The 144,179-nt window shown below is 40.0% G+C and overlaps 2 long non-coding RNA genes across 4 annotated transcripts; one reads left to right on the top strand and one right to left on the bottom strand.

Annotated features, from left to right (window-relative positions):
• Positions 1 to 47,827: 47,827 nt before the first annotated feature.
• Positions 47,828 to 143,758, top strand: LOC135417885 (uncharacterized). 2 transcript variants are annotated; one of them, XR_010432257.1, is made up of 5 exons: positions 47,828 to 47,945; positions 55,967 to 56,058; positions 67,565 to 67,786; positions 141,066 to 141,207; positions 143,093 to 143,758. It is a non-coding gene; the product is annotated as an uncharacterized LOC135417885 (long non-coding RNA). The 2 variants fall into 2 exon arrangements; XR_010432256.1 differs by having other exon boundaries at positions 141,066 to 143,758.
• LOC135418448 (uncharacterized) lies at positions 86,033 to 88,992 on the bottom strand. 2 transcript variants are annotated; one of them, XR_010432445.1, is made up of 3 exons: positions 88,742 to 88,992; positions 87,467 to 87,574; positions 86,033 to 86,389 (listed from the first exon to the last, which is right to left on the bottom strand). It is a non-coding gene; the product is annotated as an uncharacterized LOC135418448 (long non-coding RNA). The 2 variants fall into 2 exon arrangements; XR_010432446.1 differs by lacking the exon at positions 86,033 to 86,389 and adding an exon at positions 87,231 to 87,355.
• Positions 143,759 to 144,179: the final 421 nt, after the last annotated feature.

Raw genomic sequence — 144,179 nt, 5'->3', positions numbered from 1 at the left:
CAGAAGTTTGCTCTATATGAATATAGCTGTACATTAATCATACCAATCAAAAATTAATAGATTAACCAAAATGGGATATAAATGCATAATGGTATTCGATAGATACACTAAACAGGGAAGCTGTCCTTTCTTCCTTTCTTTGGAAATCAACTGTGTCTGGTACCTATAATGCATATTTCCTACAAAATGTTATAGAGTATTAGGGATAAAGTTAAAAGCATCACTGACTTAGCTCTAAGTTCTGGTGTGGTGTCAGTGGTGATCCATGAACAGCATTTCATTCAAAATGTGCATTGTCTGAAAATAAAATGCAGTCTGTAATCCAAAATAATATTTAAGGTGGAAAGCCTGAAATCGGTGCCACCACAGTTCATAATATTTTTAGATACAGTGTTGATCATGTTTGCTGCAGAGAGGTAATGTTGTTACCATCCTTTTTTAACAGTCTTGGCCTATGTCAGATTAAAAAAAAAAAAAGAAAACCAAACCCAAAATAAACACCCCCGAATAAATCTTTCTTAAAAAAGAGCTTCACCAAAATGGGAGCTACTATAAAAAATTAAATATACCAAAGTGTCTCATATGTTGTAGTTTGAATTATTATGGACTTATTGGAAGGAAACATGATTAAAAGAGAAACTTCCTGAACACACCTCATTTGTTCTATTAGCAATGATTATTCATCTTTACCCAAACCATCTTTTCTTCATTTATCAATAATCAATGTTACTGACCTCTTTTCAACTGTTGTAAAGAAAGAAAGGGTAAAAAGAGGAATAACGAACCAGCAGTACTGCTAGGTAAATGAGGTTAAATTGAGCAATGCTCTCTTTTAACTCAGTTTGTCACAAACTCTTATTAATGTTTAAACAGATGAGATATTAAGCATTGTTTTCTCACTTCTCCAGAGAGATACATGGAAATGTATCTTGGACAAGGACTAGAGCAATGGACTCCAAAGTGGGGTGCACATATGACTATCCACTGGGGTGTGGAAGAAACTATTTTATGTATCATTAGTAAAATATTTTTCAAAATAGTGCTTATTTCATCTTTATCCCATTCGCTTTTGATTTTCATTTTTATAATAATAATATGTTAATAAAGTAATAATGTGTATAATATTCATAAATATATATATATGGGTTGCATACTCAAAAATGTTTGCTGATAGCGGTCAGATCAAAAAACAGTTTGGAGACCACTGTGCTGGAGAGCAATTACCTACATGACAGTCCCACACGAGACATAATTTGTGATCATACGATTGTCTGATGGTATTGATCGTGCAGGGTTGCATGAGGAATGGGTGCAGATGGAATTAAATCAGACATAATGCCTGAAGAGTTTGCAGAAAGGCTCCTGTTGATTTTTAGAAGATGTGGTTAAAGATGTTAGAGAGGTGATAGAAAGGTTAGAATGCAAGAAAGTGATTTTCAACTCAGAAAAATGAAACAAATAGTTTTAAGAAAAATAATCCAAACAATCAACAGTGACACTGGAGAAATGTGTAAACCAGTTGTGTGGATGGAGAGTTATTAGATAAGGGAGGGGGAATTGAAAGCTGAAATAAAGCAGCAAAAACGGCCAGAAAGATTATGAGTAGAACTGTGGATGCATGTATTATGGAATAGGAATTAATAATTTATGTTCACTTGGCTCCAGTATGGCTGTGTCTGGAAAACTGCATCTTTTCCAGGGTATTGCTTTATCAGAAAGCTGTGAACACCAAAACTGAGGGATTTTAGGAACAGTAAGCTATTGGAAAAGATCACGGTTATGAGGTTACATATAAAAATTAAAAGATTTATTAAAATGCACCTGTCTTGCAAAAAAAAAAGGAGGAGGAGCAGACAACGGAGAGTAGGGTGAGTAGGTGAGATTCTGAGTGTCTCAGTGAGGAACAGGAGAAATGAGAGAAGGGTTAAGCAAAGAAAAATAATTATGGCTTCTATATAAAATTCTTAATGACAACACGATGATCAAGTACTTAAATTTTTGTAATGTTTATGATACTGCATGTTTTCCAAGCACATGAAAAGATGTTTCAGAGTTTAATGTTTCAAAGATGTACAATAGCTGAAATAGCACAAATTTCTGAGATCAATAGAGAGTCTGAATAGACCACAGAGGTTTAAATTAGTTACATGATATCTGTTCTTCTCCCAAACCATTTCAAAGTGGTTAAGTTCTTGCATTTCTAATACACATGTGCTCTCCTATCATTTTATGGAAAAGTGCATATTACTGAAGGGATACTCGTCTGGATTATTTTATATTCTTGATTATGATGTTCTAGGAGGAAATACATGAGACATACACACTGAAGTTATTTAAATTATGACTCTATGTCACGCAAAGACAACAAAAGCAATCAGTAGATTCTTTTGAGTGTGCAAACACACTGTGATATTAGGTTATCACAGCCTATAGGTACTGAGACAGCCTGTAAACACTTCTGCACAGTGAGGTCAGGAAAGAGGTTGTCATCCATGGACTTGCGTGGGTGCACACAAGGTGAAGCACTTGCGTAATTTTTTGGTAGGATCAGCACAATTATTTTTTCAGTAGGGAATTGTTTTCCAGATCAGGTTCAAGGTCTCTTCTTATAAAGTTAATGGTTTTTCTTTCCTTCCTGTACAAAATTCACCGCTGTTTTCAAAAAAGCAGTTGATTTTTGATGTATTTTTCGGCATGAAATACAATTAAGATCTAAAGCGAAGAACCCTAAGTGAAGCATCTTTATAAAGTGATGGAACAGTTTTCTAGTGCATTTGTCACGCTGTTTCTGACTATTCCATGACCCTTCACAGAGCTGCCTGTGAACAGTTGTATATGGTTTGAAGGTCTTGTGGCTTTTGTTATGTGTTAGACAAATGTAGACAATAATCAAACCTATTGTGCTTCTGCCAGCAATTTCTCTTTATCCTGCTAAATAAAAACTGCCTCCCTACACACCACAAAACAAATGAGCTTATCTTCTCTGGTTCTTGTGTCAACCCACTAAAATCGTTCACCAAAATATATCTCAGAAAACTGTTACTCTAATGCTAGTGATCCCAAGATGTCAGTTGTCTTCTATCATTGTGTTGCACAAGTTGCCTGTGTCTTAATTAGTTTAAAAGACTTTTTAAAATGTAAAATGACAAGATTCATACTGACATGATTCTGATCTCAGGGTGCAGAAAGTCAACTACAGGAAATTCTGTTTAAACATAAAAAGAACTTTCTGGTGCAGGCACGATCGGACACTGGAACAGGTTGCCCAGAGAGGTTGTAGAGTCTCCATCCTCAGAGTTACTCAAAACCTGAGTAGATGCAGTTCTGAGTGACCTGCAGTAAGAGACCTTGCTTTTAGTGGGGGAGATTGGCCTGAAGGATTTCCAAAGTTCCCTGCCAACAGGAGCCACTCTGTGATTCCGTGAAGAAGCCAAGCATTTCCAGCAAGCAAATATTCTGTTCTAGTAGTTGCGGTATTTGTAGTTTCTTTATGATCTCTGGTGTAGGGTCTTATACTCCTCATACTCAAATAATTTCCTCAGTGCTATCTGAAAACTTGGCTTTGTGTTGAAAATGGTGAATTTCTGTATTCACTTCAGATTACTAATAGCAGCTAAGCTATGGTCTGATGATCACCTTATATACAGACACTCTTCTTATTATTGACTCAGTAGCAGATAAACAGTAGCAAAGAACATCCTTAAGGGATACTTTGGATGAAAGAGCAGTACAGAGACAAAGTGATATAATAAACTGCTGACCTTTATTTCAGTGTGTTACAGGCTTTTTTGTGCCTTTCAGGGAATGTCATAAAGAGTAAGAACAGGAGAGCTGACAGTTGTATTTAAAGGAATTAAGTAATAATGCATGTATTTTATGTAATGCAATTAAAACCAGTTTCGGAATTAATTTTTTCTTGCAGTGGACTGAAAAAGATGTAGAATGCCAATATTAGGAAAACTATTCCTTGCTTAAGAGAGCATGCTTAAACTGAATTCCCTCTGCAGTCTTCCTGCAGGATCCAAATGGTTTCTTTCCCAGTGCTGTTCAGGTGATTTCCCACTCCCACAAGCATTCACAAAGAAATCCTTTTGGTATGACCCACATGCCATCTGTAAAGGAGATTTCCAGAGTCAATCTGAGATGCCATGTTGTCACAATTAAACTGGCTGAAGTTATATATTCTTAGAAGAGAAGAACAGGCCTTGTGCATTTTATAATTTGTGCAGTTGTGTAAGTTCATGAGACGCTGAGATTCCTTGCAGATTTTACAGATGGCCTCACTTATGACTACAAAAGAACCAAAATCACAAAATGTACAAGTGAATGGGGACACATCAGACCAGGTCCATGAGGAAAATACTCTACCTGACTGAGAACATTTTCCTGCAATGTGACCTCAGGCCACAATGATCAGTACACATCTGATGCTTGAGACAGATAATGCTCTCCCATTTGAAAGCATGCACCCCATAAGCATTGCATCCTTCTCTTTCATTTTTCATTTGTATCCCTGTACTCTTACCTGTTTGTAACTAACCTGCCCACCCTGCAGATCCAGAAGGTGTCAGATTAATTCTTCTGCTGCTGATTTAAGGGACAGTACTTTGAGGTAATATTAGCTTCAAAGGATAATAATGTCAGAGTGGGAATCTCATACTGTGATTAACCAAAAACTTTCTTATATTTAAATTATTAAATCTTAAACTTATTAAAACCATGTGTAGATGTAGTGCTTATGGACATGGTTGAGTGTTGGACCTGGCAGTGTTGGGCTAGTGGTTGGACTCAATTTAAATGATTAAGTTGGAAATATAGTTCTATAATTAAAAATTAATTCTCTAAAGTTTGCTGCCAAGTTGAATATGCATCTTGGAATCTTAGTACAAGTTTCATTTAAGACTTGATATTTCAAACCCCTGTGACTGAAAAATGAGGAACTGAGCTTTTTATTTTTGCTAGAATGGATTAGACCATGAGGACATCAGAAACTGTTCTGTTTGCAATTACAGTGAAATTTAATAAATCAGAAGAAATGTTAATCTCTAGTTTGACTCCAGTAGAGTGATGCTTGTGTTGTAAAGGGCTCAAGTTGCATAAGATTGATGTATGGTTTTTAAATACACAACATCTTCATGTTGCTGTGCCTTTTCTGTGTCTTAAATGTTTCTTTACCTTGCATGAGGTAAACTACTGCAACATTATTGAATAAAATTTCTGCCCTAGGATTTCAAATATATATTACTTCCTTAGCTTAATGGTAAAATCAGTGCAGATTATAATTATTTCATTGACAAGAATTTGATCAGTTTGTTGAGAAAATACCTGAGAAATACCCTTGCCATTACATAGGATGAAAAATCCTCATAATTAAAAGGTGTGCCTCTTGTGTTGATGTAATTACACCCTCCTAAAGCAATTCCCATTTGTCTTTGAGCTGATTTTTTTTTAAGTGAACTGTACATGGTCACTTACCAGGACCTTTTGAACTCCTGAGATGTTTGAAAGAGGGTGGAAGCTGTAGATAAAGCTACATTCTTACTTTTTCTGTGAAAAATAAAGGCTGGATAGAGTAGAAAGGTATAAGTCTTTGTTGATCAAGAACAATTGGCAGAACTGAGCTGTTGTGGGTGCTGCATGGAAGCTGGTGTGCCAGTCAGGAAGAAGGCATTGACTGGCCAACTGTTACTTGAACTAGGTATTACACATCCTGTTTTTGTCTAGCACAGATGTCATGGAGATGCACAAAAAAAAGATGGATGCCTTGTAGAAGGTGAGGGAAAGGGGAAAATGTATGCACACAGAGGCTTTATTTGTCCTACTGCTCGTGCAATGAATTGCCTAATGTACTTACCTTGATTTCTTCCTGAGACATAAGGAACAACACTCTCATTTTACAGGCTTTTAGGTAAGGCTAGATGAAGTCACCTCATCAGACTACAAAGCAGGGGAGTGAACCCCAGTCTCCAGAATCACTGATTATTCTTGGAACCACTTAAGAGAGCTATAAATATTATTGATGCAAACAACCCCTCAGCCACAGTCTAGCGTCTCAGTTGTGTGGTAATTTTGTCCAGTTCTACTCAAGGCTCATGGTTTTCTTTTTTTCCACATAAGCATGATGCTTTTGCAGTGGTATTGTTCAGATCTGGGCTGATAGAGACCTCAAGAACATTGCTGAAAATTGTCTTTCTGGAAAACGGTTGTATTTATAAATGGGGACTATTAATTCTTTCTAAAGGATGAGTATGTCCACTTAACCTAGTGCTAGTGCACTATGGATACTCCATTGTCTGCTGTAGACATGTGAGTTAGTTAATGGGAAAGGTCAGTCAGTACTTATTAACATTAAAATCTCATTTAGATTTGCTGATCTCCTCGACAGTGCTTTGGTTCTCATGGCACACTGAGTTTTATACTCTTTTTCTGCATTTGGAACCAGGGGTGTTTCAGTGCTCTTTTTGAAAACTCAAAGGATGAGTTATGTGTCATGGTGAATGTAGATCACTGCTGCTACATCTGAACTGCTGTTGAACCTCACAACATGCTCCTGATGCTCTTTAAACTCTTACCAAGTCTCTGAAAATGTAGAAGAGCTGTGAAATGGAAAGCTTTTGGTGTGGCTGCCACACAACTTTCTCGGCTTCTTGCCCATCTTCCAAATGGACAGAGCTCCATCACAAACAACCTTCTGGTATCCTGCTCAGCATTCCTGGTGGGAAACCAACAAGACAGTCAGCAAAGGCTCAGATATTGAAAGAAAATCTGGTCTGCACTGTGCTCTCAGCAGACAGTAGGGGCATAGGCTTTAGAAAGGCATAGTCACAGTATTTCCTGTTTGTCTGGGAGTTTGTTTGGTTTCCTGGTTTTTTTCCCCCTCTTTTTTTTTTTTTTTTTTTTTTTTTGAAAGCTATTTACTAGGACAGACAGAGAGTAATAATGATGGGACATATTTGCAAACTCTTCTGAGTTAATCAAGCATACAAGTTAGACTGAGGGCAATACTGGCTCTGTTCCCAATTCATATGTATTCAGGTGATCTATATAACTTGAAGAACTGTTTGAAGAGTTGTTTTTAATCATAAAATATGGTTCTGTGCTGACCATACTCATCCAGTTTCTGTGAACCTAAAAAATTATGCTTTCTATCTGGTAACCAGAAATTTCTATGTGTATTCCTAATGGACATAATTACTATTAGATATCTGTTTGCTGCTGAGCTGACCTTACTTGGTATTACAAATCAATAAATCACAGGCAGACATTTCTGTGTCACCTTTCTCAGGATATGAATTCTCCTATTACATGAGCATTTCTATTTTAGAATAGTGTAACCTACATAGGCATGTAAATACTGCAGTCAACACCACAGTGCCTCTTCCTGAAGAACACCTCGTACAGTCATTAATATGTGCTATTTCTGCTTTGTTCACTTGCCTTTTCTGCATGCAGGTACATGAGCTCAGCTTTCTTTTAGCATATCCCAGGGCTTCCTCTTTGTTTAAGTATATATTCTATCAGAAAAGTAGGGTTAAAATCCTCTTTTCCTGAGCATTAAAAGTGATGAAGTTTGTAATGATAAAGTTTGCGATGAAGTTTTGGGTTTCTTTCACCTTTCATCCCTGTGTCCCGAAGTGTTCACAGGAAACCTCTGAATCCCGTGTAGATAAATATCTGATTATTACCTGTAATACCTATGCCTTGATTAGTGACTACGTGCTCTGTCTTGGAAATGCAGAAGAGTTTTTTAAGATTGCTGAGCTGATGCCATTGAAGGGGCTAAAGCAGGTGCTTGGGCAGGTGCTGAGACAACACTGCTTCCCAAGGGAAGGCAGTCTCACAGAAATTCCTTTCCAAGGAGATGTGCCACCCCATTCTGTAACAGTTGGTGTTTTCTGAGGGACCAGCCTCTACACATTGACCATTGCATATACATTGCATTGGCAGGGGTTTTGTACCTCCATTGCTGAACAGCAATTACATATTAATACACACTGAAGTGTTGAGTGAAAAATATTTAAGCTTGTGTCTGATGCCACATATTAATAACAACATATTTGTATAATTAGCTGGATGACTTCTTGGAATATAGGACTGTGACTTTTTATATTACTTTACGAGTGTCATATATGATTATTAATGAAAAATTATAAAAATCTTCATTCAGTTTCCAGTAGAGAGTAAACTCCATGTTTTTGCTATTTTCATTTGCCACGTGAAAGATAAATAAAAAGATCTAGAATTTAAACTTAAATTAGTCTATTAGAGGAAAACCCAGTATCATGACTACTTTATCTGATAAGTGTGCTTTCTTGTATTTTTTTAGTCCATTTTTGTCTTTTTTTGAAGATACTCCCTCCCTTATGTACAATGTGAATTGCAACTTACTGTGCCTTCTCAGCCTCCACTACTACTGGCACTACACAAAATATCAGGAGCAGAATAAAATTCCTCTTGTCTCTACCCTGGACCATACATTCCCTTTACACTTTTTCCTTCTCTGTGAGACTATGGGGCATTTTTTGGATACTGGATGAATCTGCCTGACTTGCTAGTGTATGAAAATCTCTATCTGCACAGCTATAAATGACCATATGTTTGGATTTTATTGTGGACTTCTGAAAGATCTTTTTTTTTTTTCTTTTTATGATGCCACCAGACAATGTTTATCATCATAACAAGACACTCCAGACTGTACTTTGTTGCCTCAGAATCACGGTCTTTTTACAGTTGAGGACTCTTACCTGTCCACTAGTCTCTTATTCCAGCCCAGAAGTGTGATTGTGACCAAACAGCAAGCCTCTTGGTGTCCAAATCCTCCACACCCTATTATAGTTGTCCTCAAGATTCTTTGGAAAGACCTGCCAACTTTGACAATGTACAAAATCAAATTGAAGCTATCATATCATTCTCATTATCCTGTGCCCCCAAACAATTCAGGGTATTAATAGAAATGTAGACAGCTGAAACTGTTGAAGGTTTAATCTGGGTGATTTTTGAATTACTTTCCTAGCAAACAAGACTGAAATAAGCCCAGTCATTTTTTCCATCTGAAAGAATATGATACTCCCTGCAGGATGGTTTTGATTTTTGAGCAGTTCTATTCCTAATTTATATGTCATTCTCCAGAAACAAAGGTTAGGCCAAAATTGACAATTGCTTTAGTTTTAAATTGTCATGTTTGTAGCAAGCAGCCAGTCTTGCTCAGCTGACATAATCATCAGTCTGGCCAGAATTTCAAGACTTAAGGATCAGAAGAGTCACTTAAGATTCCTGGTCTAGTGGAAGTGTCCCTGCCCACGGATTGATTTTATTTTTAATTCCTGTGAGGTGAATTCACACTTTTCAGAAATATCTGACCTTAAGTTAGGTTGATGTGGGACTGAGATGCACCGATATCTGCCATAGAATTACGGTTTTCAAACACAAGGACAAGATCTGCTTTCAGAATCAATTGATCACTGAGGTCTGTCCTCCATTGGGGTTTCTCTGGAAGGATATATTGGTATCACAAAAAAATGGAATGCCTTTGTTGCAAATGACACCTGTTTCAGGACTGCTAAAATACACAGGCAGAAAGTTCCATTCAGTATTCCACACAACCAGAAGCTGTCTTTCCTCTCAGTGAATTAAACAGAAGAATTGTTAGTTTGAATAGATCCTGGGAAAAAGGAATCCTCATACTATTTGTCGTATTCTAAAAGGTATTTGTGCTGACTCTGAACCTCCTGTAACTGCTCTAAATTAAACGTGCCCTTCATGGTGGCCAAGGGGTTCAGTTTGAAAATCTCAGCTTTTATCAGTCCAACTGTGGAAGACTGAATTAACAACAGAGCTCTAACAGAGCTCCTTGAACTGAAAGAACTGAGCCAAATACCAGTTTTATCAATTTGCTTTGGAAATGAAAACACTAATTATTTATGGAGTTGTGCAGTATTTCATGACATGCAATTTCATTTCCGACAGATCACATAAGTGTATTACAGTGGATGGGATTTGCAAATGCAGGGTACTGATCCAAGACCCTTCACACTAAAAAGCTTGGGTGATTGATAAGGATAAATTTTGGGGTTTTTTATTTCTTTCTAATCTGTTTTCTTGCAAGTTTTAATGAATTATGAATGTGTTCATGCATGTGCCCAAGTGTAAAAGAGTGCATACTTTCTTCAGCCATTTTCATGATGGCTTTCATTGAAATGACCTTTACAATATAGATTCTTGAAGGGAGTAAAGTAGATATGTTTCAGTAGATATATTGGAACAATGAGGCCTTCACAGCTTAGGGTGTGTCTCTTTTGTCCAGGTAAAAAACTTCAAACAACAAGGAAAAAAAAGAACCTGTTCTGAAAGCTTTTGTTTTTAATTTGTATACAATTTTTTTTCTGTCTCAGATACTCTGACCTCACTTGCAGGTTCTGCCTTCCTTCTGACGTTGGTTTTATTTATTTGAAAATTGATATTGGTTACACAGGAAATTAGTGTGTGAAAATGTTATCTAGCAATCAGAATCATAGAATAGTTTAGGTTGGAAAAGACCTCTAAGATCATCAAGTTCAACCATTAACCTGGAACTATCAAAACCACCACTAAACCATGTCCCTAAGTGCCACATCTACATATCTTTTAAATACCTCACAACTACTTCCCTGGACAGCCAACTCCAATACTTGATAACCCTTTTGATGAAGAGGTTCTTCCTAATATCCATCCAAACCTTACCCTGGTGCAACTTGAGGCCATTTTCTCTCATCCTGTCACTTGTAGCAGGTCGTTGACCTTTTCCTCTTGGATTTATGGGGGCTTCATTCTACACCCCATCCCTGTTTTCCAGCTTAAAGAGCTGGGTACCTGAACAACTGATCTTACTATTAAAGACTGAGGCAAAGAATGCATTGAGTACCTCCTGCATCCAGAATAGGATGAAGATTCTCCTTAGCACTCATTTTGTTGCTAATATATTTATAGAAACATTTTTTTATTGTCTCTTATAGCAGTAGCTAGACTAAGCTGTTGTTGGACTAGAGACCACCAGTGCTCTGCTGAACCTTGTAGAAAACAATTTCCTATAGCTAGATTTTTTTTACATAAAATTTTAGCTGGTATGATTTAATGACTCTCTCCTTTTTTCCATTTGTATTAAGTGTGACCTACCTTAACTTTTGCAGCATCTTGTCCCAGGGTAAAACCAAACAAAATAAAAAGAGCAAGAATGTTATCTTTCTAAAGGTCATGTCTCTTATGATTAATGTGTTGTTTTGAACACAAATATCACTTAGCAATTATAATGTGAATGCAACTACCAAATTTTTAAGAGAAAAAGGGCTTGCTTATGTATTTGTTTAGAGTTATGCTACCCAAAGCCATTTGGAGAATGAATGTTTCCCATAGGTATCCACACTTCATTTGCAAATGAGACCAAAAAATTGTAAAGGCCATGAGTTCTTTCATATTTTCACACTGCAACCTGTGATTTCAACCTGACATTTCCTTTCTGCCATAGATGAGTGGCTTCTGTGCTAGCTTTTATTCTGTTGTTAAATACATGGTTAATAATGTGGAAGGTGAAGGGGGGAATGCTCATAGAATATGGATGAAAGCAGAAGGACCTTTGTGTCTTTGGCAATCATAATTACTTTCTTTTTTCTCTTTTTTTTTTCACTTGTGCAGAGTGAAAGTGCTGCATGGACTGTCCTGAAATGCCAACTCTCTGTCAATGTCATCCATCAAGGGTCGAACAAGGACTCACTCTGACAGATATCTGTGCCTTAAAGGTAATTACCTTAAACTCAGTAACACTGAATTAAGCACTGGTTATAAAGCAAGACACTTAAGACCAATATGGAACGTAAGGTGTTGCTTTGTGTTTATTTTACAGCTACTTTGTTTACACTGTTACATTTACTGATGACATAAATTAATCTTCTTGCTCTCTTTAGATCACATGAACTGCTTGTAGTGATACTAGAGTGGGTGTTAGCTGGCACAACAGCAGACTGCACTGATGTTAATGTTGCTGATAGTAGTAGTCAAAGGAGCACAGGCTTGAAACTCAGGCATCATGGCTCTGTCCCTGTCTCTGGGTGACCTTAGGGGAATTCTTTGTTTCCTCTCTACTTCAGAGTCCTCTCCCCTTGCTGAAGAAGGGATCCAGTGTACCCCCAGCTGTAACTGCAACAGAGATCCAACACATCATTTGGAGGCTTGTGGTTTAAAAGCTGGATTTTCTTAGTCTTTACTAGTTTTACTGACTATCATCAGTCAGTAAGATCAGTATTTTTTTCAGTCATACATTTAAAAAATAGAGTAAGCAGGCTCGGGCTGGGAGGATTAATATGTTTCCTTTGATACTAGAATTCTATTATTTAGAGCTGTGCACTGCATTTTTATTCTCAAAGACTGCATATGAAATACTATTTGCTGACTTCTCATCTATGTAATTAAAGCAAGCCCAATTATCAGAAGGGTTCCTCTGAGGCTTGGCTGCTCTGCTACGTATTCACTGTTTTCCATCCATTAAAAATCATCTTCTTTACCTCGTAAATTTTTTGAAAAGTTAGAGAAGTTATTGTCAACTTACAGAGAGAAAAATAGGGTGTATTTGATTTTTTTTTTCTAATTCCATACTTAACTAAATAGCTATGGATTTTCTAACTTGTTTTATCTGAAAATGCAACAAAACATTTCTGGTCTCTAACAGATGTCGTGAAGCTGTGCTTTTTTCTCTAGACTGTTTTGAACACATCATGATAACAGTCTCCTTCCTTAGGACCCTTAGCAAAGGAGCATAAGAGCCTTCCCACATACATCCAACTGCAGATTTAATTTTGAGATTGCTTTCTTAACTTAGGGAGCAATTGCATTCCCCATTTGTAATCAGCCTTACATATTCTACAGCTCTCTGTGAGCAAGAATGCAGCCCATATTCTTTATGATGCCCTGTATTGCTAAATGCATGACTTCGATGTCAGAGCTGTGGCTCAGCTTCTGTTTGCAGTTCACTTTCTGAAACACAGATCCTGTAGAAAGTACTGAATTTGTCAGTAAGAATTCTAATATGTACATGCTGTTTTCTCAATCTGGAATGCCCATGATAAATTTTGAAGCAATCAGGAATGCAAGGCTTGCTTTAATAGCACCAGGTGTGCTGGTACAGCAAATGGCAGAGAAAGTGTTAACACTCCCCTATGCACTGACAAAGAAAAGACCTCAGCTGGACCCACTGATTGCTGAGATTGTCAGCCCAGCAACCCTGGTGACTTGGGAAATATTTGCCATGTTGTAAAAAGAAACTCTCCAAATAGAAAGGTTTGCTACTATGTAAATGTGAATCTTTGGGTTGATTAGAAGATGTGAGGAAAAACTTTTCCTTATTTTCTTTCATAGTTTGTTTCAGAGGTACTTGCAGTTGCCAGTAACCTTTCTGAACTCTGTCTTTTCCACATTGATGGTTTGTTTGTTCGATAAGACTCCTGAAAGTGCCGAAGTAGAAGATGCTTTCACCTATGAGTATAATTCAATTTCTGTATGGAAAGTGTCTTGACTCTTCTTAAACTCTGCTTTAACTTCTTCAAACTGAAATTCCAGGTAGTGGTAGAGAAGGCAAACTCATACTTTCTGTCTTGTCCTCTTATCCACTTTGTCTGATACTCTACTAGCCTGCGAGGAAAAATGGAAGGAACTGGATTTTAGCCCAAAGACAAGACAGCTGAGGCATGCAGCAGGCTTTTAAAATATTTTAAAATTTTCTGCAGGGAGGAAAAGGAACAAACTGTTCTGTTCAAATTGTGAGACAAAAACTAATATGCTTAAAGTGGAACAAAAGGAGATTTAGGAGGAGCTTTGTAGAAAGAATGGTCCATGGACAAAGTTAATTAAGGACTAGAATAGATTGTATGTAGAGGCTGGGGAAGCTTACTCACTGGAGGTTTTTAGAGTGGTTACAGAACCATCTGTCAGAAAGGCTTCAGTTGATTTGGGGTGGGTGGATGCACCAGGTGATCCATTTGAGTCTTTCTTACCCCCTTCTAGGATTTAGAAATAATAAACTAAAGAAAGGGGAAGGACTACCAGGCATCCACAGCAGGGTGACTTTCATACTCCAGTTTGAGACAGACTGGTTCACTTATGCAACTCCAGCTCCCCCATCATGGCAGTAACAGGGGGCTCAAAAAGTACTTAGTGTAAGTGATGTATGTGAGTGTGTTCTGTCAGCCACATGCAGTCCTGTGCTAAAGGTAAAGAAAACTTGTACAGCACTAACCAGGTCTGGACTCCAGGGAATCTGAACCCAAGATATCAAATTATACACAGAAATACTTCCTACATAACACACCTTGAGAAAGTGGTTGGTGCAAGGTATTAAGGAAAGGAGGTCTGTGTATGACCAGCCTCTTCATTGCCATGAGGCTGCCTAATCCCAAAGAGCAAGATGGGATTGCTGTGTTTGAGCACCATGAGAAGGAGTATTTGAAGGGGGTGCCAAGTGCTGAAAATACAGCTGTGATCAAAAACTTTTTCACACACTGCACGGGTCTAGTCAAGCAGGTCAAGTATTCTCTGCTACCTTCCCATCAGGCACTTGCAGTGGAGGTGTGCTGATTGCTAGATTATTTGCTTTAAAGTAATAAGGGTGGTTTTAGAGTATTTCTTGTAGAGATGTGCATGACTCTGATTTACCATGAAGTGTTGTCAGTTTTAAAGGAAATGGAATTATGCACACTTGTATTAAGTTGAGGAATGGGATAGGAGTTCTCATCTCAGATGATACAGTTTCTTTTGTGTTGTATTTGATGACTTTTGAGTAATAAAATTACCTGATGGGATAGAGGGTTAATCTAGTTGTTCTTCCTGTAAGCAGCAAACTATTTTTAACTGGAGGTAAAGGGGTTAGTTAGTCTGTAATATCTGCATAAGTTGCACAGTGTTAATTTAAAAAGTTAATTTAGTTCATTTCTCTAGGAAATATTCTGCCTCCAGGAATTATCCTTTCTGCAGAAACTGTTCTGACTGTTTTCTATTGTCTATTAACATGATGCTTTGAGGATATTTTCTATGGGAATGCTCAGACTTAGAGATGTGCCCACCTGCAATGATATAACTAAGCAAAGCAAATTGCATTATCCTCTCAGTAAGCATTTTAATTCTTTATTTTTTTAACCTGAGTTCTTGTAAATCAGCTAGAGCAATCAGTTTTAATGACTCCTCTAAGAGAAAAACAAACAACAAAGGAAAAGCTTTGTTTTTTAAGATTAATCCAGAAAAAAAGAGAAGAGGCACCACATTTTCCCCTCATCAACCCCCCCCCCCCCCCCCATACATAACCAATTCTCATTGCTTGTCCTGTGCTGGAGTTTATGAGCTTCCTGAGCATACAAAAGGTAAAGCTGAGAAGTTGTTTTTCAGTGTTTGCTGTGAACAGCAGTCATTCAGCAATCTGCTCAAAGGATTGCACCAACAGTAGGGAACAAGATGGCCATGGTCCAAAATACTCTGATTCTGGTCATTACATATTTAGTGATCCCCAAGTAAGTCTCCATCAACAAAGGGCTGAATTTTTTTGCACTGAAAGCCAGTGCATGGTTTCTCAGTTTAATTTAAGTGAGCCATCCTTTCTTCCAACCACCCTTACACAATGTATTTCTCTGACACAGTTCAGTTTTGAAGGGAGAGAAAAATTGGAAGATCTTAAGGACTGAGCACAAAACCAAGATGATTAATTGACTTCTTTCTGATGGCCAGGCTTCTGCTCCTTCCAGCTGTGGGAAATTCCCTCAACAGTAGTGTTGAGAGCCCTAAACAGAAATGGCAAAAACAATGAATTCTTTAGATTTGCTAGCATTCTCTCATTTCTCAGCAGACAGAATGTCTTGATTTGTGAATTTTTAAGATTGTAAGTTACAACCATAGAATCATAAAAAAGATGAAGTTGGAAGGGATCTCTGGAGGTAATCATCCAAATCTTATAGATGTTCTAAAAGTCATGGGTTACAGTCATATAATTCTAAATCTGGTAGTTTATTTATAAAATCATAGAATATTCTGAGTTGGAAGGAACCCATCAGGATCATCAAGTTAGACTCCTGGCACTGTGCAGGACACCCCAAAATCATGCCATGTGCCTGAGAGCATTGTCCACATGCTTCTTGAACTCAGACATGATTGGTGTATTTAGTTGTTAGATGACTGTAAGACCATATTTTGGAGACTTTGGGCCAGGAGCCCTGTTTTAAGGCAGAGGAGGGAAAAGTACATTAAAATGACAGCCTAAAAACTGGAAAAAAAAGAGAAGAAGAAAAGAATGAGAAAGGACATGATTTAAGGACATTATTCCACCTGAGAAATTATAATGTACAGTGGAAATGGACTTATTATTTCCAACTATACCAGTTGCTCTAGTAATGTACCTCCTCCCATGAGCAGTGGCTTCTCTGTGTCCCAAGAACAGTTGTGTTACAACCCTTCTGCCCCAAAGACAGGGTTTTAAGCCTTGCACTGTAGCAATCATTTTCATGTTTAACAGCCTTATTCAGTAATAGCAGTGTATACTATTATTACACAGCAGCAGAAACAAGCTTGAAACCCATTTCCATTCAGACTTTGCTCTCCCTCCTTCCTAAGCCATGTCTCCCACTGTAATACTCCCAACTCTCCATCATTAAGGAGACAGCATTTCTGCAGATGGTTCTAATGTATGCATTTAGCAGATGATAGCTTAGAAATTGAGTCTAATGACCAAAGCATGCCTGCCTTGAATGGTGGTGAACCAAAACAAATTTCAGCATTATGATCCATGGTCAGACTGGTTATGGAAAATATTAAATCTTTTTTTCTTCCTAAATGGTTGTTTAATGAAGATGTAAAAATGCCAAATCAGGTCCCTGTGGCAAATATAAGAAAATTTTGAATACTAATAATTAGCTATTTGGTTAAATTTCCCTCCTGTCATCCATCTCTGCATGAGCCTGCCATTAGCAAGGAGCAAAGAACCAATCCACAAAAATGGTGGTCTCTTCTGCACCTAATTTCTAGAATGAGTTTTATTGACTTCATCAAAATTGCCACAAAACAATTAAATTATTTAGAAATTTAAAGAATTTCTGAGATAAAAGGAAATGTGGGAAAAGATACGGAAAAATGTATTTATATTGAAGAGTTTTTTCCACATCATGGTGCTCAATATGTATTTTATTTATTTATATGTTCTTCAAAAAGCAAATGACTGTGAGACAAGAGGCTCCTTGGAGAGGAAGGGACACTCTTCTGCCCTTAGAGCCATTGGAGAGCAGCTTCCAGTGCACAGGGGCAGACAGGCAGGGGAGCCCAGCAGCAGGAGTGTATGTGACACAGTGGAGACTGCTGAGAAGAAACGGGGACAGACAACCTGCCAAAACTGCAAGATCTCTTTTGAAAGCCTTCTGCATATTTCTAGTGGGTTCAGGATGATTTAGTGATGAGACTTTATGACTTTCACTGGGTCTTGCTGTGCATCTTCTCAGTACTTTGTCAGTTCTTCCAATAGCTCTTTTACAGTCTATAGAACAACAGTCTTTCAACTAGTAGACTTGGCATCTGCTGTGTGCATAGCAGCAGCTTCTGCTGAAGCAGTAAGTGCAGTTCCAGTGAAATTATGCAGAGTGTGCTGGTGAATTAAGATATTAATTTTCTGTTTTCTCCACCGGTTGATAGTCAGTTTTTGCCCTCCTTACATGACGCTTGGAATTATCATCTTTTCTTAATGATACCACCATAATTCAGTGTCACAGTAACAGAATCAGACCTTTTCTTCCTTAATCTATTTGTTTTTTGATTTTTTTTCTTTACAACTGTCATCATCGCATCTGTGGTGGAATCGTGGACAAGCTTGTTTTCCCACCATTTAAGGTAGAACCAGTATACTATTTTATACTGGGTTAAAAGCATGGGTTTCAGATAAACAGTTCCATGAATTGCCCAGCTTTTGATGTGTTTATATACTTAGATGGGCACCTGGGAAGCTGTAATGCTCTGTATATGGGTGTATTAATTTACTATGCCTTAGAGATGGCCAATACAGCCTCAGAAAGTTCATGTAAAAGAAGCAGTTATCTCAGATGAGCAATAAATTCTAACCTACCTCTATAAGAGCTACTGGCTGAATACCATAATTACAGCAAAGATGAGTAACTGATTGTTAGTCATCTCCAATTTCTATTCTGTTTCATCTTTAGAAGATAGGAACCTGCTCTGTTCAACTGGCTGATTTTAAGAGTGCTTGATCAGCAAAACTGCGTAGTAGAAGGCAAGACCAAACTATTGAAGGGATTGAAAAGAAAACTTGATTTGAAGAAATGCTTTTTGGGTTACTGTGCTGGAGCCTATTTGGATTCAATTTACACTCTGCTTCCTTCATATTTTATGGAGCTTTTACTTTCATGACTATGAACAGCAACTGTCAAAATCCACATCATAGAATTAGGCCTGTGGAGGCACTTTATGAGTCGTTCCCCTGGATAGCTGTAAAAAGAGGAGAGTCTCCACAGTATAACTTGAGATCAACTAGACAGCTTGCCATGATTAAAGCTGTCATGCAAGTATCCATAAAGGGATCCAGTGTTTCCCTCAAAGCTCTGTCTTTCTGAAGTGAAGACTTCCCTCACTGTTCCATTGGAGGTCCCCTATTTAAATGGCCTCAGGATAAAAGATGCTGTCAGATGGCACTATGAACTTTTATTCTACTTGTAAAGACATTAAAAAATTTCCAGCTCTAGCCTATTTGAGTTATAATGTCTTTTCATAGGCAAAATACTTATAATGAGAAGATACTTGGTCTTTTGCACATTATGTAATTTCACTGGATATCTCACATGGCATATAAAATATATAATGTAACATAAAATATGAGATGTAGCAGAATAGAAGAATGTTTTCATGGAAACATCAAGAGTGGCAAGTAGAATTGATTATTCAGTGTAGTGTGTCTTCTTTGAACTGGATGTTGCTCTTGAACATTTAATTGGACTGATAGTTTAGACTTTGTTGTTTTACAAACGCATGGCTTCAAACTAACAGGTAAGCACGCCCAGAGTGCCCTCAGTGGTGTGAATACACCCAAGAACTTGCTTACTGTCTCTACTCTCTCATATGGTAGCTACTACTTAAAATTTGAAGGGTTGATTCTTGTGAGAACTGTCTGACGTAGCCCGCAGGAGAAGTAGCAGAGACAAGAACACTGCTCAGCATGAGCTTGAAGTTGATTATGGCAGATATTGGCATTCTGTCTAAAAACATGTTTGAAGTGAAACATTTTAACCACAGTAGACTGAAATCTGTCATTGTTACCTTATGCGTAATAGTCTCTAGACAGCCTTTAGAGCAAAATAGTCTAGTTGCAGAAGGCTTGGTTCCCTGAAAGCCAGGGTTTTTTACTGTAAAAGACTAGGAAATCCAAGCAGTGGTGGAAAATACAGTCCAGCCTCTCTTGAACTGCTAACTAGCAGTTTACATTTAAGCAACAGTTCTTGAATGGGAAACTATTTACAGCTCTTAGTTGTCTTCTTTTTCACTCAGTCTGTCTTGAATTAGCTCTTCATCAGTCGTGGTTCTCAAGTAGGGGTGTGTTGTACTCGCAACTGGCATGACCATCAAATCTGGCCTTGAACACTCCCAGGTATAGGGCAACCACAACTTCTCCTGGCAGCCTGTTCCAGTGCCTCACCACCCTCAAAGTGAAGAATTTCTTGCTATTACCTAATTTAAACCTGCCCTCTTTCAGTTTGAAGCCATTCCCCCTTCTTTTCATTTAAAGAAATAAGGAAAATGTCCATTAGTTAGGTAAGGTCTAGAACATTTTCTTGTCATCATGATTGTTACATGAAGACTGCTGTCTTTTATGGTTGTTAGAAAGTTATTTTCTTACTTGCTGGAGAGTCTTAAGGAAAGATAAACTGCAGAACTGCTTCCACCCAGCAGCACAATGATGTTCCATGTAGCTGTAGGCATAACCTATCTTTGAATCTGAGTGAATTGAAAGGGAAAACTGAAAGCTGTAGAAGAGGGAGGAAAGAGGAGTCTGTTGGGTTGTGTTGGGGACTGGGTGTATATATCCCCATGAACAAAGAGTGTAACAAGAACTCATTGCAGTCTGATGATTTTAACAATCATCCACTCTTCTTCCTGAGGTATTTCCATTCAAGTGTGGCTCTGCCATCTGAAAGCAAAGTGCCTCTAAATCTAGGGTACATTTTAATTTTCCAAGATTATTCTCCTCTACCTTTTCCCCCTCTCATTTAGAATTTCAGTACAGCTGTGACTTAACAACTCAGCAGCACATTCCTGTCCTGTGCAATCACCGTGTGTCTGCCCAGTCCTTTTGATGCTATCAAGAAACCCTTTCAAGAGCTCAGCCCTGTCCTTGTGTGTGTGACCATATTCCAAACTAGGACCCAATCTGCTGCTCTCACTGCCCTCTGGTATCTATTCCACTTCAGTAAAAGACCAGATTCATTCACTCCAACTTGGGTCTCTGGTGTCACATTTCTTGCTCTCAGAGAATTTGAGCGTTCACTTCCAGCTCAGAAAAGAATAGTGAGGAGAAGGGAACACTTACTGTGGGATCCTGGGTCTGGTCCTGCTGGTCTTCAACACATCATGGGCAGCAGCGTGCCAGCCAGGGCCCTGCTATGTCCAGAGGTTCATGTCAGTTCTTCTGGATCTATCCATCAGACATCTCTCATGCTCTTATCCTTCCTATTTCTTTTCTGTGAGAAAAAAGGAAATGCAGAGGCAAAAAGGAGGTCACAAATCAGGGATGCAACTAAATGAAGATGTGATTAAAGTAGAGCAGGGAAAAAAGAAGTGCTTAATGTTTCATTCATGCTAGGGAAGGCATGGATCAGTCCTTGTGTTATCCAAACTAATTTGCCTTCCTTTAAAATACAGCCTTTTTATAGAGATAAGCTTGCTTAATCAGAATGTTCTTTGATGAAAATATGTCTGGCTAAAGTGCTAATTCAGTGAGCATTTTCTTAACGGTGCCATTGTTCGAAAAAATCTGTTTTGGTCTGTAGTACAGAAAAGGTGGAGTGCCCTGTGGAGCTTTTCTGTATTAGTATGCTAGGCAGTTGCTTATTTCTCCATTCACTAATCCCTCAGCAGAACCCATAGATTTACCAAGACAAATAGAAATATTCACAATACTGTAAATAAGCTTTTGGTTGTGAATAGGATTTGTTTGCTAGCTGTTGATCACTCTCTTTCTTTACTGTTCTCTATGCTATTGTTTTCAAAATCAGTGTCGTGAAAAGTTGGGAAAGTAAGTATTTTGAATGGATTCTTCACAATATGACACCACTTAAAAGCTAGATGTTGTCACAGGCAGATACTTAATCAAAGCTTAATCAACAAACTGGAAGAATCAAAATTAGCTGATGATCAAAACAAAATATAAATGTATTCTCTAATTGATTAGAGTGGCTTGGGAGGTTCTGTAAATTAAAAGATTTTGCCCAGCTGGAATAAAAATCAACCTTTCTTCCCATTTTCCAGCCAGAAATAATGTTTAATAGCAGTTCAAAAATCTCTGCTCCTGAGGAAAAGTAAGAAAAAGATGAATGAAATAAAAATGGCTTATTCAAAATACCTGATAATATAGAGTGCTACTTCATATGTGTCAATTTAATCAGGACTGGGGCGGAGACAGGACAATAGGAAAAGTTTTGCAATGAAACATTTTTTGCCGTGTATTTTCTTTCCTCTCGCAGAAAAAATAATCTGTTATCGTTTTATATATATATATATATATATATATATATATATATATATATATATATTTAAGGAGAAACTGTAGCGGGAGGTGGGGGAACAGCTCTCCATGTCAAGAAGTGCTCTCCTTCAACCTATATGTAGCTTTCATCATGTCCCATGGGAAGGAGTTGTCACAGTAGATCACTTCATCCCATGAGAAAGGATGGCCCCTGTGCTTTGCGAGCGTGTGATGCAAGAAGGGAGCCTGGCCATCCTGGTGGGTAGCATGTCTCCGGCAGGTGTGCAGGGTCTCAGGTGCAACTTTTCCAAACCAAAATATTTTGGTTTTGGGCCAAAACAATATTTCAACCTAAAATTTTTCATATCTCTAAGTTTGTCCAGAAAAAGCAGTTTTTTAATAGGCTAATTTTAGGCCTACGAAGGCTACAGACAAAAAGTGCAAAGCAGATATGAAGCAGATCTGAGCATCAGACTGGTGATGCAGAGAGAATGTAACATATTGGATCAACAGACCAGCACATCTGAAGTCTTTCTGTATTTCTGTTCCAGTTATGTTCATCTGTTTGTCAGTTCATATGGGAGGAGAAGTGTTGACATCTAAAATCTGCACTGAGTGAACTAGCAATGACCTTAATATAAGTTAAACAATACTTTAATTAATTTTAAACTATTTCAAGCAACTTGTATTTCCCAGTTACTGCTGCCACCATAGGAATCATGAGAAATACTCCCAGACACTGGTGCCTCAAAATCATCTCTACTCAGGGAATTGGAAGGCCATTTCTAAATTATGAGATTAAAATGATGCTGGCTGGTGCTATTCACAAAGACCTGCACGTATCTGCATTGAAGTGCAGTGCAGATCTAACCATCTGACTTTGTAGTCAGATGAAAATCACAGGGAAAGGGCTCATGGAATACTTTGTCATCAGTCATTAGAGAATTAAAGAATAATATTTTCCCTGGTAAAAGTAATTGTAGGCATATTTATAAATAACTTATTTGCATACTTAGTGAGGTGGAGGGCATTGTTGGAGACCTTCTCCCTTTCAATTACATTTGACATGCAATAATTATTTTTCTCTTAAGAACACATCCAGTAAAATGAAACGAATATGAAAAAACTGTCAAGCATGCAATTGTAATGGTATAGTGTGAAAAGCTGGGAAGTTAAAAAGATGGCATATTGAGAGAGACATCTAATTTCTGAGTCCTGAAGTTTAATTTTGGCTGCACATGGCATTCTTAACAATAATAGAGGAAAGGGGGGGAGGAAAATAAACCAGATAGAATTTGTCAAACAAAAGTTTTTACATCTCAGAAATGAGAAGCAAAGACTTGGAGCATACATCCAGGGAAACTGGCTTTTCTTCCCTAGGTGTATGGCAGCTTCTCAGTCAAGGTCTTAGGCTAATTCTCTGCTTTCCGTGTCTCCGTAGTGTATGATGAGAGGTACACCTGCAATTCAGAAGCCCAGTAAAAGGAGGCCACAAGTTTTCAGAACTGTGTAATTTTCCAAGGTGCAGGCAAGTGAATGAAGTACAGCATCAGCTGCTGGGTGTACTGCAGAGCATGGCACGTTGCAAAGTAAATCAGCCAGCCTGCTACTTAAAAAAAAATTGCCAGGACCATTGTTAGATAGAAAAATGAAAAGCAGGATAAATTGTTTGCAAAAGTATGACAAGGAAAAATAATAAGAATGATCTATGAAATGAGGAAAAAAAAGTCTACTGATTTCACATCAGAATGCCCAGCAACTTTGGAATACTATTATTCTTGTCAGTTCAGCTGCCTCCAATTAAGTGTGTACCATATGTGATATTATAAAGATCCTCAAAAATTCACTAGACATAATTATTTTTTGGGAGAAAGACATAGTGTTAAGTATATTTTAGATTTTTCTCCTTTCTCTTTGCATCCCACCCTCTTTGCTCCAAATGGTTTTCTTTTTAGATGCCTAAATCTGGATTTCCTGGCAACATGGATGTTTTATAAATTAACTGCCTCTGCCTAGCAACTGTAGAAATATTTCAGGGACAGTTAATGATTTACAACAACTCAAAACATAATGCAGAGAAAATCTTACATGCCAGAGTGGCTCTTACACTGTCCTTGAGAGAACTCATTTGCAGAGAAAGAGGTGCCACTGAGGATCTTAGAATTTCTAAAACTCAGATCACCCTTTCTGTTGACAGCTCAATGTTCTAGCATGGAAAAAATGCAACACTTGGCACCCCATCAGCCCTTTATTGGAGTTTGAGCTTTAAGGTCTACTGCTACAATATTTGCAGATCAGTCACACAAAGAAAGCCTTTTTTTTAAAAAAAAAAAGTAAGTTTGTACACAAAGTTGCATAGTCTCCTTGACTCAGGCAAGTATATTTAATTTTATTAATTTTGAAATGCCATAGCAACCATCATGGGCTTATGGTTTTTCAAGTATGTGGAAGTGAATCAGATCTATTCTTCTAAAGTTTGTCTTTCTCAGCTGCAGAAGAGCAATGCATGAGGAGATACAAATATATAAGCAAATGAGGCAAGGCAAGGCAATGACAGAAACATAGGCTCTATTGCATTTTGAGGTTGCATGTTTGGTATTTCTTTCCCCTTTTTATTCTACCACTGCTAGTGGTATGCTTTCTGTCACTTACTTATTTTCTTCTAGGGCTGTCTCTGAGTCCCAACCCTCAGAGTGCCATGTAAAGAAAGAGTTTGCTGGGAGGGAATCTAAATGAAACAGATAAGAAGGGTGAGAGTGTAGCTGAATTAAGATAATTTGAATTAAGAAGCTCTTATACAAATAGATCTAATCAACGTGTCTCTCTTGAACTATAGGTGTCAGAAACATTTACATTTTAATGACATTAATTAAGACATGGGGCAAGACCTTTGAATTTCCCTGCTACAGTCCTTGTCTTCAGAATGGGAGTGGCTGAAGGACATGAGAGGTTTTTCATATCTACTGATTACAGTGACTGTACCATAGAGCATCCATCAGGGACTAGAACACACCTGGAACAGAAGCTGAGCAAATGCAGAAAGCAAGAACAAGAAACTCAAAGCCCAAAATAAATACCCTTGAGGTGATTTCAAACAGCAAATCCTCAAAGTTAACACAGAGCTGTTGTATACCAGCAGCTAGAGGATAATCAACAGGAAGACAATACTCTTTAGTATGATTGTCTCCAGAGCTTTGGCAAGGTAAGCCATTGAATTCTGACTGGGCAGCAGAAATCAAGAATTGTAATGAGTAAATCGGATAAGGCTGAGTGCAACAGGACTTTACACAGACTTATCCCACACACTTTGGCTATGGCTCTTTTCATTACCATTGCCTTTTTAGTAACACTAAATTCAGCTACAGATGTTTTAAAACTGTGATTAGAGATTCTGTGCTAGGCAGAGAAAAAGGAAAAAAGGAGCTGTGTCAGCCCTCTCTTCCCCTTTTAGGTTTCATGCAGCATTCATAGAGGAGCCTCTTGAAAAGGAATCAGAGTTCAGTGAAAATGCATTCTAAAAAGGCCTTTGATGAATCCTGAAGCTACCCTGTTGCTTTACACTAGCTAAAAATACATGCTACTAAAAAGAAAGTAATCCTGATTGTATTCTGGTAGCATCTTCTTTCAAAAAGGTGTCATATATCTATGTCCTATCTAAGGAAATAGGTGCCCTCCCAAGCCTGCCAATAGCTAAATAATTTGGTCTGAGCAAGTCTCTGAGATGATGAAATTTTCTTGTAGCACTGTGCTTCAGAAACACTTTGAGAATGAAGGGTAATGGTTTCATGAGATTCCATTTGGTGGTGCTTGAAAAATAGTCACAGTGCTTGTGTGTTTAGGAGTCATTAAGTGAAGCCAGTTGCAGACTCACTGAGATTGCAGGCTGGTATTTCTGCCACAGTATGTCTCATGGTATGAGTTAAAGTAAATCCAGTGATATTACTAGAGATGGAACTGCCAAACTGCAAGCCTACACACAAAGTTGCAAAATGGTATAGAAAATAAACTATCCAGCTGTTTAAACTTGCAAACAATGTGTAGTTTTAAGTTCTATGGCTATGATTGAATTTGGTCCAAGCACAACATCTACTGCTGTAGAGATTTTCAGTAGTAATTTCTGGGGTCAAAGAGCTGGTGCTCTACCAGATCCCCCGTCTTCGAACACTTCAAGTGAGAAGGAATGAGCTAAAATGGAGCAGAGTGCAGGACAGGTCTTCCTGTCTGTGAGCAGTAATCTCTTAATGCTCCGAAATTCTTGTCTCAAATCCTCTAACCTACAAAATGAGGTTGCTTGCTGCTATATTTCTTAGCTCGTCATCCTGAATGTCACTACCAGCTACATTGTTAAGTCTTTCAAGGGAAAAAACACACAACCCTCAGATTTTTAAACAGTTCCATCTGTATTTGGCAGTAGCCAAATTTACTTCTTTACAGCTACCTTGGAGCTAGACAATATGTTCAAATAAATAAATAAATAGAGTCTGTGTTTCCAAGAGGCTTTAGAGGATAAACAGAGGCAAATATTAAAGGGCAATAATAAAGGAGTAGGAGTAGACAAATTTGGGGAGTGTAAGAGATGAATAAAGGCAGAGACTTTTTTGTATCTGGAATTTCCTTTAGCATTGTGAATTTTGTTGTGTCACCATGGCATGCTGCAGATGCTAGAGAAATGACAAACCTCAAGGCTTCTGGCTTACATTACCTCTTCTGATATCTCAAAATTTCTGAAAACCATAATTCAAGTAGTTACTGCATAACAATTTTTCCTTATCTCAGGAAAAATTTCTTCCTGTGCAAAAAGGCATTTGCATCCCTTCTAGATGCCAGATTTTCAGTTCTGTGGAGAGCAATGGCATTGAAGAACAGACTAGAAAGAGGTAGAAGAGTACTCTGCATGAGACATGATGGGTTTTGTGTAGTGGCACATTCCTGTTCTGTCAAGGGGTGGATTTTGTGGAAAGGAACAGGTCTTGCAAATTAGCAAGATGGGCTTGAGATGTGTCTGAATATCAAAGGAGGGGAAGCTGATCAGTAGGAGAAAGAGCACTATTGATGTTAACCATCACCATTACAGGTTTCCTTCTGAGCATTTAAGACTGCGTGTAATGCTCAGACTTCCCAATTCAGGGAGTCCTTTGTCAGTCTAATGCCCCTATTGATGAGGCAGGGCCAGACATAGTTCCTTTTCCTCTTACCTTATAGGAAAAACAGGGCTGAGAGAAGAACAGTGTAGAGGATGACTTTACCTTCATACTTACACTATGATATCTGAAAGGGAAAGGGCAGTTAGGGGCTGACTGAATGAAGCTGGTGAGTGGCTGCCATCCTTAGGACAATTTCAGTCTCTCTAGGAATTCCCTGCAGCGTGTAACCATAAAACCTTGAGCAACTATACTGTTTAACATGGTGTTAACATTCACATTCTTCATAATATGACATTCACATTCTTCATAAATTTTGTTGCAAGTTGCAAAATAATTAGTGTTCACCTAAAGACCTATCTCCTGCAGTCCAGTTACTAGTTTGGAATTTCAGCTTGATTTTTTTCTTTCTGGTGTTTTTGCAAGCTTCTAATGATAGGATGGCAATGAAAGTGTTAAAAAAATATTTACAAAGGCTCCAACTAGAATAAAATAGGACAAAAAGAGTCAGATATCCAGATCATTAGCTTTTGTGAAAATGAGAAAACTCATTACTATTTATTTTTTTGCTGTGGACTTTTAATAAATTATTTCAATAGATGTTTGAGAACTATATATGAATGCTACTATATTTCTCCTTTCCTACATCATGTCTTTAAGACTAGGTGGGCATCTGAAGTGCAGTGAAACTTTTCACTTTTGTGAGAATTGCACTGTGTGTCATGATGGTAAGAAGCACTAAAGAGTGGTGCATTTGACCACTATCCTTTAAGAATTTGAAACCTCAGTTCCAATCTTGGCATGAATTTCAACTGAAATAAGTAAATACTTCATCTTTAACTCTTAAATTTTCACTGATGCCCTTTGATGAAAGTATCCATTTAAATAGTTGATGTAATTGTGTAGCTCTTCCTCTGTTGAGGACCAGAGAACCCATAGCAGGGTTATTGATTTTTAAGGTATGTCTCATACTCAGTGCATAAAAACTTCCACAACAGCAGATTTTTTTTCAGATTGGGAACAGGGAGCATTTTCAGATCAGTGAGAAAAAAAATGAGACAATTGAGTCCCTGAAATGAGCTGCTGGAATCATTGTCACAGCTCCAGGTTCAGTTTGGCACTCACCATGGCTGCACCTGCTGATGGCATTATGTTGACAGGTACAAATCACCAGTCATGAAGGAGAAAACCATGAAACAGGCAACAACTGACTCTGACTGCATAAAGTAATTACCAATCCAAGAGCCCTTGGCAGCAGTAACTAAAAGGAAGCAGGTGGACCACCAGGGACTCTGTGTTTTCTCCCCACTCCTCAAGTACAATAGCCACCAAACATGCAGAGACGTTTTGCAAAGTGCTGGCTAAAGAGAGTCTCCCAAGGATGTGACAAACTCTTGCTCTCTCTTCTTTTACCTGCATCTTTCAAATATCTACTTTCTTTCACAGAGATTTTCTGCTTGTATTTTGAAATCGAGTGCATTTTGCAACTTAAATAAATGAATGTGCTGACTGTCAGCAGAGAAAGACGGAGTTTTTGTGTGGTGTTGAGTGGTGTGAGCTTTAGTTTGGCCATGTGTCTAATTAGGTGGCTTTTTTAGTGTGTGCTCTGTATAGGCTAATTAGAGGAGTCTGGCCTACATCCAGGTTATTTCTTCCTTAAAGATTTGGTTGCTCTACAGCATTGTTGGAACAGATTTGTCTTTCTGGTTCAGACTGCGAATGAAAAAATACCACAGGTGGCAGAATATGAGCACAGAGCGTTACCTGCCTTGTTGATAAAGACAGACTGTAAGTCCTAAATGGATGATATTGGCACTTGTGAAAAGTCAGTTCTGTTCCTCCCTGATTATCAGAGACATTTCAGCAAAATGCCTAGCAAAGCTGCAATCACAGTAATTGCATAACAATTGCAATCACAGGCTTGTTTGGCCTTTCTGGAAGCAGAACATCTATTTGTTATACAGCTGTGGATAGGTTTGCAAATGACCTGGCAGTATCGGGTTTGTTACTGAACTGTGTGCGTTGCTGAAAAACTGTCTGGGGATCCGGAGTAATGTATGGACAGAAATTTATGGGATCTATTTTAGCTGAGCTTGGCACAACACAGAGGGGTATCCAAACAAATCCTAGCATCTCAGAGGCAGCGAGGGAGCAAGGAAGCTTTCAAAATTGAAGTCTTTGGAGCTGTTTTCCCTCCCATTGCTTTTCCTGGTTTCTGCTTTTACTTCCCATACATATATCATATTTATTACTTCCTTTCTACTCACTTCACTGTAATACTTAATAAGAAATTCTATGTGTAACTCTATTGGCAGGCATATTCTGCCCTTCTTTCATACCCTTGATCACAGTTTGGCACTCTTTCTCACTATTTCTTGCAACTGGTGGTGAATTTATTTCTGCTCCACATAGTCCCAGATGCTGACCATATGAACTCTAATCCTTACACTAGAGCAGGGAATTGGTTTGCTGGAATATGTGCAAATATAAAGGCCAAATCTTGAGCTCAATTTGTGCAGCAGAATGGAGCTCATCAATTGCAGAGAGCTGTAAGACTTGACCCTGCATCAAATGAACTAGATTGTGGCATAGAGGTAGTGAGGCTACACAGACATTGGGCAAGGAAGGATATGTGTGATATTACAGGCAAAAAAGAGCTCTGCACTAACTTGAAAATTGGAAGAGAGCTGTGCAGGAAGAAAGTTGTGCAGGTGGGTTCCTCAGGCAGCCCCTTGGGCAGTATTTCAGCTACCCTCTTCCACTTATGGGAACAGGAAGTGCTGCTGTTACCACTTAGCAGATGCCATCCCTCCCTTGCCTGTTTGCACTCTGTTCAGGTGGCTATTATGTCCTTCCTACCTATTTCTGTCTGTCCTGTTTCAACTCTGCTTCTCATGTTTTGCGCTTGTTCTCATTTGCACTCTCAGCTGTTTTTTGGCCCTCTTTTTTTTTTCCCCATTAACCATGCTTCTCTTTGGAGATGTTCAATGTAAATTGACAGAGTCAGATTTGGGTTTGGCACAAAGCAGCCACCTGAGCTGCAAGCCCTGCTCTGAGACTGCGGGGTTGCATGTGTTTTTGGTGAGGGATGCTGTTAGAAGATGAGTGGGCAGAAGGCATCAGCTGCTGCTTTTAATTACAATCATAGGTGCACAACAAGGAAGTTCAGAGTGAAGCTGATTTCTTTGCTGTTTTTTCTCTGGATTTTTACCTCACTGAGTGGTACTAGAGTAATTTCTCACAAACCTATCAGTTGCCTTGAGAAAACCTGCCCCAAAGCTTGGAGGTCCTTCTCAATCTCAAACAAATCATATATTGCAATCAGGAGGCCTAAGAAAGAGTTGGAGTCATTTTCCTCTTTTCATCTGTGACTCGGAAAGGAACACGTGTGATTGTGGCAGCAGGGAGTGGCTGTTTGAGCTTCACTTAGCTCATGACTTTTCATGGACTTGTGGTGTCCTCAGTCTTGCCCAGAAAGTTACATGTTTCCCCACAGGTGGAAGTAAGTAAGTCTTCCAGGTTTACCACAGAGCACATTGAGGGGACAGGAAAGATGCAGAAGATAACAAGTGAAAGTTCATATGGGAGTCAGAATACTAGTCCCAAACAAAGTCAAAGAGTCATTGTAAGCCACTAAATGGGGTAATTCTTGCTTGAGAGCCAAAGGGCAGCATGGTTCAACATCATCTGCCTAATTTCCAGAAAAGGGAATATGAAAATACAGTGGAGGGTAAGAAAGCTGGTGTCAAAGTGCAAGAGGCTTCAATTAGAGCAAGAGAGGAGGTGGAAACCGAGCGAGCAGAGACAGGAACAGACTGTGCCAGCAGTAGGAGCTGAAATGGAATCTTGAGTGAGTCTGCAGCATGTGGGAACATCAGTGACTTCGGCAGGAGCTGGTGCCCTCCTCCTCAAGGGGAAGATAAATAAAATGCATGCAGACTGTCCTTGTGTTATCATGGGGGAATCTTGACACAGAGGTGTCTTCTTTATGTTATTTGTTAATCCAGGTCAAGGGTCTGACACTCTTTGATATAACAGTTAATTGACAGTGGTTTCTCAAGTCACTGTCTGATTCCACAAGGACTGAGCGGGTGATCTGTTGTATGTCGGGAAAAATGCATGGTTCCTCAACCTGCTTTGGGTAGACATCACTGTTCACCATTTTGGGAGGGAAAAATGCCTTATGTTCCTATTCCCAGGGAACTTCCAGACACAGCTTCTCTACAGCTCATTGTATTTTTACATTATCACAAATTAGGGTATTTTTCAATGACTGTTGCTTGACCCTTTGATCAGCTAACCTTATGAAGGAAGCAGAATGAACTTAAATCTCTGAATAGGTAAAACAAGCTATATTTTATTTCTTGCTGTTGAAGTAATCACGTCTGCAGTGAGTTTGGGAGTTCAAACCTTCATTTTTGACCCTAAGGAATGAAAAGCCCTTAAACTTCTAGAAGAGGGTAAAAGCAAGACTGTGTGGAATTAAAAAAAAACAAGCCTCAGGGGATAAAACTGCACAGTGAATTATGATTCATTCTGCAACACAGATTGGAGCTTGTCTCGCACAAGGAATTATTAGGAAGCAACAAGCAGTTAAGGATGAACCCAGAGCATGCCTGCAGTTTTAATGGCAGGAGCCAATCCTTGCTAGGCATGTTTGTTGTTACAGTGAGCCTGACGGGTTCATTTTGGATGCTGCCACCTGAAGAGCATCGTTCTCTTCCTCTCTGACTCGAGCATAAGCCCGTAAGACAGTGATCTTGCACGAGGCTTGATGTTTCAGGCAGTGTGTATCCTGCTTGCAGTAACATTAGCAGAGCATTTTGGCACGTGCAAGCGCACTAACAGATTGTAAAACCACACTGAAATCCAAGGAAAAGAAGCTGTTCCCTCAGATGGCTCTCCATCCGTTGATGCAAGCCAGCCAGCTCTCCCCCCTTGCATTTCATCCCAAGAGTTGTCTGGGTTTTTTTTTGTCTACCTCCTACTTACAGGCAAGGTGATAGGGTGCTGCTGGTGGTGGGTATCGTTCCAGTTGTTCTTTAATTTTAAAGACTTCATTATCAATTCACAGCTGTACAGCTTAACTGGAGAAAAAGAAGGCAGGCATAGCTTCTTTTCTCCCCCTATTTTTATCTAGTTGCCTTGTTCATATTACTCTTGTACCCCTGTTTTCTGAGATTAAGAGCAAAAAATGGTCCAAAATATGACAACCTTAATGTGTCTCTGTTTCTGTGATCAATCCTGCAAAGTCCTGTCATCCTTGCTGTGACCATGCTGGTTACAGGTTCTAATAACCTGATATGCTGGAGGAGGTGTGAGTGCCCTAGAACTGTGTTCTTGTACTGATCAGATTTTCCTGAGAAAGGATCATGTCTTTCCTCACTGTCTCTGATGTAAATTCTTAGCATATTGACTGGCATTAATGATCTAGGAGAAAAGGTTCTCCACGTCCCTTTTCATTAATGGAGAAGTTCCTGCACTTTGTAAAAAAATAATGTATTTCATTGGTTTTGGAAGTTCTGCAGTTTAATGAGGTGAATGTTCCTCTTGAGAATGACAGTTTTGCTACTTGTGCTGTTTATTTTTATGATGCTTTATGTCCTTGAGGTTTCACAGGTTGGAATATACTACGAAAAGCAGAAAGCCAAAAAGCAAATAATGTTTAATATCTGTTAGGCATTCGGCTGACACAGTGAAAAGGGAATATGGAGTTACTGGTACTTTTTTTAAAAACTGGAGGTTTACAAATTGAAATAGCCCAAGTGAAAATCTCAAAATTACATGAGAATTGGCTTCAGTGGTTCAGATTATTACGTTTTGTGGGGTTTTTTTGTGATTCCTTCCTTCCTGCTGCAAACACTCCAGGGACACTTAAACTACCTAGTAATGATAGGCAGCTAAAACTTTCTGTGCCTTTAGGATTGCTGCAAAATACAGAGCCCAAATCTACCATCCTGTGGTGAGCTAAGGCCAGGGAAGCCCCCATGCCATGGTGGGAGAGGGACAGAAGGAGGTGTGTGTCTAGGGCATTGCCCCTGCCATGGCATGTGGGTGAGATGCCCCCCTTGGGACAGGGGAAAGCCCAGTGCTCAGTGATTTATGTATTTTTTCCTTTGGTCCCTCTCACTAAAAGCACTGAGTTGTACCAGGACAGTGTGTACCACAGTAGAGCAAGCAAGAGGGTGAAGCCTTTTCATCCTTTCTAAAAGGGTCTGACTGGGGTGACAGGCAAAACTTCCATAACTCTCTGTGAAGACATTAGCATTAAGGATGACCTGACTTAGTAATCTTTGCCTTCCTCTTACAAGAAACTTTTTGTCACATTGTCCAGAATAACAAAATAGCAAAGGCCAGGACCTGTGCTAGTGAAGGGTGACAGAGACTGCAGCCCAAGTGATTGCCAAGGGTGACAGAGACAGATAGCCACCCCTGTGGCCTGTGCAAAGCATAGAAAGGGTTAAACAGCAACTAGTGGCATAAAATAAAAACAATCAGCTATCTGAGCTAGCCTGAGAGAGGAATATCCTCAGCACCACTTCCACTGGGACTCACGAGATCCCAGGCAGCTCCTGCCTCTGAGCTCCTTCCTGGAGGTGTCCATCTTCCTTCCACCCTTGTTGTCCCTTCAAAATGTGTGGGTTGGGGAGCAGCCGGAGCAGGTTGAGGTGAGTGCCTGTGTTCACCCAGCTGGGTAGCACCACCTGTTTCACACTGGAGATGTGTCTGTGTCTCCCATCGTGCCTGTGGCCAAGGCCTCCAAGACCCTGAGCACCTTCTTTACTACATGGTTTTCACCAAGGAACTGTAATACCAAACAAGGACTTCAACGACGAGTAGAAAACCATTTCCTGCCTCATTTTTAACAGCCTGTGAGTGGGGTCAGGGCTCGTTGTGTGTATTCTCAGTAGTGTACAGCAGTCACGCAGCTCCTGTAGAGAACCAGATCAATCCTGCCAGATTTACAATCTCTCAGTACCATGAGAGATTGTTCTGTGGTTCACGGGCTTATACCCGTTTGTTGGCCATGAGGAGCCCCCATGCATGTATAAATATGCTTTGGGACCAGCTCTGCATGCCTTGTTGACCAAGGTTGTTAGCTATTATTGTGACAGACATGATAGCCGAAAAAAATATGAATGAACAGCACTGGAGAAGTAGCATTATTTCAGAAAAAGATTCATATTGAGCAATTTGACAGTGGGGAGTGCTTTCTCCAGGCAGAAGTTTCCAGTAACGGGGAGAACTTGGTTTTACTCAGTGATTTTTTTTTTCTCTCTGTCTTTGTATCAGAGCTCATTTGTTTCATACTGATTAAAAGAAAAAGCTTTAGAACCAGCAGAAATGATTTACAGTTTAGTTCTTTAGAATAGGAAAATCAATCAAAATATTTTAAAAATAGAAGATAATAACTAGAGCTGCTCATCAAGATTTAGGACTAACTGCAGGCTTGATTGAGGACTCTAAAATTAGCTTTTATTTTATTTTTCGTGTAAGTGTGTGCAAAGCACAACACAATAATTAACAAAATGAATTGTCCCTGAAAAATGGCTTAACTGGATCTTTGTAGTAGATTAAAACAGAATATCTTTTCCTGCTGTAAATCTCTTCAGCAAATGTTCTCTGCAGGCAGTATGGTTTGCACCCTGTTCCTACCCCAGAAAATCAAGGTTTGGTTAATGATAAAAAGGACAAAGAAGCTGTGATTATAAGAAGCTAAACCCAAAATGCAGTTTTACTTTTGAATGTAAAACATTTTGCATTTCTCCAAAATTGTAATAAAAGTTGAAGTCTTTGTGCATCCTGATAAATAAGAACAGGTGATTTCTAAGGTAAGTAAGTTTTGTGCAGAACACCTTATAGGCACAAAAAAGGGCTCTCTAGAGACTGAATCCCTATTCCACTTACTCATAATGCTGGGCTGTAATGAAGTCACTTAACTGTTCTATTGCAAAACTGAAAATACTTTAATAGATCATCTAAATGCGGCATCTGGGCATCTGTTCCAAATGTAGTTGGTCTCTTTCCTTCCTTCCCACAAAATAATGGTACTTCTTTATTCAAATTACCTTACTTTGTACAGGGCAATGGTGTTGTTATGAGAAGAAAGCAAAAGTTAATTGCTTAAAATAAAAGTAGAAAGATGTTTCCAGCATGGGAATTGATAGGGATTTGTGTAAGACCCAAATTTGCTCTCTCTTGCTGCCTTTAAATTAATAATAAATAATATATATATGTATAAACATTTCAGAATGAGTTAATTTTCTTCAAATGAAATAATTGTCAAATTTAAGCTAAAATTTCTGTTACCTACAAAGACACAAATGCTTTAAGATAGAAAAAGAATTAAACTTTTCATCTTAGAGGCATCAAATGAAATGTCTTCATTTCAAAATGGTGGGGGGTTTTTTTCCCAGTGGAATTTATTCCAGAAGAAATAAGGTCAAACATTAGCAAAGCTGTTCAGTCAATCCAAATACTTGGACATGTATTTTTATTCATAGGGAAAAAAAAATCTGAAAATGTTTTCCCAGCTCACATAGTTGAAGCAGGCAGAACTTTTTTATCCTCCTATGACCTCCAAGTCCTGGATAGCTCTTTCACTTAGGTCTGAACTTCTTCTAAATAAAAACTACCAAATCCAGGGCTGTTTCATGAACCATAAAGTACATTAGCTATCAAAGGGAATGGAAACTTTCCTCCATTTACTGAAGAATTAATAAGCAAAGTGCAATGATGGTTACAATTTAAGAGGCAGGAGCGCAGCCCTGGTTGCCTGGAAACAGGAGGATGCCTTTGGAAAGTCACACCAGGCTTGCTTAGGAGAGCAGTTCCAACACAAGCTGATGCCCATCTTGTCCTTTTTGAAAACATGACTTTTCTCACTGCTTTTTATCAACACTATAATGAGTTCCAAAATTCGTTTAGTCTTTACCATATATTTCAGTGTGAGGATATATCAAGTGGTATCCAGGAATTAGAGATGGACCTGAATAACAGTCCCACATCCAAACTTAGAAGAAATGATCCAGCATTCAGATTTCATAACTGCTCTTTTTCTTGTGCTGGTGATCAAACTGCTCGGAAGTGTTTAAACCTGGGTCAACCTCTATAAATAGAGCAAGCAGGTTTTGCCAGAAGGCACATATGAAGTTGGGCTCACTTTAAAGCCTGCCTTTCATCTTAACCAAGCTGATTTAAAGCATTGTGCATAAAATAAGTTATATGTCTGCAGGAAAACTAATTTCAAATCCTGACCTGTTGTGGGAAAACCAAAAGTAATCATTGTATTAACACTACCAATGCATTCAATTTTCATACATGCTTTCCATGCAACTTCAGCAGCCAAACCATATAAATAATATCCCCTGCAGTAAAAATACCCTAGGAATTCAGTATATATTATGTCTTATGAGTATGACATTAAAATTAAACCAAATCTGGAAGGCACTAGGTTAGTAGAAAGTTCAAAAGTTTTTGTAAACATTCCAATAAGCCTGGGACTGTGTTCCTGGGTTGGTCCAACACCAGCTCAACCCAGACCAATTACCAGCTCCAGAGGTGCCAAACTGACCTACACTGTTCTGCCAGCTTTCACCTGTGCCATTTTGTAGGCATATTGAAATCTGCTGACACAAACCTTCACCCCCGCAGTCAAAGGAGTAATCATGTAATTCCTCTGAAATGACCCCCCGGGCTAGTCTGAGGGACACAGCTGGGGTCCTGCTTCACCACAGAGCCCCCCACCTTTGGGCTGTGATGACCATGTGAGAAGGAAATGCAGGTATCACAGGTTTCATCGTCACAGGCCTTTGAATGTGATCACTAACTTGATGAAAGCATCCAGAATTTGACCTAATTTTGGGGTTAAAAAAAAAAATCAAAATCCAACAGTTTGTCTAAAATACGTCTGCCTTCAACCATTATTTGTACCCACTGCAAGTAAGAGTGGGAAATGCCTTGCCTTTTGAGTTGTGTTTCGCAGAATATTTAATGTTCCCAGCTTCTGAGTAGCAGAAGTAAGCAGACACACTAAGAACAGACCTTGTCAGAATCTCCAGGCATGGAAGGAGTTACTTCATTCAAAAATGAGTAAATGAAAAAAAACCCCAAACCTGCTTTAGAGGGCAGAAGTGGATAGATTCAGGATACCAGCCTTATGCCTTACACACTCTCTATTTGATTGCTGGAACCTTTCATTACCATAGTTTCCCTCTGTGTTAAGGTGGAGATAATGCATTTTTCCTAGGACTATTGTGACAGCTAGTGCTTTGCCAATTGCTTTGATGTCTTTGAAGGAGAAAATACTCTATCTGTTTAAATTTAGACTGACAGAACATTGTGAATCAGGTGCAGGTGGATTTGACCAGATTCCCATAGAGCACTTTATTGCATGAGGTATGGTGGTTTTATCAAATACAGCACTCCTTTTTTCATAGCTTCCCAAACCATCATGATATCCCCCATGACCTGACACTTTTGCTAAGAATTGTTTGTTTTTGCATGACTCCTGTGTGTGCTGAGAAATAGGAGGAATATTTCATGAGAGTCTTTGTGCCTGGTAATTTTATCAGTTCTTATCAGGTTGCAGAGAAAGAAGTGGCAGTAAATTGGATGTCTTACCTTGAAAAGCTTTTGAAAAGAAAACGTGACATGGTGAATAGATGCCTGGAAGGTAAGGGGTTTTTTATTCTTGGGTTACAGGAACACAGACAGGTCAATATGACAGACAGTTATGTTAGTATTCATGAGGTAACTTTCCCTTTGCCTTGAGAGTTTGCTGTAATGGCTTGAGAAACATGCTCCACTGTGGTGGCTAAATGGCAGATCGTATCCACCATCAGAGGCTGGGGGGGTGGTGACAGGTCCTGAATGCCAGTAAAGCAGGAGCTGATGATTGCTGCAATTTGCCAGTGGCTGTGAAGTGCCTGAGACAGACAGCGAAACCTTCCCTTTTACTTCTTTTGTGTGTGTTTATCACAGTGCATAGAGAATACTGAATGGCAGCCTAGACAAGTAAATTTTCTTGTGTCAGTGGGCCACATAGCACCAGGCATCATGTCAAACATAGGAACCCCTCTAAGTATGCATCCTGGAATCTTAAAATGGTTCTTCTCAAATAAATAAATTAATCTTTGTATTATAAACCCAAAGGAGGAAGGGGAAGTGAGCGAGGGGGAATCCCTTGAGTATAGCCAGTCCTCAGAAATGGTCTACTTGTGTAAAATCTGAATGTTAAAATTGGGTGAATATCCAGCTGCGATTGGATTAAATCCTTCATTTTTTAAAAAAATTACTAGGTTTAATGTCTTCATTTCATTATTTTTCCTAGCTCTTTTCAGTACTCCAGGCAAATACTTCAGCTGGCATAAATCAACATTATTAGGCATAAGAGTATAACAGCAGCTGAGGCTCAAGAGCTTGTATTGGATATGTTGATTTACATTTAGCCTTACATTTGCGGTTCCTTTCCTCTGTGTTGTTTTTGTTGTTGTTTCTAGTTTGTTTTCCTATCTGTAAGTGAGACCTCTTGCTCAACACCAAAGAAATAAGCATGTTACATCTATTATGAACAGACTTGCTGTAGATCCCTGTATTTGAGGCACTCACAGCAAATCTTCCACTGCTGGGGCTTGGCACATTATGGCTCACATGCCATTGCTTAGTCTTGCTGAGGCAGCATCCCCTGTCAGTGCTGGCAGTGAGCAGCTACAAAGGCAGCATCAATCTTAGCCTGCTTCATCCACTGTCTGTGCCCAAATCCTACCTTACAGCCTGCAGGAAGGCAGGTCTTGCTGTTCTTAATTGACGCATCAGGAGACAGAAGCCAAGAAGAACCATCTAGCCTGCCTGACCCTGTTTGCAGCCTAACCATGGATATACACCCAACCTCATGAGCTCTATTTTCTGCTGCTTCTCTGATGAAATACACATAGTGACTAGCACAGCCAAAAGGAGGCAGATACTCCAAACAAGAAGCAGGCACCAACTCATGAGGGTACAAATTATGGGCTAAGCAATTAAAGTTTTGTCTGATTTAGCTGGAATACATTTGGAGATGTTGAGAGAATTCAGTGGATTCAGGCTTTTGTAATCCATTTGCTGTTGGGAGAGGCACAGAGAGTCTTCACAGATCAGGTCCTTGGAGCAGAGCAGACGGGTCCTCTCCAAGCAGTTCTCCTTACCAAACAGGAGAATAGGAGTTACATTCTAGCTGACATGTGGGATGCCCTACTGGACACAAGCATCCCCCCAGCACTATCATTCCAGCTAAATGTGTTATCATGGCATATATTTTGCAGGCAGATGATTTCAGCTTTTTTGTTAATTATTATTATTAGGCTGTGTAGAGAAAGCAGTGTGAAGAGGTCTCGTTGCTGCAAGCCTGGAGGTAGTTACTGAAACTAGACTTTATAAAGCAAAAAACACTCTGTCTGCCCCCAGCCTCCCTGCAGTGCCTTCACCCATGTTACAGCTGGGGTGACACACAGGAAAACGCTACAAAGCACCCAGGGACTGCGTGTGTCCCTGAGAAAGCAGACGCCAGGTCCTGTGTCACAGGGACACCTGCTGGAGCAAAGCCTCAGCAACAGCTGGGGGCAGAGCCAGGGTGCTGGACCACGGGTGTGTTTTGAAATACAAGTAAATTCTCATTTAAATGCAACTAAGCTCTCATTATTTTCTTTCCTCAGCTAATTGTACTGCTCTGGGTCTTTGTTAAATTTCCCAGGCATCAGCACATATGAGCAGATGATTAAAAATTCTCTTTGATTTACAGGATAGCACAGATGACTGACCTTGTGCCATATTATAGCACTTGTCAAAATGCTGCTTCTGTAACAGCGTCTCTTGCTCCTGCTGTTTCTGTGAAGAGTCCTGGCTTAGTACCTAGGGAGATGTGGGGCTCCACTGTCCCCCCTGACCAGAATGTCATCTGGAGCTGCTGCTGCTGCTGCAAAACCTTGAGAAAAGGGGCTGTGTATTTTGTTCTTTCACATAAGCAGAGCAGCATATTACTCCTTGCATAATGCTATGTCTAAGGACAGGCATGTTAAACTGTTACAGACAACATCCCATACATCCTTTTCCCTGGTCCTCAGGGGCAACAAGTACCCTCAGAAGCAAATTGAAGGAACAGACCTTATTCCTCAGGATGAACTGCCTGTCATGCAGAGAAGGGAACACTCCTTTGTGTGGTGGGTATTTCTATCCTTGTGCTGTGGAGCAGTAGGGATAATAGCTGTTAGTACTGGCTTTAAAAGATTTACTGCTTAAGCATTTAGGAATAGTAAGTCAATCACTTTAAATCACATCTCTAACAAGGAAATTTCATTCTGAATTCTAAAGTATTAGTAGTGCCCTTAGGAGCAGTATCATTTGGGATTGGTAAGGCCATAAAGTACAGTTCTTTTTTTATCTTGTCCACTAAGCAAGCACCTTTGAATCATTCTCCTGCAGCTGTGGTAGTGTATTGCTAATTGTACAACTGATGATGCCTGGTCATCATCTCTCTGTGCCTCTAGTGAGCTGTTTTCAGTTCCTTCCATGCAGGTCGGTTTGCCTTTCATCAGACAATTCACATCCCCACATACCTGAGTCATTTATGATGATCAAAGAGTAGTGATCTGTAAGGTATTTGAAACTGAGGTCCCTTTCTGAAGGGCTGCTCTCCAGCCACTCTTTTCCCAATTTATCCTTGTGCCTGACATAAGTTACTGTCCTAGGTGCATAATCTGGCATTTTGACTTGTTCAGATTTATCCTGTTAATCACTGCCCAATCTCCCAATCTATTTAGATCCCTCTGCAAGGCATCTTGAAATTGTTAATGCAACATTTTCAAAAACAAGTATGAGATTCTGCAAACTGATGATGTCTCATACTCTGATGCAAACATTAAAAATGTGGGGCTCGTGGTGATGTGAGTTCCTCAAGGAGAACGGCATTGTCTAGGGCAGGTTTCAGTCTCGGTCAATAAAGTCATTGTACCCAGGAAAAAACAAAGTCATTTGCTGTTAGCTGAAGATGAATTTGGTAAAACTCAACTTCTGCTCTTCCATTCCTGTATACATGCAAGGCTGATAGCTGAGAATCATGGCCATCATTCTGTGACAAATGTGTGTAGGTACACGCCTGTTAAAGCACATGTATAAAACTGGGGTAAAATTCAGCATGTTAAATATTGTGAGGTCTCTGTTCTCCTCCTATAGTATATAATCTTCACCCACACTGTAGATCTAGGCAAAGAGGCCCTTTATACCACTGAGTTCTGCAAACACAGCTTCTCCATGCTCAGATGATGGCTATCAATCATTATAACTTAGATTAGCTCTCAAATCCATGCAAAGACAAATCTCTCCAGTCTTCTTCCTTGTCACCACTATTGATGAGCATCAGTCAGAAATTTCACTTCCTTTGATAATGTCATTTTAGGTGTTTGTTTCAAACTTTCATGATGCATAACCTCTCATGGAAAGTGACAAGTGATACAGTTTCATAGTACAAGTGCCGTACAATGCTGAACTGGAATTTTGGAAACAAATGTTTTGTACAATATTTTCTTAGTACTCTCAGAATCAAAATGGGTAAAACTGGAGCTTGTGATGTACTAATAGTTGATGCTAAATATATCTATATGTAGATATATAGTAATATATCTACTTATTATTTATATATTCAGTGCAGGAAACTGTCTGCCTTTAGTATTGTTACTAAATACAGCAGTGTGTTCAGCAACTGCAGAACCCAAAGTCATATTTATATGCAGGCAACCAAGCAGATGAGCTCAATGCCATGGATAGCTGACTAGGAATCACCTCAGATCTGTAGCTGGCAAAATTCCAATGTTTTTGCAAATAAGCAGCTTTGAGCAGCATAGAGACTGCAGAGCTCAAGACTGGCATCAGTTCAATGCTTGTGGCTCTCCCAGTACACCAGTAACATGAACAGTATATGCAGCTGTGTGTACAGTGAATCCAGGGCCATTTCTATCAACACTCATAACAGGGACCTCTGGCACAAGTAATTTCACATCCCTGTTGCTCATCTGGAGCACTCGGACATGCGCTTACAAAACGTCCAGTTTCATGCAGTGTTTGTACTCATTTCTTGTGCAGAACATCCATTTCCAAGATACTGTGTATATAGTGTGTATGGACTGTATATGCTATGTGTATGTATAAACAACCACACAGTGTTAGCAAAGTTTTCTCTATGTATTTGGAGCCTGCTGAGCATGTGCCTGCAGCATTGTAATTTTCCATAGGCTGCATTTTAAACCCCCATCTGGAACAGCTGCACAGCTTGAACAGTGCTTGCTGCACCCTGACTTACCCTTTTCACTCCTGCCGTTGCTGACTCAGTTGATAAGCAATGCCTCCAGCCTCTGTAGTGTCAAGCCTGATTCAAGCAGTAAGGCCTCTCTAAAGTGAGGGGTAATTGTTTTTCTCTGTAAGGTAGTCTCAAATAATTTTGTCTGCCATGTTTCCAGACCCACATGTGACAATCAGCTCTCATGATACTACAGTGTCATGTTCTTCATGTTTTCAATAGTCCCTTTCCAAACTGGCAAAATTTATAGTGTTCATCTGCAGCACTTGCTTCAAGTACATACAAACATCATTATTACAAGAGTACAATACCATATTTATCAGCAGCTTGTGAAAGTGTGTATAGTTTGCACTTGCCTTTGGCTCCACAGAAGTTTGCGCTTTCCTCAGGAACAACCCTTGAACTGGTTGTGAACACTCAGCATCCAGACATGGATATTATACTGGTCAAGCAATAGGAAGGTTACTAGTACAGGTGGGAAATAGAGACACTGAGAAATTTACTTCAATAAGTAAAGCAACAGAAGGAAGCTTGGCATACCTGTAGTTGGTGGTAATATATACAGATGCACATGGAGAAATTAGTCCATAAGGAAGGCAGGGTCACTGATGTTTGGGGCTTTTATCTCAGGGGAGCTGAGCAGAGGAAATCCTACACTTCACCTATCTGTTGTTAGGAAATTTTACTTAATTAGTGCAGAGAAGCTGTTACTAAGAAAGAGGACAACTGCAGACCATTCCTTTGAACTTTGCATGGGTTGGCTCACAGTGGCTTTGGGCAGAGAAGGAGCGTGACTGAGAGCAGTAGCAGTAGCAGTGTCTCTCGCTGAGCGAGGTCAGCCCTGCCAAGATCGAGCCCCTGAGCCCTCCATCTGTAGAGAAGTGCTTTTAGTGACGATACTAAAAAGATGTCCAGATGCTCTTCCCGTTTTGCATTTTCAGGCTGCTGCCAAACCAACTGGGAAGCCATATTGTACAGCTGAGGCAAGTCATCTCATGTATAAATTTGTGTGTAATTCGTAGTCCATGCCTTTATTTTCCAACAAACTTTCTTTTAAAGGTCAAACCAGAAATTCAGGAAGGTATTTTGTCTCTCTCAGGGACAAAATGCAGCTTTATCTCAGTTATGGTACCCAGTTGCTTACATGGAGTGTTAAGTTGGCTCCTGCTGGAGAAGAAATGTTCAGCAGGAGAGAGTTTAAAAGTAATTAGCAACAGGGGAAGTCAAAAAGGTAGCAGTACAAGTAGAAACTAGTGCATAATAATGATTAACTGGAGAGATAATATGTAAGTGGAGAAAAGAACAGTTAATTTATCAAGATAAACAATAAGATAGTTAAAATTAAGGGGAATAGAGGAAGAGATAATTAAAATCCAGTATTGTTAAATACAAAACCACACTTTGCAGTAGCTAGATATTTATTTTTTAATAGAGCCTAACTGAGCAATTGAGGGAACGCAAGGTATTGGTAAAGAGCTCCTAAAAGAACTGTGAAGCATCAGTGTAAAGGTACCCTTTAGGAGACACTTAATCTGTGTGTAAACAAAATTGTTTTGCTTCTATTTTGCCATCAGCACAGAAAATTGCAGTACGTCTCTATCTGTCTGCATCTTTGTAACCTCTAACAGGATGCAAATGGAGGATAAGAATGTGATGTTGGTATAAGTCAGAAGTAAGGAATTTTTAGTGCATTCATTCTTACTGGGGTGAAACTCATACCAGTGTACAGTACAAGTGATATATAAAAGGTATATAAAATAAGGTGTAGAAAGCAACTAATGCTACTGTGCTACAAGAAGGCAAGCAAAGGAGATGAGAATAAAGAGGATGTGAAAAATGGAACCACTCCTCTGCCCTGGATCAGAGTTTTGCTTTTTTGGTTTTTGTTCATTTCGAGGTCTTTGTTTGTTTTTTAGCATTTTACTATTAAATAGAACTAGGTTGCTAATAACATAGTGTGGACCAAAATCTTGGTGATGAGAAAGCAAGCAAATTTGAGCTTCTCTATAGACATACCCTTTCTACCCTGATTCTTAGCAAAAGTCCATTTCTGAGTATAAATATTGTTGGAACATGAGTTTGGAGCCATATACAGCCAGAGCTACAATATATATTCATACAGTTACCTAGGGATCAGTACAATTCTTGTGATTTATAGGTGTCTGATTATATTTTAAATTATTGTGTAATTACAATTTTGGCATGGCTATGTGCTACTTGTAAGTCTTAAGAACTACTTTATTTCCAAACTGTAACGAATCACAAATAATAAGGGCAATTAGGAAAAGAAATTAAGACTTGTTGTAGTTTTAGCTACAGAAAACCTATGCTATATCACTGCTTATAACTTGCATCATGTGGGAAGAGATATTTGGAGGTGAGGAAGAATCTGTGCTAACTCACTTTCCCTGACAAAGGGCCACATTTTCGGCAGATGTACACTTGTATATCTCCCTTAGCTTGAAGGCTGTTAAGCTATTATCTCCCTTGAAGAAAATACACTGTGATCAATGCAGTAGTGAGGATAAGAGAAGTGCAAAGAGGTCCATAGAGGTGCATCTGCAGCAGAGAAGTGGCTTGACTGGAAAAGCTTTGAGCCCAGGCTGTGCTCTGAACACGGGGTGCTTTGGAGACAGAAGTGCTCATAGGGCTGGAATTCCCTGAGCATGAACCAGCAGCTGAGTGTGCACTCACAGGAAAGAGGAGGCATTGCCTCTGCTACCTGTCAAGGAGAAATGTGGGGCCAGAGAACTGCAATAAAGGCAGCAAAGTTGTTCATGCTCATACAGAGCCTTCTAGTTGGCAGCAGTAAGAACGGCAGTTGTTGCAGGGCATTGCTTGTCTGGGTGAGGCTATGGACTTGGAATTTGCAAATGGGACCTTACCCTCGTTTGAGGGGACCAGAGGGAACAAAGGCATTCAGCTCTCTGGTACAATGGCAGAAACAGAGCCAGCAGTGCCATAAGCAGATGAGGCCCTCTTCTGGTCTCCTTCCATTGTTCCTCTTAGATGGCTCCCTTTGAAGTCTTGCCTCCTGTAAGAAACCAGCCTGTGCAATGCGTGCTGCTCCTCTGGGCCAACTAGGTGTCTGGGAGGAGGAAGGAGGTACTGGTTTGCCATCTGGAACACAGAATTCTTCTGTGTTCTGAATTTTTAACTTCTGTTTCTGTTAAAAGATGAGAGGACAAGAAAGTATTGAACAAATTAAGTCATTACCTAAAGGAACAGAGAAAGGGTTCATGTGAACTATTTGAGTCTCTGTTATTTGTGTTGATGAGCACACTGGTCTTACAAGGTCTTGAGTGTCTTTGCTTGCACAGTTTTCATAATTTTAGAGGTTTGGTTGCACACTGATGTTTTCAGCAGTTCTCAGATCAAAAAGGGGAGTGAGGTACTTCACCTAAGGAAGGATCAGAATAGTGTGCATTGGGTGTGATTAACATAATTGCAATCACTGTGCCCTTCACTTCAGTGTACAATGAAGTAATGCCATAATGAACATGGCAGACAGTTACGTGGTGGGGTTGCTGTTTCTTTTTGTTTAATAAATGTTTATTAAATTTATTATATATATTATATATATTAAATATATATAATATTATATATATTATATATAATATATATTATATATATTATATATATTAAATATATTATATATATTTATTAAATGTTTAGTTTAATAAATGATTATTACTGATATTGAATACAAGAATGGGGTTTCTGATCCTGTCGTTTTTAATCCAAATATGCCAGTTTTACAGAGGTCAAACAATGTCTGTCATACAGCAACATGTGTCCCTGTTTAGGTTTTTTTCTATCTCGGTCACTTTGTGAGAGATCTTGGCTAGAAGGAGAGCTCCAGCAACAAAAATACCTTGCTATTTCCAGGCATGCCTACTCCCTGGACACTTGTGATGTTGGCATTTTTCATTAGAGACAGAAACACTGTGAGTTTCAACTTGCTTATTCTCTATATTCCAACAATATTTTTATGCCAAAGATATTTCACAGCTTATATTTAGTTGACTTAAGGTTTTCAGTTTTCCATGTAGGAACTAGTTTGCATGTACACTGAGAACGTCTTTGATTTTTATACTCTTAAAATGGGGGAAAGTATGGGAATTATCACATCCATTCATGGCCTAAAAAAGATGAGTTGAGTGAAATTAGATGGTTTATCCAGGATTACTCTGCCAGGCACTGGCATAATGAAGAATGGCAGTTTTATTTTCTGTCCTACCCCTGCTGTTGTGCCATGGTGACAGGTAATGGGATTTTAAATATTCATTGTAATTTTAGGGATGCCATCTTTCTGTCTTCCCTTAGAATGTGTGGTTGGGTTTCAGATTTGACAAAAAAACCTGGATATTGCCAATTGCGAGAGTGAGCTGGGTGAGGAAGTTATGTGAAGAGGACTCAAAAGCTTCACAGGAAACTTGCAGCAAAGCAACCAACATCCATGCAAATACCTGATTTTCTATAGGGTGTTTTTTAAATTATCAAGAAATTCAAAATGGGGAAAAATGATCCACAAATGGGACCACAGGTCAGGGGAGTCTCAGAGGTGTATCTACTATGATAATGTTCATGGCTAGCTAGAGAAGGAGAGAAAAGATGATCTAGAATGAAAAGAAAACTCCCCAGTGTTTTCTTTTGCTTCTTTGTTTAAGTACTAGCAGACACACATTTGACTGCAACCACTTTGTGAAGGCAAAAGACCTTAAAAAAATGTGTCCTTCCTGAGAGTGTCCTTCCTTCCGTCTCTTCAATCTGGCAGCCTGCCCTAGTAATGTTACCAAGGCTGAACTTCAATGGGAAGCTGAAAATTATCCAGAATTTGGGGTTTGAACATTTCTAAAATTTAGCGTTCAATAAAATATATTGGAGGGCATATGCTACTATAATTTTTTTTTAATGCTGTGATCCCATTGAAAAGAAAATAATTTTTCCCTGGGTGACAAAGTCTTTCCAAACCCTGTTTCACTACAGCAGGAATTGCCATAATGGGACTGAAGCTGATTAAGATCTACAGTAGGTGACAAGTTTGAGAAGGAATTGTGTTTTCATGATTTAAAAAATAATAATGGAGAGCTTTTCTGCTTTAGATGCTAATACATGTCAGCAGCAAGGTAAAAGATGTCTTGGAAAGTGCTTTTTCCATAGATGAAATGTATTGTAAGAAAACACATTTCTCCATATTGCAAGAGTAAGTGAAAGACAGGCATTGTAATACCATTTACATTTATATATCACCTTAATTCTGAAAAAGGAACAATTGATTAGAGATTACTCTGGAGAGAGAAATCCCTTCACCCACCCCAGAAATGCAGTCACCCCCCAGAGAGGGGTGTAGCAGGTGTTTAACAGCGTATGGCACAATTGTGTGAACAAAAACATTGCTGCCAGGTGAAACATACTGGGAAATTATATGCAGGCAAGGATGCTGTGTGCAGGCTAAAACTAGCCTGGGGTTTGAATTAAAGCAAAATTGGATCCAGACTGTGCTCACCTTTCTCAGCCTGTCACTAAACATGGTAATGCTTAAATGCAGAACTTGGATCATTGATTTTTTTTTATATTTTTTTCACTCACATCCACTTCTTTCTGTACATTGTGTAAAGTTTCCCCTCACAAAAGAGAAGATGCCAAGCTCTAGCAATGAGAGCGCAACTGAACCAGTTCCTAAAAGTGGAGCAGTGAAGTTCAAGAAATGACCAGGGACCACACCACTGGAAAGGTGATCCACTTGCTACCCTAATATGTGTTTCCTTTCATTTCTATTTTCCCTTCTTTCACCTTCCATAATATCTCCTTCTTAAATGGGTTCTTACCCCATTTCATGCAGAGATGGCAGAGATTCTTTTCTCAGTGTTGAGTTACCTAAATTGGATGTCTGGGTATCCTCCACAGGTAGGATAGTCCCAGCCAGGTGAGACATCATGAAAAAGCTCTGTCCCTTGGCCAACAGAAATATCACAACAGATGTTCGAAGCATTCATTGTGCTGGGTTTCTTAGGTCAGAATTTTGCAGACCATGTTTTCTGTTGCTTAGGCCATCAATGTGTAGTTTTTGCTGCTTCTTCAGTAGAGATAAGGTACAAGATATTTGGAGCAGGATGTAGATTTCAGCTGGAAATAAGAGATGTTTCTTACAACAAAAAGCATCTGAGATGTTTTAGAATTACTTGTGTACATGATACTGCTTGGTATAATTCTAAAGTGTCTGGCTAATTGTATAGACAATTTTACACTCAGGTGGCCTCTGGCTGCTTGGGACTAGTGAGGGCTGACCTGTCAGGTCAGAGCTGCACGTGGGCAGAAGGTTTTAGCTACACCCCTCTTTGTTCCTAGCACTGAGGACTGCAGAAATATGACACAATGACTTGCTGTTCCTGTTTTATATTCTTAGAGCAGATATTATTGTTCTTCTGCACACTGGAACGCTAAGAAACAAATGAACAAGCTATATCTCTGAGAAAGTCTATTCTGAAGAGGATTGCACTCTAATGGCAATGATGCACTAATCTTAACTTTTTTTTAATATAATCAATGTCCATATCTCCTAAGTTAGTTGCCATTTCCAGTAGTGGAAAAATAATTTGCACTGATGTCCAAACTTTGGGGATCTTCATGTGTGCACACACTTAAATTCTTGGCAAACTGTTGGAAATGGCTTTTTAAAAGTCATACAGGAATTCAACGGTACAATCAGGAACAGACCAAAAAACTGACTCATTTGTTGCTTTCCTGGTGTGCTCTTAGCTGATGGATACCTGCAACTTCAATTAACTCATTCCCTGTCCTGACTGTTGTTTGTGTGCCTTCTTCAGGGAGCTGCATATTTAGTCTTTCTTAGCTCTGCTTTAGTACACATCAAATGTAATCAAATTCAAGCTACTATCTATCAGGAAAGAGTGAAATGAAAATTACAGCTAGGCACTCAATTTACAGTAATTTGTGATGTTAAACACTATCCTTCCTATCTTCCAATGTGTGGCCCTTGCTCCAAGAAATTGAAAGCTTTGTTTCTTAGCATTTTGGATGTAGTAGGAATAAATATGTCACCTGGAGGTAAGGAGTTTTCAAGTAGTTCAAGAATATTTATACTTTTTAAATTCAGCTTTGTAAAGGTAGAATGCATGCAGCAAATAGGTCAAAGAAGCATTAAAGCTTCTTCCCAAAGTTCTTACCTTTCTTTAACTGCAGATGGATGTTGCCTTGCTTTGGCATAACTGTGAAAAATGATCCATAAACTCTCTGTTCATTCACCTTATTCACATCACTACCTGCTCTGAAAATTATCTCTGGGGAGGGAGGTAGGAGGGAAAGGAGTCCCAGCTCTCTTCAGCAGTAAGCACAGCATTGGTCGTGGTGTGGGTGTCACCATCACAAGTGACTGATTTGCAGCTAATAAAAGGGCAAAATTCCTTCCCCCTCTTTCCCAGGAATTCTAGGCCCAATCATAATGATAAAATATCCACTCTACAAAAGAAAGATTTTGGTTTTTTCATGACAAACTCTGCCAAAATGTGGTTGGAAGCTTAATGCCTTTCCCAGTGGTAATGTCTGGGAGATATTTCTGTGCTTTTAGTGATGAACTCATGCATTGAAACTCATGCCATGCAGTAGCTCTAACCTGTATTGGGAGTGGTAAGTAAACTGCTCTCATTTTCTGAATGTTAACTGGTATTTGCTATTCAGTTTATGGTCATGAATTTCCATGACTATAGAAATGTCCTTGCTTTTAATGCCTCCCATATAATACTACAGAAATTCTACAATTTCTACAGAAGTGCTGCATTTCTCATCTGCTCATATGAGTGGGTTGGGGTTTGTTTTGTTTTCTGCACAGCAATGCTGCTGCATCTCACAGACTAAAGCGATTTTTTTACCCCACCAACACCAAGGAGGCAATTTAATTCAAAATCTGAAAAGTATGTGGGAACAGAATGAGGATAGTAGTTTGAATGCTTGTCTTAGTCTTTCCAGTTTAAAAAACCTTAAAAAAAACCACTTGACAAGGAGGTAAGTTACTGAGTCTATGCTAGTCTAAAACCAACGTGTGTTATTACAAGCTATTATTACTTATATGATATTAATGCTTAAAAAATATACTCTCAGATTTATTCTGCTCTTCCTCATTAACTCAATGACAAATGCTTTTCCAATATTACCAAATCAAAGTTCCATTTGGCCAAAATTTCCATTGATGAATAGAGGATTGAGATCAAGCAAGTGACAATGAAAAGCATGGGATGGATCTTAATATTGTTTTATTATTTTATTTCATTTTTATTATTATTATCCTGTTTATTAGGTCATTATAAACCTGCATGTGTCCTTGCTATATTAAGAGAGATTCACGATTTATATGCAGCGAGTTTGGCAAATATAAAAGCAGATGAATCTACTTCTGATTACTTGTTTTATTAAAAGAAATGCTCGAGCTAATGTGAGGAGAGGTTTTTTTTTACTGGTAAGAAGCATCAAGCAATAACAGTTGGTTTATCATGCCCATTGTGAGAGTGATAAACCAAATGTTTATCCAACTACCATTTCACTGTAAATTTTCCTTTTCTTTCTATGCTATGCTTTTAAAGTTGTAGATAGGCATTTAAGGATTATTCAAGTGGACTCTTTGATAGAAGCTTTCCTTGCAGGTTGCAAAGCCATATGGTCAAAATGTCCAGAAGGCTTCTTGGATAGTCTCATTAAAGGTTGAATGTACCTACCTGGCACGTGAGTGAGTCCTCACCAAGTATGGTTTAGGGTTGTCTTACAAGACTCTTAGGAGTCCGAAAAGTAGACTATTGAAAAAACTTTTTTTTTTTTTTTTTTTAACTGAGGAATATCATTATGTTTTCGAAAGTTCTCCACTGGTAAGGTGGCAGCTCTTCTTTTCTAGACTTCTAAGGAAACACTAATGGTTTTCTGGAAGTATTTGCTGTGTGTTAATATTTAACACATTTCAGTAGTTGCCTCAGTGCCTGTGCACAGGAGATGCCAATGGGGGCCAGAGACACAGAATTCTTGCAAGATAAGAGTTATCAACAGTGAGTGGTAATAATTGCTTAGCAAATGTTGTAGGTACCCTGAAGAGCACGCAAATAATTCTCCACAGTAAGCAAAGAGTGCTTGAGGTGAACCTGAAACCCCAGTAATTCCCTGATGATCACTTCCAGAACGTATTGCCACTGCCCAGGGTCCTTCTTTAATTGAGTTGAATTTTACTGCTAGCTGAAACATTTGACTTGTCCCACTGGGCCAGGGGTGATAGACAGGCCTCCTCATTTTTGCTTTGTGGAGAAATCTTTTTTTTGTGTTTCTGCTGTCACGAGATATGATTCTGATTGTTCTGCTCTGATCAATATAGAGCCTTTTCAGACCCAGAGCAAAAAATTTTCATGTTAAGTCCCCCCTCTCTTCTCTTCTTCCTCATTGGTACTGCTTATGCATCATCTTTCTGGATTGTGGAACAGAGCCAGAGAAGTCTGTGGGCTGAGGTTTTCTGTGTCTGTGACTGGGAGCTGAATTTTACCTCTCCTCTATGAGTGAGGTTATTTACAATCCCCTCTTCCTGCTTCAGTTCCCTTTAACCTCTTGGGAATGTTTCTGTAGTGTTTTACCCAGGCTCTTTTGGCTCTAGAGGCAAAATCTCTCATGTTGCACAGTATGTTTTCTCTTGATCATTTATGTATAAAATCTCTTGATTTTTCTTAATCCTCCCTTCCTTCCACAGAGCTGTTCCCATCTTGTACTTAGGTACAGTGTGAAAGCTTTTCAGATTAATTTAATGCTACTGAAAGATACTGGGCTGGCAATATACAGAGCAGTAACATCTATTCACAAAATGAGAGCATGAACCTCCTCAGGCACAGCTGAATTGCTGTGGTGTATCTTGAGGTGATTGGGGTGACTAATCACCAGGAACTGGTCATGAGACGTGTTCAAACTTCTGGTCACTCCTGACTGATAGCGCACAATTGCTGCTTTTGCTTTTGTTTTTGTTTTGTGTTGGTTTAATCAAAAAATGTTAATAGAAAAATGTGGTGGCTACTTTAATAGTATGCTAATGCACTCATTGCCAAACAGACCCCAGCTCCGTGACAAGAAACAGGGAAAGGTTATTGTCTTCTCAATGCTGAACAAGGAATCTTGCTGCAATGTGTATTTCTCTCTAGTCCACCTGTCAATGGTGGCAGACTTGAATAAAAATGTTCCATCTTCTCCATTTGGATTGGTTAGTTTTTCTTTGCTGGCATTTTTCATTGCATCTGGTATATTCTGGAAGCCAACACAGAAGATCCTGAAGTGCTCTGTAACTCCACAAAGCAGGGAGAATTACCACTGACTTGCAGAATATGTGCTTGCTTCTTTTCTGTACCACATAAAAATCATTTTTATGCTTGCATAGCACTTACCAGATGTCAACCTCAAACTGGAGAAGCTTTAGAAAGCTCAAACCCAGAAAGGAGGGATTAAAAATGAAAGGAAAAGCATGCAGATGGCCTGAGGGCAATCAGCTATTACACTCAGTAGAACTGTCTTTTTGTCTTGGTTTTCCTGCAGGTGGAAATTGTTGTCAACAAACCTGAAAAATGTACTAAACTTGAGTGTAACAAACTGCGGGATTTTTAATTTGTGAGGACGAGACTGAGAGAAGGATCGTGGTCCTCTCTTTTCAACTGCATGGATAGTACTGCAGTGCTAAAGCTGTGGATCAGCTCTAGAGAAATAGGAGAAAACTTCCCGTGGGCAGGATCCATCAGTAAACCGTGGCCTAACATCACTGCACATTTGTAACCTGTAATCAAATACTCAGCAGGGTATTAGGTGTGTTTTCTTTCATGATGCACTACCTTTCTTAGACAATATACCGTTTCTCAGTCGTGTGACTTTGTCTCCAAGGCAGCTAAAACTGCAGATTTACACAGCAATTCTGTAGAGGAGAGTAAATCAAAGAGGGAGAAGAAGAACTCAGGATTTCTCTGGCAGCTTGATGAAATGCATGTTAAGACTAAAACTAAACTTAAAAATATCTCATGGCTCCCACTTGTTTCACAGACACTGGCAAAATGTAACCCCTGGCTTAGGTTTTCCTGACAGTTCCCTCATTTCTGATTGATCAAAATGTTGGTCCTGCTTGTTTTGTATCACAGAAACACTGCTTTCATGTAGGCAGTAAAACAAATAGCAACATTTGCATCTCACAGCATGAATTTTTTCCTTTTAACAATATCTTTACAGTTAAGTTTCACTTTGTTAACTCTGCAAATACATTAGGGCTCCAAAATGAGATGTCCATCTCATGAATATCTTACAGAAAGTCCTGAGGGATCCTGGCAGAGTTCAAAATGAAATTGGCCTCATTCTTTTACCTAAGCAATTATTAATTCATTTGGTGGTACTTACTGTGTGTTCCTTCTGCCCTCAAGATAGAAGTCAACATTTCTTTAAGCCTTCAGGCTGGCTTTCAAAATACATGCTACAATGATAATGGAGCCCTGTTACTTAGATCCTGGCTCCAAGGGCACACAGGATTTTTTTTCTTGCTGAATGGGATATGAGATGAGCAGTGCCCCCACAAGTCAATTCTGGAGCACACTGTGAGCTGGCTGCCCGTCGGGTGAGGTGTGGGCACATGCAGAGCATTTGCAGCACAGTACAAAACTGCTGAACCACAGCCTCCCCCTGAATGCAAAGTTAGCTGATTTTGGCACAGAGTATTTCTAATCTGCTGCTTTGGATTTTCATATTTTGTAGCATAGCTTTGATCTGTTTTCTGAGGGAAAAAATAAAGGCAATATGTAAGGTTGGTTGGGGTCCAGTCTATCTTTCCAACCTATACAAGAGATGACTTTTTTGTTGTTTACTTTTTTCAAAGAAAAATATTTCAAAATAGTGGCCCTGATTTACAGAGTGGGGAGCTTAAGATTTAATATGTAAGAAGCATCATACCCAGTACCCAAGTTTCCACCCGTTAAGAGGAGTGGGTCGGTTCATCCTGCAGAGAGGTGCAGAAGCCCTTGGGAAGCACAGAGATCCCGCAGCAAGTTCCTCACTGACATCACCAGGGGCCAAGCCTGGGACACCAGAGTGTGGTGGCTGGATGAGCCCTGAGGGACTTCAGGCAGCCAGCACTGACGTGGATTTTATGGCGTATGTTTTGTGACATTCGACTTGTCACAGACAAGCCCAAGGCCTGCTGAAGTGCCAAGCTCTGGGATCCTGTAGGATTGGTACATTCGTGATGCTGTTGGGCATGGCAGCAATGCTCAGAGATACACACTTCTGATTTTGATGATACCTCCCTTCTAAAAATATGGGTCTCAAACTATTTGCCAAAGCATCCAGCTTGGTGAAAGTCTGCCAGGCAGGAAGGAGGGGAAGAAGCACTGCAATCCCAAAGCCGTCAGCAAACAGTTAAGGTCCAAGGAGAACACTGTAAAACCCAAGGTAAAAAAACACTGAAGTGCTGTGTTACATGACTAGTAAAGCAGACAAATATGATCAAACACCCACAGTACATTTATAGGCTTTAAGTTTTGTAAAGTGGATTAGAGGCATTTTTATTCATTAAGGAGATAAAAACCTGTTTGCTGGAACTCAAGGGTTTTATTAAAAAAGTTTGAGTTTTATAGGTGGTGAAAGAATCATAAACAGAGCAATGAAATGGTCAGAGAAAAAAAAAGTAAGTTGTGTGAACTGCTTTAAAAAGAGCAAGAGCATTTCTTTTTCTTAAATCCCTATTTAATGGATTAATGCATTATTAAAAAAAGATAGATGATATACACGGATGGGAATAAAACCTGGGCCTATGAGTTCTCTCTTGTCTTTCTCTCCTATTTATTACAGTTAGTCTCCCAGCAGCATTTAGATGCACTGAGACTGAGGCCACTGTGATGGCTGTAAAGAGGTAGTCCTAACCTGGAGAAGCATAAGTTGGAGTGGAAAAGTCAAAATGAGGGTGGGAAAAAGGGAAATAGTGAGTGCCTTGTGTTTAAAAATGGGCTTGATGGTTACAGGCAAGACTCAGATGAACTTGCAGAGCTTGAAGCAACCCCTTTTATTTTGATGGCTAGTATGGGGAGGGCTACTGGGAATAACCTTGTTGTCTTATTATTTGCTCTGTTCCCATGTCATGTTTTCTCTCTTTTCCAGTTTCCTCCACTATATCCCTCTTGCTCTGTAGTTTTTCTTTTCCTGGCCCTCCTTCCCTCTCTCCTCAGTTTCCTGTCCGTAGCACTCAACTCCCTGCAATTTCCCTTCAGAAGCTGTCAGCCTTTTTCTATTCTATCTCCTCACCATCCACCCTCTCCCTGGCATCTCTTTAGAATTATTTGGCAGTTTTGAAAAAGGGCTTATGAAATAAATGAGATTTATGACCTGAGCACGTGAGAAATTTGCTAACGGTCTGAATTACCTGACAAAAATAAGCTCATCAGGAAGATTCACTAGGGATTAATTTTGTTGGGAAACCTGGGAAATTTTTTCCATTTTCTGCACCTGGTTGGGCCTTCCAAATGAGATAGTAGGTGCCTTTTCAGCAGGCAGAGGAAATTGTAATTTAAAAGAGATTTGTGTTAGAAACAAGATACTTTCCTCTCTCTCTCTCTCTTTTTTTTTTTTTTTAATGAGGGCAAAGAGTTATGTGACTACAGCCAAGTTACTGCTTTGAGAAGTATTGGTTTTAAAAGTTGCAGAACTTCCTGTAATACTCATTGCAGCAGGGTTTGACCATGTACTGTTTTTTAACAGCACACCCATGGGTTATGCCATACCAAGATATCCCTCTCCATGAATCAGATCTCTACCGTGCCTAGAAGCTGCTTTTGGGGAGCAGAGTTCAGGTAAGATGTGGATCTGAAATTACATTATATGGCTTTCCTTGACCCATGAGCTCTACAAGTGTGGATCTGGCAAGCTTAGCAAAAGGAACCTACAAGATAGCTCTGTAATTGCTTCCCATCAACCCTTCTTGGTGCAGGATTTCATCCTCATTTCAGGGCTGAAACTGTTTCCTTTCACATGTGTATTAAAAATAGATGGAAGCCAGGATATTGGGCAGGTTCCCTTGAAGAGCAATTTTTAAATTTTAAACAAGATAGTATTACTAATCATGGGGAAAGAGAAGATGAGCATGAGATTTCTGGAGTGTTTTCCTGCTCTATAGCACAGGCTCTTTCTGAACAAATCACTGAATCTCTTTAGTCCCTGAATTAACCATCCTTCAAAATGAAAATGAAGTATTTCTTTTTCCATTTTGTGTGCCTTGTGTACTGAAGTTGAAAAACAGCCTGGCTATTGTCACTCTCTAATTGTGTACCTCACTTTTGTAGTGAAAAGGGAAACTGTATTAGAATGAGGAAAATTAAACCATGTGAATATTATTCTTTTTTTGCTTCACTTTTAATCTTCATGTTAAAATGGTCTCGAGTCTTCCTCCTGAAGTCTGTGAATTTAAAATAAAAACACAGGTTCTCAAAGATCTCTCCAGCAAGGAGGAAAGACTCTTGTCCCAGTGTTCCCTGGAATTAAGCCACAGATATGCCTGTTGTTCAACCTTCTGCTTTTGCAAAGTAGGTTTATTTTTGCCATTTTTTTGCAGCTATTCCCAGAGATCTTCTATTGAGGGTCCCAAACATATGCCAGCTCAATGGTCCTTCAGTTTATTTTTGTCTTCCTGCAAGGTAACCATTCATCCATGGAGTAATTTCTTTAAATGAGGCATTTTAATCCAAATTGCCAGTTAATACCTGCAGGGTCAGCTTCCCTCCTGATCAGCTCTGGAAATGAAGGAAAGCTTCAAAAGCTGCTGTAAAGTTTTGCTTGCAGAAATTCTGAAGGGTTTTTGAAACAAAGCAAAATTGGTAGGGCAAGCTCTGAACCTTTAGACAAAATGCAAAACTGTATGGGAAAAAAAGTCAGGTGTCAAATTAACCCAGTCTCACAGGTCATGTGGGTCTGGGTTCGGTTCTGAAGGACCCTGTGAGTAAAAATGAGGCTGGAGTCTCACTGCACTGTACTAGTTCATTAGTGTAGAATGAGCAGGGTTATGTTCTTCTGTGTTTCTTCCTCTTGAACTGATTGTCTGATTGTTAACTGTGGTAGAGTAAAACTGAATGATTATTCCACTTCTTCTAATTTGTGTGTTTATGCAAAGGCAGCTACTGTAGTTTCCAGTTAAACTTGAAGGGAATAGGGCAAGGATCTGTCAAATTATATCTGTGCAAGTGTATTTCCTTTGAAAACATAAACCAGACATTCAGACCACCACCCAAGCAGCCTTCCATATCAGAGTACATATGGAATTTGAGGGAAAAGAAAACTTCCCTCTGTGTATTTACGTGGCTTTGACTTATTTGTAAATAATAATGGATCCCAAGTGCATGGAAAAGGTCTCTTAACTAGAAAAATCATGTAGATCTTCTATTACATCTCCACTGGAGCTGCAACTGAATCGATAGGTTCCTCTCCAAAAATTAGAATGAAAGGCATCCATTAGAGCCCAGCGTGATAATTCTTCTAAATGGTGGTGGCTGTCCCTGTGCAATACTGAAGAAGGAAAGCACATGGATGCAAGCCAAGTTCAAATAAACTAGCTAAATCCATGTCCTGTTGCTCTGTTGGATCTATTAGTTTCTGTAATCTGCAAGGAGAGAAAGCTTCTGAACTTTATGGGAAGTATTTTTACGGTTTTAAGCTTGCAGTCCTACCAAAAAAAAAATAAATTTGTGTTTCCATTCCCCCTGCTATTTCCCAACTCTTCTGCCTGCCAGCAGCCAGCTAGATTAAAGAATTTATACTGAGAAGAATTACACAACAAAAACAACACCCGTAATTAAAAAGGCTGTAAGTTATCAACCAGTGCAGTATAATTAAAAATGTCAGTAATTGTAATTGTTCTCTAGTCATTCATTCATGGTTTGTTCCTTTTAACTTTATTATCAAAGGAAAAATATGGCTACCTGTTGATAATAACTGCATAGGCTAAGGACTTTGTACACCATTAGTTGGAGGGGATATAAAGTTGTTTATATTTTCTTGTAAATAGTACAAACCATGTCACAATGCCATTCCATTTATTGGACTCAACCTTTAAGCAATCTGTCCATAATTGCACTAGAAAATGTTCAGAGCAATTCTCCAGGCCCCTATGTGGACATTAAATATCCTGAATAACATATGATTGTTGTACTCTGAGCACCAATAATAAGCAGAGCACTGAGTGTTCTTGCTTTTAAAGCAAAAAGTAATTGTTTCTGGAATACATGCATTTGGAAAAAAACCTCTGTGTGTTTTAACTGATTATAAATTATTATTATGTTTTGACTTTGGAATAATGTATGTAATACAAGGATAAGGAAGGGATGGGTTAAAGGGAACTGTAATTACATACGAAATTGAAAAAAAACCTCATCATGTTTCTGTCATCCCAATTAATTTAGCTGAAGTTGTACAAATCCTGCCTTCTAAGATGGCATTCAGGCTCAGGATGGCTAAGAGCTGATTGCAGTTTTGCTTAGAGTTTTGCACAATACAGAAGTGCTGCTAAACCCATCCAAATATTCACAAATATTTCAGCAGGTTCTGACTTTGATTCCCTCTTTTTCCCCTCTACAAATATAAATTCAGTTACCGTACCTGTGCGGATGGCTGAGACTGACCACTCTGATATATATAATTCATTCAGTTTAAATTAAAATCTACCTTCCCTTGCAGGTCTCTTATCCATCAGCTCTAGCTGATGATGGCTAACAGAGAGTTCTTAATCGCCTCCTTTTAAGCCTTCCTTACTACTCTGTTTTACTGTGAAAAATACCAATATCCTGCCTTTTCTTTAAATTTTAATGAGACATAATTTTATATTGGATATGTCTCAAACCTGCAGGTATTTATTTTCTAAGATCTTTAAGATATGGCCTACTGTATGCACCTTAACCGGCATGCTTTCTTCTAAGTTCTGCCATTCTCTTTGTATTTTTGATTGCTACAACTCTATTTTCTTTTTTTTCTCAACCAATGTGTTGTTCCCCAAGCTTCTGCTGCAAAGGTTTTTTGTCCAATCCGTCTGCTGACTATGTTCTATTCCTCTTTGCATCCTGGTTCTACCATCCCTACTCTGTAATTCATGTGTGGCTTTCAGAGATCCCCTCTGCACCCACCCAGTGCTTAAAAGTCCAGTTTCTGCTTCAGAATAATCATGAGTAACTTGGTCCATATGTTAGATTTCCAAACAAGTATATTCATACCTTCTGCCATCAACAGGCCTTGGGATGAATCCCTCATAAGCTTCTGCTGCTTTACCTCATTATTTGCCTCCAGGTGCCTCTTTCAACACGGTGACTCTCTGTATGTTGGAAATGGCAAGATCCATTTTTACCTGGGGGCAAGCTACACATTTACCTCTGGAGGAGGTATGTGCACAGGCAGTTCCCATGGTTCAGCTAATGTGCTGGAAATCTGCCCTCCAGCTTTTCTCTCAATAACTTCTTCATAAGCCACACCATCAAGCTTCACCTGTCAGCCTCACATTTGCTTTGAGCTAGGCTGATTTCCCTGGTTCTCCCTCAGTTCACACACTGCAGTGGAATATTTAAACTGAAAGAAACTTTCTGTGTTATTAATTATTTTGCCATAGTGTTTCTTTAAATTTTTTTTATCATGAAACTTTTTTCTCCAAATAAAACCTTAAAGGGAAAGGGTACAAAGTAGGCCCAAATGCTTTCAATTGCTGAAGCAAGAAGTCTGCAGTGAAGCTTCTGCTTAACAAAGTGGAAAATAAGAAAGCATATTTTATTCCATCGTTTATTAAAATTAAGGGAATGAGGGCCTCATTTGCTTAAAAATTGTCCATTAGTATTCACCTGGTGGCAAGGAGCCTTAATCTCAGACCATTAATGAAAACAGAAGCTCATTAAATAGTAATTCTTTTTAATAGCGACAGGAGCTTGGGTTTGAGCAGAACTGTTCCAAGTTCCCATGTAAATTGTTCATGATGATCACCAATAAGAGAATTTTCTGTACCTCTCCCCACTCCCAAGAGCTTTCCTTCCATATGTAATCACTTATGAATGCCAGACATGGGAAGAGACTTGCATCAAGGGAAAGAGGTTTCACTGTCAGATTTCTGGTGCTAGAAAACAGGAAAGAAGCCCTTGGATACAGAGCAGGTGAAGTAATTCTTGAATAGGGGAGTGTCCCAAGAGACACAAGAGCTTTGGGGGTCTGTGAGTACTCTTAGCTTTTGGCCAGTACTCCTGTGGTTTTAAAACAACAGGAGGCATGTTGAATTCTTCTGCTTTGGCAGCTGCTGCTTGCCCTCTATTAAGAAACATACCAAGCCAACATCCTGTTGATTATCTCTCTCTGACCATTGCTATGCTTTCCCTTCCTCCAAATTATTTAGTCATTAATGCCACCTTGTTGCTGTGTAGGCTGGTTGTCTTGCACTATCCAACTATTCATGTATTAAAGACTTAAAGTAATGGACAGGGTGGTCTTGTGCTCATTTCAAATCCATAGCTAAAGTTCCCATTCCCCTTCAAATATTGTAAAATATTCTTTGCTCTCATTACAGTCCTCACCTGTACCACACTGCTTTGCATGACATAAATCACTACCTTCATTTCAGGCAGCTGAGTTGCTTGTGACTCTTCTGATGAACAACTTCAGACCTCGTGGCCCTATTCCTTCTTTAATATTAGTTTGTTCTCTCCCCCATGCTACGGATGTTGCTGAACCAGGCATTGTTTGTTTTGGGTATGTGTGTGGGAAGATTGCTTAGTGTTGCTCCTTAGATGTGGTTAATTCAATTACTGCCAGATTTTCCAGGCCTCTTGACATTGTCGTGTATAGCTCTTTAGTTATAATATCATCAATTATTTAAATTTTAATTAGTGCTTGCGTTAATTACATGATCCTTTACTGCAAGGGGAAAGAGATCTCAGTTTCCACAGCTATATGACCATGGTTTGTCCTCAGAGGCATCATTGCTAATACTCATCAAATAGCCATCATCCTGTGGGTATGCTTCTGTGGGTCCTTGCTGTCTGAGGACTTAGCATCTCTAAGAAGTTATTAAAGCTTTATGTCACTGGACTGGCCTCCAGTGGATGGGAGCTGACACATTCCTAAACTCTGTCAGGATAGTTTTGTCCTCCCTACTGCCAGTCCAAACACAGGTGCTGCTGGGACCCCTGGCAGCAAACCTGGCATATGTTTATGCTGTAATAAGCAGAGTTGCTGTCTGACTCCTCACACACACCCCATCATCTTGCCCAGACTGCTGGGAGGCCTGAGCAGGGGAGGGCTGTGGGAAGGTCCTGGGGGATCATGGGCTTACTTGCTTCAGGCAGATCCTCAGAAAGATCTTTTCATACAGGTCACCAAGATCTGATGTTACTACATCAAAAGCAGGAGGTGAATTCTGGTTTAGGCTGCCAGATGAGACATCTGTCTAATGGAAAATCTGGCTGAGAAAGGTTTGTGATAAGATTGGAAGACTGGCATGACATCCCAGTAATAGTCCTCCTCTTCACTCTCTGTTGCAGATTGCAAATAGATTTTTACAGTTAAGATTTGCATCAGCATCCATAATTCCGCTGTGTTATTAGCTACTACAGTTGTTTTGGGTGACAAAATCTTCTTCTGTGTTTAGCACTCACTACTACAAGAGGTAGATGTCATGTGCAGCAGCAAATACTGTGGCCAAGTGCAATGTATCCATTAAGTGTGCTATTACTGTTCCTGCAGTGTATAAACTCTGGGTTTATACATGTGTTCTGTGGGCTTTTTTTTTTTTTCTGTGACTGTATCTAGACAATGTTTTTTTATTTGGTGAGGTTTTTTCCTAGTGGTAGGGGTTTTTTGGATGAAGATTTTGATTCCTTTCTTTCTGCCACCATGTTCTTTACCAACTCCAAGGGTTTAGGTGCTCGCTGTTTTTAATTTTGTTTGCTGCTTTGCAGTTGGAAAATGGAGTCTGCCCATAGATAAAGCAGCAGGGAAAATTACTGTTGCAACATATTTTCTCTGCATAGAGCATAACAAGTAAAATGTTACCCATAGAGGGTTAAAACCTGCTGAAAGAAGGGATTTTGTCCCTTCACACCAGAAAAGCTGTGCAATTCAGCCTGCCCTGGCGGCCCTCTTGCCTACAATGTGCTATTCCACTCTACCAAGCACCTGTCAGTACTTAAGAATGAGAACAGCTTTTTGGTGTAACTGAACTAAGGTGACAAAAAAGAATTACAACTTCATCTCCTCTGTTGTTTTGGGGAATAATATGAAGGGTGGATTTACAGGGACCAACAGTAAAGGAGCTGTTGCTTTTCCCTTCTATTCCTTGTCATCACTTACCCCCCCGACTTCATCCCTGCACAGCCACATGGTACAAGCAGCATTTGTTGGTGGCCTCTTGTCAGCATTACCAACATAGCCCCAGTGAGATCCGTGGTGATTCACACAAACTCTGTATCCCATCTCTGTGATGCCCTGTAATGGCCTCATCCACGGAGCTGTGCGCTTCCATCACCCAGGTACTTAAACTATTTATAAGAAAATAAAAACAAATTGTCTCATGATGATAGTCATAATGTGTCTTTTCTGGAAGCCAAAACCAAATTCTTCTTGTTACAAAAACACGGGTAATTTTTTTATGGCTAATTAAAAACAAGAAAACACAAAACCAAGCACAAACACAGATACAGAGAAGGACATATCAGTAGTCGGATTATCTTCTGATGCTGTGCCACATAGAAAGGAATCAAACATATCCAGGATGTATATGAGGGTTGGGGTTTTTTTTGTTGGTTTTTTTTTTTGTTTGTTTCAATAGTTTAAAAAAAAAAAAAAAGGAAGTTGGGATTTTTCAAAGGATCTTTTTGCGCATACTAACAGATTTTTGTACTTTAATTGGATAAATCTGCTACCTTGGTTGGGTTTGACACAAAATTTTGTAAAGTCTGGCTGAAAAAAAAAATTGGATTGGACAAAATAGCTTTCACTGGAAGTCTAAACTTTTCATAGAAGCACATGCTTTTCAGTACAATAAAATAAAAAATGTAATTAAAGTCTTGCCTTTCCTCCAAAAGTGGTTCCAATAGATGATGTTGAACAAATCCTTTTTCAGCTGCCTGGAGCTAGTGATGATCATAATCACAAAGGGAATAAGAACATGAAAGAATAATCACAGCATCATAAAATTGCTTTTGCAGAGATTTTTGCTTTCTCCTAAAAATCTGCATTTTCTGATTCTGCTTCTACTTGAGGTCAGTGGCTGAATTCCTACTAATTTGAATGGAACCACAGCCTACTTGCTTCAAGATAAAAATGTAACCATGATACAACTGCAGTTGTTACTCCCTTTTTTGTGAGCTAGCAATGGACATTGTTGTGACCCATTACAAGTCCTTTCTTGGTATGTAAGATTTAAACAACAACCTACCAGTTTGGGTGTGGTGACTCCACAGCACTAACACAGATTTAAACAACACTAAATGCAAACTGGTGTTGCAGCACTCTCTGTCTTAGCTTGTCTGCTGTAAGGCATGCTGTTTTATAACTAATTATATAGGCTTCATGTTAACATGCAATAAAAACATACATTTTACAAGCATGACATTAGATCTTTCGTGTGGTCATAGTTGACATTATTTCCGCAGAAATACGTGATATGCTGTGATCCACAAAGCACTGTACACACCCATTAAATATTGAATGAACACCAACACCATGGGGAACATAAAATATTGACTCTGAACAAATGGATAACTCGGGGTAGGGGAATGCAGAGATTTTCACCTGTAGGTCACTAGCTAGAAAAATGGCTCAGATTAGTGCCAACACCACACCAGATGTAACTTGGCAGGTGTTCATGGCTGAAATGATTTATGTCCTCCAGCTTCTGTTGGACAAAGGGGTGTATTACACAAGCCATGATTGTTTGTAGCACCCATAGGACGGATCGTTGTTTCCACAGAACAGCTAAGGTTTAGAAAGACTTGGTTACTGTGAACTATTCAGGCATGTCTAGGACAGAGTTTTAAGACTTGAAAATCACACAGAAGTTTTTATTCTTGCTGCAGAAAGAAGCAGTTTTCCTCCTCCAGGAAGGCTGGGTGGCACATCCTACAGAGTATGAGACAGTGACGTGACTGCACAGCCCATTCCCAAACACTTTTCTCTGTTGGACACCTGATCTTTTCCAAGGACAGCACATACTACCTGGGGCTGTCCGCTCAGGGCCTCCTACTGTGGAAGCATTTCTGAACCAGTCTCACTCCTGCTGCTTCTTTGCTTTCCCTTCCACTCCCTTGCTGTACGTTTGTAGCTGCTCCTGCCCGCAAGGGAGCGGTCATCGATGTGTTTTTTAAGTTCAGGAGACATAAAGCAGATGTTCTTAGGTCCTTGACTGGGCACCCACGAAGAGAGCATTTCCATAATGACTACTCTTTGCATCTCCCAACTGGACTCATTGTTATTTGTTCCTCTTTTGCCTAATCTATGAATTCCTTACTCATCTCTTCAGCAAAAAAAAGCACAAGTTCTTCTCCAACAGGTACCATCTTTACCGACTATTTGATCTTTTTGATCTACTTTATTCTTTGATATGATTATATTCCTATCTATCCCTGCATCTGTCTTAAAGGACATGCCCGGTCTATTGCAATTCTTCTGTGGATGCCATTTTGTAACAAACAAAGCTCTCCTTTCTCTGAATCTCAACTACAGTAACAAGTATAGCTGTCATATATCACTACTGTGGCTTCATAAATCCTGTCCTTTAGGCAGTAATGGAAAGGTTGAAGTACTGGTATCTAACACAGTAAACTGCTGTGATCTATAAAACTTCTGTATTTTGCAGAGTAACAAAAGTCTGTGCTAATAGATCTCTTACTTGAAAACAGAGAAGCTGAAGGCACAGTCAACACTAGCAAGTACAGTTGCTTCTCTGAAGGTCCTAGTGTAGCAGAAGTGCATAGGATTTGTCTCTAAGACATTAATAGGACTGATTGCTAAAAAACCCCAGTGAAATCAGAGTGAGCGCTGTTGATCCATGGGCAATGGAGACTGGAAGGAAAATGGTATGAATCTATGGGTAGGAGAAAACTTCTGCCTTCCAGCTCCTCCTGTCTCTTGATGACTGACATGGAAAAAGCAATGTACAATGTCTTATCTCCCTCAGAGACAGCTGTTGAAACTTCTAGTTGTCGCTGAGGTCTGGGCTAGGTGGGAGCTGCGACCCTGCATCTCAGAATGGCAAGTCACTGCCTCTGCTCCATGCTTTCAGAGATAGCAGATTGCTTTGCACAGTGCCCAAGGCTCATAGTGGGGCAGAAGAAGAGATCCCGCCCCTGTGAAAACATCAAACCCACATCCCTCCCCAGCTGTGTTTGCTCCATGCTGGTGTGTGCACGGGTGCCTGCATTAATGCTACATTCCACAAAGGGATGAGGTGAGCTGGAGGGCATTTATTCTGCTGCCCTAAAAAGAGAGCCCTGTTTTCCAAGAGCTTGTGGGCACCTGTTTCCTCTGCCTGCTCTGTGTGGTGTAAACAGCCTGTTTGGTTCAGAGAGCTGCAGGGAGTGCTCACTGCAGTGGCTGCTCACCCAGTGTCAAAGGGAGAGTGCATAGCAACTTAGGGGTAAACCTCTGCCTTTTCCTGGCCACCCCTTAGTATGGGAGTAGCAGACAACTCCTCCTTTGTTCTTCAGACTGTAGGGAGGGGCTGGCATTGTCACAGGTGTTGATGAAAACACAGGGGAAGGTGAGAGAGCTTCAAGTGCCCTTACATAGCGGAATAAGAGCATTGCACTAATCATTGGTAATCAGGTACTGGAATGGGCTGCCCAGGGAAGTGGTGGATTCTCCGTCTCTGGAGGTTTTCAAGAGACTGAATGTGGCACTAGGTGCCATGGTCTAGTAACAATGGTGGTAGTGGATCAACAGTTGGACTTGATGATCTCAGAGGTCTTTTCCAACCCAGCTGATTCTGATTCTATAATTCTATGATTTGTGCGCTTTTTGTGTAAATCCACATCTTGTGAACCTAGTGGAAGTAATTGCACACGAAAAAGCCATGAAGGAAAGGAAAAACACATTGGAGATAGGTAACAAGCAGATTTTGCCAGCCCAGCAGACTGGGTTTTGTAGGGAACTAAAACTCATCATCGAAAAGCTGGCTTATTTACTCTGCTGTGCTCATAAGCGAGAGAGGCTATTCCAAGGGATGGCTGCAAACTGCTTTTTTAGAAACTGCAAAACTGCTACACCTGTGTTTTGTGTCTCTTTTGAGGCATTTCTTTAATGACTGGGGTGAGAGCTGGGGGAGATAATGGCAAAACCACATTTGATTTCTCTCTTTCAACTGAGCCTGGGCAGGCAGAAATGGACACCTCTGCTGTTGATTGCAGCACAGATACGCAGTGGCACAGAGCACTTTGGCATCCAGTACATCCGCTGCTTGCCTAAATTTACAAGCAAATGAAATCTGTAAGAGCACTACAAGGAATTCTGAGTGGATCCCATTCCTCTGCTGTAAGGTCATTATGCAGCACAAAATTAGGCAACCTCAGCTAACAGCTGATGTCCCCGGCACACATGAGCCCTAAATATAGCAGAGGCTGGAGGAAATTCCCCCATCATTTTCCAGATTGTCCGTGGGAGTAAAATAACAACAACAAAAAGGTAAAAAAAATGTACAACTCGGAGAGCATAGTCTGACTTGCAAATACAGCTTGTAAGTGCAGTATAGAAGCCCCTACTGAGTAGAGAGATGAGTCTCTGTATTTCTGCTGCGTGCTGCTCTGGAAACCAGGCATTCCTGGGCAGGCTGCATAGGGCTGAACTGAGAGGCTGCAGCCATAGAGCAGAAGAGGAGATGCTCACAAACACCTCCCTGCATAATGTTAATAAGAGCATCAGGCTTTAAGTGGGGTGGGAAGAAAGCGTGGATGTTTGTTTAGATGTCTTAAGATATGTTGTTGAAGAGAGCTGGCAAAAAAAAGAGAGTCTCTAGAGATATGAATGAAAGGAAAGATGTCACCGGCGTTTAGAGAATAGAGAATGGCAGGAATTAGTTTGCCCCTCCTGCAACATGCTCTCCTTTAAGGTGTGAATTCCAATGGCATGGATTTCTCTGCAAGATCAGGAGGAGAAATTACAAGCTTTAGGCAGCAATTCAAGTTGATTATCACATTCTTGCCTCTTCACACCAGCATCTTGGTTTTGACATTAGCATTGCAGAACTGCTGAGAGGCAGCAGATGCCCAGGTCCTTGCATCAGATCTCAGTGGAGGAGGAATTAGGCCATATCCTAAATGGGTGTTTTAGTTGTCCTTGTTTTAATTACAGATACTCACCTGTGCTAAAATGAGTTGATCAGAGGGCACCCTGGGAAGCCTGGCATTCTTCAAGAGGTTTCACCTGCAGTGAAACCTGACTCCCGTCTGCAGGACTGAAACCACCAGCCAGGGGCTTCTCCTTTGCCTCGTAACACGTTCATCCTGAGAAGCCTCTGTGGAAAAGCTCTTTTCAGCTTAGAGCCAAAACCACCAGCATCTCTCTTCCCAAAAGGTAGGAAATCACTCCAGTGCTGAGGAAAGTGTGAAAAGTAGTATGTGTGTAGCTGTGCCGATTTTTTGTCTTTTCTTGAAACAGATCACTTTTAAAATGGAAAACATGCAAACTCTGCTTTTCAAAGAAATAAATGATTTTAAGTATATAAAGGAAAGATCTTTTCCCCTTCTTCCACTAGTGGAAACAACTCAATTATATCTGAAAGCAGAGATAATCCCTGTTTGCTTCCTACATCCTAAAAACATAGGAAAATGTTTTAGAGTAAACTTTCCTGTTTGTTTTGGTGGGAAAAGAGTTGTCCAGCTCCTCTTTTCAATCATGTTTTCTTTATTTATTATTTTGTACCCTGATCGTGTTCAAGTTCACCTGAGGCTACCAAAATCTGAGAAAATTCATTGTGTGTCTTTCTGAATAAGAGATGCTTTTTCAGAGAACATCAAGGAATGTTTTCAAACTTTTCCTACATGAAAAATGCTTTAATATTTCTCCTTGGAAAAAAACTCCAAACATCATTAATCCTGAAACATAATATTTCTTTATATGGTGTACTTTATTGCTGTTCATTTTATTTCAAGTAAAATTGATAAAAATTTTGAAGAAATTAGAATCGGAAAGGCAGTAGGTTTCATTTTGAAAACATCTTTTTGTGTTGACTATATTTGCTAATGGTGTTGAATATATTTTTTCACCAATGAAACGTTCAGAGGAACTATTTTATTAGGGTTTGTGTCTTAGAGATTTTAAAGTTTGTAGGTAATGTTTCTTAGTAGATGGAACCATAGATGACTAACTCCTTTGGACAGAGATTAATTTCATTTTTGCATTTGAATTGAGTTGGTTGTTCCAAATAAACGGGGAAACAAACTGGAAAAATGCTTTTATAAGCTCTCTTTATATGGTCACAATCACCTGGAAGGCACAGACTCATCAAAAACATGCTCTTTGGCGATACTTTAACCTCTTCTTAAAAAAAATTCTTCAGCAATCAACAGTCATGAAATCAAGAGTTCCACTTCTGCACAAAAACAAGTTTTTAAAAATCATTTTTTCATTTTTTTTTCATGACTACAAATCTCCAGAAAAAAAATCAAGAATTAAAAAATTATAGGATTAAATAAACACCCAGGTTTGAATTCTTCCATCACTCATTCATGGAAATGCTGATGTTTTGCACAAAGCCTTTTAAAAAAATCTTATTTTGAACATCAGAAAGTATTGAGGTGAACATTATCTTCTCCTCAAAAATGTCTAGCTTTACATAAGACAAAAATAATTTGGAGGGAATAGCTGTTGTAATGCTTTTATTTCAGAAGCATTACTTTTATGATGTAGTTGGTCTGTAAAAGTGTGTCTACATGTTAGAGATGCAAAAGATTTAATGATACATAAAAGCTGAGGTAGAATGATAAGGATGGAAAAATTTATAGCCACAGTTGTTGCTTCTTTGAATTGTTGGGTTTACTAGACTTTTTGTTTCAAACAATGGATGGCAGGCAAATAATAAAAGAGAGTGACACAATATCCAAACAGTTTCCCTGGACTGGCCAGATAAGCTAGAAATGCTGGTAATGCAATCTATGGGATTTTTAATTGACTTTTCATGAACAAAAAAGCAATTAGAAAAGGGAGAAGAGAAATTTTTAAGAATAATGACTGTCAGGACTTCAAAGAGCTACCACACTTTTCAACTTTGAAGGAGAGTAACATCTTATAACAAACAAAAAAAAGGCAGAAAATTAGGGAATTTAATGCTTGTTCTGGTTTAATGATATTTTGTGGTTCCTAGACTCTTTTAATAGTTATATCATGCTTACCATTTTGTATTAGGCTGAGCTATGAATGTTAATAATGGTTTATACCTCCTGGAATGTCAATTACTGGCACATTTCATGTGATCTCCGGACTCACACTCAGTGTGCTTAAATGGAAAAACATCTCTTCTTTGGAAGCAAAACCTGTGAGGATCTATGTGAATAAAGCACGTGGCTTGTGCTTTAAAACACTTCAGTGAACACATCTTGTTCAACATGATCTGTTTTTCTAACCTAGTTGGGCAATTAAGTACATGAAGGAAATTAGGACGAGTGCATATGTTCATAAATTTCAGCATGTAGAGGGTTTTCTCAAGGCAGAAAAAAAATGGGGAATTCCTGATACTTAGGACAGATGGTCCCTGAGAAGCCAGAGAGTGCTGGTGTGTGAGCTTGCCAGTGGCTAGAAGGGGCTTTGCACTCTCACAGGAGCAACCTCCTTTGCAAGGGAATTGAAAAGGAGGTGTTTGTGCTTGTGATTTTCCCTTTCGAGGGGCAGAGGTGGTGGGGTGAGCTCAGCTCTGTATTGGGCTTTCAGAAGCACTTGTGAAAATCTGGTGTAATTTTATTGTTGCATCGGTGGGAACTACACACTCTGCTGGTCTGACAACATAGCACTGAAAAAAGAAGCTGTTATAGGCTGTCTTTTTTCAGTATATCCCAATATAATTATCCTCTGACATCAGAGCAAGTTTAGTTTCTGTAGGTTTTGTCTACCACTTGTATAAAGACGTGAGCTACAGATCAGTCATGGGAGGTACCAGCTAGGAAAAAAATACACCTGACAGCTGACTGGTGGAGAAGAGGAGCAGCAGCTTTAAGAACAAAAGATGTTTGGGGAAGGAGAAGCTGAATATGGGGTGTTCTTGAGGGTGGGAGGAAGAAGGTCCTACTGTGCTCTCTGTTGCAGTGGAGGGTCTCTTCCTTCACAGGTGCCAGACACATGCCAAAAGGGTGACTTCTTCTAAAGATACAGGTGCCTCCATCAGCAATCAGGATAATGACAGGCTTTGCTTGACTGCAGCTGATTGAAAGACCCAGGGGCTCTTAAAGCTGTGGTTTTGTTTGCAGCCAGAAGGGTTTGATGGGAAGAGCACCAAAAAATGTACAAGAAGTTCATTCCAGCAAAGGTGGCATTTGTGGTTCTGTTCACTGAGTCCTCTTTTGTGCAATGTCATTGGCTTGCATCCATAGTCTGCCTGATGACAATAAATAATATCTTCTTTTCCTTGGATATTTACAGCTATGTACATTTTATCTATACATCATTTCTTTTCTGACTAATTGTGAAAGTAAACTGGGAGTGCCCCAAGAACGTCATGGATTGTTCTTTCTCATATTCAAAATGTAACAGGAAGACATTTTTAATCTCTTTTGGGGTGGGTAATTTTGAAGTAACATAGGTAGTCTTTAACACACATACTAGAGAGCTTTTTTTTTCCTGTCTCTCTTTTTTTTTTTTTTTTAATTTCCAAAACTTGTCAGAAGTCACCTCCTTTCTTTTTAACTTTCCACTTCTAATTTTATTTTGTGTCCATGAAATCTGTCAGATAAATAGTGTCACACATCTGAGCACAACCTGGGCAGCATGTAAACTTTCTGCATCTTGCTTGAGGGTTTGGGAGTTTTTTGCCACTGTATTTCTGGCAAAACAAGGGGAATTATTCGCAATGAATCATTAATCTGGCAAATTTTGCCTTTTTCCTGTTGGTTCAGAAATTGCCCAAGTAATTTGAAGCTCCTGGGAGCTAATGCAAGTTCTTTCTTAGGCTATCCACTGAATGAGATACGTGAACAGCACTTTGTCTGAAGATTGTACTTGATAGTCAAGATCTGAGACTTAGAGTGTAATGTAAGTCTAATAGTTTAGACTTGAAATTATCTAAAAATGGTACACTGACTTGGATATATTAATATTCATGGCTTGGGTGCTAAAAATGCATAACTGTCTCAAGTGCAGCTTGAGATATTAAGACACAAAATGATGCTTCTTCAACATCTCACTCTGCATTACATCAAAACCAAAATCTGTTTTATTCCTGAATGTGAACTATAATGTTTTAAGGGATTGAGTTCTCATTGGGGCTTTTGCATATTTTGGTTTGTTCAGAAAAGGATTATTATGCCCCTTTTCTGTGAGTGCCACCGCTGACCATCACAAATCCTAGAGCTGCCCAAGATGCTGCATGTTGAAAGAAACAACAGGATTTTTTTACTGTCAAGGAGGATTCAGGAAGATTTTCTTGAGGCTTCTCCTGTTCAGCATAGTTTATGGTCTCAGACACACAACATAGGGTGACAATTCCCTCTGGACCTGTTGCACCCTCCCCAGTCAAGTCAGATAATCTTAAATTGAATGATTGCCATGTGCATATGCATTAGCATGACTGTAAGTCAGCCTTTATTTTGTTGGGACAGGTGGGGACAGCACGTATGCCCGTAACATGTATTTTAGGCAGAAGTATTTGTCAAGTGCTGAACTGAATGTAACTGGCATCACCTTTATTTTACACTTTATAATTACAAACCCCCTTAAGTTCTTATATCTCTGTCTCAAAGTGCTGTGTGAATAACTAATTAAATTAATTAATCCACCTGATATAAAAAGCAGATTTTCCTTTACCGTGATAGGGCATTTCCTAGTCCCTCTTTTTTTATAGGAGAGAAGTAGAAGAATAAATGTAGACTTGTAATTAGAAGGACCTTCACTTGCTTGGCTGAAGGCAAGCCCTGGTGTTAAAGATGCTTCAGGGCCTATAAAGACATTTCCTCAGCATTGCCTTGTAAAATGGAGTCATCTGTCATGTTCCTGCAAAGCAGCCAAGTCTGAAAGGCTTGGTGGGGGGCATGGCTGCTGGACCCCTTCCAGTAGTCAGAGCTGAGAATTAGAAACCACAAATTAAACAACTTCCTTAGCCTGGCATTGATTTCTCAGGTTCTTTAAGTGCTACAGGGTTCCAGGTTTCTGCAGAAGCTTGGGGAAACTCTGTTGACCAGCATGTTGCAGTCTGGACAAGCTGTATGCTTGTTTGCCTCCAATAAATGAGTGCAAAAGTGAGGATATCTGCAGATGGAAAAATACAAATGTGCAGTTTCAGGTGTCAGTAGGCAGAGCTGCACATAGCTTTTATAAAATGTACAAATTTGCTTTTCTTTAAATTTCATTTATTTGCCATCAGGGGCCTGGTGGTTACAAGTCATGGCTGAAGCAGCACTGGTAGGGTTAGCGGGTCCAGTGTAAATTTTTTCCACTCTTCATCTCTGAATTTGTATCTCAATTCTATGCCTACTTTTGGCAGTGTTTCTTTACTTTTATTTGTGTATATCGTGCACTTGCAAGTGCACACACATTAACTTGCTTTTTTCTTTTTTTTCTCTCTCTACGGTGTCACTATATTAGAGGGAGTGGTCTTGGACTAACAGAAGTGCATAAGTAATCTAAGGAGGGGGAAAAAATGAAAATAGTGAAATAACCACCTCCTCAGCAATTGATGACAGTGTCTAGCTAAATCCTTAAGCATTCTAGAGATGCAGTACCCAAATGTGTAAAAATCCTTTTTGTAGTTATATGCTTCAATTAAAGTAGAGGGGAAGGTGGAGAGGAAAGGGTTTTAATCCTGAAAATGACTTTATAAGTGATTTTACACATTTAACAAGTAAAGAGCTGTCAAAACAGCATCAAATTATACCAAGGCAGGACAAAGAACTTGGTGATAGCAATAGTGGGACTGAGATCAGCAAGGGCTATTTCTGCTCTTCCCTCCCTCACTCCTGATGTGAGAGGCACTTGGGTTGAAGCCTGAGAGGCTCTGCAGGTTGGGGGACAGTGTCCCATCCAGCTCTGGCCAGTGTGGCCATTGGGGAGAGGCAGTAGCAGAGCCCAGGGATTGCTAAAGTTTTAACAGCCAGCAAAAGAACAACATGTTTTTGACAGCCATTTCTTCTGAATCAACCAAGCTAACACCAATCTGAATTAACTATTTTATTTTATTTTAAAGTCCATAAACATGAATCCAAGTATGTCTGGAGCAAGGCAGAGAAAAATGATGAGATTAGTGCAATGTAATGTGTATAATCTGAGACAACAAAACACAATGTTTAAGGAAGGCAATGAATAGGTAAATAAACATTTTCATTTTGCTTGATGCCTTGGATATTAGATTCCTGAAGATCTTTGCACTGCTCAAATTGATGTAATGCTCTCTGAATGACTGATGGCTCCTGTTAAAAAAAATCTTGGTTAAATGACTAACGTTGGAGGATATGAGTTTCCCCTTATTGTACACAGAAAGGGATTGCTGCCTGATCCAGCTAAGCAGTAAAGCATGGGGACAGATGACATGCTTGAAGTGAAGTGGTGGTCCAGATGACTGACTGAGTCAGCTTGCTTGAGATATGTCTGCAGGGACACACTCCTATAGTCTCCTTTGAATGCAAAACCCCTAGAAAGTTTTACTTGTCTTGCTCTGATTTCCTTTTCCCTGGCATTTCACTGTTCTTGCTTTTCACTTTTGCTATTATTCTGACCTGCCATCTGCAGATTTTCTGAACCTTGAGCAGTAGCTGTGACTTTGCTGTGAGAACTCAGAAACTCATTAAGAGAAGCACTTGGCTTTAAGCAAATGTCACATCACATTACTGTAATTCTCAGGCACTAGCTAGCTCTTAGCTTGGCCCATTCATTCAGGCAGAGCCCAGAATACCTCCTTGCTGCATCATAGAGATATTCTGATGATGCTGATTTCTTTTGTCTGCATCTGTTTTGATTGATAACTCAGGCAATTATTAGCATTCCACACACAGCAGGAGCTTTTCTCAGCTCTCGTCTGCATAAGAGGACAGTGGTGAGGAGGAAGGGAATTTGTAAGCAGTATCCCAGGGAAAATAACATACAGGGTCAGAAAGTATTAATGAGAAAAGTGCTACTATAATTAGATGCTGTGCATGTGTACAGTACATACATATTGCATTATGCTCTTCTTGGGATGCAGCACTGAGATCTTGAAGTAAACAAGATGAAGATATCCAAGGTATACTAGCAGCCTTCACAGGGCATCTGCCTTTACAGGTGAAAGCAAAGGTAAAACTGAGTTTAGGATTCAGCAGCTATATACAAGAATGCCACTTAATTGCTCTTCCTAGGCTACCTGTTTAATTCATCATCCATTATACAGACTGCAGAAATAGCACAGATTAGTGTGCAGGGCTCTGTAACATTGCACTCAGAGATCATCAGAAGGGTATATCTTAGAAGAGCAGAAGGGGGATGAGGGAGATTTTTGACCTTCCCAGTGTACTAGCAGGTACATTGGTCCAACGTTGCTTGCCATGCTTTGTAGCCTGCATCTGCCTACACAGCCTCTTCCTCCTCCTCCCAATTTACATGGGAGGCTTTATCCATCCCTGATGCCAATACTCTGGCAAATCTCTGTTCCATCAGAGTATCAAAGGAATATTAAAGTAATTGTGGCAGAAAAATGAAAAGAAACCTTATTGTGCTTGATGTATAACTCTAAGAGTCTGGATTTCAAAACATGTTAACATCTTTCCATAATCTAGATGCTTATTTTGGGCCAGGAGCATGACTGAAAATGTCCCCAAGTTCCTAGTGCACACTGAGAAAAATTAAAAAGCTGCTTGAGTACATAGATACATAGATGGAAAACATAGCTCTTGATCCTGAACTGCAAGCGATAGATTAAGTTGTGAGTGTGTTGTGTTGGCTGTGGCAGGAATGCAGAGTAAGCAGATAGGAAATAAAAACAGTAGGGTGAGCTTTTCCAGGGACTTGAGTAATTAGAGAATATTGGGGTTATTCCTAAAAGAAAGCTTAGTTTTGTGTTAAAGTTTTCTGCCCTACCTGAACTGAGGTCTGCTGCTTTTTATGAAAATTATAGTCCTGTTTGTGTCATTGAAGGCACATGGCCATCTGAGAATTGAATCCAGCCTGTTCTAACTGCTTACTGACTCTCATGGTCACAGAAACATCTGTGTCCTTGGTCAAGGAGTAGAAACTCTTGAGTATGGCAAACCATGAAGAAGGGGGAAGTCCAGCCACCAGTGAGAAGGAGATGTGCCTCGTGGAGGCTGCCTGAGATGTGGCTGCAGAGCTTCCTCCCAGCACAGCTCAGCAACTCCAGAATGAGCCAAACAGCTCAGTGTGTGTAACTCACACAGCTCCTGAGGCTCACACTCTGCCTGCTCCTATGTTTCTTGGTTTTTCTTGTCAAGGCAAAGCTGGGCTGGAGGCATGCACAAGGGCTCAGTCTGGAGCGCAGAATCTGCCTCTCATTTGCCATGAGATGTAAATCCCTGAGGCTGGAGTTTATGTTAGTTGCTAACTCAAACCCTGGCAGCTCTGGGAAACACAGATCTCATTTGAACCTGTGAAACTCACTGACAAGGATACTGCTAAAATCAGTATCTGGTTTCATGGAGTGCAACAAGATTTAAATCTGCAAACAGTCTGGTCTGCACTGGCGCTGATTTGTTCAATTATGTTTGTAAATCTCTTGGCCAAATGTAGTAAATTATAAAACCTTTTGTTTGCATTTCTTTTCCCATATAATTTACATATGGCTCATGTTAGTTGTAGTGATGAAAAGACATAACAATGTAATTTCCCTCTGTAAAATCAAGGACTTGTGTTTAGGGGCATGAGAAGGGCATGCCCAAAGGAGGGTGATGCATGAGGTATTGATGGACCTCTACTGTTACTAACTGGATTATGTCTGGTGGGCTGTCAGCCTGAAGTTAATGACAGGGCAATAAGGATCTCATCATAAACAAGCATACTTGGGGAGAGGGAGTGAGAGTGTTTGCCACTGGTCTGAATTTTAGGGGTCTCAGGTGACAATTTGAATGAGTCATTGATGTGCTGTTCTGCCAGGAAAATTCATTCAGTCCATTATCAATTTCCCCTGACATTCACAAGCCTCAGAGGGTTTCTGGTGTTGGTTATTTGTTACCAGGCAAAAAGAATTTGATTTTCATACTCCTTAAGTGAAACAAAGTTGGAAAAACAAGTAAGACAAACAAGGTCATCTCCTGTGCATGGTTTTATAAGTTAGATTCCATTTCACTCACACAAAAAAAGTAATAGCTGGTTTTCTTATTTCTTTGCAGCTTTACTTTGGCTCAAAGTAATGTGTGGGCTTTTTTATTATTTTTTAAGATAATATAAAAGACAGATAATAGAGAGGAAGAGAGAAAAATGCACAGTTCCTTTCAGAAGGAGCATTAATCTCATTATACAGGATTGGTGACTTCCTTTGGGTTTCCAGCTGCACAGTTCAGTACTGATACATATTTTTGGGGTCATTGCTACCGTTGCTAAATAGCTGTTACTGGGGCTTTTCCAAATTGAAATTCTTATTTGCCAGAGTAGGATTCTTTATGTTTTCACTATGTGATGTTTAATGAAAACATGCATGAAAAGTAGTCTTCAGAATGGCTGCCCAGCTCTGCTTAAATGTACCCATCTCAAGAGAAAATCATCATGTGGCAGCTCTCTTAAAGAACCTGGTACTTTTTAGTGGAGTGCAAAGCACTCAAGTATTAATTTCAAATTAATCTGAGTTACACTTTCCTTAAACAAGAACCCAGAAGAAAGTACGTTCCTAGCTACCTGACATTTGGGTTTTTTCTAATCTTTTCCATTCTTAGAAGATATAAGTCAGGTAAACCATAGTATTCCACTGCCACAGAAATGTGTGGGGTAATTAGTTAAAGAGGAAATTTATAGTAGGATGCACTGGCTGTTTAGAGACTAACAATGTCACTAGACACCTAAGCATGGTAAACACTGTGCACATGAAGGACTTGTATTTCTTTAAAACTAGTACTGAGAAAAAGTAATAGGAAAGAATTTCTGTTATCTACTGCATAGCTGTCCTCAAAAAATCTGCTTTAAACTGAACTTTTTAAGTCCATCCATATAGGACAGGAAGAATAGCACAAAATGGAAGTGAATGGAGCAATATCTAAAGATTCTCACCTGTGATCAGAGCTGTAGATACATACAGAAAGGAAGGGAGAAAGATCCTCTTCTTTCTCATATGTACTACTGTCATGTGAGAAAGTGAGAAACTCAGAGTGAAGCAGAGTGAAGTGCCACAACTTTGTGGTAGTCAGTGAGGAAATGACTAGTGTATAAAAAAAAAATATTTCCCATCCCAGTTTGGGGTTCTCTTGGCTGGGTGTTGCTGTGCTGGAAGGTGGGGGGGGGGGGGCGGGATTACTCCAAACCTTGTGCAATATTGTGTCAGACTTTAGAGGTGACTTTTGCATGAAAAAAATAAGTTTACTCAAAAGGTACTGAAGAAAAAAAAAATATGACCCAAAGAAACCTAACACAAAATTGTCAGGTTTATTTGTGTCAAATATTGAGGGGAACCACTTCTTCAGGTGAATCAAAGGATGTTAAAACCATGTATCCACTCATGACATGCATTCTGTGAGCAAAGTATCTATACTTAGAAGATGCTTTTAAACCCGCACAAAGTGCTCCTGAAATATCCTTGAAGTGCAGCATGATGAAGATTTAGAAGGAAACAGCTGCCCTCTGTGATGTTTTTAGATAAGAACTAAAACGGGATAATGATTTCTCCTGAAACATCAGGAAAAATATTTTTAAGCAAAACCCTCCCTTCAGGTGGGATACTGCTCTTGAAGCTTTTTTATGATTACCTCAGGTTTGTGGTCCACTATGTAGGATCAGTGTAGATGATGTACAGATGAGACTTCTATGAGAGCTTATGTATTCATTTTGAACATCTAATTTTTCTTCTATCAAGTTCTCTTTGTCAAACAGGGTTTAAATAAGAATTCAGAACATCAAATAACAGATGGCAAACACTAGGATATTAAAAGAAGAAAGCCAAACTGCATTTCAGTACACATTTCCTTGGGGAATCTTTAATTTTCCTCTCCAGTAAGACATTGCCTGACCTATCCCTTGTAAAGATCCATGAAATGTAATCAAAGCAAGGCTTCTCTTGGCATCTCCAGTTGTTCTCTGAGTAGGTTGGGATACTTGTTCCTATCTGATCGATCTCAGTCAAAACATCTTTGCTAGGCTCACCCTGGAAGAAGACCAATAGTATTCAGGAGCAATGGATCACAAAGTAAGAGAAGGATTTTTTCCATGTGTCCTGTTATGTCTTTTCTGTAACTCGCGCAACACGAATGGTATGTGTCATGGTTTGAGAGCCCCAAAAATTTAATTCTCTATCTTCAAACCCCCTCCCACATCTCAACTCAATGTGAGAAGGCTTTTTCCAGACAACCACACAAGACTTTAATGGGGAAAGGGAATATATTACAATGACTGTACATATAAATATTATAATACATTACACACACGATCTCAACTATCTCTACCATGACAAATCAGTATTTACAATGGACCAGATCTCTTCTCCCCTCCAAATAAAAGTCCAGGAGGGAAGAAGGAAAGATCCTTTCCAATCTCAGAGCAGCAGTTTCTCTCTAGGGCAGCAGCTTATCTTCTTCCCATGCAGCAGCAGCCGTGGCTGGATCTCTGCCAGCACACACGAGGGGGAATCCAAGCCCCCTCGGCCCCTCGTTTCAAGCGAGGGTCTTCTTCCGTAGGCTGTGTTCACCAGGACAAGGGTCACCTCACTACGTCATATCACGAAGCTCCAGGGTCTCCGTGACAGTCCTTATCTTTAGGGGATTCAAGCCCCTTTGCAGAGCTCCTGTGCTCTGCCTCAAGCTGCCAGCTTGGCAGCAATGGTGAGGGGGGAGCCAAGGTCACCCCCTCTGCATTCTTCTCTGTCCCGGTCTAGCTTTCCAGGATGCTTTGAGCTTCTCCGCTCTTCTCTCTCTGGTGCTGCAGCACTCTAAGACTCCTCTCCTTAATAGGAGTCTATCTCCCTCCTTTCTCGGAGGTCTCAAAGGAGTTTGGGGGTTTTATTCAGTTCTTACCCCAACTTTCTCTCTCTCTTCTGCCAGCTTTCTGTCTTGGCTAGAGCAACTCTGAGTCTTCCTTGGCTGCATGCTGTTTACTGTTCCTTCAGTTATCTCTTGGCTCTTAGCCACAGTCTCTGGATGCTGCCACTGCTTCTGCTGCTCTGTCTCTGCTCACTGATGGTGGAAAACATCCCCCAGCTCATAGCTACAGACATATAGTCCAGCTTAACACTGTTCCAAGTCTCTGTAGCCCCCAACTGGCTGGGGGGGGGGGGGGGCCCAGAGGCCCCAAGGTGCTCTGAACCCCTTCCTCTCATGGCTTTCACAACATGGCTACCACTTCTACCACCAAACTACAACCAACCTTCTCTTCCGTTTGCTTGTGGTATGTTTATATTTCGCAGAAGCACTCATGGATTAAAACTTCAAAACTTCCAGGGTCACCACCCCCTGGGGTTTGACCATTTTATAACTGCAGGGGAGAAACTGTTTCTCCCTGCCACAGTATGTGAGATAGTGACCAGTGGGATTTAAGTGACAGTGCTCTAAAGAGAAATGCAAAGTGACGTGTGCAGCTGTTGCATTCGGTACCTCAGTTCCTCAGGCTGTCTTTTCGTTTGTCACTACTAGAAAACTGTCTTCAGTCTTCCAAATAAATAAAATAAAATACTTTGATCTGAAAAGTGCCAGAAGTATTAGGCTTCTTTTAGGGATCAATCTAGGTGAAAGGAAGGCTGGTCCTCTAGGCAAGGAAGTTTTGTATCTATAAACTACTGCTCCTCATTCTGTGTGGAGCACTACAAAATTAGTATATTGCTGATAGCTTTATATTTTCATTTGCCTACGCGACAGTTATATTTCAGTAACTTCCACAAATTGGATATTAATGATTCACACTCTCCAATTTGTATATCCATTAAGTGGAGTTGCAAAATCTAAAAAAATCCCAAAGACCATACCTAGGTACTCCCAAGGTCTTCCTCCTGATTTGCTGGCTGATCCTCCATTCAGCCTGATTTCATGGTAGTCAATGAATAAAGCAAACTCCATTGCAGTATCAGCCCAAAGAAGGTGCCCACTAACAGCCTGGTGTGTAGCAATGGGGAAGAAGGTTTCTGGAGAGGAGCAAGCTGAACTTCACCTCTTGAGACTTCACAAAGTATTAACCCTTTTTGGAGCACCCTGTAGTGATAATCAGGAGCTGTGGTGTGCTGGAGAGCTGGAAGCAGTGACACAAGGACAAGGGCATAGATTGTGTTGGCAAACCTCTAGTGGTTACTTTGGCACGCTGGCACTGCAGAAGCAATGGTATGAGCATTTAACTTTGAATCCATTCTCCTAGTTCGCTGGGAAGTGTTACCCATATGGCACTTCTGCTGATGTGGCCTCTGGTGTTTTCATTATTTCCCTGTATCGTTGGACAGGGACACTTAGCCTGGCCTCTGAAGGTTTACAACACCTTGCTGATGTAACTGGAGCCATTGTCTCAATGCTGATAGGAATTCCCTGCTCTCAGATTACTACTCAGAGCAATGGACCAGCTTTCTGCTTTTCTCCTCGAAAACTGTTGCTGCCTGTAAATGCTGTTACAGAAATGCTGCTGATCCAGAAGGGCAGGAGCCTTTTTCTGATTGGACAATTAGTAAGGCGGCAGTTCTGCTACATGCTCTTTGTTTGTTGTAGTGAACTAGTGTTGATTAAATATTTAATTAGGAAGGATACAAGGAATGCACGGAAAGTACTTTGCAGAGCCCAAGCTTTGCTGTTCCCCTGCATGCTTTGATCCATTTTCCCATGTAACCCCTCCAGCAGTCCATCAGCTGTTCTGGTGTACATCTTCCTGATGCTCCCTTCTATTTGGTGCTCTCACTGGGCCCTGAAATGCCTGATGCTGGCATCAGTACAAGTCTCTGGGTGGTGGGCAGAAAGCTGAGCAAGGCCTGGGCTCTTGGCCTCTCGCCTCCCAGGAGGGTGCCCTAGCCATTAGGGCCTTTTCTATATTTGAAACATCTTTTCACATCCTGTACTGCAACTGGCTAATTGAGACCTTGTGTCTCAATGGTTTGCTATTAAATCTTCATTAAAGTGGGCATAACCTGATTTTTTCTGCTGAGGAACAGAGATGGATCTTTCAGTTGGAGCTAAGGAGCCAAAGTGCTTCACGTGCCCACAGAAAAGTAAGTTTCTTGAAATGTTGGGTGTCCCTCTTAGTAACATCACTGGTGAGGACTACTCGTATCCTTCGTGTTCTGGGAAGCCAAGCACCAGAGCTGCTGAGAATGAGTGAAGCAAATATTAAACAAAAATGTATTTGCTGTTTTTCCCCAGCCTAGTTAATGATTTTGGTGCCAAATTTACAAGAGATTTGTGTAAGGCACATAACTCCTGTGCTCGCTTCACATGTGCAGTTGATGGGAGAGGAATCTGCTCCTTGTCAGGGGGTCACTTTCCTTCTGCTGTCTTCCCATGAGCCCTCTAGAAATTGCTTTCCCTGCAATCAGTGTTTAACTGTTTTCCTGTGCCATTCTCCAAGTGGAAATCTTATTTCCTCTTGGTGTTAAGTAATGTGCAAAAGACTTCTTTTATGCATTTTTAAACAAGTTTGAACTGCAGCAGCTTTTTCCCTCTCGGTTCAAATGAGCTCAGTTTTCTCCTTCTGGGTGTCTGCACTTTCAGGGTATCCACTGCTAATGAAAAAGCCTTCCTCCCAGCACTAAGATTCAGCTCTTGCCTGGGAGGGCAGTGTTTGAATTGAGAAGGATAATTATACACTGCTATATTCCCTTGCCTTATTCCACATGCCATAAGAAATTGTGCAAAGAGACAAGGCAGCAACTATGAACTGCTGATACTACTGTTACTTATGCAGTCATGAAAACAAAGAGCTCTTGCAAATAGCAGTGCTATTAGTTTGTGAGCCTTGGTCACCTATGGGCCTGGGATTGTGCCTTTGTTCCTTACCTGCAGTCCCCTGTTTCTGTCCCTTAGCTCAGCACCATGCCAAATTAGACAAAAATTATCTCTGAGCTTGCACAGCTTGTGCTGAATCCTCAGTGCTGGAACAAAACGCAAGCTGATAATAATCCCTGCTATTAGTCCATTTAAAATGGGTCAAAAAGATGACCTAATTGTGGTAATTGCCTTCTGGCATTGCCTGTGCAACAAACCTTTTGGCTGCGTGAGTAGGCATGTGTTCAACAGTAGGCATTCCTATCCCTCATAACTCGGCTCAAAGATTAAACTTCCATTTCACAGAGCTGCCATCTGCTGCAGCCAGTGTCCAGTCACTGAAGAACCTTGATCACTGATCTTACACACAGCACTACCGTTGTCCCTGTGCTTTTTCACACCACCTTACTGGAATGACTTGCTGTGACTGGAACAGACTGAATAAACCAAAATACTCACAGAAACAGTCTAGTGGGTGAACACAGATGTTAACTAGCTCATTTATTCCCTGTCTTGATGCAGGATAAAGTAAAACACCAAATAGTTTTGAAAAGATATGTTCATCCAAAGAATGGCTAAGTACAAGTTCTGAATAAAGGCACTAATTGAGTGTTTCAGGCTTGATGCTGTCACCTGCAGCCATTGTGAGTGTGATACTACTTTTCTTATAGTGCCATTGAACTGAGTGAGGCAACCACTTCCCTAAGTTCCCCCTGGTCCTGGCGTTTGTGATAAGAAGATAGGCTGGCACCATCTGAGCTGAGCTCAAAAGAGCTCAGACTACATTTAGCACTCTCTCCACAAGTTTTTGTTTGCACTACTCTGATGGGAGAGAGACATGCCAGTATGTATCCTGTATAGGAGTTTTGGGCTGCCCCTATTTCCATCAGAGCTGAAATGCAACTTTTAGCAGACTATAAATAGATTACATATTGTCATTTTAATTACTGATTGGGGATGTTTAAACTTGGAATCCTTGCAGGCATGGAGGTGGCCTCAAATCAGTCCCACACCAGGAGCTCTCTGGCTGCCCTTTGGGACCAGCCCAGGACTCACGAATTTGCAGAAGTGACATACAGAGAGAGACCTTATGGCACAGACCAGGTCTGGGAGGAGGTGACTCTGGACTGAGATGTTTGAAATGGGTTGGTGATGTGGACCACCCAGTGCTCTGGAACGAGTGTTTTGAGTGGCAGGTACGTGGTATAGTAATCTCTGAAAGCCAGATGGAGTGGATTTAATGTTAGAAGACATTTTCCAGGGATCAAAGCAGTTCATAGAAATAATTCATTTTTACCTTTAAATGAAAAGAAATATGATAAATGTTAAAATGGCCCTTAATTCATGAGCTTCATATCCCTGGGGTATGATTAGCAGCAGATAACTGGGTGTCCCTGCTGTGCCCTGTTGCTTAGTTACGCTACACGAGTACACTGTGCTTTCATTTTCTGTCTTATGTGAGCAGAAGCAGCATGATATAAAAGTTCAAAAAAAGTGGAAGACTCTGAGAGTACTCTCAGCTGTATTCCAAATCACTTGGGCTCCAGCAAGGCCACATGGACTGTGCTTGCTGCGAACGGAAAGAAGCTTATTCTGATTGTAAGTGTAAATCGCTAGAGACTCCATTAGCAGCTGCTGCTGCTGGAATAAAACACTGCAAACAAAATCAGAATCGTGCCCAGAAGACTGATCCTTTGGGGGAAGTAATTTATTTTCATTGTGAGAGATTAGCATCACAGTGGTATGATAAACTTCAAAGGCTCTGGAAGAGCTATTGTTGCTTTTAAGTAAATATTGATTCCTAAAAAATAAATTAGTAGATTGCATATTAATCTCCTAAAACAGAACTGCATTGAAGAGCTGGATGCTTGAGGAATGCATTGTGTCTTTCTTTTTACCAGCTTTATTAACGAGGGTTTGGTTGTATTGTGTAAAAGCAGAGTTGGCCCATGCTGGGTCTCACAAAAGCCACTGGTCTGGTGTAGCTGAGAAATCTGGGGAAGCTCCATGGAGAAAAATGTGAGGGCCTGCACTGGAGAGAGAGCCATCCGTGGGTTGCAGGGTAAGGCTTCTGTTCAGTTGGGAGATCTTCTACTGACTGTATGGAGAAGTGGAACGTGTCTTTCAGAGCTCTTTCTTGCTGTCAAAATACTTACCTTTCTGTTTCATTTGTCCTGCTAATGGATTCTTAAATACAGACTCATAAAGGTCTCATAGGAATTAAGAGAAAACATAGTTTTGCTTGAAAAAATTGTCTGGCAGTTCAAATAGTTTTGCAGAAATTCTGAAACACTTGATTCTAAATACATGGCTGTGTGATAGCAGCAGTTTCCTTGGGACATTGCTAATACTTTTTCGTAAGAGAGCATGGAGAAAATACCTTCATATAATATTGAAGCCATACTTTTTAATGGTGATTTAATAAGTGTATGTGAGAAATTAATTTTCCACTTCTAGTGGGGGAGGTGAGGGAATTGCTGGTGCAGTAAGGCAGAGAACTTGCAAAAGGGAGGATGTTCATGAATTGACAGTTCTTTTGATAGGTTTTGGATGGTGAACAAAAGATGCAGTTTTCTGGCAAAGAGCAGCTCTCCTGAATGCCATCATTCCTCATTTGTTGTTAAGGGATATGTCAATCAGCAGTTGTTTTTTTCAGAGTTGGAAGTACCTCTGATACTGCTGTTGCTACATGAACTTGGTGGGAATCTCTTTCCTGCAAAGTCCAGAGTGAGCAAATTCAGGGAATCTTGAGGTGAACAATTATTATCATCTTCATTTGACTGCCTTTTGACAGATGGTAGGTCCAAAATGGTAAAAGCAAACCAGCAGCTTTGCAAATTTTATCACTTTTATTTTCCAGTATTTTTATGTGGCAATAGATATACTTCTCCCTCAGATGTGTTCTGCTTATTCTCATCCTCATTTTACACTGTGATCCCTGCTTTTAACATCCTTGGATTTAGACAAGCAGCCAGCCTCCCTGTATCAACACACAGCTGCATAATTTACAGTTCCTTTCCTGGCTGCTTATTAATATGAAAGAAGTTTTAGTTTTATCCTAGGCAGCCAGTCTTTCTTCCCCTGTTACCTAATAGTTAAGATATTGCATATTTAGCTAGAAATGCATATGGACAGGAGGTCTCATTTGCACTTAAAATATCTCCAAGGCACTCGTCAGCAGGCTCCTTGGTTGAGACATTTTGCCTGGTTTTCAGCTGACAAGCCAATAACTGTGCAGATATGTAGGAAAGCAGTAGGCTGACCTGGTCCAAATGGACTTTTCATATTCACCTCATCTGTAAGGGACACCCTTTTTAGAGTTGGGGGGGTGGTGTTTTCCAGTTTGGTGTGAACACATCCAAGTGGTAAGGTAATGACCAGCCATGTGCAATCATGGAGAGAAGGAAAATGCATGCCAGTATGGATTCCTTTTTTTTCCCCTGAAGTGGAAATCTATATATTTCTTTCTTACTACTTTACTGTCTTTTTGCACAGCGACTTTCTGCTTAATGCAGTAGAAAGTATGGTTGCTGGAACATTCAGTGTATCATTAAAAAGCATAATAAACAAATAGTTTATAATAAAACAACTTATCTAGGTGTTAAAGACAACTCATTTTGAACTAGATGCATTGGAGGGAGGTCTCTATGCTTGAGGATGTACTCAGATCACATTTAGTGACTGCAGCCTGTGCAAGCAGGAGCTGCCCTGGGCAGAGGCAGTCTCCCTGCCTGGTTTGCTGCTCTTAGTCAGGTGAGCACACAGGGGTGAAAGGAACACTCTCTGCTTCAGCTCACAGGAGCACCAGAGCCTGTGGAAGGGAGTTGCACCAGCTCAGTGCTCCCTTCCTGAAGGCCTGTGACAGCCCAGAGCTCTTTCATCCACACACACCTCTGAGTCCACACATCTAAAGTCAAAAGACAAAAAAAAGAGAGGGGAATTAGACCGACATCTCACCATAACTGTAATTACTACCCAAGAGAGATGGCAAGGCATCATTTTGAAGCTAAATATCCCCTGGGATAATACACACACTATCCAGCAAACATTTGGTTTACTTTTCTGAGGAAAAGTCCTTCGATGGGAAAACCTGCCCAGTCAGAAATGCTTGCAAGTGTGAGTGCTTACTGCAGGAGAGATCACTCCTGCCTCCTATTTTTTTCTGAGTGTAATATCATTCAGTTTGACATAGTTTTAAATCAATGAGGATGATAATTAAATATTCTGTTTTAAAAATGAAAAATTGATTTTCAGCAGGAGGATATTTCAATAAGGTCAGTAGGGGCATGGCAATGAGTAAATCACCTTTTGTTCACAGTTTACAAAATCTCTGTCACAATAACTTAGATTTGTAAGCATTTGTAAATCCATTTTCCCCCAAGGGAAAAGTGGTATTCAGGGTTTTTTCCTACAAAAAGAGGAGGCTGGCTCTGCTGCTTATATCAATAAACATTGATTGAGTTCAAAGGAGCTCTGCGGATTTACACCTCTGAAAGTGCAGGCCAGGAGATGACTTTAAGACATCTCTAACTGTAGCCTGTTCTTCTTGTTGCCTCTGATACCACATAGTTCATTCAGATGGTGCAATTTGGTGTCCTCTCTGCACCTGCTCAGATAGCAAAGGCACCACTTAGCACCTTGCTAAGTGAAAAGATGTGCCCAGTGGTCCTTGGCTAAAGCTCTACCCTCTACTCCACTGGTCTTTGGCTAAATCATACCCACACTGTTTTGCTGCCTGTCTGCCACTTACTCCTCCAGTAGCGACCAGCAGGTATAGGCTGCTCGATCCTGAAATCCAGCCATGAGTAATGTGTGTGGCTTACTTCCTTTAAGCCTGTGCTTGTAGTTTCTCAGCTTTCTAACCCATCTGAAACTGCCACAAACCATAGATGTGATTTGATGAGGTGGGGAGGTATGAAGAGCTGTGTAGGACTCCCATGTTCCCACACAATTTTATGCGTTACAATAAAGAGCAGTCTCTCACCGGGTCTGGACAGCAAGGTCATGCATCTGGAAGGAACTGATTGGGAAGATGACTGATGGCTGTCTTCTCAGGGTGGTTCCTAAGCTGTTTTCTTCAGAGAGATAGAACCTGTTGGGATGTATTCATTTCCCATGACAAACCCTCAGCACAGCCCAAGGGTCAATGAGAGACTCTCTGAGCTAGTCCTGCTGTTGGTAATAGATGCTGAAAGCTATTTCTCATCCATGTTGCTATCCTGCCCCTTGAGATCGGTGAATTGTATGGCATTTCTTACACACACAAAACTGGATCTAAGTTCTGGTAACTCCTGCAGCAAGGAAAACGTACTTCTCTGTTTCTCTTGGACATTTTCTCAGATCTAACAGCCATGGCTGTACAGCACTGTACCTGTTCATCAAACTGAATTTACAAATCAGTGAGAATAAGGGGAAACAACCCAGGTCCAGATTTTCATGAAGAAGACTCAGCCTTACCTTTTCTGGCTTACCTGTTTCCAGTTTTATCACTAAAGTCACTAAGTTTGTTCTATGTTTTCCTAAAACCTATTTTTCTGTGGTCACAGTGAAAGTGAATTTCAGATTTTGTGAACTTCCGTTCAACTAATTAGACAGAAGTGGTTCTAGAAAGAGAGTTCTTTTTATCCTGGATGGCTTAAGAAACTGAGGATCAGTAATAGAAAGTTGTAGATATTGGCTTCAGAGAATATTGTGATTCTTGAAGAAATCTGAGTGAAGCTGATGGATTTAGAAACGCTGAGTATTAGCAGTGTCATATTCATACTATCTCTGTACCTGTTCTGCAAGTGCAGAAGGCAGTGGTGGAGATGTTTTCTTTTTCTCTAGAAGGTTGGGCAGGAGAAAACTCTAAATGCAACTTTTCTAAAACTTCAGTGATTTTGCAGCATTAGGGAATGCAGATGAGAGAGGAAAGGTTGTACCCTCTTAGCTTATTTTAGCTGACTTGGATCTGCAGCCAGTAGGACATGAGTATAAATAAACCTGGTGTAACAGGGAAGCAGAGTAGGAATTGCCTCTGAAGGAGGAGCTGGGCAGAAATCTCAGCCAGAGACTACTTGAACTGATTGACTTGTGCAGTTAAAACCTGAATTAACACTAATAATGAACGCTAGATGAGAAAGCTGTTCTTGGGGACAGCACTGACTAACCTACATTTGAAACCTACAGTGCACTCCTGCAAAGCTTCCTGTCTTCATTGGACTCCTGATAATTTCTTCCTTGCTTTAACATACCATGAAAAATGTTTAACTTTTCCTACCTAAACACGCACACATACACTCGAAAATTGAAATACTCTCCTGAAGTTCTTTCTTCCAAACTAGACGTGTTGTTCAGCTTTCTGAAGCACTTGGTGGCCACTTGAGAGTTTAAGTGCTTACATATGGAAGTGGATTTCCAGCTCTGCCAGCCGTCAGTGAGTTGGAGGTGTGGGGTGGAGGTGTGTGCACCCTCTTATCACTGGGGTGCATCCTCCCCACGTCGAGGAACAGTCATACAAGGTGACCTCTTTGTGACACGGGGGCTCATTTAATTTCAGCAGTTGCTCACATGCAACAGAGCCAAGCGTGGCTCCTGGGGAATTCTGTTGACTTCAGTAGATTTACTGTGGTGTAAATCAGGAGCCAAGTGACAGGAGAAGCCCATATGTTCTCCTGGAGTGCTGATTACAGGGGAAAGGAGCTGGATCAGAAGAAAATGATTGCACCCAGATTGTTTTCAATGTTTTAATGACTAGCTTAAGGCAGCAAATAAAAACAGAATCAGAGGTGATTTATATTTATGCTGAAATCTAAACAGGTCTGGCCCTAGGCATTTGCATTTGTCCCTGTCTAACACTGTGGCTGACTTCAGACCTCTTGGACTGCAAGAACTGCTGAAAGAGTGAAGTTGAAAGCTACTTGTGTAAGTCAGTGTCAAAATTCTTGGAGACAATATGAAGGACAGGAGGGGGTGTGCAAGTATGGGAAGAATTGGGTGGCAGAGGAAGAATACTAGAATTGCAGGGAAAGAAAGCACTGCTGTTCATGGGAAATACTATTTTTTTCTTTTTCTTTTTTTCTTTTTTTTCCCCTTTTACTAATTTCAGCCCCAATTCCCTGATTAGCAATACCTACTCTGACAGATCTATCTCATTGAAATCAAGAATTATTGGACCATTCCCCCAGAACTCAGGTGTCTTATGTGTTGTATCTACTCCAGAGCTTTAGCTGAGTGGGAGGGGACAAAGGGCTAAGACTTTAAACATGACTGAACACTTTTGCAGCCTGTCCTGAGATTTCTTTTTTTACTGCCTTCTCAAAGTCCCCAGACAGAAGGCTGGTTCTAGAGTAAGAGCAGCATCGGGCCTCACACATAGCCAGAGCCAACCAACATCTAGGGCAGCACATTGTTAGTAGAAGGGAAAAGACCATGACCTGGAGCCCCATAAAGTAAGGCTTGTTGCAGCTATTAAGGGAGAAGCTGAGGTGTTTGGAAGAGCAGCCACTGGTATATATTAATAGGAGAGAAGCACTCTCTAAGTGCTTACCATTGCACCTCATCTTTCTTTGGTAGCAGGAGCAACCTACCAGATTCTCTTTGTTGCAGCTTTGTCACTCCAAAGTTTAGTTTTGCTTACAATTCTAGAAAAACCTTTGGCTGTGTCTGGCAATGAGGCTAAGGATCACAGCTGTTAGATCAGCAGGCTGGGTCTCAGTTCACCCTGTTTGGGTATATCAATGTCCTTTGGGATTGTGAAGCTCAGAAATGCTGTAGTTGGACCCCCTGAGCAGGGAAAGATGGCCCTTGCTATATAGGCAGTGAGGCTGTAGCAAAATGTGCATATTAAATGGTATGTGCTTTATACACAGCACAGCCTCTCTTACATTCAAATTCACATAAGTGAAATGGTGAAGTCTGTTCCTCCTCGCCCACTCAGTGATGTGGTGTAGGTGTTTCGGTGACACACTGAGTTCATCACACCATTTCACAGCTTCTCGTTAATGCATGCCACAGTAGAAATCTCATTCATGGATGACACTGATCTTATCACAGATATTGATTCATCAGCCAAGGCTAGGGGCTTTAATGATGAGTCTTTCCTACACAGCTCTTTGATGGCTCTGATGTCTGATATCAGTGGAATAAGCTGGTGTTGGCTGATGTAGGGTAGGTGGTCTCAGTGGAGGCTTTTTTTTTCAACTGAGGCTTCCCTGTGGATCTGCGAGGACTTGATGTGTGGGTTTGGATTAGCTATTCTGCTTCAAAGGGATTCTCAGTTTCTTTTTCCAGCAGTTTCTGCTGAACTATAAGTGTCTATTATGAAACAGCAGATCAAAATGGGGAGAGTGAGGTGAACTGCTGATACTTGCTGGTTGTGATTGGAATTACTCTTCCAAATGAAATCTGTCATTAATAAATTCCATTTTTAAAACTTAGTCCTAGAAACTGGAGTTTGGAATGTATTGGAACAAAGAACACTGAGGAAGGGAAGGTTAACTAGTTTAAAGCTTTCCAGTTTTGTGTTCATTTATCTGTTTTCATTCTGTTTGGGGAATGTGGGGAGAAGCAAGGGCTGGAATTCCTGTTGAACTGGGAAATTCATAGGGACCACAAGGCATTTTAGTTTCTTAAGCTTTGTGATCTCTGGATTTCCAAGGTTCAGTTAGAAAACTATAGGTCATTTCAGGGAGGAGTCACTGTTAATCATCCTCAGACTTCTGCAGGAGGGTTGAGTACTTGATGCATTTCTGTTCATTCATCTACTTCTTGCAATTATAGTGTATGTATATATAAATCTTTGTGAACAGGTAAGCAATGTCCTGTGGCAACAGTCTATTCTCTTCAATACTGTTAAATATATATAAAGCCATGCAGCAGCCCACATCAGAAAACTGGAGGACACAGACTCAGAGAGAGTTGTAAGAGACAAGGTGTTGTAAGGGACAGCACCATCTGCTTTGTTGACAGCCACTTGTGCAGAAAGGACAAGGCACTGATTAATTTGTCAAGGACTCGCCTGAAGAGCTGTGAAAGAAGGCTGATAGGTGTGTGCACAATGCACAAGGGGTGTGGGGGGCAATGAGATGGCTGTCAAGTCGAGAGAAGGGTGATTCGACCTTTCAAAATGGGTATTTGGACATCTCGTTTGGAGAATGGGGAAAAAGGCATTAAGTGACACAGCTTGGCTGCAAGACAGCGATGAAAGTTGTAAGTTGTTGCTGAGTAGCAGAACATGAGTACAGTAGTATTCATGGGGCACAATCAGATATGAAAAAGAAAGTGCAGCCAGCTGCTAACCCTTGGTTGTGTTCACGTTTTTGGGTTTGGGGAGTTTTTTTGTTTTGGTTGGTTGGTTGGTTAGGTTTTTTTGTTTGGTTTTTGTTTGGTTTTTTTTAATATATATTTTTTTTCTTTCACTGAAACCTATGTGGACAAAGGCTTTCAGGCTCAGTGTACAAAGGTCTAAAAGAGCCAGCAGGATGAGTGACTGCCAGGGAGAGGCAATGGAAGGATGGGACGTACCAGTGGTCAATGGGAGAGCTTTCAAGCTGCAGACTCCACTCTGGGCTTTTACTTCAGGCTCTGACTTATCCAAAAACCATGCTTGCCATGTAGGCAAGTTGTGTAATTAAGCAAATTAAAACCAGTCTAGAGGTATTTGGGGACTGTCAGCCTGGCTAACAAAGACAAAAGTGCTTCTTTCTCAGGAAAACTGTAATAAAGAAGAATTATCTTCTTACAATTGGTGCCAGTAATTTAGATCAAAATAGAAGAACGATCAAATGTGGATGGGAAAGATTCACAAAAGAATTTTTGAAGGGAAGGGAGTTTCAAGCAGATTAGTAACGATCACATAACTTTTATCAATTATCTGGAAATCACCTGTGAAAGAGACCTGAAAGATGATGACTGATGTTAACCTTTTGGGCAATTCAAAGTTCTCTATTTATGGTATTAGTTCCCTATGGATCAACAGAAAATAACGGGTGAAGACCCCTGACTCACAGTTTATGGGCTGTTCAGGTCTTATTACAGCTGGACAGTTTATGACAAGGGTCTGTTGCTGAAATAAGTCCATCTGGCATATCATATTTGAGTCCTCTAGAGAAGCTTCTTAGTGAGAGCAAAGAAGAAAGAAAGAATTCTCTTCCATCCTCAGCACTGCATTTTTGGTAATAAAGAGATTAATACTGCATCCTTTTACAGAGATATGTATATACAAAAAAGGAGAGTAAAATAGTAATTATTACTCAGTTTTTAAGAACTTCATACTAAGACTGAGTGTACAGAGTTCTCAAGACAGGACACTTTGAACTGGTTGTGTACCTTCCCCAAGTCTAATCCAGTTCACTAGTAGTAGGTGTGAGAAAGATGAGGGAGGGAGAGTATTTGAGGATCTACTGCTCTGGAATGCTCACACGTTCATTGCCAATGATTGGCAATGTGGATAATGAGAAGAGACATTAATCACAGAAAAGGCATACATTAAAGGAAACTTCCAATTTTGCTGCCAATTTTAAAAGCACGAGATGCTTAATGAAATGGAGAATTCCATTTTGAACTTGTTGAGAGCAACCCAACAGAGCAATGCAGTCTGATCTTCCACGGACAGGCAAAGAGGGACTGAGGCACAGATCCCTTTCACTTCTGCACAAAATCTTTACTAATCCTTTAGTTACAAGAAAGATTTGTCTCAGTCATAAACTCCTACTTAGACTTTTGAAATACTACCCAGCTGCAGGATTGACATTGGACCTGTGGAGACAGACCTCTGCCAAAGTGTAATTGCAGGATTGGGGACTTATGTTAATCAGAAGTCTGTTCCCAAATCTGTAGAAACCATGGAAAGACTCCCAGTAATTTCAGCAGCTTTGGATTAGACTTTCATTTGTGCTTCAGCTAACATGTATCAGAGAGAGTTCTAGCTGCCCAGCCTGGTAGGTTTTAAGATGTTAGTGTCCACCTCCTTCCAGGTTATAAGCAGATTCATGTCACTTGAGAAAACACAATTCCATAAATATGAGTCCTGGTTATAAAAAATTCATCTTAGGATAAATGTGTTTTTCTTGCTGTTTTTTTCACTTTTCCATCATTTACAGTTCTGCAAAGCCTTTGTGAAAATTGCTTTCTAGCGCCACGTAGATTTCTTGCTTCCTCTGAACCACTGCAAGTAAGGATATAAGGCAGAGAAGGTCTGGAAGTGAATCTGAAAGAAACACAGAACAGTCTTCTTACTTCAAGCCTTACCCTGATCTGGGTTCTCTGTGGACATACCTCACTGGCTTCAAGATCAGGTTCTGTCTGGTTAATCAATGCAGAAAGTCTCAAAGGAGCTTATTTCATGAGCATTACTTTTGAAAAGATTTTCTCTCTCACCCATTTCACCATTTCTTCCCCTCTACTGCTGACTCAAGGAGGTCTCCTCTTTGGATTCCATAAGCACAAGCAAGATTGGTTTCTTCACCCCCCCTTTTCCTATCCCTCTTCATGTTTCTCACAGTCATGCTTTTCTTCCCACTTTCCCTCTTCTCTTTATAAAAAGCCAAAATGCGTAAAAACCAAAAGCAGCAACGTGGAAAATAAAGTGGTAAAAAGCATCTTATATTTTTGTGGAGGAGACGGGAGATCTGTGTGCTAGAACAGCTACTGAAAAATATATGCTGGTCACCTGGTAAGCACAGTACTGAGGAATAGATACAGGTATTTCAGTAGTTGCTTAGCTCTAGGCAGAATCTGAATTTTGAGTGAAGGAAAAAAGTTATTATCTCTGGAAACATGAGGGAGAAGGAGTCATACTCCCAAGCCATGCCAACAGAGAGGTACAGTGCTGCCCTGACAAGGTTCTGGCTCTCACCAGTGATCCTCAGGGCTCTCACCACCTCTGTAAAATAGTACTACCTGTTCTCTCTTTTTCTGAAGAAGTACAATGGAAAACTCTGCATATTTTCCTAGACCCTACAGAGTTGTAGAATAGTGGCCTCTGCCTTTGTAGAGTGCTCCAAGCATGCCCAGCAACTGCTGCAGATGAATGATGACATTAAGCTACATAGTAGGAGGAAAACTGATGTTACCGGGCAATATTTTAGAGGCATTTTTAAATAATCTGCAGAGAGTTGGTTTAATTTTAGGTTTATTTCTGCGTAGTTTGGGTTTGGTTTTTGGTTTGGTTGGGTTTTGGGTAGTTTTGTTGTTCTTGTTTTGGTTTGGGATATTTTTTTGTGGCTGTTTTTCTTAAACTTTTCTTGTTATTTTTCTTTCTCGTGCTTAATGAAATTTTGGCTGGTAAACTGCCTCATGAGACATCCCAGACAATTCACCCTGTGTTTTGCATGCTATCAAAATATATGGATCCAGCCTATGCAGCTGCTTGCTGTCAGGTTCATTACATCCTGAGCAGCCATGCCCCCAAGTGATTTCTGCTGAGGCCTCTCCTCATTCATTGTGGGAGATGACAGATTCTGCAGAGAGAGCAGCTGATGCTCACAGAGGTGGGAGTGGAGCTGCCTGATTGATTGTCCACAGAGGACAGGTAGGCACTGAGCTGGTCTGCAGGGAAGTCGTGCCTAGAAGGATGCAACAGGCAGTTGGATTTTGTCTTTCTCTGGAGCATTTCATTCCTGGATAATGCATGCTTTGTTTTGCCTTTGTACCAGATAATACACTGACAATGGCTATGGATTTTTAAATATTTATTTTCTTTTGTTTCACATGTGTTCCTAGAAATTGGAGAGGAAAATGATGCTGTGATCTTCAGACAAAGCCAGTTTGTCCTCTCCATAAAAGCTTAGTATATTTTACTGCATCCAGTGTTAAATAATCTAGAAGTACCATTACAAATAATTACACCTTGGTGCCTTATCACCTCAAACAAGGAAGTGAGAGGGTGGACTTTCAGAGAACAATTCTCCTAAATACACTTGTATAACCCCACACGTTCAGGGAATTATTGCTGCCTTAAAAGAGTCAGTTGATGATTGCAATTATGGAGTGAGCATGGCACATGCATGTGAGCTGTGCAATTTGCTGCTCAGCGCCCTGTCTCGGAGCACACATGGTACCCCTGTGATCCAGGTGACACCAACAAGGCCATGTCCCTGGGAGGTTGCCAGCTTCACACCAGAAAAGGCTGACAAGAACTGCCACAGAGTTCTGTACTTGTGCCTGGATTTAATATACAGAACTTTTCCAGCAGGGAAAGTTGGCATAGGTGCAACATCTAGTACCTTGCTCTGAATAGGTGGCATCTCTTACCTTAGACAGCAATGCTGTTGGTCGTTGCACTGTTACACTCCACAACTACTGTGAGGGTATGGGCCAGCGGCACCAGTAGTGACCCCATGGTGGGAAGTACCATGAGGAGGACACCTGGATCTGGGCCAGCATTGCAAAAGCTTCTGGGCAAGGCTGATGATTTAAGTTTCCCTGGAGCAGCACATGGTGTGACTCGACTTCTAGCGCTGGTATTAAAGCCCAGCTCTCTCCACATGGCAGGATTTTTAAATGACAGATGCATGTGCTTCTATGAAAATTATTGCCTTATTTTCCTAAACCTTGGCTAAGTGGAGCTTGTCAGGTGAACAGTCAAAAAGAAAGGCACAAGAAGAACTGCTGTCATGAAGTTACCATTTACAAAGCGTGTCTGAATCTGTACACAGTTCATCCGGGCAGCTGATGATTTAAGATCATAGTTCAATGTAAAATGACAGAGAATTTGGACAAAGTTTAATAATAGTCTGGCACCTACAGATAGGAGCAGGGAAATGTGAATGTAGATTCTGACATTAAGGGGAAAAACACAGTGTTTAGCGCATCTGAGCACCAGGGTCAAGTATTTTCCTGTCTCCTACTCTATTACAGCATTAAGGTTTTTAAGTGCAGTGAAAACAAGTACCTGGTCACAGAAAGGTTCTCTGAGCTCTGCCTTTGTGATCCTGAGCCGAGTTACGTGGCCGAACCCAGAGTTACTCAACATTGTATTGAATCCCCAGCAGAGATTTGAGCTGATGGCAGTTGTGTTTGTAAGCTTAGAAGTGCTCTTTTACGTCATCCTGCACAAAAGAAACCTGAGAAAATAACACTCAGAAGAGATCATGGGGAATCCTTCCTTCCCATAGGAAAGATCTCATGAACTAGGCGGAGTAACTCCAATCTTCGCTCTGGCACTGGCAGGGGGGGACTGCCAAATTAAAAGCACTTCAGATGCAGTGTGCCCTAACTTCCACCTGGGCTGGAATGGCTGTTTAGCACAATATGGAGTCAGGTGCAATTTAAAGCCTCTAAACCAGAAACTTGGAAGTTCCCTTTCCCAATTTGCTGCTGCATGCAGCTCCCCAGATGGCTTTGGCATAGAAGCATGTTAGGTCAGATCCAGTTCTGCCTCTGCACCTTCTCTGTAGCAAATAAAAAAAAATCAAATTATTGTTCTGGTAGCTGTTGGGGGGGGTTGTGTTTGGTTTTGTTTTGGTTTGTTTGTTTGTTTGTTTTGTGTTTTGGGGTTTTTTTTGTTGTTTGGTTTTGGTTTTTTCAGTTGTGGGTTTTTTGGGGGGGGCAGGAGGGGTTGTTGTTGTTGGGGTTTGGTTTTGGGTTGTTTTTTTTTTTGGTGAGGAGGGAGGATTGGGGGTTGGATTTTTTCTTTTTTTTTCCTCTTAGGCCATCTGACATCCTGCATTTTTCTGCATAGTTTTTCCTCACGTCTATATGTGTTTTAGTAAATTCATTACTGCCCCTTCTGTTTTGGCAGCTGCAAGGGGTCTGTCTCCCTCACTCCTCGAAATAATAATTGATTTTGGAAAGAAAGTTCATATTGTTTACAGCTATCCATTGCATCTACCTTGTCATTCAATAATATGCCTTCTGCTTACATCTAGGTTAGTGGCAGCTCTTACCTTGAATACTTTGGTCACCTTTAATGTGATAACAAATTGCTGATTATCAAAGTGTTAGCACTTATTTAGACTCCCACACATGCTCAGTCTAGATTAGGGTATGTGAGAAATAAAATGAAGGCAAGAGAATGGTTGGCTCCTTAATCAGTATGCTATTAAACAACAGAACACAACTCATTCAGTGCCCATTACTGAAAAAAAAAAAATTAAAAAGGGGCATAATTGACTATTTAATATGATACATGTGATGGAATGGACATCTGGAAAAAAGCTAATGTTATAGCCTATCATGTTCTAAAATAATCAAAGGAGAAGACAAGTGAAGAGTGTGTTTCCTATAATGGTTATAGGAAGGGATGAAAATTTGCCTTTTGTTTCTGACCATTTGCCTTTATGGAGATTTCTGTCTGTCCATTGACTGTTACTGTCCAACTGTAACATGGTCATAGTAACACTTAAGTCGTTTACTACACCAGCTCAAATGACCCAGTCATAGAGTACTTGGGATTTTTTCTCAGTTTTTCCATCCAAATGAATAACAGTGTTGTCTTTTCAGTTCTGTATCCCTGTGGTTTTTTTTTTTTCTTGAGGACATCTTAAATTGAAGTTTATATTTAAGACGTGATTCTGCTTTCAAGTCTCCAAGTTAATCTCTAATAATGATCATTCTAGGACAGCAATTCCTGTTCCTTTGATTCTATTCTATGTCTTGGAATTTTTCTTAAACTTTATTTTTGCAGTCAGAAACTCATGTAAGGATTTCTTCTTATAAAACCACACATTTTTAGTTTTATACAAAACATCTGAAGAACATTAACAGCAGGGTATATAGATGCTAGGAAAACAAAGAAACTTGAAAAATAAACTCTCTGATCTGGTGGTTGATATGCAGATAAGGAAAAAAGATAATTTTTTTTGAATGATTAGTTTAAGAATGAGTTTTAAGGCTTTGTTTGGAATTAGTTTTGGAGGCACTCCTCTTTGCTTCTAACTTGCCACAGAACAGTACTAACTCTTTCTCCTGTATTTTTTTTTTCCTGTCTGAAAGAGCAGAAAGGGGCACTTCTATTTATTTATAATCTCTTAAACTGAGATACATACCTTGGTGTTCTTGGCAGATTGCATAAAAGACCCATATATGAACCAATAAAGAAATGGTCCCAGATTGATTAGGCACTGGATAAGACTTGGGCAGAGGAGAGCTGGCCCAAATCCATTTTAAGTTAGAAGCAGGTCTGAGTTATGCTTCATCTCTGCCTGCCTTTTCCTGCCTGCAGCTGTAGTCCATTGAAGCTGTTGTCTAGGATACAGGCAGGCTTAGTTCACTCAGCTCATGTTTTAAGTGCAGGAAGAAGGATGGTTTGGGGGCTAAAGCATGACTAATGCAGACATCCATGTGGCATTTAACAAGTCACTTATTGTAATCAGAGCTGCCCTTATCTTACAGGTGGGAAAGTGTGTGTATTTAGGAGGCACCTTGAAAAAACAGTAATAGAGACCATAACAGGTGTGAGAGAGAGAGAACAGACTGACATCTGCATCTTACAACTACATCCTTCTATATTATGTATTGGTGTTGCAGGTCTGAGAGGGGGGATAAGATCTTCCAGTTAATTTGCTTACTTCACTCAAGTTTAAAACTTCTTCTTCAAGCTTCCCTTCCTACCATCCTGGATAGTCCTAGGGACCAGAGAAGCTACAGACAGTCTCCATGCACTGTCCTGGGCTGTCAGGACATATGCATCTAGATCTGTGGCCATCCACCATGAATGGGTGAGAACTAGAAAGCCGTGTGGTTCTTAGGCTGTCCTCACTGAGCAGCTTTCCCTGGCAGTGGTGACACAGCCAGCAAGCAAGGAAGAGGAAGGTTCATGTTTTTCTTTTTACAGGATTCTGGAGTTTCCTTGGTAGGTGATTATGGTGAGGAAGCAGGAGCTCACCATTTCCTGCTTGCTTCTACCAAGGAGCATCACTGAGGTTCTGCTAAGACCACTTCCATTAGGAGACCCTCCACTTAAGAAAATGAAATCTCCTATGTCACAGAACCTCATAAAATTACTAAAAGGTGCTGCTGCAGGTGATTGATTTGGAGACATGGGATTTTTCCAAAAAGTTGCTGTGTTCAGGCTAGATATGTAGGGGCTTATGCAAGTCAGCCTTTCCCTTCCTCTGTTGCAGTAGTTTTCTATGGAATGAAAAACAATCTTCAGAGCAATTAGCAAGTATCTCTGGAAAGTGGTGGTCTGCCTCTCAAGAACAGGTATACAGGAAGGATCTGGTAAGACTTTCTCTCTCTGCGCTACAGAGCTTTAATCAACATCCTGCACAGGGAAAACTGCAGGGAGAACTCTGTTTATATTATTTTCTCCATTGCTCTAAGGAGTGGCAAGGAAAAAAAGAGCAAACAACAAATCCCCAATAATCACAGGTCATAAATTCTTCATCATGTGAATGGCCCTTAGGTAGGTACATCCACCCAGGGAGGTATGTGATAGCTTCTAGGCACAAACTGCTGCCCTCTATGCAGCCTACAAATTGCTGTGTACACTAGCTAATACTTTGCTGATGGGCTGGGCTGGTTAACAGGAAAGTGCTCTTGACTAAAAACAGGCCATTTTTCTCCTTCAAAGCAGATGTATTTTCTCATCACCACGTTTCATAGTAATTCAGTGACACAGAGTTTGCTGTGCCAGCATCATTTTCCCTAGCTGTTTGATAACCGTGCTCTGAACCAGAGCTGCAGAGTATCTCATTATTCTGCTCCAAAGGCAGGAGAGGAGGGTTAGATGTGAAGAAAAACATCTGTTCCTGAGCATGTCATAAGTAAGGTTATACTGCCAACTGCAGTATAGTATCCGGGATACTGCAGTCAGTATCCCTGCAGCAGCAGGTGTAGGAGAGGAATGAAACGAGATGAAAGAAAAATCAAGATGGGAAAACCTCATTGACTTTTTTTCTGCAGCACTGAGTTTAACCTGAGTTTAATATCACTTGAATTTAAAATATTCAGGAGCTGCTGCTTGCTAATCCATTTGCAGAGTTGGATGAAAGCTCCTGTTATATTTTGAGCGTTTGCAAAAATCAGAGTTAACTCTAGAGGAGTCTCTCCTCATGTTTGTTCCTCAGTGCCTCAGAAAGGAGACCCATTGACTCACATGTCAATGAGGGAAGTCAGACCATTTTGAAATGTTATGAAAGCAGCATCTGAGGAGAGCTGCACTGCTGTGAGAGGCTGAAATGTCCTTCCGAGCAGCGCAGGTACCGAAAGCATAGGGAAGAAAAATGCAGAGTATAACGTCTTGCAAAGACACACGAGCTGTGGATCAGCTTTCTTAGTACAAAATCTGGAGTTTGGGGTTTGTTCTTTGTGGTGCTGCTGTCTCTGTCTGTTGTGATTTGGTCATCCAGTCCCAGATATGCAGAAGTAGCAGGTCAGAGAGGCCTTGGGGAAAAGACTGGTGGAATAGCACTGCCATCAGCTGGCACTGCTGACAGGTCCCTGGCAGGGACCAACAAATCTTGAGGCAGAGAAAATCAATAGGCACTGCTGAAATGTTTGGGTTTTGCCTTTTTGTCTCTTGTTTCTCACCATTTTCTCTGGGGTACAGGTCTGGCCTTAACCTGCTAGCTATGAAAATCCAGGGAAGTGCTTGAATATGACACTAGGTCTCTCCAGCTTCTCTGCATATATCACATTTAATTTAAAATAAATTTCTAATGGGAATATTTGACATAACATTTTTCAGCAGGCAGAGCATTGCCCACCACATGCTGTGTCTTGCTTTCTGGAAGGTAGTACCACAGGAGAGCCTGAAAATTACTTTCTTGTAATGGGACTGCCTTCTCTTCACTAGGTTTGCATTGATTTTTCTATCATTTTCAGCCAGGAGTTAGAGGACATTTTACTCTTGCCACTCCAGCATCTGAAAAGGTAAAGCAGTCTGCCTGTGGTATTGTAGTGACTATTTCAGCGTGGCTAGAGTTAGTTGAAAAACAGTATTTCAAAGGTGTTCTATGGATGACTTTGTTTTTCAGCTGCCTCTTTTAAAAACATAAAAAATATAATAAATTATAAAAAAATTTTAAAAGGAAGACTAGGGAAAATGTGGGCACTCTCTGAAAGGAAATGGGAGACTTTAAACTGAAGGAGGGTAGGTTTAGGTCAGATATAAGTGAGAAATTCTTCACCATGAAGGTGGTGAGGCACTGGAACAGGTTTCTCAGAGAAACTGTGGATGCCCCATTCCTGGAAGTGTTCAAGGCCAGGCTGGACAGGGCTTTGAGCAACCTGTCTAATGAAAGGTGTCCCCACCCATGGCAGGGGTTTGGAACTAGAGAATCTTTAAGGTCCCTTCCAACTCAAACCATTCTCTGACTCTGTGATAGACACACAGGTGCCCTTTAATCATGGAGTTGTACAGCAAAGCAGCAATGCAATGAGGACAGAACAAACATATCCAGGAAAACACAAGCTTGGGGGAAAACCTGATATTGCTCAGCCTATGGTTATTTGACTTGAGGACATTTTGTGTCATGAGGTGCATTATGTTTTGACTGCTTTTGACTTTTTTTTTTTTTTACTGACTCAAAATATTGAGGATGAGTGAGAGCAGAAGAGAAGCTAATTGGTGTTTTAATGAGTACGACATTAAGTAACTTACAGATTTGGTTATGAGAGGAGGAACCTTGCATTTTGGGATCACTAGTTCAGCCCCTACTAAGACTAGCAGTAACCCTGCTCTTTGCATATTACTTGCTCTTTGCATATTTCTGTGCCTCATAGAGAGGGAGGAAGAGATTTCTCCTGGTGCCTTTTCCCTCTTTCCTGGAGGCAGATTCTGTCAAGATCCCAAGGACCTGGGTAGGGCTGGTCATTACTCCCACTGCTAAGGTAGAATGTGGATAGGATATGTTACCCCAAAGCATGCATACCTGAGTCCTTTCACAGCTGGTTTTCCTCCCTTCATTAGCTTACTTTCTTTTACAGCAAAAAAAATGAGAGTTACTTTCTATTGCTAAGACAGGAAGGCAGGTATATAGTTGCTTGGTTTAGCTGAGGGATTCAGGAGTGAGTAAGGGTGCTTTTTGTAAAACGATATTCAGCAGGTCCAGAACATTAGTGTTTTCATAACACCTGTTAGAGTATTTAAGATGGAAAGTCTTGCAGCAAATGAGATGAGCTTCTTTCAAAAGGTCTCTTTTGTTTTTTAAAGCTTTTGGAAGACTCCTGAGACATGAGCCCAGAAGGCTGCCCATTTAATAAATGAGGGACCAAATTTTGTTTAATATTGTCTGTTTCAGAGGAGATGCTCCTGGCAGATGCTGTTTATTGAAACAAAAGCTTGATGGGTTTTGCTAATGATGGTGTACCCTACAAAATATTTATGTTCTGGGAATACTCTGAGTTGTGATCTTTTGGTAGGAGTTTTTATTGATGGAGTCTAGTACCCCATTATGGCAAATTTATTCTTTCTTTTGAGTTATATGTATTAAACCTTTTCTCTGTCATTAGTTTTCCTGTCTTCAAAATGAGAATTAGCATTGCAGAGTATTATGGTATGGGTGAAAAGATGAATCGTTACTCTTTAGAAAGGTAATTAACCTCCAAAGGCAGCTGCCAGAGAGCTGCCATTATAACACGAGCTGCACTCTTTTTCAGTTTTAGACTTTTGCTGGCCTCCTCCAGCCCTCAGCGGTGTGTTGTTTATCAGCACAGTTCAGTGAAAGCAGGAAGATATATTTCTTCAGCACAATGCCTGCAAGAAGCAGGGTGACAAATTTTGGGCTTTCACCAGAGTAACACCCTGTGCTTTCCTCTCTTCCCGTCAGGATGCACAGCAGGGCTGTGACCTTGGCAGTCCACCTAAGCAGGTGTTGGCAACATCTAGTGATGCTGATTAATTTTGCTTGCTCAGTGTATGGGGGGCAGCTCATTAATTCAAGACTGTGTAAAGGAAATGGGAGACCCTTAGGATAGGGCCCTTAGACGAGACGTGCTGCTCTGTGTCAGGGAAGGACAGCTTTACAGAAGGCATGTTGACTCTGTGGGAGAGAGAGAAGAGAGAAAGAGCATCTCTCTCCCTGGCAGTTCAGGTCTGAATCCTGGTGTGAGTGTACTGTAGCGCTGAGTGAGAAATATTTAGCCTGTCTACAGGCAGTTGTGTGCTAGTAAACAAGAAACATTGTTCCAAACAGAGATGATGAACAGCGACAAAAAAATTTAGGAACTGAGCAGAAAGCTTTATTCTGCCTTGATCACAGCTACCCATTATGTCAGTAGGTTCTGATTTTTTCAGGCTAATGGTAGGTGTACACTCATGTGAACATGCGACTGTGCACTGATCTCACCCTGAAGGGACTGTGGATTTATCTCTAATGCTGTCAGATTTATTTACAAAAGATAGAGTACCCTTACAAATGCACCATTGTGCTCTGTTATTTGGAGCAGAGTGAAATCTTGTCCCAATGGACAATGCAAAATGGAAGGAGCTTTTTAAGGCTTTGCCCTCCCAAATCAAATGTCATTTAATTGAAATCATTGAAGAGTTTCTATCAGCATACATGGAAAAAGGAAAACAATGTTTTCAGATTTCAAACAGGATGCCCTGTAAAGGATGTACATTTTGTTGCAATGCTGGAGAAGTGCTCAACTTTGTGTGACAATGATAGGAATAACAATTAATTTTTGGGGTCTTTTGTTGCTGCTGTTGCAATGCATGTTTTCCTGTTATGACAGTTTGGGTCTCTGTCATCCTTCATTGACCAAACTTTAGTTTAGCTTTTCCATTAAAAAAGCCGTAAAGATGATGGAGATGATCAAGAGACAAATAGGAAAGACTTTATCATGCTTCCTGGGTGTCTAACTGACAATTAGTAAATGCCTCTGATTTTTTTCCTAGATAATTCTGTATCCTTGATACTTTTTTGTGTTATCATATACCTAGGTTTGTACACGCAACCCCGCTCTGGAGAGAATGCTCTTGCTAGTTTAGGGCAGATTTCTTAAAACTTTGAGGAGTTTCCTCCTCCTCTTACATGTCTGTTGCAGCACGTGTATCCAGACATGGTGCCACAGCTGTACATTCCTTTGCCTTCTCCGTCCATAATGTCACTGGATTTTTGTACAGACGGGCATGTGAATATCTGTTTGCAGAAAAAGCAAGATTTCTTTTACAAATATCTCTGCTTACATAAGAAGCAGGTTTTCCTCAGCAGATATTGCATTCTCTTTAAAGCTGGGCTCCTCAGTAAGTTATCCAAATGCCACAGTGACAGAATTAAACTCCAGTTAGTGTACAGACACTAGGAATGCATCTAAGCAGTGCTTTCAGGTATGGGCAATTGCTGCTGCTTGAACACAATTGTTTTCAAACTCTGTTAGTGATTTTTATTTTACTGTTTATATTGCATTTCAAGCATGAAATTATGCATCCCCTAAAGTGCAATGCTCATTTGGATCCATGGGTTCCAGCCTCTCACAGTTAATGGGAGTCTCTGCACTGATCTTGGCAGGCTCTGGACAGGTGTAGGCAGAGAAGACTGGTTTTGTCCCCAAATACCGAGCAAGCTGCACCTCCTCTTCTGTTATTGAGAGCTCAACTCACGCAGGCATTCTCCTCAGGTTCTTGTTCCATTCCATATAGTGAACAGATTTCATGTGTACATCCTTACATCCCTATGCAATCCTTGAGTGGTAGTAATGCTGGATAAACAACCGCCCTGTGCCAGAGCAGTGCTTTCCTAAAGCTTTGAGAGTTTTTGCAGAGGAAGCATTTCCTCCCAACAAACACTGTTGTATCTCCTGACAGATGAGTCTAGTAAAAGAATTGTGAATTTGTGTGGGTTTGTTTCTCTTTGCTGCCTCTGCTGCTTGAAGTATTCTCAGGAAGGTCAACTGACCTTTATCAAGCCCTGGCCATTGGCAAGATGATATCCATAATGAATGTACTTCAAGCAGCCAGTGCTTCAGCATGAGTGTTTTAACATCTGACCCCAGCAGTACAAATAGGGCAAGACACAGAAGATACTTGACCTCTTTTCCTGGAGGAGAGCAGCTTCTGACTCTTTTACCAGATAGGGCATAAAATATCATATATGTATGATCTAGCTGGAAGAATAATGGATCCAGTTCTTCGTTCAGTTGAATACAAAACTTCTTGCACCTTTTTTAGTTTTTCTCACTATACATGTGACCTGTATTGATGTCTGGGCAGATGCAAAGGTTACTATCTCCTGCTATTGTCTAGGTTTGTTATGATCTCACTTACATTAACCTCTAAAGGAGAAATACCTCAATTAAATCATAAATATATGGAATAGTAAAATGAAGGCAAATAGCAGGCTTGGAGCTGTAACACCCACTTTTCACTTCCTGTGAAACTGGACATAGCATCATTAGCTCCACATAGAACAGTTTTTAATAACACTTACCTTGTGATTCCTCCATATCATGATAGAAATATTTTCCCAGTTAAGTAGTGATGAAATATCTAAGGATGAGAATTGATTGAAAGATGGCAACATGCTAGTCTAGGCCTTGAAGTAAATACAGTGAGGTATAGGGTAAATCAAGTATTCCTTACTACACTTACATATTTTAATCCATTACTTTTTTCCTAAACTGAAGAAAATGACCCATATGAAGCCAAGTATAATATAAGCATGCTGCTGAAGTAACCCTTTGTCCACCTTAGGGTTTTTTTCACGTGCAGTGTCAGGCCAGCCAAACACAGAGTGTGCCAAGGAAAAATACTGATGAGAAATCACAGTTCTTCACTGTGTTTGAGAGAACAAAAATGGGAGGCCCTTCTGAAGGGAAAAGGCTCATGTATCAGCCTGCTGCCTTGTAATTTTTGTTTGCACATGCATTAAGTATGACACTTCACTTTCTTAGTAATAGCATGGCTTCCTGCTCATTGTGAGTGGTGTTTATTGCACGCTTCTTGAGGTTTTCATGTTTGATTGTCTCCTTGGGGAGAAAGAGCTGAAGTTTTGAGATGGACTGGGTTTCTTGTTTAGTGCCATCTAGCATCTTTTAAAGGAATTATATCTTTGCCTTTGAACATTGAAACTGGGATTTTGTGATGTATCATTTATAAATGGAGAGACCAGCCATACCCACTCAAGTATCTCTATTTTCCCATTTGTACAGTACATCCAAATGTACTTCTGTGTCATGCTATATTCATAACTGACCTAAAATTAACTTGAGCTTTTGCTGTTGCACATAGTTACTAAGATTAATAGCAGAAAGAGTCATCTGCATTGATTGTTTGAGATTAAAACTCTCCAACTCCCCTTCCCCACTCCCCAGTTTAACCAGCTTTTTGCAGCTCTCCTTTGACACTGGGAGGCACTTGAGTTTGCTTCTCTCAGTGATCTTGAGGGCTGAATTCAAATCATTCTATATGGGATTTCACTTTCTTTGAAAACTGAAACAGTATTGTCTCCTCTGTGCAGAAGGTGTCATTAAGTGATATATTTGTTTTATAAGAAGATGAGTTCTGTAACTCCAGTCTGAGGTTTCACTTGTACCCTGTTGTTATGCAGCTGTTACACAGCTAAATGCTGTGTCCAGAGGGTAAGGACCAAGTCAGCCCACAGCAGATGAGGTCCCTGGGAGAAGGGAAGAGGGAAACAGCAACGTGCCTGAACTGGGAACTCTGAAGAAGGGAAATTCTTCTCATTTCTTCACCCAGATGGTACTTTGAGTTTACTGAAGCACTTGTCCTACAAATAAACCAAGGCTAAACGCCATAGGCAAGAGATAGAAATAAGTAACTGAGGTTAAAACCTACTAGGACACCTACACTTCTTTGACTAAAGACTGACTTTCAAATAAAGATGTTACCCTCAAATGCATGACTTTTTATACTCCTTCTGTAAAGCAGCGATTTTGTCAAACACAGGAGGGAGGGTAAAGCCAGACAAATTGTGCAGTAACAGCTGTAACTAATCAAATAAATGGGAGAAAGTAGAATTTAATGAAGAAAAAGTCACAGTAAATATGTCAGGAAAGGATCTACAGTAAGTTGTCACCTACTAGGTGGTGTCCTTGCCCCAGTGATCACACGTGTATGTTATGTAGCTTACCTAGTTGCTAAAGGAGGCTTCCATTTCAAAACCCTGATCAAAATCTGTGTCCTTCAGGTTGGTTTGGATGCAAACCAAAAGTGCCAAGTGTTACTTCTGTTCTGATAGGCCAAGATAAGGTTTAAAATTCAAACACTGCAGATTTCAAAGGTGTGTTCATATCTGGGTCGTTTGTTTCTTGTCTGCTTTAAGCTGTCCAGTCTGCTTCATGTGAGCACTGAGTCACTGGGCAGCCATGCTGTTGCATTAGCAGAACACCTAATTTAAAATGATACTTCCAACTGAGCCTCCACACAGTGTCTAGTGAGCTGCAAGAGCTTGCCTGAAAAGGACTAGCTGAACATACTCTGATTTCCTTTTGAATGACAGTCATCTTTGCACTGTTGGAGACATCTCCATCTCTGTTAATGCACAAACCACAGCCTATTCTGCATCTCGGGGACAGATCTTCCGGATCTGTGGAACTTAATTCTCTGCTAGATATTCTTTTCCCTCTCAGCAGCACTGCTGTGATTTGGGTGTGTTATGGCTTTGGTGGGGGAGAATTTGCTCTGGAGGCCTGTTAATTTTTCTTTTTTGTGCAGGAGTCAAGTGGCTCCTCATGTGAGGGCACAATAACCCTTTTGGTAGTGATTGTATACTAACATTTGATCATTACATACAAGTTGACTTATTGTTCTATACAATTTTAAGAACAGCTAGGCTTCCAGCTACTCCCTTCAATGATCAGAGAATACACAAGAAAAGTAACAGTTGAAATACTTGCTTATACTCAGAAAATTATGAGCACTCATTTCTTCTTCGTAATTCAGAGCTCATCCTGAATTAGAGATTTTTATTATACTTGTAATGTTATTACTAGTAGCTAAATTATAGAAACCTACTTTTTCTTCTGTACCTCAGATCTAGATAAATGCAAAATCAGAAGCTACTTGAACTCATTTGAGATTAAATAAAAGAAAAATGAGAGAGAAGCTTGAGCAGGTGGAAGTATTTCAGGGTGTTATCACATATTGCCCGAGCACTTAGATTCCAAGGTGATACATACCTAAAAATGCCAAAGACAGATGCATTTGACATCATCTCACCCTCTAAATGCTTGGTAAAATTACAAAAAAAAATCCTGAAACAATAGAGAAAAGGGTTTTTTTCTTCTTTTTATACCTCCACCTGTGACAGTTACCCTTAAGAAAGCCTGTCACATCTTTTGATAAAAGGTCCATCCTCAGTTTTAAATGGGAGCTATCTATGCTGAAGCATACATTCAAAAGCACTTTCTATAAACAGTCTCTCAGGAGCCTTTAGCTCCCTGCTAATATAGCAACAACAAAAGTCAGCTCCTGAGTCAAGCTGTCCTTGTTGGAGGTGGCAGGTAGGAAGCCTGGCAGAGGCTGCATTTGGCATGCATGGCTCTGAGCCCAGCTCTGTGCTCCTTTGGCCCCTGGCAAGTCACTTCTTTTTATCCCATGTCGGCACAAAGGTAGATTGTTTCATTTACACCCCCCGGGGGAGTTCATAGCCCTTCTGCACAAGCAAAAATGATTCAAGCCTGTGAGGAGTCAGGCACCGATTCCTCTTCTCTCCTTGAAAATCTGAGGCAACACTGTGGAGGTAAATGAAGCTGCGCTCTGCTCTCACAAGCAATTTTAGTGATATGTCAGATAAATTTATGTGCCTCAGAAGAAAAAGAAGGAAGAACTTAGGCCAGCTCCTCACCAGGTGTAGCATGGTTGAATGCCTTGCACTCTCAGGGAACTGTGTCCATTTACTCCATCTGAGGATTTGTCCCCAAGTTTGCTGTTCCCTGGCCTTTGCAGTGGCAGCTGCAGGAGTTTGGATTAAACAGAAGCCTGTAATGAGCCCAAGACTGTCTTCCCCCAGCCACTCCTTTTAGCATAGACTGTTGTCAAGTATACTTGCTTGCAGAAAATGCACTTTGTTCAGTGATGAAAACTCCCTGAATTCTGCCAGAGGACACCATTTTTCTCTACCACACATGCACTGTGTCCAGTAGAGATTGATTAACAATAAAAAAAAGAGCCATTCAGAGTGAATTTACTAAATCGTTCTGCAAGGAGGGAATGAAAAGGTCTGCATCACGCTGTTTGCTTTTCTGCGCTGAAGGATCTCACCGGGTCTGCAGCACAGGAGAAAGGCAGTGAGGGACAGAGGCGTGGATGTGAGCATGAGGGAACGAGGATCTCTGTGGGGCTGCAGGCTGCACGATATGAGGAGAAACAGTGAGTAGCAAGAACCTTTCCTTTGAGACAGAAATACTTTAAAAACAGTTTTCTGACAGGGGATGTCTAGTATAGACTTGGCAGGGGAGGGGCTGGGGAACACAAAAAAAGCCTGACAACAATAGAGCCTGCTGCAGTGGTGAACTCGAGAGTGCCACCCAGAGTACCTTTTGGCATAATATATGATGCTCTGTGTGGATCTGGAAACTGGGAAGATTAAAGCAGATGATCTTTCTGCATGTAAAGCAGCCAGAGACAGCATGATGGATCATTACTGAATACTTTTCTGGCCATGCATAATTGTGTTCTGATCTTCCTTGTTGAAGTACTACCATCTCTCTCCCAAACTGGGATCACTTGCATTGGAATCACGCTACTGCCAGCTATAGTAAAATGTTAAAATGGCATCAAAACATCCTACAGCAGAGCAGCAAGATGAATCAGATAACTGGCTATATGTAGGGTCTGGAAAATAAGTGTCTGTTTGGATTTGATGGGCATGTGCTTTGTTTCTCTTTAACACTTTGTGGTTATTTCTGCATTGTCTGACATCTGATTTGCATGCAAAGTACAAAACAGCAGAGGGGGATTGTTTTGTCGTTTAGTTTGCTGTCATTTCTGTTTCACATTTGATCAGAAATATTGTACAGTGTATTTACTGAATAAGGGTTAAATAATCCTTAACACATGGTGTATGGCTATGTAACACAAAGATTTTGTGAACAATACAGAAGCAGAAAAAAATGCCTCTTGCTTACAAATGAAAATCAAAATCAGAATCAAAGGGACTGTATGTGCTGGCAGTTTTAGCTGCTCTGAGATACAACTACTGAGGGACAGACAGGTGGTCTTGGTCTGCACAGCTGAGCTGCAGGTCTCCTGGGGACAATATTTTTGGTGACATGGTTTGTACTGCTGCCCTCTGCATTGGTTAGAAGAGATTTATTGCTGGCTTGTCAGTGTGGATCATTACCTGCCTTTACATCTGTGGGGTGTCAGCTACTTCAAATAGTCTATAATTTATTCCCTGCATTAAACAACTCTTAAATGCACATGGTTCCTATGAACACTTAGGTGCCTTTCACTTCTTAATAAATACAAGTGAGGAATGCAGAAACTGTCAGAAAATGTCTTCCTCTCTCTTCCCTTCCCAGCTCAGTAAAGAAAAACTGGAAATTTGAGGAAAGGTTTAAATCAAACTTACGTTCAGATTTTTTTTTTCTCAGAAATAAATAGTGAAAGACATTTTGAAGCAGGGTTTAAAATGGAGTTATTACTCCTTCACTTAAATCCCAGAAGCATTTCAACAGTCTTTATTTCAACACTTATCATATTGGTAATTACTCTTGATATATATATGTAAGTGTAGATACATCCACAAACAGTCTTGAATTTACTGTTGGTCCTTAATATTGGGCTGTGCTAATTAAGTTGTAATGAACAAATTACACATCATTTGCTTTCCAAGATTTTTCATCTAGAAATGTGAGATTTTAATCTACATTATGACATTATTTCTCTGTTTACATAGTGTTACTGAGCCCTTTGGGTATAACCTTCAAGATTATTGATGCTTTCTATTTTCAACATTTTAATTTCTGTCCTTAAAAAGAGATGTCAACAGGTGAAAATTGTACTTTAATGCCTTATTATGCTGCTCAGCTCCATCTCTAACACTATGAATATTTGTCATTTATTCAAAATTAAAGAATTCATGCCATAAATATATGGCATGGTATTTCTTATGTGATAAATAAATGATACAAGTAATCCATTTTTCACTTTCAAAGATATAAATATGTTTTCATTTGGATAATCATATAGCTAGTATAGGTATATGATTTTTTTCAATGCTTCCATTTTTTTCTTTAGGGTGTCTGGAATTGCCTAATTCCAATTTGCACAGGACTCAATACAAAATGACATGCTAATGAAAAGCAACTGGTTGCCTCTAGACAGGAAAAGCTCGTTTTTTTCTGACCTCAAAATATTTGCTTGTCATATGAGTCACAGGGAAGAGAACCATTTGGCTCAGCTCTTGTTTTGGCTCCTGTTTCTCTGAGCTGTCCAGCGAGGCACACAGAGCTCCTCTCTGTCCCCCAGCTGCACTGCAATATGTTTGGAGTTGCTGGAAGTTTCATGGCATGAATTAATGCCATGCTGAGCAGTGGCCTGGTTGTGTGGCTTTGCTCAGCCTGAAAGCAGGGCCCTGGAGAATAACTGCAGGTAGTTTCCATGGGACAGGTTTTCCACAGTTGCTCTTCATATTTTGCCAGTGCCAGACCATGGCATGTCAGGAGAGGCCAACCTCTGGTCCTTCACTGCAGCTGCACCTTCCTAACAAGCACTAAGTTGGTACCTCCTTGCTGAGGAGAGTCAACCTAGTAAGCCCAACTTGCTAAAAGAAAACCTTCCAGCAGGATTAATTGTATCTGTGAAGTCAAACACCTGTAATGGTTGTTCCTTTTGAAGCCAATTCTCATCCCTAAAAGGATTCTGAGAGGCAGCTACTGGCTGAGCAGTCCTGTGTTTCCATTTGCAGCCCGAACTCCAAGGGCTAACACCAGAAACAACTCCATGTTCCATAGCCTAAAGGCTACCTGTATTGAGTCCTGTTCAAAACACATGGATGTATGCAACTTCTCTGTAGTTGCAATTGTTGTCCTGCCTCTGGGTCACTAGTAGTGAAAAGCAGCTTCTCATTTAGGAGTTTTGTGCTCTGCTCCTGCAGCTGAGTGAAGCTGAAGAGAGGTGGCAGCAAAACATACTAGAGTTCACATCAGGCCCCCAGAGTCATGGGGAGGCCCTGAAGTATCCCAGGAGATCAGAAAGCCTGGAGAGGGGTCAAGAGCCATGTCTGTGTTGAGAGCGCAGGAGAGAAGCATAAGGAGAGTGTGTGTGTTTCCATTTGAGAGGACAGATGGGTGAACTTTGTGGTTCTCTTTCCATCCCCTGCTAGGTGCACGTTCCCCATACATTGCTCTAGAGGAGTTGCAAGGAGGAACTTCAGACACAGAGGAAAAATGGAAATGTAAACCTGTTCCATTTAGAAATTACTGTATTTCCTTCAACCACACAGTCTTTTTCTTTCTTCTGATGGCAGCATCCCACTGATGCCTCTCTGGGCCATTTAACTTTTTAAAAGCAGTCCTGGATGTGTACCCTGGTGGACTGCATGTAGAGATTATCCTAAAAAGCCACAACTTACTGGTCTGTCAATGTGATGTTGTGCTTAGGCAGGTTGTTGTTCCATTTCTTAGCGATGCAGGAGGTATCTAGTGCTAGCAACTGCAAGTTGCTCTTTGATGCCCTAAAATTTTTAGGTTTAATACAATTGCTGAGGATTGCACAGGACATCTTTGAGAGCCTGCAGAGTACTGTTCTGAGCTCTTCACAGCGGGAAGTAGAAAAAATGTGCAGGACTCTAAAACAAGCTCAAAGTAGTGATGAAACTCTCTGCACCCCTCAGTTTGAATTCAGAGGTTTGATCTCAGAGCATTCTCTGAGCTAGCTCATGTTCTCTGAAGTTTTCCATTAACTATGCATTTAACTATGCATTTAACATGCATAGTTAAATTGAGATTTCTGTACACTTTGTACACTGAAGGGATTTCAGGAAGCTTACTGGTTGAATGCTGGAGAATGGTAATAGAGCTACATTAGAGTTTTCAACTATGGTGTCTGCAAGAGGACAGCATCTGCCACAGCTGTTAGAAGACTGACTGACTTCTGTTTTAAATGGAAGCCACCAATGAGACTCCTTTTGTTAAAGAAGTGTTCACCTCTAATGATTATAGATAAGTCATAAGAAAGTATTTCTGGCAGCACATAAATCTCAGAGGGGAATAAATTGTAGTTATCTGAAAGCCAAACTCAATTTCCAGTTTTAGTGCAACTGGAAAATTCTCGACTTCTCAACTGAGAGATTTTCATGCCCCTAAGATGTTTTCCTTTGGGAGTTGTGGGTTTTTCATTGTTTTTCTTATTTTCTCTGATCTACCTCTTAGGCGTAGTCCATTTTTCCTCTAGAGAATTTTGTAAGACAATGCACTGAGGAATTAGTTCATGCAAGTCATCCCTGAGCACAACCAAAAAGCCTTGAAAGTGATGAAATGGTTTTGTGTCATCTGTGAATGCATTGATGTTTGTCCCTATTGTCCTTCACATTTTCAATTCAAGCAGCACATAATTTATCACCACTGTTGTCAAATGCTGCATGTAATTGTGTTTAGTAGAAAGCTTGGTGGGAGAGAGGGGAGAACAGAAGGGGGGAGATAAACATTCACTTTTTCCCAGAAGTGCAGAGCAGCTCTGGCTTTGAATTTGGTGGCCATCTACTCCTTTCAAGTACTCCCATGGGATTATATTGTAAAAGTGGAACAGCGTTATCAAATGTAAGAATGTAGTTCAGCAAAGGCAACAGAGGTAAATGTCTTACTGGAACCATGCAGAGCATGAGACTGGAGACATTTTGAGGGTTTGCCAAGGTGAACAGTTGCATAGCAGCCCCACTGCTCATTCCCATCACTCTGAAAATTAAGTTACTTTTATATAGGATGTCAGTGCACTTCAGTGGTCTCCTTTGAGCATCAATATTATTCTACTTTTTAAACGGTTTAGTCCTTTTAGCCTCCTTCAAGAGAACATGGATACAACATGGTTCACAGATGGCACCACCTAGATTGGGGATGTCAGCTACAAAAGATGCTATTGTCACACTTTAATTTCTATAGGAGAACATGGATTTGTCTGTGTTCCCTGGCTGTACTGTATTCAACAACCACAGAGTCCCAGCGGAAGGCCTTACAATCAGATCCCTTAATGTGTACTTTGCACAGCTGCTAATTAATCACACAGGGAACACACCTATAAAGGATGGCTATGAAGGTAAGAAAATGCAAAGGGGACAACCCGCAGATAAGGGCCTCCATTTTATTCTTCAAGTTAAGGCTAGTGCAGTTGGTGTGATAGTGGGTTCTTCTGTGGCTTCTCCCTTTCTCCATTTCTCATCATAACCTCCTGGTGTGTTGACTTCTGACAGAACAGTACTTTGGAAAGTGTTCTTGCTTATGTCTTTGTCAAAGACACATGGGTGCATTTTCACCAAGCTGCTTCGCTTCTCTTAGGCCTAAAAAATGGATCTTTCTTCTAGCTGTTATCTCACACTCTGGGGGAGCTGCAGTGCAGGGAGCATGCTGTGAAGTGACAGACACCTAGATGGCTTTCACTGCACCTGATAAACCTGGTTGGGGGACAGCCCTTCTCTAATTTTCATTTTCCTGCTCACTTAGAGCAGCACTGAAGTCCACTACTGTTGGAAGGAACAGGCTCAGTGCCTGCAGTGTGGGGCAGCCTAAATGTAACAGGGAAAGAAATCTTTTTTTCTTTCTCTTGTCTATTCTTATGATCAGGAATGGAGATCCGTGAATTGCAATAAAACACCGTGTCTCCCAAGGTGCTTAGCTCATGGGAAAAATCAATGTTGGGACCTGGAACCACAGCACCTTATGAACTTTCACATTAAGCCTAGTCTTTTGGTGTGATGTATTTAAAAAGAGGAGTTTTCTTTAGTCTGGTTTGCTTCTCTGTGGAATAATGCTGGTCCTTCTATGTGGAGCAGTGCTGTGGTATTTTACTCCATTGTCAGAAACTTGGAGGGCTTTGCCTTTTCCCCTGTTGAATGCTGAGTCTGTGCTGTGAACCTTAGCTGGCATTGCCTACTTAAATAGGATGAAAAAAGGCAAGGACCGAGCCAGTCACCGGTATAGGAAGGCTGGACCAGAGAGCCCCCTCGAGGTACATCCAGTAGTAACCACCACCTCCTACCAACTACATAACTCTCTCAACCAGCCTGGGAGGGAAAAGCTTTTCCTGCTGTGATGAAACCGTGCCCCATGCACCGACTGACTGTGAATGAGAAGTCTTGTGCTGTAGCTCCATACTTGAAAAAGAAAAAAGGAAAATAGTACATGGTCTGCTCTGGTGTGTCTGCCCTTTGGGAACATTAACAGTGAGGAATGTCTGTCTTAAGCAGAAGAGGGAATGTGAGGGATTTGAGCAAAAGTGGTTGCCAGACTGGTAGTTTGATGTGAGCCCTCACTGTGCCAGAAGAGGGGTTTGTTCCCTGCTAATAGATGAGCAGAAATGTCTGTGCCTCTCTAGGATATTAACAGCAGTTTGCCTCTGTTTTTTTTTTACATAAATAGATTAAGCTTTAGCTGTGTTCCTATCAGACAAATTTTCCTTGCCTTTTTTTTTTTTTGAATAATCATCAGACATTCTCATCAGTCTTGTCCTACAAGCAAAGCTTTGAAAAAACCCTGAAGAGCTGACTGAACAGTTGCTGTTCTTTCAGCATCTGTAGCTTTTTAATATTTTGCTTGCCTGTCTCTTCAGGTACACAGGGGAGACTGAGCTGCTCTCTCCAGTCTGTATGAAGACAAGCAGAACTTGAGCAACTGGGGAGAGAGGACAAACTGCCACAGCAATGCCAAAATTTCTGGCTCATGTTCTTGATCTCTGCTGTTTGTGTGTCAAAAATTGGAAGTGTAACTGGGTGAATAATCCTCAGGCCGTAAAATTCATAAGTGCTTGGGTTTCATCCAGCTCTTTCCTGGGGATTTTGTGGGTCCAGTTTTAATTCTTCCTTCCATTTGATGTGGAAATCATGTAATTCATGCAGTCCTGGAGGCATGGAACCAGGCAGTGTTTTTTTATTGCTATTGTATTTATTAATTCATTCAAGTGCTGTGGTGACCTGCTACCCCCCTTATAAGATCAGAATTTTATAAATATTTAAAGCAAACTGACACTTGAAGGGGCTTCATATATAGTTCTGGAGACTTTATACCTACTGCCCTAAAGTTGAATGGACTTATATTTGTTAAAACAAAAAAAAAATCCCGATACTGTCTGTTGTAATATAAACACCTGCTATGGTGAGGTCAAACATCAATGACCTCAGTGACAGAGGTTTCTTTAAGCAATTTCGCAAATAGCGAATGTTTCTTTCATGGACCAATTGATTTTTGTGTCAAGTTTCTGTTTAAGAACCTCATCTAAAATCAGATTGCTACAGTGCCACTACAGATCTTGTCTCACAAGCTGAATCCTGTGTTGGACTTAGTATCTCCTATCACTTTTAGGCTAATACTTATCTCTTGGCAAACTCTTCATGCATAGCTACCAATGGATTCAAGAGACATTTCATGCCTAAGCCAGGAACTTATTTATCTCACTTCTGTGGATTGAGAGTGGAAAGATGGAGAAGGCAGCTGTAGTACAGGGTACTGACAGCATGTCTTGCTGTTATGTGCTGAGAATTATGTTGAAACCATATACCTAACTATTTTTATACATCTGAATCCTGTGCAAGAACTTACTCTTTAGTTTGCTCAAAATATAGCTGTCCTTCTGTGGTGAAACTACATCAGGATGAAAATTAAGCTCCCTTGGACAGTGGTGAGAGGAGTTAGCTGTGCTTGGAGTTTGTTTTTGGGGGTTTTTTTGACACAGACTTGCATACCTGAATTGAGATCATGGTGATGCTGTAGGCTTTTTTGTGATTTTGCAGAAATATCTTAATATTCATGATCTACCATAACATGTTAATTATGTATGTTTTGCTCTCCCTCATTCTGCTTACAGTGTGAACATGTAGAAAACTGTCATTAATTCTTCAGGGCCAGTAACCTGGATTAAGCCTTGCAGGAGTTGCTGCCATACATGGCGATAGTTTGTGGTTTTATTATTATTATTGTTGTTGTTGTTGTTGTTATAAGTGTGGGTTTGGTGGGGTTTTTTTAAATCACAGCTTTTCATCCCTAGCTCCACCAGCTCCCCCATTCCCTCAGTAGTGGGTCATAATTTTCTACAGTGCTTGTCCTTTAAATAAGTTCTGTGGATAAACAGAGACTTTGAAAAGATGACAGAATCCAAAGAGGATGAAAAATCATCCCAGTTTTCTCTAGGGAAATAATATCCTTGATATAGAGTCTGAGGTACTTAGCTTTACTCCTGTATTATTTTTGTGCTCTTTTTTCCCCTTCTCAAAAAGATACAAGGATCTCGCCAGGCACAGTATCAACACACAAACCACAAAGGACCCTAAAATGTATCCCCCTACGTGCCAGGACAGCAGAGTAAAATACTGCAGCTTTCTGCGAGAGTCCATTTTGTGCCACTGGATTACAAGAGAGTGTCACATATAAAATTTACTCCTATTTTCTGACCTAGAAAGACAGATGAATAATGTAAGATTGTCATAAAAAAGAAAACCAGCTCAAGATTTATTCTTTAAAAGAACCAAATTCTATTAATTCCTTCCTCTCTAGTTCCTTCTTCTTGACCAGCTCTCTAGCAATCACTTCTAAATTTCAAGTTTGCCTTTCTGCCAACTTGGCATGCCATATAGAAACAAAGCTTTTCAATAATATATGTGCTGTGCCTGCTCTGAAAGCATATTTTGGCAAGGGCTTTTCTAACTTGAACTGGTATCCACTTTCAGAGATTACTTTTCTATTACTATTTAATTTCAACACAGCCTGAGAGAAGCTGCCATCCAAGGTCCCGGAGAGCAGTGTTACGTAGGCAACTGCTTCCTGTAGGAATTTAGGCCCCATCAAGGAGCCAGAGAAGCAGCCCTGAAAAGCCAAATCCTGCGTGCAAAGAGCAAAGCCTCTCACTGCGCTCCCAGTGAGGTTCAGTGCTGTGACTCCTCAGGGACTTCTGGGGTTTCATGAAGTTGTTATATCCCAGAGCTAGCCCAGTGCTTATCACCTCTAGTGATGCTGATTACCACTGAGGGCAGGTTTTGGCACTGAGGGCTGTTAGGACCTAGACTAAGAATATTTCATTCCATGTGGAGCGTTCTTTTTTTTTAGAAACAACAGGTTCCTACTGATTTCTGCCATGTCAAAAACAGAGTGTGGGCCAAAATTATTGGTAGCTGAGACATCAGTAACTAGGGCAATCCTTGCTTCACTTTTACAAGGATATATTCACAGATATAAATCCTGGCAGGGAGGTTCTTACTATTTTCTCTGATCTGCTGAAACACAGAAGATGGACATGACACAATTTTCTTGGGTTTAAGTAATCTGGAATTATTTCACACTTACTAGTTCTAACTGGAATGAATACAAAGTGTCCCTGAATTTACTCCGCCCTTAAAAGCCTATCATACCTAACATTCTTTGGATATTCAATTACTGTATCATTTGTGCTAACAACATAGAATCAAAGAATGGCCTGGTTTGGAAGGGACCTTAAAGCTTATCTAGTTCTAACCCCTCTGCTGTGAATTGGGACACCTCCCACTAGGTCAGGTTGCTCAGGGCTCCGTTCAACCTGGCCTTGAACACTTCCAGGGATGGGGCATCCACAGCTTCTCTGGGCAACCTGTTCCAGTGCCTCAGCATCCTCACAGTAAAAAAATGTCTTCCTAATATCTAATCTAAACCTACTCTCTTTCAGTTTGAATCCATTCCCCCTTGTCTTGGAGATGTACCTGCTTTTGTAAATAGCCTCTCTCCATATCTCTTGTAGGCTCCCTTCAGGTACCGGAAGGCCACAATTAGGTCACCCCAAAGCCTTCTCTTTTCCAGGCTGAACAATCCCAATTCTCTCAGTCTTTTCTTGTAGGAGAGGTGCCCCTCTAACCATCGTGGTGGCCTCCTCTGGACTTGCTCCAACAGGTCAATGTCCTTCCGGTGTTAAGAACTTCAGCTACAATGTCTGTCATGCAGGAGCAGGACTTCTAGTATTGGTCATGGGTATAAAGCTGTAATAATATATTTTAGAAAGGTATTTTAGATAATGTTTGTGACACAATCATAAAATTAAGCTCCTTGGTATATTGATATTTGTGCCCATGTAGTTCTGTGAATAATTTTATTGAAAGCCACGTAATAGGGTGAATACTTTTTAGAAATTTGAAACTTAAGAGATGTAATAGACTACATTTTTTAAAATTAAAGCAAAAATTAAAGTCTGTTCTTTCTTTAATTCTTATGGCTTTGTTTTAGAAAGCCAGACAAAGTTAAGAATTGCTGATGCGTGAAATGCTGGCAGTTTAAAAGTATATTTTTCTTCTGATAGGGAGAAACACAAGTGAAAGAGAAACTTCAAAAGGATGAGGGTTTTTTTAGTAAAACTTACTTTAGAATGTACATCCTTTCTTATTTTGAGATTTGGCTGGGGTTTTTTCCAATTAGATTGTTTTTTCTGGTTCACGACACTAACTGTGTACTAACACAAACTGATCATGTGTCAAGTGACACGTTTTTATTTACAAAGCATTATGGATAGATGTTAGGAAAATAGTTCCCATTTTCATGATAATTTTTTTCTTTCTACAGTGGCAAAACAGCTTGATATTTCATAAGATGGAATTGTAACAATTTTTCAGTCTTTTTACATAAAATAATACGAGCTGCATTACCAAATAACTTTCCATAGAAAATTTAGAGAAAGTGGTGGAAAGCAGTGCCATGTTTCAACTTCATATTGAAACCCAGCATTTTTTTCACTAGGAAAATAAAAGTAAAAATGTATGACCACTATCAATTCTCAGTGGTAGCAATCACTGTGAGTAGTTTTTTGATGGTATGTTTCCTTACTCCATCAAATTGTTGCATCTAAATAGTTAGCTCTGATCCTTTGATCTCCTTACTCTATTCAGCTCACATATCTGTCTGTACTTCCTAACATTGGCACATAATGAGGAATTCTTTATTGATAATCAAATCTCTTTCAGTTTTGTAGCCACTGTAAGCCTGCTATATTGCATACATTTGTCAATAAACTATAAGAATGTGATTTATTTGAATGCACCTAAAGCCATCTTCGCAAATGGAATTTACTTACAAAATGATGTTCATCTGCTTTGCAGAATTGTTCCTCTCAGATACTGTTCTCGTTTTGACAAATCTGAAGCACAAAACCAAAGCTAACAGAGTAGCTTTAGCAGCCCCTCCATGTGTGACTATCCTTGGAAAATATCAGTGGTTCATGTTTTCACAGTTGTGTTTTAGCTCTTCCACAGATGTGTTCTCTTGTTGCATTCCTGCCTCAAAACTCCTCTGTTTCTCCATTTTATCACCAAATTTTTGGATGGTATTCATCATACACTTAGTGCATCTTCAGTTGCAAGAATGCGTCTATGATCTGTGGGTAATAAAATGGAATAAGCTCATTGTGCATTTGTTGAGCAACTCACTACGGCTGGAACACATACAAAGCACACATGGAAGAATGGGATGGGAAAACAAATGCAGCAAAAATTAATTTTGATCTCTTGCTTATTTTCCTAAGCACACCAACATCTCTCTTTACAATAACATTGGCCCCACTTAGAGAGGATTCTGTTGTTAACTATAGTGTCATACAGTGAGTCTCCTGCTTATCACAGCTGCCACATTACTGAAGTTTCTTGGCATATGAAGCCGTCAGCTTGCTGTATGGAGCCAGTCCCATGTCAAGCAGCTGCCACTTCATTCATAACCTATCTTGAATCACTCTGAAGGCTGCTTGCCTAAAGGGACATTCAGAAAGTCCTTAAATACCCAGCTTTTCTTATCTAAAAAGGAGTTCTTGTAACTTGTAGGTAGCACCTTGGTTATGTGCATTTAAGGGCTTTTTTTTTAAGGCCTTTTTTTTTCTTCCTTCCTCTTCTAACATATCTCAAGTTTGCAGCAAAATCTGTATTTCACCAGGCACGCATATACCCAGTGCACATCCAATCTTTGACCGTCTGTGTGGATGCTGTTAACATTATTTATACATTACCAGACACGGTCTGGAAGCAGCAAGATAAAAGCTGTATTTTATGAGTGCTCCCAGAAGCACTACCCTCAGTTGCATAATTACCTGTGGCATCTGCTGGGAGATGTGTGTTATGAAACGGTGTGAGCTATTAATTTGCATACAACTATTACTCTGGTTTTCCCCCTTTTGTCAACTGACCATGGCATGCTCGACAGTCTCTTCCTCACCTAGAAGAGGAGGTTAACCCTGTTTTTTTCTGAAACAGGGCACCTGATAAGTAGTACCTGTTAAAGGAAAGGAAGCAGATGGAGGTGTCCCACACTATGTGTGTCTGTGTGTGCATGAGGACACATGCACAAGAGAGAGGCTGCACAGCAACACTTGGATGTGCCTGTGTGTGCAAGAGAGCAGGAGAAACAGGTTGGTTGTGTGCTGCAGGCTTTCTGTTGGCCTCCTGCAGTATTAGGAAGAATTGTAGCTATTCAATCAAGCATATAACTCTAATTAATAATGAGGAGGGCCATCCTGCCTAATTAGGGTTTTCCCGCTGACCCTGCAGGATGTTACTTATGTACCTCATCAAATCTGCATCCATTCACTCTACAAAATATCACTCATGATTAACTTTTCTTTATGCCTCATGCTTCAGCTGCCTGCCTTTCTTTTCCCTATACTGCCTTCTCTGGCCCCTCTTCATAAATGCAGTGCTAGACAACAACTATTGCTTCCAGTCTTCTAAAGAAAGCATTAGTTCAAACTGGATGCACTTAGTACATGCTTCCTCATTTTTGCAGTGGACAGGAGAACAAGATTTGGATTTGAGAATTGGAAATGCTTTCTGACAGTGAAGATGCTGAGATAGACTTCTCTGGGTAGGTGGTCTCACCAGGACTGAAAGGCTTTAAGAACCGTTTAGATTATTTTTCACCAAAAATACTATAAAGTGTAGTTGAGCCTGTTTGGGGGCAGGAACTTAAACCTGGTGATCTTTAAAGATCCTTTGCATCATCATTATTCTTCGATTCTGGCATAATAAATACTGCAGGTTCAACTCACTGCCTGCCACCGTTGCCAGTTAGGAGGTTTTCAGGGATGGGGGGAGTAAATATAAAAGGAATTAATGTAGCTAGTGAATTTTGTTAGTGACACCTTTAGGTACCTCCAGACATCAGATGAGATACTAAGCTGTACATTACCTTGAGAACACAGTTCTGCTCCTCTGAGAGCCCTTCAGCAATCAGGGTTCTCCATGTCTGAGCTTTCATGACTCCTGTTAAGGAGCTGTTTCACTCGTGGCTCTGCAGTGGTAGTGCCAGGAAGCAGACAGAGGGCACACAACTCTTGTACCATCTCATCTGTCCTTCAGGTAAAGGATTGAGGCCCCTAGTGTTCCTTCCATGCCCCTTAAATAACTAAGGATTTCAAGCATGCTAGGTTGTGTTAATTACAAACCAGTCTTCCTGCTGCAGGAATCGTTTCAGGACAGGCAGTGATTTCAGGCTGTAGCACTTCAGACTGCTTGCTGTATATGCTGCATGCAGAATGCCACTCAGAGCAGATGAATGTCATCATACCATAAGAAAGTGTGATGTATTCCCCATGTCAAATTTCAACTCTGATAATTAAATTCTTTCCACCTACATTTCCCTTACCATTTCAATGGAGAGAGGTATATTTCAATTCCTTTTCTAAAGATTTATGTAGGATTAAAGGGGAACTGCTAAATGTTTCTTGCTATCCATTCCTCAGCTGGCTACAGCTGAGAAGTAAGACTGTGAGCCATCTGTATCACTACATTTGAATGGTAAAGTGCTTTGAGATCTTTGGGAGATGAAAAGCATTTCATACCAAATAACCCCTTCAAAAGTGTATCATTAACTTCTTATAAAATAATGTCTGCTCTTAATCTTAGTGAAATAACTTGGAGGTCTCTAACACACACTATAGGTCTGAAACAAGACAAGATGCAGGTGAGCCTGAGCCATCAAACTCAGCACCTGATCAAAACCTGTACAATGTCTGTGCCTCTCCAGGTTCACATTTCTGTTTTTTCTTTGTTTCTGGATAATTTCCAGTTGAACTGGAGGTTTTTCCTGAGTTTCTTCCAACCTATTTCTAAAACCACTGCTGTCATGAATGAGCAGAACACACTTTCAGTGCTTACTTCTTTTATTTATATATTTTAAATATATATTTTTTTTATTTTTTTTATTTAATTTTTTTTTAAATTAGTCCAAGTATCTACAAAGGGAAAAACAGTCAAAATTAACCTCACATCCAAAGGAATTACAAGAGAGGAAATCCACAGTATTCTAGTATAGAATAATGCCTAGTATAAGCCTATTCTAGTATAGAATGATGGTGTATCATTTTTAAAGTTCTGGGTTTTTTATGAAGAACTAAAGCATGCAGTTAAGGGAAGTACATGAGCAAATTTGGTTTGCTGGGGAGCAGTTAGCTGGGATGACAGCAGCTTTGCCCCTGCAGACTTCATGAGCTGGCACTACAAGGGACACTGTGGTGACTGCAGGGACAGGATGTTGATTTGCCTGTGCCTGAAGCCCCTCTGTGCCTCTGGTTGTGGCTCTGTACTTTGGTGCCTGCTTAAAACTCTGCTCAATGCTTCAGTGTTTCCCCAACTGGTGAGTCTCATGGTCAGAGTTGAAGAGTTTCTAGATTTGAATCAATAGTTGCTATTGCTGTTTTGTGCCAAGACTTTAACCTTTTTTTAAGCAGTTGTGCACAACGTTAATGAGTCTCTGCAAATAGAATTCTGTATTAACTTGGCACTGGAGTTTGTGCCCTGGAGTTTGTTCAGACACTAAATGCAGCTGAAGGGAACCTCTGAGTTTTATTCTAAAATGTTAAGTACTCAGAATTTCCTCTCCTCTTCAGCGGGTGCACAGCAAGTCATTCCTCCTAAATGACCCTGTTAGTTTGAGTTAGAGGCGTTTAGTGTTATGACTCAGCCATTACAAGCTGTGTCTTGCTAATTCCTCCCTCAACTTCCCTTCCATTCTGAGGCCAGCTGATGGATGTAGAGATGGGGCTGAGTGAAATGCTGAAACCAGCTCTCAACTTGTTGTGAGCTCTACAGGAAGTAGAGTTTTATCCACTGGGATTGTGAGCTAAACTAACAGGCCATGTACAGATTCGCTGTAGTGTACACAAACTTCACACATATAAACTTATGTTCAGTATCCCAGTCTCTATGGTATTTCTGAGAATTGCTCAGGTTACTGAGCAAGATGCCTAAAATGATGCTTTCCTTTGAGCATTCTTCATGCTTCAGAAAGTTTTGTTGTTTAATAAGCACTTACACCTGAAATCTTGAATAGCATTTCAAACCTTTCCTGCCATGTCATCTGCTTGTAGCTCTGTTTGCTTCACAGACAAAATATGCAAATACCCACAATATGTCTTTACAGTGAAATGAGAAATTACCAGAATTTTATTGCTGGTTTTATTCTCTGCTACCTCCTAGACAAAAGCCACCCTCAAATCGTTTCTCTCATCTGGTTGGTATCAGCTGGGCTGACAAAGTAAAACCATCCAGATCAGAAATAATTATGAAAGCTTAAGGGAAATCTGAAATGTGCATGTTCATTCGAAGAAAGACAAAGCAAATTTTCCGGATCACTGACACAAGTGAGCATATCCATGTAGGTTTTGTTAAAAGACATTTAAGAAAAAGAACCTTCATCTTGTCAATTGGATGGAAGGAATCAGGACTCAAGTCTGAAAGTGGGGCATCAGATGGGGCGTGGATTATGAAACACAGAACAATTTAAAAGACTTTGCAGGATGTAAAACCAAAATATGACAGGCCTGATCCTCTGTTACCCTCAGGCTTCTGAAGGCACTCATGTTTGTTTGGGAAGTGCCACAACAGAATACTGAGAGCACAGGCTCTGCTGGGCAAAGTGAACTGGGGTAAATGTTTCCAAGGGTAGAGCAGAGGGAGGCATGGACCTTCCCAGCCTCGAGGGATGGAAGGGCCTGGTGGATGGATCTGCTTCTGCTTCCATGGACCTATAAGACCTGTTCAGTACTGCCTCTATGAACACTGGGGTCTTTCTGGTGGGATGCTGCCAGCTTTTGACTTCTCCCACCTTCCCTAGGAAGATGAAGGGGAAGCAACATGATAATCCTGACTAGAGGTGCTGGGACAATAGAGGTTTCATTGCTCTGCATTGTGCTAGCAGAGACTAGAGCTGTAGAAGATGGAGCCAGCATGTTGGCCATCAGCCTTGCGACTTCTGGGCTACATGTTTGGGACCCATCTAGCAAATGGCTTTCCTCAATAATTGGAACATACATCACATGTTGTAGGGAAGGTATCAGGCTGGGAGGGAGAAGTTGAGAGCCAGCATGGCCTTCAGATGCCAGATTCCTGACTTCTGAGGGGACTCCCCGAATAAGCCAGAGGTGTGGGATCAGCTCTGGCATCACCTGTTTGCCAGACTGGGACTGAGCTGAGTCACAGGTCTGTCCCATTTGTTTTTTCCATGTATACCTGCATGGAGAGGGCAGCAGCGTGGCGATGCTGCACAAACAGGTTTGAGTGTTCACTGATTGTGTCCACATCACTGGCTGGGTGAAGAGCAAGTCTTCATCTCTCCCAAGGAAACAGGAGACTTTCGAGTTTGTGGAAACACAGCATTATAAAACCATCAGTGTAAAAGAGGACAATATAATTTTTTTAAATACAGCTAGACAGGTGGAGAGATTAAATTATCATCCGTTTATTCTTTTGCCACCTAAATCCCAGTATTTTAAAAATATCTCTAGGTGACTTAAAAGTGGGTCTAGACTTTCAGTAAAATATTGATACAATTTTTCATTTCATGATGTTTCAAGATTTCCACATCAACAAGTTGGGTTGTTTTTTGTATTGTATGCAGACTGAAGTAGAGGTTAGATATGTTACCTAAGACTTATTCCAAGTGAAGAGGATTTGGCAGTGGTATGTGTTTGGACTTACTTGCTTTGTGAAGATTTCTTTACTTTGCACTTCCTCTGATGTTAAGCCGCCAAATAGCATAGCCTGGGCTCTTTTACTGGTTCAGAAAGGACAGTAAAAAGTTTCCTCAGAAGACCACTAGAGGTTAGATCCCTTCCCCTAGATTTGATTTGCTGAATTCCACTTGTACAGAAGGCAGAAGATTTAGTACACTTGGCAGACAACAGTATTGTCATTAACAGCTCAAAATAAGCAGTTATCTGATAACACTCATAAACTGCCTTCTTGGGAGGGAGTTTGTATTTGAGAGGCAGTACCTGAACTGAATTACAAGGTGTGTAAGAACACCCTTGTTTTCGTGTGAGTGGAACAGAAGGGCACACTGCATCTCAAGTTCACTGTATGGGATTTATGCTACTTCACTGTAGTGTGTTACAATAATCATAAGAATATTTTTATGCTGCTTGAAAACTGTTGTAAGGGGTACACGTGGGAAGGGGAAAAGAATGGACATTAGTAATGTTTCTATCATGTATTTATTATTTTGTATACTTAGAAGTATAATTTTTTAGAAGCTCAATAAAAGTGGCTGTTGCAAGAGATATTGCAAACACCTGCAATTCACAATAGTCCCAGTCCTGTAACAAATTCTTGCTTAAATTTATATACAAGCTGCTCCACTGAAATCTAATCATATGTGTAAGTCCTCTCAGAATCAGGGAATGGCACTGCATTACTGAATGTTGGTAATTTCTCAAAGCAATCAACATACAAATCCCAGGTTATGTTTTGCTTTAGTGTTATGTTGGCATAAGGTCATATCTGAGTCCAAATATAGGTTTGGAACTTCCCTAAACTTCAGAGACAATTAGATCTGAAATTTGCTTTTCATCATTCTGCACTATTTACGTTGGAGTAATACTGCTGAGAGACCATGATTAGGAGAGAGCAGGATGGACCGCTGGTCTGACTCCATGTGGCACTTACAAGATCTGAGTATAAAGAGCATCAACATTTAAAATCAACTCTCAGAATTTCTCCTCTCCTGCTGATAGCAGATGTTGACCAAAACTAAAATTCTAGACTGGTAAAATTCAGCTCTACATCTCAACTGTGTGATGAGACAGGCTATGCCTTCAGGTTTAGACTGCTCTCACATTTCTGGCATGTTTTAGAGACATATTTTTGATGAGATCGTGACTTGGTAACCAGAGCTATCTGACAATCTATATAAGAATAAGATTGAAAGCTTTTTCATTTTTTATATGTTTACAAAGTAGTTGTTCTTCTTTAATAAAATTATTCCTTTTGCTTCTGGATTCACCTGCACAGATACTGAAACCCAGCAGCTTAGTAAAATAGTCTGAGGAAAGGAGGAGTTACCTAATTTTATTTTGGTATGTTACATAGTTTTCTCTCTCTCTGAGGTGCTGAGTATGATGTATAAAAATGGGGCCTCTTCAGGTATTTCTCCCACTCTAATGCTTCATTTGTATTGTGGGACTTTTTTCTGGCTTTGCTAAAGAATTAGTCACCCACTTGAGAAAGTTCATTTAAAAGCTCAGACCTTCCCAGAAGAATATTCAGCTTCTCAGATGCAGAAAATCCTGTGTATCTTTTGTCATTAAATACTTGGAGTATTTTCAGGCAGAGTAGGATGATGGCATAGACAAAACATGGGTCTGACATCCAAAATTCTTCAAGGAATTCAGGCAGTTAACAGGGTTTCTTTTTGTATTTTGCTCTACAGAGAGTTTTGTTATCAGCAGAGACAAATATAATTCTTGTGCAGTGCCATTCCCTGATTCTGAGAGGGCTTACACATATGATTAGATTTCAGTGGAGCAGCTTGTATATAAATTTAAGCAAGAATTTGTTACAGGACTGGAACTATTGTGAATAAGATGCATAGTACCTCTGGGATCTTTTGATGAAAGGTGCTGTTATCTGTATCACTCATATCAGATACATTGCTTTTACATGAGTGCTGTGGTTGTAGTCAATTCATTTTCTAATGTTTGGACTAAAAGATACAAAGCCTGGGTTGCTTGAAAAGAGAATCAACATATCACAGGCACTGCATGTAGATTCTTCCCTAGCACAACTGGCTGACAGGTATTTCATGGAGTTAAAGGTCATATATTCTTTTGTGTGTCAGGCTACATTTTGCAAACAGATCAGGTATCTTTGACGTTTGTATTCACACACAGTGCTTAAAAATTCTTCCCTCTGACTGTTGTGGAGGTCAGAATTAGCTAGCTGGCTAAAATCCAGTGACCTGACTTTTCTTTTGTGCTGCCCACCACTGCTGGCTATTGTTAGATTCAACAAAATCATCCAAATGTTTATAGGCAGCCACTGATTTGTGGCCAGAGCAGGAACACTGTGGACAGGCTCGAACAACATCATCTGAATAAAAAAGCATCTACTGCTTTCTTTGGGAGGTAGTGCAAAAATAATTATTTGTTTTCTCTCCATGTGTTACAGAGATGGAAAGGAGAGCTGCTTGCAGCTCTTTTCTCACTGGAGGATTCAAACTCATCATCCTTCTGAGAGCCCAAGATTGAGGCTCTCATTTGCCTCAACCTGTGATTCCTGTTATATTCTGTAGGCTGGACATCACAATCAGTAAGATCATCACGATGGGCTTAAGCTTCTTAACACTCCTTGAAAGCGCACCCCAGAGTCAGAGAGTTCTTTCCTGCGTGGTAGTTGTATTGGAAATGTGCCATTTCTTCAGAAAAAGGCTGAAGTCTGGATCCTGCTCAGGATGCATGTTTGCATCTGATTTCAGTGGAATCAGGATTTCACTCAAATCAGTCTATGCACGTGGTCTCTTTGTACTCACTGATGTGCCCACCACCTGAATGATGTGTGGTGTATCTCTTTTCTGGAGCACATGTCACATTTTGTACAGATTTGTCTGGTTTCCTTCTCACTTATACTGAGATACCACCTTATTTGCCTTCATACCCATTAGTTTTATAGAATGCTAAAGAGAATCTGTATTTAGCATGACCTACAAAGAGCAGTGGCTGGGTGCCACCATTTTGTAAGTGATGCAGAACTCAGACAGAGACTGAGGGTTGGATGTGTCTCTCGGAGCTAGTGGTGTACAGTCTGGCATAGTCAAGGAATAAAAGTAGCTGTTGATACAGCATAACCCATCTGTGCTCGTTCAATTTCTACCTTAGGAGGAGATAAATCTAGAAATGGTTATTTCTCTCTTTAGCTGAAATGGAAATGTAGCCAGAGAGTTCCGATACGGATACTTGTTTTGTAGACCTGTAATTTGGACAGACAAATCCCTGTTCACATGTGCCAATCAGGATTAAAGCCCCTGTGGCGAGTAGGATATGCCACATAAGTGCAAAGCCTCATAACCCTACAAACTCGAAAAATTTTATGAAGAGAATATCTGTGTAGCTGTATTGAAAAGATACTATGATCATGTTAATGACCTGTTTTTCCTTAATTTACCAACTAGTATAACTGCAAATATAAAACTGAAACAGTAAACTCTAGGACCTTTATCTGTGGTTTTTATATGGGATGTATCACAGTTTGGTGCTATGAACTTGGAGCACTTTCCATACGTCTCAATGAAAGCCAATAAAATATTTTTTGTATCTAAGGTAGAAAAAATATCTACCTTTGTAGTGCAGTGACCTCTGCCTGTAAAAGTGTGTTGGGGTAGTTTTGACTGCAACAGTGAGATTTTAAAAAACACCCTGAAGTAAAAGCTTCCTGCCCCCACACACTGTTTTTGAAGGGTCAGAAGTGAACTGTGAGAGCAGCAGAAGTCTGCCTTTGTACTGCACTGCAATTGGTACGTGTCCTTGTTAGAAGGAAAGTGATCCACGTGAAGGAGGATGTCAACAACTTTGCTCCTTCCCACATACTCTTCTTAGAACTGAGAAAGGTTTTTTTATCGTCCAAGTCCTCAGGATCATAGTTTATGAGAAACTTCATGCAAGTTTAAAACATATTTGAGTCTTTTCTTGGTGCTGATACTTACACAAGGCTGGTTTCTTCAATTATTTAATCTCTACTTTCTACCAGCAGTGACTGGCTTAATTTTTTCTTTAGCTGTTTGGTTTTGCTGCAGGATTTTGGTTTTGGTTTGGCTTTTTTTCTTTATTTTTTTTTTTCCCTGAGGTCACACCAAGGATAGCTCAGCAATTTGAAAAGCAACATGCTTATCAGCTTACCTTCCCCCTCAGACACTGAACGAACAAAAACAAATCTATAAAGACATTTAATTCTGGCACCTAATGGCATGCCAGGACCAGACTCACACTACATATCCAGTAAAGCAATGGCTACAATCGGGTGAAGGGGATGGGTCTCAAGAAATGAAGGTTCTTTTAATATTCTTGTTTCAGAACATCACAAAATAATAATAGGGACCAATAAAGAGATAGTCTCACTTTTATCAGGAAAATGAAAACTGAGTTCATTGCACAGTCATGTGACTCCCATTAAGGGCTTAATAAAGACTCCCTTTATTGTTGGATCATGCTATAAATAAGCAGATGGTGGTGATTTTGGGTCCAAATTGTTGTTTTTACATACAAAATGTCTTTGAATAGCAGGAGGAAAGGTTGAATAGCTTTAAATTAAACAATAAAAGCATGCAGTATTTAAAAAAGAAAAAAAGATGGAAGCAAGAGCAACAATACTATCAGTAGGAAAAGCCTCAAAGCCTGCAGTTCTGGCAATGTTTTAAAGCCAAGTGAGATAATACATAGTTAAGGTTACTCAAATACAGTAAATTGGAAAATCAGTGGAGTCTTGCTGATTTATAGCAATACAGTTTTGCTCCTATGATTTTATTTTCAAGTTAAGACTTCAAATACATTAATTTAAAAAATATTTAATAAGCTATAGCCATAAGCCTATTTTGGATGGCTCTGGCTACACAGCTTGCATCTGAAGTTTTATATTTTTAATATTTGCTTTTAGCATACTTTTCAGTTGAGCTGATGAAAACCTGCCTACCTTGATTTACCCCCTCAGAAGGATTTGTGCTATAAGATCACTACTGCTTTCTGTTTTAACATGATCCTCCCCCAGCCCTTCCCAGCTCCTGAAAGCATGTACAACTAAAAAAACTCAGGACAGTGATGCCCGCCTGACTGACTTCGGTCCTGAGCAGCAGCGTCTACCCGGGAAGGGCTTTGTGCCAAACAAAAATCATGTTAGATTTATGCCTTTTCCTTCTCTGGATTAACTCTGTCCAGTGTAGATGACTCCTGGATGCTTTCACATCTAGATACATTTTTCTAAAGGCATTCAATATGTAATATTTGAGAGCAGCATAGGTAATAGCACGTGGAGCATTTGCTGTGGAGCTCTAGCTGGTCTCCTTGCCATGAAGGTAAACCCAAACAGCTGCACCATGACCACTGTCAGTGCCCCTCTCAAACCATTACTAGGATGACTTGGACTTTCCCCTCTCCCCGTGATGCTAAAAGCAAACTGGTTCTCCTGGCTCCTGGAAGCTCCAATCCAGAGCCTTGCCCAGGCAACTGCCAGGCTTTCTTACAGACTCTTCAGTCGACAAAACTATTGCATATAAATGTTCTTAGGAGGAGCTGCCCAGAGCAATGCACAGCAGTGTCTGGCCCCTGGTGCTCTGGGGTCACTCAGCCAAAGGACTGCAGCTCCTGTGCTGTAGGCAAGGTCTCGTGTCCGTGTTCATGGGAGCTGCAGGGTCAGCTCTCTGTACTCATGGCAGAGGTTGCTATGCACTGCTTGTTATGAGGAGCTCTTTCAGCTCCTTCCTCGCTCAGGATTCCCATGGTACCAGCCCAACCTACTTGTTATGTCTGGTAGTAGCCATTCCTCTCTGCCCTGGTCTTGTATCTGTGCAGAGTCATAGGACTAAACTGCAGCACGTTGAATTTAGGTACAAATAAGACCATCAGGAAGGTCACTTTGTAAAAGAAATCCAGAAATTTGCTGGCATTAACTTCAGTTCTAGCCTCATGTACAGCCTGTTTGAATTTGTCTATTGGTAGGGTAGCCCCATGTGCATTAGCCGAACACTGAGACTGAGCAGGATGGAGCTCATGGCCCCATTCATTTTCCCTGGAAGGACAAACTGACCCTGTGAGAAGGATGAGACAGGGGAAGGCAGCCACACAGCTGAGACAGGGTAATCCTGCTCAACATTCCTGTGCAGCTCATGGCTAAATAGCACATGTTGTAGGGGAAGGTTGCTTGTAGAAGCTTATGTTCTCGAACAGAGGATAAAACTACTTTGCCTGCTGAAAAAGTCCTCCCAAGCATGAGCCTTGTGACCTCTTGAGAAGGGACAGTGTTCCCTACAGCTGCTGTTTTCATTTGGGTAGTTAAATTCCTAATGAAAGTAAACTACCGGAGGAGAGCAGAAAAGCTGGAGTTTGTCCACGTAAATATTGGCATGTAATAATTGCAAGTGAGCTTGTGTTTGCTTCTCTGGGAACGGTTCACTAAATTCATGTGTAGGCTTTGCCTCACCTACAGCGTAAATGCAGCTGTCTCAGGGGAAATATGGAGGTTATTTAATAGTGCCCAGCAACGACACAAAACAACTTAGGGCAGGAAGAAAAGAAGAGCACCATATTAAATTAAAACTGCACAATGCAAAATTTAGGAAGACTGAATGTAATTATCCACCTTGGACTGTGGCCAAAGCACTGATGCTAACACCTTTATTACTATTAAAAAAAAAAAAAAAGGAAGAAGAAAAAAGTGCCATGAGAGCCAGGGAAATCCCAAAGCAGTGAGACCTCGCTTTCAGCATCTCTTCTGAAAGATGGCACCTCAAGCAGCACAGTGCCCATTAGCACTATGCCAGGGTATTGATTCAGTACCTACCAGGAAGCAAGAAGGCCACCCACTGAAGAACATGCATAATTAAAGCTAAAAAATGAGTTGCTTTCATTGTGAAATACAGAGTTCTCATAGCAGTGAATACAGGAATACACCATCAGAAAAAAATTAGTTTGTACTTCACCTCCAAGGAATTTTGCAAAGGTCAAGCACTAGAGCCAGCTGGATGCATTATTTAGTGACTTGACCATTTTATTACTGAATATTTCATTGGGTTTGTTTTTACAATCAAATATTTCTCTTCATGGTAAAAGAAGCTATCACTAAATCCCCATTTTTTCTGTGGTAGACAGTGAGAGAGAGGCAGCCAAAGGAAGCAAACATAACCAGTTGTCCTTGATGTTTAGCATTTAGTTCCTTTGGGTTCCTTCAGTCACTCCTACCCTCCAATAAGTTTCTCAGTGTTACTCTAGAAGGCTGCAACAGAAATCAGGATCCTTGTTGCTGTCCAAATAAAATTCAGTAGTCTTCTGCAGAATTACTCCATATTATACCATGAGGTCCTGAAGATACATCATCAAGTACTTACAAGGTTCCTTGGGCATAGGGGAATAGGGAAAGAGAGGAAATGAGTTGAAGGCAGAGGTGCTCTGGTGGTAGCAGAGTTTTTGCATTCTCTGTGCAGATTAGAGACATGCAGACTGGAAATGACCCATATGTTTTTCACAGTTATGATTTCAGCCATGGATTCAGATTCAACCTGGATGTAGTTATCTACCTTTTACAGAATGGGTGTCTTGCTAAAGGAAAATCGAGAGATTTCACCTTGATCAGAAATTTCATAGTTGAAGGAAAAATCATTTGAGACTTTAGGGCCTGTGTTGTGCACAAGTTCTTTTCAGGCTAAAATTCAGTAAACCTGAGTAAGATGGTTACTCAAATATGCTTTTGACTTTCACCAATCTACTGTACTGTTTTGCTGAAAGAGTAGATCAAGAGTTTTAGGAAAACAGATACAGAAGCTATGGATAGCCTATGCAAAAGTTGCATGTTAGCATTTACTTCATGCTTAAAAATATGGACACTATTTATCTCAATTCTTTATATGTTTGCTTTGTTTTTTTCCTTAACTAGGATATCTCAACTTTCCTGGGTGCTTGCTTAATTATTTGTGAGATCTGAATTGAAGAGCAGAGCCTGCCTTTTATGAATAAATACTATTAAGCACTTGGACATTATCTAGTTATGTTAAGTCTTCACAGGCAGCAGCTTGTACTGCTTTGCTATATAATATGCCCTTCAGTGCCTGTGCATTTACCAATATGATTTTACAGGTATCTGTAGTAAGTTGGAATATTTTAGATTAATAAATTACATAGCACCATTATTATGTGGAGGTTGTATTTGCTGCACATTTACAGCTGAGACTTACTTTCCATTGTAAACCTAATAAACATAGATCCCTTTATATCATCAAAAAAGCTCTATCCAATTCAAATAATGTGTTAAGTAAAAAGTCATAGGACTCAGGACAGGAGAATAAGGAGCTCTGTCTTCACTGGGCCTCATCTTATATGCAGAAGTCCATATTGAGAGAATTTCAGAATATAGCAAATATAGCCAGAATACACCTACAGTGCTTCAGGAGAAAATTCTGCAATTAAAGGCATTTTCCACACACAGATTCCCAATGGGTCCTGCATAAGCAGACACCATTAAGAACTCTTGTTTTACAAAAACCTGCATATTTTCAATAGTTATGATTTATCATGGCTGACGGGTTTTTCTCTCTGCAAGACAACGATTTTTCCACTTTTGGTTCCTCTCATTTTGATCAGTGCTGAGTACTTTTCAGAGTCCTTACCTATGGTGTCTGCATGAAAACAAAGGTAAACTTTTAATCAGTCTTGCTCTACATACAGTCTTCCTTTATTAATGAGTAGAAAAGATTAGAATGCCTTTTTCTTAGTCACCTAGTAATTTCACTAATTCCAGCCTTCTTAGTGATCACACTACAAACCACAAAAAGATGTACTTTAATTTCTTATGAGACAAAGAGCATCCTGTATGTGGTCTTCATTAAGATCCCATGTACTACCAATTACTCAAGCACCATTAAAAAATGAGCTAAGACATTTGTAACCTTCTTGGCCAATACCACATGTGCGTAAAAAGAAAAACAATGATCTGATGCTGTAGCATCACCATCAGTACCAGAGATATGGATGTGCACAGTGAGTCAAGATCCATTTCAAGTGTTGTCATTGCTCCATTTGGAGCTTGGATGTGCAGGGCTTTCCAACAGCCAGTGACAAAAAGGAAGAATCATTTCCAAGCTCTAAGTCAGGATAACTTGGCTGGATTGTCACCCACAGTGGAGACCTACTCCAGTTCTCCGTGGTGCCTCTGCTATGGAGCTATTCTGCCATGCCTGAAGAGAATTCAGTAAGCTCACAGATATTAGCATTTTTCATCCTGTGTTAGCACATGAAGACTTGCTAGTCCTAAATGATCCTCTTCCTTGTCTTAGCATGAAGCTGTCATACAGCAGGTTCTAGTAAAGCCATCCAGAGGGGACTGAGCTTTCAACCATTGCCATCCACTCCTGCTGGTATGTGGCATGGCCTCAACATGGCCCTGAGCTACGGAAGCAATATTTTTATAAAGCTCCTATATAGTGACAAAAAAAATTATCTAAAATTCATATATCGGGATTGCTGTAGAGGCTTATTCATAGTTAAGATTTTTTTTTTTTTTTTTTTTTTTTTTTTTTTTTTTTTACAAATCAAGTTATTTCACAAAAATACTCAATTCAAAAATGCCACATTTTTTTGAAGAGGTACCATCATGGAAAATAAGATAAATGAGAGTACAGCCACATTCATACTTATGAAGAAGAAGGAGGAAGGGGGGGACATTTGGAGTGACGGTGTTTGTCTTTCCAAGTAGCCACTGTGCATGATGTAGCCCTTCTTCCCTGGGGATGGCTGAATATCTCCTTGCCTGTGGGAATTGTTGAATTAATTCCTTGGTTTTGCTTTGCTTGTATATGTGTGGCTTTTGCTTTCCCTATTAAATTGTCTTTATCTCAACCCACAAATTTTCCAGCTTTTACCCTTCTGACTGTGTCCCCAGTCCCGCTGGTGGGGAAGTGAGCGAGCGGCTGTGCGGGCCTTGGGTCCTGGCTGGATTTAAACCACAACACAAGGTTACTCCCTACCCAAGAAAATAACCCTGATTCAACTAAAATCCTCACTTCCATAAGGAGGAAAATACTAGCTTTTCTCTGAGTCTTGGGATTTTGTTATTACTATTGATTTAACAATCACATGTTCAGATACTGTGGTGACAGGCAAAAAAATGATGAAGAGGCTCGATAATATCCAGATCAGTATTTTATCTGATTTTTTTTCAGTCTGTTGTAAGAGTGATACAGCAAGATAATAGCACTGACTTCAGCTCAACCTGCTGTAATAGGGTGGAGAATCAGAGCCAGTAACCACCTCATGGTAGTTGCATCAGCTGTAGTCAGTACTCCAATATACACTAAAAGAGAAAATCCCTTCTGGTCTACTTTCTGGTATTTTGTATCTTTTTATCATCAGCAAAAATGCAAAGGGCTTTGGTTGTCTTATTTTCCTAAAATGAATGATGCTATAGAAAACATCCATTACTGCTTACTCTTTAGCTGGATGTTATTCCCAAGTGCTGTGTAATCATTAAGTGAGCTTTAATTTAACAAGTGTGCTGCTCTTAGCACATTTTTGCTTATGTAGCAGTAAATTAACTATAGCAGATTATAACTGTTCTCCATCATTTAGCAATAAGTAAGACTCCCCATAAATATCTTTAAAACTAAACCAAGGTGTTTTTATGGTGCTTTTTCACCACTCGTTATGATCACAGTTGAAACAATATCCATTTCAAAGAAAAGACTGAGATTCAAAATTCCAGTTCATTTGCTTTCTGGCTACTGGGGAGGAAACTGCACCACCTGAGGTGTGTCTCACTTGACCACCTCTGGTAGATGAGCAAGGCTTTGATAACAGGGATGGGAACACTTCAACGGCCTAAGTGAATTTGCTGGATCAATGAGGCATCGCTGCATTTCCAGAGTGATTTCTTTCAGTGTCTCATAGTTTCACACATTTATATCACAGATTTTTGCTTTGCTAGCAATCAGCAGCTAGTTTCTGAAAAACTACGATGCTAAGGGCCAGATCTTAGAAATACAGTAACCAAACCCAGAGCCTTATATTTAGAGGGGCTCTCACCATTTTTACCTGTAGCCTCCTGAGTTTGTATGTAGCTCAAGCCTCTGTGCTTGTGTCTAAAGGGGAAAAACTCCTGAAAGACTGTCCTTGTGTGACACTTCTTTTCTCTATCTGCTGTCTAGATAAATAGGGAATGACCATGATTAATTGGAATAGCTACTAAAGTAATTTCTTGAGAACAATGAAGATATTTAACCTGAATATTGTTTTCTCGAGGGCTTTACCCTGATCCTTTAAGATTGTGCACTTCAAAGGGAAAAAATGGATCTGGCACTTACATTTATGCTAGGTTGACATTGTTGGTTTGCTGCCAAAGAGGCTTATCACAGAGGCACCAGCTGAGGGATCTCAGCCACAGAACCTTGGTACTGCCCTTATAAAAAATCACTTCAATGGTGACATGGAATATCTTTGTCCATTTAGTCCTTAAAGTTACAGAAATGTCATCCCATGTTACGTTAAATTACAGCTTTCTTATATAGGCACATGACCCTTCAGAATCAAATTGATGCCATCAGCTTGTTTCACATTTCACAGCCCGGAGCAAAGTCTTACAGGATGAAAAATTTGCTTATAAAAATCCTGCTCTGTCTCACCCTCTTATTGCCCCCAGCATATCACAGACCTCTTCATCTGGAGTTTTCCATATTGTGGCTTTGTTGGCTTTTTATTTTTTTTTAAAGGGCAAAAATAAGCATGACATTAAAAATAGCTTTTATTCTTCTGAGCTCAGGAAGGAAAAAAACCAAACTTGTTCTTGCATTTTCATATAGTTAAATTTGCATTTGAAAACTGTTTAATCATAATAGTCCCTTGTCACTATTCTCAATCAGAAATGTTCTTGTGATTCCTTGACAACTCTTTCTCTCCCAGTTAATGGGGATTTTGGTCTCTAGCAGAAACCAGCAGAGAACAAAATAACCAAAAGAAGCTAGTGGAATTTGAGTTGCATAGGGGTGTTAAATAATTATTTTTCCAGTAAGTCCATATGTTCTTCTAAATATACGGAATGACGGCATTAGATAGGTAATAATCCTTGATTTCTCTCAGTAGTCTTAGCTGAACTGTGAGATAGAATTGTTCCTCTGGAAGCAAACTGCCTATTTTAGCTTGCCAAAGGAAATATATTCATTCAGTCAGGCAACTGCAAAAGGACAGAACAGGGATTCAACCAGTATTTTCAACAGTACCGTTTTTTAACATGTAAAAACTTATCTTTTCCTTTATACACATCATCAAAACAAAGTCTCTCCTTTGGAATTTGGGAATTTTTTTGAGAGAGGGTGTTTTGGAAGTGGTCCACTGTCACTAGAAAATACAGTCAATATTACTGTGTTTAGAAGCTGGATTTTTGTCTGATTTGTATATACAACAATTCTGCTGTGTCCACTCTTCTTCTTGAGGATTTATTTTTTGTCAGTCCATGTTATTTAGATTTTTATTATTTCAGTTCTTATGCTATTCTGAAAACTGAAATATTTGTAGAACATCATATTTTTTCAAGTGTATGCTTTTTTCATTTGTAAATTCTACTCTTTACAGTCTATAGCAAAAGGTATATGTGAGAGAGTCTAATACAAGTTCTTATATTCCTACATTTCCATAATTTAATCTTGTTCTCAGTTCATGTGATGCCCCTGTTTCTCTGCCTCAGTACATTAAGGTATGGTCAGACTGTGTAGAGGCCTCAAGGAAATGGATATTGGCATATGTGGCTGTGCTTAAAATTATAAAAGGGCAAGTTCTTTAGGACAGGATAATGCCCATGTGAGATGGGCAAACTTCTCTCAGTAGTGGTGCTTGTTTTACAATATTTTGAGAGCATGTGCTTCCCTCTCAGTCTTTTCATTGATAGCCATATGTCAGGGAGTGCTGGAAGCAGACATCCAAGAGTCATTACAGGTATCCTGGTGATAGCCTGTGTCATGACTCTGATTGTAAAAAGACTGGAAATTTTCATCAGATATGTAATATTAAAAGCATGCTGGATAAATGATGAAAAGAGAAATGGAAGGTAACTGAGTTGTTTAACACCTTAACTAAGAGGAGAAAAAATAGGTGGATCAAAGAAGCCTAAAAACAAATCTGTTTGCTCTTTTATCATCAAATGTTAACTAGATTCTGAGAGGTTTTCATTCCAGATGAAAAATATTTGGCTTATTTACCAGAGTGCAGAGGCTTACATTGAAATAATAGTCTTGTATGCAATCATCATGGGATGGGATATATCAAAGACACGGACAGTGGTGAACTCATGGAAGCCTTAAGTTTGGCTGTGATCCTTAGAGGCCCTGGTATTGTGTATTCAACTCTCACACTGCATTTCTGCAGCACTTCATTGAAAACAGGGCCTTTAACTGCAAACTTCCTTTGCCAGAGTCTTTGATTGCTTGTCTGCAGCATGTGGCTGCTATCAGTTTACAAATAAAGAAAAATTAAAATTGGTTTATGAACTGTTATTATTATAACGAGTTCTTCTATTAGCTAGGTCTAAATGTTTTCATATATTCCACACCTCTATTGCCCTTTGAGATTTTTAACTGTTGTTTTCTTGTACATTAATAATTTCCTTGTATAATTGTTCCCAAGAGAATGAGCTGAAAGAATTATGAATTAATTTGCATCTTTTAATGTACTAATAAACTATCCAAGAAGAAAATTTCACTCTATCCAGGTGGAAACCAATCACTTTAAATAAAAGCTTACTGAATTTCAAATAGGCTTTTTTTTCCAAGAAGTTGCAGAAGAACAGTGCTTTGCATGTTAAAAGTAATTAGAAAGCACAAACAGCAATTTCAGAAAAAGCCCTAGGTCATTTTTTTGCTGCAGCATAGAGTTCACAGGCATTTAGGAAAATGAGTATTTGTTGTATTGAAACAAAATGAATAGCAATTTCTTGGAGGTTAAGAGGTCTTATGCTATAAATGTAGGTTTCTCCCTTCCATTGAAAAATATTTTTAAACTGTTTTAGCTTTTTTTATCATCTGATATAAATAAATAACGCATGCTATAGACTAAAACAGGGATCAAGAAAAAGAAATGTCCTTTTATGTACAATTTATTCAAATAGAATCTGGAGTGAACAAAATGTTCCATCTTCTGTATTCATTTATAACCACACAATGTCAGGTCCTTGTTCACCATAGCACTCATCTTCATTTATCTCTGAGCACTTGAGTAACCAAAGCACTTCTCCCAAGCAACTAAAGAAACAAGTTTTGAGCATATACTCTAGGTTAACTACATTAGAGTGCTATTTCACAGTTACTCACAAGCTTGAGCAATTTACTGAACTGAGGATTTGACATCCAAGTTTATATACTTTCATGTATTTTAACCTTGTTTAAATCTGGGAATAGAAATTAATGCTGTAGTCCCCATTTTCCAAATGAGATGCAAAATATCTAATTAATGGAAAAGGTAAGTCTTGATATCGAGCATCTGATTTTGGAAATTTATTTTAGTAGTTGATAAAGTTTAGCATTAACATTTGACAGGGCAAAAAACATTTGTTTAAATAGCCACAAACTGTCAAGGCCAGAATGAATCCCACATTTTGCAGCTGGTACAGGAGAGAGAACAGAAGAGGGAAGGGACTGATGAAGGTCAGGAAGAAAGCAAGGATAAAGCATAGCAGGTTTGGAAGCAGACAAAAGAGTGTTGGAATTGTGACCAAATGGAAGCCTGGGGGAATGTTGCAAGTGGTGAGTAAAGCCTGGTAGGCACTTGGTGGGAAAAGGTCACGAAAAGACCCAGTGTAAGTAAGAGGAAATGGCAGTGCTAGGACAAACAAGGGGATACTGCTAATAAAGCAAAGGTAGCCTCTTCCCTAAAGAGGCAGATGCAGATTAGAGACACAAATTCATTCATCAGGATTATTAATATGGCCAAAGGGAATCAAACCTACAAAAAATCTTATGATGATCTGGATGATGTATCTTCTCAGAAAATAGAAAAACAAAGTGATTTCCAAAAATAGGGCCTAAATATGAGCGATCAAAAAACTGGACACAGGAATTTTTCAGTAGAACTGGCTGTTCAGACTTTTTTCACCTTTAGGGCTTTGAAGAGCACCAGCTTCTCTATCCACACAGTTTGATATGATGCTCCTTTCTCTAGTATGCCAAAAAAGGAAAACATTGTACTGTCTGAAGAAAATCCCAACAGAATCTGTTTCTCTCATAAAGCTACTTTGTGACATGCATATTCCCATAAATTCTACCTGAAAGCCTTTTTCCATAGTAAGTTTAAAGTTTGCAAAATACTTGCAGAGCAAACTTGTATGTGTACTCAGAGCACTGCTTGTCATGAAAAGTACTGACAACAGCAGAACACCTCCAGCAGTATGAAAACACACATTTAAAACAGTTTCTATTTTTGTTCTTTCAAGTGTATTGTTTTATTTTTCAGGCTGTTTCAGAGGTTGCAAACAGATATATTGTTTGTTTTCTACTCTTAAATGATTTTTTTAAACAAATGTATATATAAATTAATTTTAAAAATATCTATGGTAACTACTGGCTATTTTTGCTGTGCTCAAAACACCATCCATTCCTTAAATAGCCCAGAAGACACTATTTTACACCAGAAGTGCCTGCCATGATGGATTCATTTTATTTTAGCAAGAGAGATAAAACGTGAAATTCCTTATAGCTAGTGCTTGTTATTACAGTGCATAGGGAATTTCTTCACAAACACACACAAAATTTTCCTCCAATTCCAGACTGAAGATACTTTTGCTTAATTAAATATATATGCAAGTCCTCAAGATATACAAGGTGTAGTACAAGTTTCAGTGCAATGATTTTTAAAACTCACAAGGTGCCAAGGGGGGAAGACACTGACCTCAGAGTCAGCACAGTTCAGTACCATTGAAATGAAGCAGCTGTCTATTTGAAATGTTTTGAGATCTGGCTGAATAAACCAAGACCCCAAAAATTCCCACACCTGTAGAAAATATGGACACTGCTTCGCTTTTGGCACATCCCAGCCTGCTCTTGTTGCACAAACTCCTGCATAGAAGGAGTTACAGCCAAACACTTTATTCTTCCACAGTAAAGTAATACTCTGTTTAATGGCATTTTTTTCTTGCCAGGGTTTGAGAAAGACATCAGCACTGTCTCCCCAAATTCCCTCTACACTGCAGTGTTTAATGATATCTAATCTAAAGTAAGAACATGATGCTTAATGAATATGCATTTGTCACATGAATAGGAGGAACAGATTAACTCCAAAAGTCCCCTGTAATCTGCTGGGAGAGATACGTGAAGTGCAAGAGTCAGCACAGCCAGAAAACCTTCAAAATATTTTTCTTCAGCTCTAACTTGAAAAACTTCAATGGTAAAGCTCACCTAAGGAGAAATGGTGCTAACCACAGATTTATTTATTTCCTGCTGATGAGCAAGGCCACGTGAACAACTGAGATTTTTTTTTAATTGCAGGAGGGTGTCGGAGCTGCCGAGTTAAAAGCTTAAGCTTCCAGATTGACACTGACCCTATTTATTAACACAATAATGGGCTTGTGGCTCCTGTGGCTTTCCAGGATTTCAGAGAGCTATATGTAAGAGTTTTTTTGCTCTCCCATTTCAGGCAGCTGGCAAGGCAGAGTGCATGGTTGAAAGTACATCATGTGGTGTCTCCTGAAAGTTGACTGCATTGCTTGTGATCCTCGCTTTCATGGCAAGGCAACAAAATCCCTTCAGAAACCATTTATCTTTAAGAACAGAGGCTGACTTTATTTTTTGGAAATACATGATGTTTCTCATACAAGACTTGAGGAGCAGAGCTTGGAGTAGTCTTTTGGGAGTCAGTCAGATCAGCTTTCCCCTTGGGCATGGCAGCTGGAGAACACCATCCCTTAAGCCCTGGCATCAGCCATTTATGGGAAGTTTCACTGCTGGGAACTAGCAGGGCTGGGAAGCAGGTGAAGGGCTGCTCCTCACCTGGCTCCTGCCTGACAGAGAGGCAGGGCTTGGAGCCTGCCCCATTGCCTGCCATGCCAACTTCACACATTCCTTCAGGATACTCAAGTCCCTTCACAATGGTATTTTCAGATCTTGCAAAATTTCTAATTAGACATTAACCCTTTAATATCAAACTGTAATTGATCCTGCCTAGAGACATGTAAGATTTCCAACAAACACAGAACATGTTGTTGAAAACATGGCCTATAGGAAAAAAAAAAAAGAAACTTTTATGTCAGTACAAGTTTTCCTGTTTATATTTTTGATTACTGAAGAAGTGTTTACCAATTTTTTTTAAAAAAACAGTATTTTTGTTGAGAGTTTTATGTTTTTGTTACATATTATCTGGAGATAATGTTTACTGTTTTCCAAACACCTCTAATTGGTTCATATTAGTCCTAAAAAAATAAGTGCTTCAGTTCCTTCAGGAATCATCATTATAGTAATATTTCATAGACTCATAGAATAGCTGTGGTTGGCAGGGGCATCTGGAGATCATTTTGGTCAACTCTTCTGCACAAGCAGGTTGCTTAGGACTATGTCCAGTCACCTTTTGAAAATCTCCACAGATGGAGACTCCACAATGCTCTGAGCAACCCATTCCACTGATCGATCACTCTTATAGTAAAAAAAAATCACTAAAAAATTCTTATGTTTAAACAAAATGTCTTGTACTTCAGTTTATGTCCATTGTCTCTTGTCCTGTCACTGGA

The sequence above is a fragment of the Pseudopipra pipra genome, chromosome 8 (assembly GCF_036250125.1).
Source record: "Pseudopipra pipra isolate bDixPip1 chromosome 8, bDixPip1.hap1, whole genome shotgun sequence".
Taxonomy (NCBI): Eukaryota; Metazoa; Chordata; class Aves; order Passeriformes; family Pipridae; genus Pseudopipra; species Pseudopipra pipra.
The sequence above is the reverse complement of the archived record's forward strand: the minus strand, read 5'-3'. Positions and strand labels throughout refer to the sequence as shown.